Genomic DNA, 144,179 nt, shown 5'->3' with positions numbered 1-144,179 from the left:
CACAAAATACAGTAATGCATGACGGCCAGTAGAGGTCGCCCTTATACCATCCAAGGAAATATTATTTGAGCCCCTTATAGCAGGACCTTAAGAAAGCTGCGCATTAACGAATACTCACAAACTTCAATGAACTGAAGCAACTCAGTAAAGAAGAGTGCGCCCAAATTTCTCTGGAATGATGTGAGAAAGTGATAAAGGCTGTATTATATGAACGTAGTTGTGCTTTGTACGTGTCTGACTTTTCAAACTTCGTGCTAGTTTGAAAAAAAATGCGGGAAGATGGGTCCTGCCCTATCCTTCCCACACCTAGTTAATAGGGCAAGTCCTAGCTTTTCTCACCCGTACTATTAATGAGCAAGAATACAGCTAATGCAAACGAAACCATATAAATCAATGGTTTTATTTTCACTATTGGGATTCTTGCGGTGCGAGAAAAGATAGGCCTTCTCCTATTAGCTAGGTGTAGGAAAGATAAGCAATGTCCTATCTTCACGCTTTTTTAAATTTTAACTCTTGCGCTATGGCGTGGAGTTTGAACAGCAGAAAAAAAAAAAAAAAACCTCGTTCATGCGCACCTACACTCCATAGCGTCAAGCATAATTGTGCGTACGGCCATGAGAAACCGCCTTAATACTAACTTCCCTTCAGCAGCGGTTTTATCTGTACTTCGCCTACTATCAGGGACCAGAGGAATATCGTAGCTGTAGGTTCAGTATTTGCATTCTGCAGCTGAATGTCCATTACGTTTGTCTGACAACTTCTGCATGTATTTCCTGTTTTTTATCCAGGTTTAGGCCGAATGCCCACGGACAGATTTTTGCTGCGGAATTCACGGCCAGACGCCCGCTGCGAACTCCGCATCAATGTCTGTCTATAGGCATGCTATGTTAAAAGATTCTCCCCCACCCACAAGCAGAAATCAACTGCCATTGGGAGAATCACAGCATGTTTCATTCTGTGCGGAAAATTTCACGTCCGGCTTCCATTGCAGTCAATGGAAGATGCCCGTCCTGCGATACTTCCGCAGTATATTATATGGTCTGTGGTGATGGGTTTCCACCTGCAGTAGGTTTTCCGAAAGCACAAACAAATGGCATCAGAAAATGTTATGGAATATATCAGTCCCCTGCCTGGTAAATCTCCAACTTCAGCGTCAATATTATATATATGTGTGTGTGTGTGGAGATATATATATATATATATATATATATATATATATATATATATATTGTAAACCCACAAGGTGGCGCGCTCTCCAAGCACATTTCTAGACTTCCCATTGAAGTCAATAAACACATATGCACCTAGCTCCCTCTAATGGCTGCTGCTAGCTTTGTCAGAGACTTGTAGGAGTGAGGGAGATCTCTCTATTTGGGGAGAACCCAGACTGGGGGGACTCCCCATACTTCCCGCTCCCTTCCAATAAACACGTGACTACTTCTTAGTAACAAAAAACTTCTTTATTAACCAAAATTCTTAAAGACATGTATTTCACTCTATGCTGGCATAAATTATGTGGGAAGGCCACAGCTTATTTATATTATTATATAACATCAAATTATTTCCTTCTTTCCATGCCTATCGCCTGTTCCTAACATCTAATGCTCTAAACCTTTCGAGGCGTGAGAAAGCCCGTTACGGCCTGTACGCACCCTCAATCTTCCAGCTGGCATGGAAATACCGCTAAACCGCCTACTGCTGTGACAACTTAACACCTCTCAACCCGGAAAACCCCTTCCCATTCCCCCCTCAGCTCAGAGGGCGGGCGGGTGGGCGTCTTCCTTCTTCTCTTACTCCACGTGGAATGGCACACTCTCCTTCTCCCTCTCTCTTCTTCCTGTATTAACTCCTCCCACCTCCTCCGGTCGCTTAACCCTTTCCTGTCCTAATCTCCCGCCCCCCAGTCCCTCGCTCCTACGCTACCTGCTTTGTAGCTATCTAGACTGGGGGGACTCCCCATACTTCCCGCTCCCTTCCAATAAACACGTGACTACTTCTTAGTAACAAAAAACTTCTTTATTAACCAAAATTCTTAAAGACATGTATTTCACTCTATGCTGGCATAAATTATGTGGGAAGGCCACAGCTTATTTATATTATTATATAACATCAAATTATTTCCTTCTTTCCATGCCTATCGCCTGTTCCTAACATCTAATGCTCTAAACCTTTCGAGGCGTGAGAAAGCCCGTTACGGCCTGTACGCACCCTCAATCTTCCAGCTGGCATGGAAATACCGCTAAACCGCCATGAAGGATGCAGCATGCCTACGCTGCCATCCGCCCCCCACATGCCAGCGACATAGCCGCCTCCACCCCGTCCTGCAACCCCGATAGGAATGTGTCCATACCTATATCACTTAAATGGACACCATCCTTCCTCCACATACCTGGCACCTTTTTCTCCAGCTCCCAGTGCCTCACGGCTACCCCTCCTATTGACTTAACGAATTTAGAAATCTTAAAATTTACATTTTTTCTTACCCTGTCGATAGCCTCCACGTCCCTTGCTTCTTTCCACACTCTCCTGGCGACTATATCGGACCATACTATAATGGTGTCCTCAAAAATTTTTTGAACCTCAACATATCCTCCTTCATAAGCATTACTAACTCAGCTACCCTTACCCGGCCCAAGTCGTTCCCACCCGCATGAATTACCAGAATCACTTTCCCCTGGGACCATCTGCTGACACACAATATTTCTTGTAGCAGCCTGGCCCATTGAAGACCTCTTACCCCGTGCCATTTCACCTGGACCTCTTTCAGGCCCAGGTTTCTGCCAACGGGCCGGGTCCCCGCTCGTTTCTCTGCCCAATGAATGAAAGAGTGGCCCACCACCCAAACTGTCCACTCCGAACCTGCAAAATAAACACATAACGGCACACCACAATGTAACCTAAACTATAACACTCTCAAATTTGGTCGGACGTACGACTTGTACGCCTCCGACCTCCAGCGTCCAACTCGCTTCACCTCGTCTCCTCTCAATCCGCAAGCAAACGCAGACGTTGCTGCGCCGATCCTGAAAGAATGCGTGCCAAACTCGCTGGGCTCTAAACCTAATCGCTTCAAGCATGTGCGCATAACCGCCCCGAACTGGAACTTGGTCAGTGGGGCTCCTGAAGCATGCGCCAATAGTTGTCCTTTTCCGCTGTGCCGTGACAAAAACTGTCTCAGCAACGCCACAGGACAAGCCGCTGTCCCCAACGCCGTCAAGCGCAGCCACTCGCCTGCGCCATAAACATCAGTCTTGGACTTTTTGATGCATAGCTTTATATCATCTGTACCGCATAGAACATCCTCGAAACGCAACCCCCCCAGCTTCCTACAGCTGGGGGCCACTATTTCACTCAGTCTCAATGCCGCGAAAAACGCTAACGAAAACGCCACCCGAAAGAGCAGCACCTCGCTTTCATCTTTGCACACTGCTCCCAAAACGTTCAGCATCGCCTTTAACAGCTCAAATGTTATCGGCCGCCTGTCGTCTCTTGACGACCCTTCTTTTTTCCAACCTTTAAGAATCTGTCCGAAGACAAACTCCTTCGTCACGTCACGCCGTCCGTGCATGCGCAACAAAGACGCAATGGCCGATAAGTGCTTGCGCGCCGAGCTCGCCGATGCATCGCGACGCCGCAGCTCCGCTATAACGTCTAACGTCACCGCTCTTGCCCGCGCTCCCTCAGGTAATTGTCCCCCTGCTGCCATCAACCACCTTTTCCATATAGCATTATATCGCTTCCACGTCGATTCCGCAACGGAGTTGCGAATCAGAGTCGTGAGCTCTCTTCTACTATCTCCCATAAGATCGCCGGGCAACATACCCCTTTGACATCCGCTGTCGGGTGGAGTTCCCTGAATCTCTCCATCTGGAAACGAGAAAGAGCGTCAGCCGTGTTATTGTTTACTCCGGGTACGTATCTCGCCTTCAGCTTAATATTACTCTGCAGGCATCGCAAGACCAAATGGCGTAAAACTGCCAAAACCAAGGGAGATCTGGACGTCTGCCTGTTCACCGCTGTCACTACTGCCTGGTTATCCGACCAGAAGCAGATGTTCCTGTTTTCCAAAATCGGCCCCCAGATCTCCACCGCCACCATTAGCGGAAAAATCTCCAGCAGTGTTCTGTTCTTCACCCACCGTCTTTCGAACCATTCTCTGGGCCAAGGTGCACTGCACCAACTGTCCTCCAAAATTACACCGAAACCACAGGAGCCCGATGCATCCGACATCAGTCCCAGCTCCTCGTTTGCAACTTCCGCAGCTTGAAAAATCACCTGACCATTAAACGTTTGAAGAAAGACTTGCCATGTGTGCAAGTCCTCCTTCATACCCTTTGTCACTCTGACGAAGTGGTGTTTCTCTTTAATCCCGACTGTCGCCAATGACAGCCGCCTTGCAAACGGGCGGCCCATCGGAATGACCCGACACGCAAAATTTAGCAAGCCGATAATTACTTGGAGCTGGTGCAGTGTAACTTTCTTAGAACTGCCAACCAACTTAACCTCTTGCTGCAACCGCGCTACTTTCTCGTCCGGTAAACGAAATACCATTGCCATGGTATCGATTTCAATGCCTAAAAAAGTAAGACATGTCACCGGACCGACCGTTTTTCGCGTGACAGCGGTACTCCCGCTTTTCCCATCATATCCTGAAATGATGCCAATAACAACCCGCATACCTCGGAATCTGATGGCCCGACGAAAAGGAAATCATCCAGACAATGCAACACCGATCGGATGCCCGTCTCATATCGAAGCATCCAGTCCAGAAATGAACTGAACACTTCAAAGTAATAACAAGAGATGGAACACCCCATCGGTAAGCACATATCCACAAAATATAAGCCGTCCAAACGGCAGCCCAACAAGTGGAAACAATCTGGATGCACCGGTAATAGTCGAAAAGCGGACTCGATATCGGCTTTTGCCAACAGAGCCCCCTTTCCGGCCTGCCGTACTAGGCAGACAGCCCTATCGAAAGAAGTATACGATACGGCTGTTTGCTCCTTGGAAATCCCGTCGTTGACTGACTCGCCCGTCGGGTAGGATAGGTGATGGATAAGCCGGAACCTACCCGGTTCCTTCTTTGGTACCAAGCCCAAAGGTGAAACGCGTAAGTTCTCAAATGGCGGTTCCTGAAAAGGCCCCGCCATCCGACCCAGTTCTACCTCCTTTAACAGCTTCTCCATCACCATCTCTTTATTATCGTACGCCGATTTTAAATTGCGGCTAAGCTTTAACGCCGAACCCGGTTGGTGCGGAATGACGAAACCCGTGTTAAAACCTTCTTTAAGAAGGTTTGCTCCCGTCTCCTGTGGTATTTGTCTAACCACTCCTCCAGGAACAGCGCGTTCACTGGAGTTGCCCCCGGGCAACGCTGTTGCCGCGGGCAAGTTTTGCTTTTGTCTCCGAAACATTGTACCGCTGCGTGCGCACCGCCGCAAAAGGAGCACTCGTGCCGGAACTTACATGCTGCAAGAAACCGACAGTTTCCTTCATTAAATGCCCAGCAGGGACCCGAGGGCTTATGTGGAACGGGTGCCTGCTGCCCACCAGTAACCGTACTATTGCTCTGAAAAAGGGGCTTCGTCGGCTTTTGTGCCAGGATCAACTGGATCCAAGCATCTGTCGCCTTTGTCGCCCAGCTCACATTACTCGTTCCCGAAATTCTTCGACGAAAATCTTCGTCATAGCGCCACCATGCCGCACCTCCGTGCAGCTTGTAAGCGCTATGAATAGTGTTAATATATACCAGTAGCTCCGGGCCTTTACCCGGCTGGTACTGGCATATGACGTGAGCCAGGGTCACCATGGCTTGTAGCCAATTGCTCAATGTTTTCGCTATTTTGGGCTTCTTGTCCCGTTCTGCGAAGCGCTCCTTATCCACCGACACATGCTCCACCGATAGGAGCGACCAAATGTCCACGTGTACTCCACTTTTAATTTTTTCAATTGTGTCCTCCGCGAGGCCCACCCCCAGCGGGGCCACGCCACCAAATAAGGAGTCTGAAAAAACGCAGACCATCTTTTACCGACTCTTCGCCTTTTCCGGTCGCCACCACTGACGAACACCCGGCAGCGTGAGCCACATCACCAACCACGGGACTCCCCGGGTTAACACTCGTCACCATACCTTTACCTTTGACCAACCACGGGCGAGTCTCGTCTCGCCGGGTTACCACACGACACCGTTCCTTTACCTTTATCAAACTCATTCACCAGCGCTCTCAGCGCTACCATAAAGTTATTCACGTTATTGGGCGACGAATCACCCCACACTCTATCACATTGGGACTCACCCTCCAATTCGTCCTCCGGCCCTGCCGAGGGGAAAGACGGGTGACTCGGTCCCGGTTGGCTCCTTTCCGGACTCGCCACCGCGTGTCGTACCCTGTCCCTATTACGGGAGACACCACGGGGTAGTACGCTACAGCCATAGGACGCCCTGGAGGCTGCGGCCCATTCGCCCTGCCTTTCGGTATGTGAGGCCCGCCTCTCATCTGTGGCGGAAGCCGGTGAACATGGTAAAGCCTGCTGCGAAGCGCAAACCAAAGTCCCATGGCCGCTGTGCCTACCACTCCTGTCCACCGCTTCCGTTCGCCTGTACCCTCTAGCGAAATGGGGCGCCTCCCGACGTGTACAATGCTCACCAGACTCCAAAGACGAGCTATCAATCCTTGCATCGCTGCGCCAGCTTCCTTGCGTCATGCCGCTAACCCCCGCCTGCCGCCTTCCCCCACCCTCTGTCCCGCTACCGGCCCCTTGACTACCGGGCACGTAGCTTCCCCCTCCCCTCTTACCCTTCCTCTGTCTCGCCTGCCCACTTTGCTCCACCCCGTAAGCCCCTTGCCGGCCTGAAGTGCCTTCGATTACTCGCACTCGTCTGTCCTCTCCAGTAAGGGAAAACCCCCGTGGCGACATGTGACCGCTGCTCGCTGCCCCTCCTCCCCCTCCCTCCTTCGTTCGTACCCCGTAAGCCCCTTGCCGGCCTGAGGCGTCTTTACAGTACATACCGCTGCCCCTCATATTAGGGCATGAGCCCTGGGGCGACAATGGGGCCATACTGCCTAGTTGTACTCCCCCTCCCCCTTGCCGGCTTGAGGCGTATTTAGAATAAATCCTGCTGCCCCTCATATTAGGGCATGAGCCCTGGGGCGACAAGGGGGCCATACTGCCTGCTTGTACTCCCCCCCCCCTTCCCCCCCTCTGTTTACCCGCCCTGCGCCTCTTCTTTCTATTCCCTCCCCACCCCCCCCCTTGCCCTGCGCTCGCGCTGCTGCGGTCGCTTGCGCTGCTGCCGGCCTCGCTGCTGCCGCTGGCGCTCGTCTCCCTCCGCACGGGAGTCCCGGCGCCGGAACTTCTTCCGGCCCGCGGATCCATCCGCCCGCCGCCGGCACGGCGCGCAGGCCGTCCCCCTTCACTCTCTACCTGACGCTGGGCAGCCGCGGGGCAACCCCTTCCCGTGCTGGACTTACCCGCTCCTGATGCCGCTGCTGACGTCCCGGTAAGTACCTCGGGGTTTTCTCTTGTTCTACCGGCGCTTCTTCCGGTCACGCCCATGTTGCTTCCCGCCGCGGCTCGCTGAGGCCGCGCTCCGCCACCGATACTTGAACGCGCAGGTCTCGGGCTTGCGTGCTGGCCCCCCTTCTTCACGGCTGGGCTCGGGCTCAGCCTGGTAGGGGGAATCCTCCTTCTCTGGGGTCTTCCGCGGGGCGCACTGGCAACCATCTGCACCGGCTGGTCTTCTCCTGCCCCGGCTTCTCCCGACGGCGTGGCTCCGAACTCCACGGCCATCCTCATCAGCCAGTCAGGTCCCTGGCTGGCAACAGCTTCCTTGATTTGCAGAACGAGCTGGTCCATGTTTCTTCTCTTTAAATCTTCTGCCTTCCTTCACACGTCTTCCTTCTTCTCTTACTCCACGTGGAATGGCACACTCTCCTTCTCCCTCTCTCTTCTTCCTGTATTAACTCCTCCCACCTCCTCCGGTCGCTTAACCCTTTCCTGTCCTAATCTCCCGCCCCCCAGTCCCTCGCTCCTACGCTACCTGCTTTGTAGCTATCTAGGACACTCTGGGAGAGTAGAACAGTAAGCTGTAGACGTGTAATTTAGCCTATCCTCCCATGTTAGAGACTTATTAACCCCAAATCAGCATCAGGCCCAATCCAGATATTTACACACTTGCCAGAGGTTCACCTGCAGATTACATGCTCCAAGTAATTCAGTAATGGATTTAGAGAACACAAGGTTCTTCTTGTCTGCAACTGATAAACTCTGTGTGACAAAACACCAGCAATACCAGCCAGTTTAGTCAACCATGCCAGTTTACTGGCAGTGATTGTCCAGACTGTCTGCCATCCGTGTCTGTGATATAAGACATGTGGCCTGTGAGATCCTTAAAGGTTTTCTCCTCCTGCCCTTTTTTTTCATATAAATCTGATTAATGTAGAAGAGACAAAGATAAGCAGAATCTGAGCCATATTGCCCATTCATTGCCCTTTGCTCCATGCCATTGCAGACTTGAGCTGAACATCTAAGTAATTAGAGAAGACTGGTTTCTGTGTGACAATCATCTACTCAATAATGGGTCGGTCCACTTTTTTGGATGATCGTGGCTTTCAGAAGTCAAGAAACAAATTCCACAAGGTGCTGACCATCCTCCATTCTCAACTTGACTCATACCCGCTGCAACAGATCCATCAGTTGGTTCACATAAGTGGGAGCAGATCTCATAGTCCTTTCCAGCATATCCCAAGCATGTTTTATGGGGTTACAGTCTGGTGAGTTTGAGGGCCAAGGCATTGCGGAGAATTCATTGTTGTGTTCCTCCAACCACTCCCTAGTGATCCGAGCTCCAAGACATGGAGCATTGTCCTGTTGAAAGATGGCACGGTGGTTGGGGAAGACTTCCTGGGTGCAGATGGTCAGCTAACAGTACCCTGTAGTGTTCACCATTTAAGGACTGTGGTATGATAGCCGACAGTTCTAAGCCCTCCTAGAAAAATCATCCTCAGATCACTACACCGCCAACACCAACCCACTGAACTTCACCTATAAGCCTATAGGATATAGCTTCATGCTGTTTACACCAGATACGGACATGGCCATCCATATGGTTCAGCAGGAAATGGGGTTTGTCATTCCGAACAACCTTCTGCCATGTGTCCAAGGTCCATGGATATCTTTCCTGGGCCCATACGAGGTGTTGTTGGCTATGATGCAGGGTCATCAGTCACTCCCTTGTCAGTCTTCAGCTATTGAACCCCAGTTGATACAAAGTACTGCCACGTGGTCATTGTGGAAATTTAATTTCCCTGCTGCTATACTGCTGGGTCAGTTGGTTCACTGCGGCTTGTTATTGCTGAGATACCAGACTTGCCACCTGACACTCGCCTCTAGGATCAACTACATGTGGCCTGCCGTTGTGTAATCTTCTGTCGCATGTCTGTCCATTGTTCAACCAGCCTTGCTACATTCTTGACACCGTGGTTCAGGAACAGCCAACAAGTGCAACTGTTTCAGAAATACTGGCACCACACCTCCAGGCGCCAAGAATCTGCCATGGTCAAAGTCACTCAAGTCACTACGTTTACCCATGACTGTCTTATGTTGCCTTCTGCTGAGCTGAGGAGTGTTCAGCACATTATCTGAGAGCAGATTGTGATACAGCCATTAAGTGGTGCCATGTTATTGATCACAAGATGTCACACGCCAGTTGGTCCTAATGGAGTGATCGCTTAGTTTAAACTAGTAATAAGAGTACTTAAGCAAACAGCTTATCTGAGGCTGCCAGCTCTGAGATTGTCCATGCCAGTGTAGTCCTTTAGGCTATAGACCAGTGGTGGTGAACCTATGGCACTTGTGCCAGAGGCGGCACGCAGAGGCCTCCATGCTGGCACGTGCCACCATCAGCCGCTCATCACGTTAGTGAATACCGTCAATGGTGCCACAGCTCCCCTGCCAGTATTCACTCAGCGGCGCTGAACCCAGCGCACACTGTGACGTCAGTGTGCAGCTGTGATCCTCCTCCCTCCCCTGATGTCTCCTCCATGGTTCTGCAAGAGCAGGGAAAGGAGGCCTCCGGCAGCACACATTGAAGTCACAGTGTGCACCTGGGATCAGTGCCAGCAGCAACGCCGAGCAGAGGAGCAGTGGCGCTTCCACGAGAAGGAGGGGGTAAGTATATTGGTCACAGAGGAACACTAATGCTACTGGGGCCACTGTGGGATGTCACTGTTACTGCTGGGGCCGCTGTGGGAGGGTCACTGTTACTGCAAGAGCCGCTGTGTGGGGGGGTCACTGTCACCATTGGGGCCGCTCTGGGGGTCACTGCTGGAGTATGTTTACACGTGATGGAAATGCTGCAGAATGCCCTCAGTGGAAATTTCCATGGTAAATTCCGCAGCATTTCCGCATCCAAAAAGTAGTCAAAATCTGCACCCTGTCTATTTTGAACCAGCCCTGTCCTTTTTATAATGACAGAGGTAAAAATCATATGTCGTGCTAAGCCCCGCCCCTGACATGTTGGCACTTTGTGATAAATAAGTGGGTTTTGGGTTGCAGTTTGGGCACTCAGTCTCTAAAAGGTTTACCATCACTGCTATAGACCCTATGGGGACTTTTTGTTACTCAAGAGTTCTGGCAGAATCACTGGTTTTGAATGATTCCCTATGGGGGAGGGGCGGAATCCGCTAAATTCTAGACAATCTACAAGAAGCACGATTTGCTTTGGAGCACAAAACCTTTATCTGGATGAGAAGCAAAGCTCTCATAATGTAATCATTTTTGCAAAAGGATGGTGGGGTGCAACAAGCATTTTATGGTGATGGGTAATAAATAACATAGCGGGAAGCCTGCAGAGCCGAATTTTCATAGGTCAGCTTTATGTGGGTTGGTGAAGCAATGTGTATATGGGGAGGCACAACGGCACTCATAAGAGTAGTTCACTCTATATTGAATTTTGCTTTATGAAACATTCAATCTACTAGAAGAAGGTTTGGAAATAAGAGTCTCTGTGCGATGTGTGATATATATGTTAATGCTGTGGTATGGGGCTCTTGGTAGAAAAGTATTGCGTGCAAGCATCAATGAAGTGAAGAATGGTGCCAACAGATTACATAATGTTTTCTCATCACCCTGCACCACATCCTGACCTCACTGACTCCTGGACTAAGCTGCTGGTCATTTGAAGGCATTTATTAAAGGAATTGTCTGGTTTAGAAAACCCATTGTAACTACTTTATTAAGATGTTCTGTAAAAAAAATAGCAACTTCTCATTCAGACCTACAATAGAAAGGGATTCATTATGTCCATATGCGACATGGACAGCACATTGATTTCAATGGAAAGTGTGTAATGCTTTATTTCCCCTGTGGAGGCATTGCAGGGAAATTAAACACTTGCTGTTTGGTTCCTCAGTAGATTACAGCTGATAATTGGGTTTCATCCCTAGGTGTTGAAATCATTCTGCAGGAATAATGGCCCATGAGGACAGGAAGCTTCTTGCAGTTGACAGGAAGGGTTCATCGATTCATGCTGCTTGCACCAAATTCTGACTCTCCCATCAGCATGGTGCAACAGATATCTTGATTCATCTGACTAGGAGATGTTTTTCACTGCTTAGATATTACATTTTTGAGCTCTTTGCCCCACTGGTCATCCACTGTGATAGCCCATCTGTGCTAAGGAGCGACGAGTTGCATATTTGGACATGCTAGTTGGAGCACCAGCTTTGTATTCAATTGCAATCTGCTTGACTGAGCACCAACTGTTCATCAGAACAATCTTGACATCCTTTTATGACACCTTTTGTTGCTGAGTAATCTTTATCCACAGGATCTCCTTTCACTGGATGTTTTTCTTCTAGCAGACTCTTCTCAGTATACTCTCCACAATGCTGCATGAGAAAAGCCCACAAGGTTAGCAGCGAAATGCTGGCCTCGGCTAGTCTAGCATCAATGACCAGGCTTCAATCGAAGTCACTCAGATCGCTTGACTTTCCCATTCTAATGTGGAGTCACACTGAAATTGATCTGCAGAAAACGGAGGGGAGATCTCTCTCTCCCTCTCCCCCCCCCCCCCCCCCCACTCCCTCCTGCTCACTCCCGCAACTCACCGCTCCGGCAGCCGAATCTTTTCTTCCGAGCGGGCAGGTACTCGCTAAGGGCAATGCTCGCTCGAGTAATTGCCCTTAGCGAGTATGCTCGCTCATCTCTAGTTGTCATCCTTGTCACCAAAAAATACCAGCCAAGGTAAAAGGGGGCATGGTTAGGGATGTGGCTTATCAAGACTTGTCATTTTACTTCTGTAATTCCAGTGGCCCCAGTAGTATTTGCACCCCCTCCCTGTGGCCCCACAAGTAATCATGTCTCCAGGAGTAATAGTTCCCCTTTAGTGGCCCTAGTAGTAATAGTGACCCCTCTCAGTGGTTCAAGCTTCTGGACCCCGATGCAAAAACTGTAACAGGGCCCCCAACTATAATGCTACTGGGTTCCCAATATGGGGAAGAGAGGCCTTATGGGGCCTCTAAGGCTCCTGGGCCCGGGTGCAACCGCATTCCCTGCATCTCCTGTAGAGGCCATGCTCACAGCTAAGGGCTCTTTCACATGAGCCTCAGTGCAATGTATTTGCACCCTGAACAAGGCTTTTTTGCCTGCGTATCGGCATATCTTGCTGTCCTTTATCTGTTCACAGGGCATATCCAAGAATTTCTTACACTCTCTTGACATTTATTAGTTACATTTTTGCTAATCCGAAAAACATAAATTATATAGATACGTTCATCCTAGAGAAAAGTATGTCAGAAGTTTGCACTTTTAATATATATTATACTTTCTGAAGGCCTCCCTTTCATTGAGAGGAGGGAATTGTAACACTGGTCTGTGCTGTAGCGTCTGTGTCACGATGCAAGATGTGAACTGTGCGTTAGTCTTTGACTCTATTAAATCAGGTGTTTTACTGCTGATCGATTTGCTGGAGTGCTGCCTGGATGCACTCAGTTTCAGTTAGATAAGCCAGCTGGCATAAGCTCAGGGTATTGCAATGATCGGGGTAGGAACTCATTCCAGTGACTAAGCTTTATGCTTGGCTGACTGTCAAAGTCCACGGAAGCGCATACAACACGCGGTAGTACTGTGATCAACAGAAAATGGATATGAAGCAACAAGGGTGTTGTGTTCTCATACTGTAATTATCAAAAGAGGTTTGATGCGTTGGTCTATCAAGGTAGGTTATTATGTAGCACACACGTTATAGATTCAATATGACGATCCCCCCTGGAAACACTAATTTACGTAATAGGGTGCTTTCATATGTAACAGGTTTTTCCCGCGCATTCCGCACCAAAATCCGCAGGTCCAACGTGTTGCTTTGGATGCCGTTTTGCAGCAGAATCGCTGCAGAGTTGATGATGAAAATGTTGGGTAGTTTTAAAAAGTTTTAATAAATTTTGCCCCAACCCTTGTAGTTATCAGTAGGCACAGGCACAACACAGCCAAATCTCTGTATACACAGACCTGCACGTGATTAGGCAAACTTACACACTGACAGCTTGCACAACCATCTGTTTAGAGTCGTATATGTGAAATCACTGCGTTAGGATGATGAAACTTCTAGGAATAGGAGTGCACCGAGCGACTCATCACCAGCTCTGACATTTCCCTATCGTTACAGGTATTGACATTGAAATGTGCAAGAGATAGCACAACACTGAACCTATAAATTATGGGAAAAGGCAGGGGCGTCCATAGAACTCATGGGGCCCCATAGAAAAACTCAAAATTGCACCCCTCCAATCCAGAAAAAAAGTGTATACAACAATTGTTATAACATCGCAGGTTTAGATACAGCAGTCACCATATCTATCTATCTATCTATCTATCTATCTATCTATCTATCTATCTATCTATCTATCTATCTATCTATCTATCTATCTATCTATCTATCTATCTATCTATCTATCTATCTATCTATCTATCTATCTATCTATCTATCTATCTATCTATCTATCTATCTATCTATCCAGAGGCGTAACTTGAAGCTCCTGGGCCCCAATGCAAAACCTGTAACAGGGCCCCCAACTATAATGCTTTATTCATAGTACTGGGCTCCCTATATGGAGAGGAGATGTCTTATGGGCCCCCCAAGGCTCCTGGGACCAGGTGCAACCGCATCCCCTGCATCCTCTATAGTTACACCCTGGTATCTATCTATCTATCTATCTATCTCCTAAGGCCACTCTCACACGTGTTCTTAAAACGCAGCTTGTAATCATGGCATTTTTACCAGAATTTCGAGCAGCATTTTTGGACACATGGTACAGAGTTTGACAGCGCTTTTTAATGCACCCCATCATTGTGATGGGTGGGGAGTTGTGTTAAAAACCACGAAAACACAAAAATAGAACAGACAGCTCTTGACAATCACAGTGTTAGGAACACCGCGCTCAAGCGCAGGTTTGAGTAACCTTGTGGTTAGTATGGCGCTCGGGACACCGCGCTTATAGCGGTAAAAAGCGGTGTGTGTGAGAGTGGCCTGCGGGCTACAAACAAATTTACATGTAGTGCAGGAAATGTATCATGTTTGGAAAGATTACCCCAAGGAGCAGATCATGTATGCAGCACTAGTTAGGTATGGGTACGGGGGAGTGTGGGGTAGAGGCCCAGGGGGGGGCCCCAAGCTGAACTTTTGCACCCGGGCCCCTGAGCCTTTAGGTATGCCCCTGGTTGGGAGATGTTATTTCCAACTAAAAAACACCCAACAACACACAAAGTTACCAAGTTAATACATGCATGACAGCACAAGGCCCATTCAGGATAATGAATAACTCATAAATCACCTATAAACTCTTACCACATAACATTACAGTTGCAAGTAAAAGAGTAAGTTAACCATTTGGAATTACCTGGATTTCTATAGTCATTACTAATAAAATGTGATCTGATTGAAATCTATGAAAATCAATGACCCGAAGCACACAAGTAAATCAACTTTAGAATGGTTGGAAAAAAAAAGATTTGTATTTTGGATGGCCAAGTCAGAGTCCTGTCCTTAACCCTACTGAGATGCTGTGGCATGACCTAGAAAGGGCTGTGCATACAAGGCATCCCAGAAATATTGATGAACTGAAACACATTTGGACCTGTCTAAAATTCCTCCTCAACGTTGTGCAAATCTTATTTGCAGCTACAGGAAATGTTTGGTGGCATTGAATGCTGCCAAAAGGGATGTACAGGTTATTAAATTCCTCTTTTGCCTAATGGAAATTCCTTCCATGGTTATAGTGATAGGTACAGTATTCATCTGTTTAGGAATAAGTGACCAGGAATAAGGGACATGCACCATGTACTATCATCTGACCATTTTGTTGTCTGCCATATGCCAGCAGATATATGAGTAGTTGTAACATGGACAACCTCCACTCGATCTCTAGACAAATAACCTGTAAAACATTAATCTATGAAGGGCATTAGGGATGATAAGGCATTATGAGCAGAATCATTGAGGCTTTGTTATGGGAGGTAGAAGTCAACATTGAGAAATGCCAAGGGAACCGTTGTGAAGACCTCGTCTATATAGTGTTTGTCCAGCTCTCTTCCTTTTGTCAGTATTGGAAATATTGTATCATTAGTAGTGTTAGCATTACATAGCGCCATTGATCACATACTTATATATGAGAAACACAATATAACTCCCATCATGTGAACAAGCATCCGTCATAGTCACTGTCCTTAGTGTGCATACTACTGTCATTGCACCAACCATACATTTCTGGCAGCTTTTGTCGTTTACTGGTTTATGTAGCCACTGGCGCTGTCTGCTTCTGAAACTGAGTCCCCTGCGGCAAGGGAGTTACCCTCTTCTTCTACGTCTTTGGGACATCAGGGCAGCTTGGTGGGCTTTACGTTGTCCTACTAGCTGTTTTGCTGCTGGTAATGGCCGCCGCCACTTGGTTTGCAGTAGTCTCAGTGCTTTCACTCCTGCTGCTGTCTGTCCTTCTCTGGCTCTGCCTGCTATAATGCAGGTCAGAGCCTTTTATAAAGGGCACCTGCGGTGCCAAAGTTTCCCGGACTCATCACCCGGGAGGAGGCTTGGCTTCAGCCCATCATTCTCTCATAGCATCATCTATGGGGTTGGAACCCCTCTTCTGCCTCCTAGAGGCTTCACAAACATGGTGTCGCTCAGGGCTTATAACATGGCATTGTGTACCTCTTATTGCTTTCCCTCCCTGACTGTGTCTCTGGCCGGCAGAGGGAAGCCCAAGCAGTGCCAGCGTCGGTCTCCTCTTCCGCCCATTCCTATTCCGTCCTGCTCCCCCTCCTAGCTGGATACCGAACCAGAGGGAGCGAGGCCTATCATCATGGCCATTGGCCACTGATCACAAGTGGCTGTCAGAGCTGTTAGTAAGGAGCAGCAGGGCACCGCTACCCCTTACACAATTAGTGAAAAATTAGGTACACCCTTTCTGCTGCCATAAGGTAAGTAGAAGCTAGGTGCTGCTAACCAAATGCCCTTTATTAAATCATCAACTGCAAGTGTGACCACCTCCATAAAAGAAGACGAGAGAGCCGTGCTGCTCTTCCCCTTTCTGCTACTCTTCTGGTCAGGACATCACATCCAGTCCTGACCAAGAGAGGAGCAGGAAGTGGAATAGCAACACGGCTTTCCCATTTATTTTAAATGGAGTGAAGCAGGCACCCACACTTCCCCCCCCCTTGTCTTCTGATGACAATGTCTGGCCAACTGCACTAGACAGCAGATTGGGCAATCAGCCAGGTCAGCTGTCCATCAACTACTGATAACCTATCCAGAGGATAGGTAATCAGTAGAAAAGAGGGCAGACAACACATTTAAGCTGCCCTTACCGTTAAGATAACTATTAGCAAAGAGTTTGTTCTGCTGACAACTATCCTCTCTCCTACTATGAGTTATTTACTTTGGTGGGCCCTAGGACCCTAGTCAGAAACTCAATAATTGGGAAAGAATTAAATAATTGGGTCAGAATTAATTCTCCAAGAATGTATAGGCTGGGTTCACATGGGGCGGATTTGTCCAGGGATTCCGTGCGGAATTCCGCCGCGGCAAATCTGCATGCGGCCGCTAATCCCGGGATTAGTCAGTCATGTGGACGGGACGGCAAGCTGCCACTGCGGCACGGATTTGCCGACCGTAGCATGTTCATTTTTTTTTCTCGCTGCGACCGTGCTCTCCTCTATGGGAGCGCTGGCCGCAACGGAAGAGCGAGCGGCTGGGCAGCTTCAAAACCGCCGTGGGTTTTGAAGCAGCGGTTCTCCCGGCGGAAATCTTGCGGTTTTTCGCTGCGGACAAAATGCGGAATTTCCGTTGGGAATCCACCCAGTGAGAACCCAGCCTTAGAAGGTTTGTACTATGCCCAAAAGGCCTGTAATCTCGGTGTAACCTTCGCTGATAATCAGCAGACTTGTAATCTAGGAACTCAAACAAAAAAACAAACACTAAGAGCTATATATACACAGTCATTGACACACAATGCTTGCTATTCCAAGAAATGTTTTGGCATATGTCGATCCATTCAATCACCTAAAGCCTTATTCACAAGATCTTTAAGCGGCTATTTAGCCATGTTTATATGTCGTCCGAAAATCGTGACCATCTGAAGCGTTGGCTTCCAATGTATTCGTTCAGATGACTGATTTTTAGCTGCGTAAAAACGTTGTGCCGGAAACAATAGTCCATATGCTACCGAGATCAACAACCAATTTTATACGCTGCCGGAAAAGATAGATCTTGCCTATCTTTCGACCGTTATACGCTGGCAGCTCCCATAGACTCATATGGGAGCTGCAAAAGAGGGAGGAGGCAGTTTAGCAGCGTCCAATGCAGGGAAAAGCTTCCAGGTGCCTCTGTTTAGGCATTAGAAGTCATTCCGAGGAGTTATGTTGACCAAGGGATTTCCTGGCTGCATCGTATTGTTTCGCTAATACTTTGCAACCGGCCATGTGAGATGGACGAGAAAACGCTAATTAGGCTTGGGACTTGATTGCAGCTATTTTCTTTTCACATGCTTTTCGGTCAGTGTGAAAAAGCATTTGTTCGTGTGAAGGAGGGCTAAAGAAGAGATTTCTGGCCCGTACATAAATTGCATGCATTGAGAACTGATAGAACTATAGCGTTCCCAAGTGAAATGTCGAGAGTCAAGCAGATGCATCCCTGATTAAGTGACTTATTAGATCACGGGAACCTTGTAAAATGGGCACCAAAGAAGTGAATTGGCCCCATTTGTTTCATTTCGGGCATTCCCTCACAACAGCTGTCACAGAACCACCAAGCGTAGTACATAGAGCATACATTAAGGCCTCCTTCACCCGGGCGACAAAGTCACGTCGCTACAATGCTACAAATCGCATGTATGTGAAACCCATGCTTTCCTATGGGTTACTTCATACATGCGATGTTTTGTAGCATGCAACAACCCGACACAAAAACCTCACGGGTCTGGCGATATGCACACGACTCGTGAGGTTTTGTAGCCCATGTTTCCCTATGGAGCCTTCCTCTCTGTTGCATCGCATCGCACGAGAATGCGATTTTCATGCAGTGCGATGCAACTATGACAGTAGGAAATGCTACTGTCAAAGCCTAATCTAATAAGCCCTGCCTGCAGGAAAAAATAAAAAAAATGCACATAGATCACCTCACAAGCACTTTCCGACGCCGCCACAGCTTCTCCCTGGATCCCTGGGACTGTTTCTTTTCATCATCTTCTGTCCGGGAATTGAAAAGTACCCGCCTCCTGGAAGCGCTGGCTGTAATTGGCTGATGCTTAGCCAATGACAGTCAGTGCTCGATGAATGGCTGTGATTGAACTAATGTATGAGTGCTGATTAACTATATAAAAAGTCAATTGGTGCTCGTCTGAAAGGATTTCAAAACAGGACGATTATCGTCTGAACAAAAGGCTGCACAGACAATCATTTACTTGTGATTGTTTTTGTGGCCATTTTTTACTATCTGTTGGTAGCCCATTTTGTTTGTAAGGGTCTTACCCTAAAGCATTAAGTTGCTACAGAAGTGGACTGTGAAGATGTGCCAAAAACTGCCCCAAACTTACCATGTGCACCAAAAAGTGCCCCAAATTTTGGTGCTATAGAACGGAACTTACCCTATGGATGATTGTTGCTTGGCTGAGGGTCCCAGATTAAAAAGGGACAATTTCTTGCTGCGCAACAGGAGATTTCAGGAGTTGATGCCGTGAATTGGAGTGATACATCACGGAGAAGCAGTAGGAGCGCAGAAATTGAGATTGAAGGAGTTGCTTGGAGAGGACTGAGGGACGAGAGTCAGCCACTGCCGAGAGCTACAAGGAAGCGAGAGAAAGAGCAGCCACGCTACAGCCCCAACCTGGTGGGATCAGCTGGACAGTGGCAAAGAGCACAGAAAGCAGCGGTAGAAGTATGCTCCTGACCCTGGACAAGCCTAGGCTGGTAGTAGCAATGACTCCCACATGACTGTAAGTTAGGTCGGTGTATGATAGAAATATTTACAGGTGTGCACACCAGAAAGGGGTAAGATAGAAGTAGTCAGTGGATCTGCTGTAGGACATGAAGCTTTCACTCGAAGGGCATTGAACTGTTCATGGACTGAGTCTTTTAAAAGGGACAATGTGAACTTATAAAGAAATTGGTCTTTGTAAGGGACTGCTTTGGGGTGGTAGTCAGAAAAGGGGAACTGTGCATTATATACTGTGATTAGCTGAGTGTTACTGATATTTTCCACAAGGTACTACTGTCATTACGGATTGCCTCAATCGGTGCTATTCTTACAGTTAGGCCGTCTGTACACGAGCGGAAATTCTGCGGCGGGATTTCCCGCGGAAATTTCGCTGCTGGAATCCTGCATAGGATTGCGTTAACAAACGCAATCCTATGCAAACGGCCCCGATTTGGCCGCACGAAATATTTCGCGCGACAAACAAATCGCGCCATGCTCTATTTCTGTGCGGGGCTCGCAGAGCCCCACACAGAAATGTCACTCACCCGCCACCAACTCCAGTCTGCGCATGCGCCGGCTGCGTGGCAAGCCGGCACATCAAACAGCCGGAGCCGGCGGGCGCGGGTGAGTACGCGCTGGTCCCTGCAGGCGCCTGGGTCGGGTACCGCATTAATATTTTGTTCTGATGACGTTCACCATGCAGGTTAAATAATAGATAAGACTTTATGGATGCAGCGATACCAAAAATGTGTTTTTGCTTTTTTTTATTATAAATATGACAAAGGGGTTTTTAAAATACTATTACCTTTTAGTTTTTTAATAATTAATGAAAAACTTTTAAAAACTTATTTTTACATTATATTTAGTTCCCATAGGGAACATGAACCTGCGATGGTTTGATCACTTCTGCAGTATGATGTAATACCATAATATTACATTATACTACGATCTGACAGGCAATCTATTAAGCCACACCACAGTAATGGTTCGATAGGCAATCTGCAGTGGCAGCCCTAGGGCCATTCAGAAGCCCTTCTGGGTGCCATGACAACTGACCGGCACCCTGCGACCTCATCGCGGGGGTCCGTCCAAATCTTTCTGACTCCCATCGGGACATTTGAAGGCCATTGTCAGAATTGACTGTGGCATTTAAAGGGTTAACAGTAGAGATAAGCGAGTATACTCGCTAAAGGCAATTGCTCGAGCGAGCATTGCCTTTAGCGAGTATCTCCCCCGCTTGAGACTGAAGATACGGGTGCCGGCACGGGGGAGCGGTGAGTAGCGGCTGTCAGCAGGAGGGAGCGGGGGGAGAGAGGGAGAGAGAGATCTCCCCTCCGTTCCGCCCCGCTCTCCCCCGCAGCCGGCACCCGAACCTTCAGTCTCGAGCGGGGGAGATACTCGCTAAAGGCAATGCTTGCTTGATCAATTGCCTTTAGCGAGTATACTCGCTCATCTATAGTTAACAGTTGTTGCAGGCGGGTGTCAGCACCTGCATTGTATGGAGTAAGATCGACCCCCCAATCCCCATCCATACAAACCTCGATCCTCCATGACATAAATGTAAATCCTGGAGCAGTAACTTGAAGCTCCTGGGCCCCAATGCAAAACTTGTAACAGGGCCCTAAACTATAATGCTTTATTCATAGTACTGGGCTCCCTATATGGAGAAGAGAGGCCTTATGGGCCCCCCAAGGCTCCTGGGCCCAGGTACAACCACATCCCCTGCATCCCCTATAGTTACTCCCCTGTACCTGGACTGTTAGGGGGTTAAACGATAACTAAACTCTCAGAAAAACAGAAGTTTTGATTGTGGGTGTTTAGGTGTTGAACCATCACCCATCTCCAAAGCAAATGGACAGAAGTGCTTTTCTGAGTACTGTGTCCATTCAGCTCTTTTCATCGCTGCTCAGAATCCATAGGCTTTCCATGACATTTCTCTGAGCAAGGACCAAAAAGACTGTGCACAGTGCTCAGGTAAGCACTTGTGTTCAGTGGGGGGACCTCAGCATCCGGCCCCCCACCGATCACTATGAAATGTCAGAAGTTCTAAAAAGCTACACTTTAAGATTTTATTTTTATGCTTACATTTTTATAAGGAATACAATGTAAGGACTAAGTCACAACAAATGCAAAAACAAAGTATATTTTTACTCCGTACAGCCAGTAGGTGTCAGTATTTATATTAGTTACATAGCACACTATTACATGCTGCACGTTCACAGAAACAATATGGCATACCAAGGGTTAAGACCATTAGTACCATTGTGTCTCCTCTGTATTGTACACATTCCAATTCATTAGAAAGTGGCGCGCTGGCAGGTGAGGTGAGGAGACCTCTAGTCAATGGCATGTGTGGCACAATGCGTCCCATGCTGATACACTGCACATATGTAAGGGGCTACCCTAAAGAGTTAAAGCGTTGCCATGGAGATGGACTGTGACTTGCGCCAAAAACTATGCCAAAATCACTGCATGTGCCAAGATTTGTGCCATGTTTCGGCACATTGGAAATGAGCATGCTCAGTAGGAACTTTTTAGACACTTGAGCCTTGGTTATAAGAGGGACATTTTTGTATTGTCACAGCTAGGCAGAGTGAGTTAGAAGTACTGCTGAAGCTGAGCTGAGGAGGGTGGCCTGTGTGGGGAAACTGCTGGAGCTGCAGAGAAAGGTCAATGACCAGAGTCTGTCTGGCATCTGGAGCCGAGAGAGAGAGTCAGCATTGTGTCTCCAGACCAGCGTGACACTTGGACAGTATATCGAAATTGTGGTGAAGGAGCACTCCTAGCCTGAACTAGCCTGGGTCAGTTGAAGTGAGCGCTCTCAAGCGACATCTTGTAAGTGAGGCTAGCCTCAGTCTGCCAAAAGGTTTGCACACCGAGGAAAGGGTTAAATACAGTGCTTTAGCAGGCCTGCTATAAGAGACAGAGCTCATATTGTGGATACTAACATCACGCAAGTTTCTGGTTCTCGAACCTGGGTTATGAACTGTGTTATTTATGTTCAATCAATTTTATTGAGCATTTTCAAATAAACAATACCAATGCAGTAAATCAAACGGAAAACAGTCGTCAGTAAAAATTTGGACATTTCACGACACTAAATGATAGTACTATGATTGATTAACCAATAAAGAAAAAATAATCTATACCCTGAAGAAAACAAAATAAGGGGGGGAGGGGTCAGGGGGAAAGCAAGGCAAGAGGGGTAAAGGAAAAAAAAGAGGGAAACAGAACGACCTTGCTCAAGAATATATTAAGGGTCCATTCGACCAGACTCCAACCAAGATTTAAAGGAATCTGATGCTCGCATTGAAATCCAAGGGCTCCAACGTTCGTAGGTGCTGATCTGCTCTTGTTCGTTCCCGGTCCCCTCATCTTCATATCTCATGACCATATCCAACTTCTCTGTCCAGATGATTCTTGTTGGCGGAGAGGTAGACCGCCATAAACCAGTGACAGACAACCTCACCTCCAGTATGACCAACCTCAATAACTCTGCCTTAATCTTGGCAATAGACCCGGGGAGCATTAGTAGAAGGGCTATCTGAGCTGTTATGGACACCGTCGACCTGGGGATAGCATTATACAATAGCTCCACATTACTCCAGAGATTCCTGATGGCGGAACACTCCTACAAGATATGTAACATTGTTCCAGGACTGCTCTGGCACCTCCAACACACCGAGGAGGTCTGGGCATCCATTTGATGCAGCCTCGAGAGGGTCCAATACCAGCGAGATAAAACTTTGAAATTCTGTTCCTGTAGTCTACCGAACTTAGTACTCTTGTTACACAAGAGAAAAGCCCTCTGCCAGTCTGATCTGCAGCAATTCCTCCCCACCTCAGATTCCCATTGACCCGTGTAACCAGGGTGCGTGTGTCCCCCATCTCACCAGCGAGCAGCAACTTGTATATTACTAAGATCCCATGTTCAGTAGGGGCTGGAGACATTCACAAGAATTCAAATGGCGTCAACTGTCGACCTTCAAAACCCCCGGGTGTCAGGGACTTCAGGAAACCTCTCACCTGAAAACAGCTCATCCAAACCCCAGGGGGGGTCTCAAGTCACTGTAAAATTCCCTCAGGGGCTTTACCACTGATTGGGTTACTACATCTCTAACTCGGGGGATCAGGGAGCTAGGGATGGACAATAAACTGGTATAAGACCTAGGGGCCAGAAACTGCTGGTTGGCTACCAGCGGTGTGAGGGGACCTGGTATAGACACCAGACATAGTCTCAGGGCGCATACCCCACAAATCTTAAGCACCCCTGACAGAAACGGCGAGAGAGTCTGAAGCCCTCCCAGGAACTGTCTTGGAATCCAACGGGCCACCTGCACCAGCCCCTGCACGCTTGCTCTAATTCTACCCACAGTTTAGAAATCCTGCCCTGCATTAAAGTGAGGACGAAATTTGCTATGCATGCCTTGTAATACAACAAGAAATCTGGAAGACCCAGTCCTCCCTCCTCTTTAGTCCGCGTAAGCAATCTAAAGCTTAGTGGAGATCTACGTCCAATTCACACAAAATTAATGATCAGGGAACGGATACTGAGGAGATATCGCTGGTCGGGATGTACCGGGAGAGTCTGACACAAATACATGAACTTCGGGAGAGAATCCATCTTTATAGCATTAACTCGACCCATCCAAGAGACATATAGCAGGCTCCATCTGCCAGATCCAACCTGAGATTACTCAAGTAGGGCAAGAAATTTAGCTCAAAGATCTGTGCGGGGTCTGCAGGAAGCTGTACCCCCAGATATTTGATAGGCGAAGATCTCCACTTGAAGGGTAAGGAGTCCAAGAGTTCTCTGACCTCATTGTGGGGAAGAGTCACATTTAATATTTCCGATTTCTGGAGATTGACTTTGAGGTTGCTCACCTGCCCATATGTCTCAAACTCTCTCATCACGACTGGTAGTCTGACCCTAGGGTTCGACAGGAACAGGAGGAAGTCATCTGCAAACAATGCCATCTTATGTTCAGAGGGTCCCTCCGTTAGGCCCATGACAGACCCATTTTTCCTAATAGCATTAGTGAAGGATTCAATGGATAGGACATAGAACAGGGACGAGAGGGAACAACCCTGCTGGGTGCCGTTGTTGATCAAGATTCTAGCTCACCTTGTTCACCCTCATTCTAGCTGATGGGCCATTGTACAAAGCCATAATCCTGTTACCATGCGGTGGTTGCTGGTCCTCCTGGGGCGGGGTCCCGCGATCAGGGCGTGTCCTCCCGGCTTGTTGTCCAGCTGCCAGGGGCGCGGGTGCATGTCCAGCGTGGGCAGCATGGTGCTAGTGGCATGCGGAGCCATGCGTGCGCACACATATGAGTGCAGCTGCCATGCACGAGCTCCCTTTTGTCGTGTTCTGTTGAGAGTTGGCTGTCTCCCTCTTTTCGCCCCTGGGCCGAGGCTTTTGTTTAAAGGTCGGGCAGAGACTTGCAATCACTGCCAGTTATTGGTTTCCCTCAGTGTGCTAGCTAGTCTTCCTCTGTTGGTCTCCTGCCTCTGTCATCTTGTCTGCGATTCTTTGCTATTATCCGCCAGTTTTTTCCATCTGCCTCAGTTCTGCTTAGTATTGTTCGTGTTGGTTATTTACATCTGCCTTTTCTGTCGGTATTCTACCCTTTCCATCCAGGTACGCCAGCGTCCCTTTTCTGTCCCTAGTGAGAGTAGAGATTGTCGCCCAGTTGCCCACCTGGGGTTAGCCAGGAGTGGAGGCAAGCAGGCAGGGACAGGGGTTGTGGGTGAGATCTAGGGCACCCGTGTCAACGGTAGTATACCATAACAAATCCATTCTATCATCCTCTGACCCAGCACCACCCAACACAGGGTCCCCTCCAGAAACCTCCATCTCACCCTGTCAAACGCCTTTTCCACGTCCACCGTGAGCAGACAAAGCGGTCTGTTCCCTTCTCTAGCCCGAGAGATCAAAGAGATAGACTTAATGGTGTTATCCCTGGCTTCTCTACCAGGGACAAATCCCACTTGCTCTCTATGAATCAGATCTGGAATGTGTTTACTGAGCCTGTTGGCAATAAGTTTAGCGAACATCTTTACATCTATATTAAGCAGGGAAATGGGCCTGTAATTCGCACAGGAAAAAGGGATCCTTCCCCGGTTTCGGGATCACTACAATGGGAGCCTGGAGGCAGAGAGGGACTACCACATGAGACCTCGTTGAAAAATTGTACTAGGAGCAGGGATAATTCTTCCCTGAAAAGCTTATAAAATCTTGCCGAAAATCCATCTGGACCCGGGCTCTTGACGATCTTTAGGTCCTTAATTATCTTTGAAATCTCTTTGCAGGCAAAGTCCTCCTCCAAAGCCCCAGACTCCTCCACTCCCAAGGGACCCAGGCCAAACTCTTCCAAATAAGCCTCCTCCTCCTCCCTCCCCCTATGCTCAACCAAGGGAGTCGGCTCTATGTTATAAAGCTTCTCATAACATAGGTGGAATTCTTTCAATATATCTCAGGTGGAGATTGGGGTCTCCCCTTTAGCTTTGTGGATCTTAGGAACAATCGCCTGCTAGGCCCTAAGATGGAGCACACAAGCTAGCCGGCGCCCGCACTTGTCTCTCACCTTGTAGGCTCCTCGGCGTATCCTGTCCCTAAAGGCCAGCGCCCTCTGGTCTAGAATTGACAGTATCCATTGGCGCAAGGAAGATATTTCTGCCCGTAAAGTGTCGTTTGGCACCCTTTTGTTTGTAACCTCGCGATCATGCAGCGATATCAACAAGCTCCCCAATTACTTAGAGCGTTCATTTTTTTGTCTAGCTCCATGGGATATCAAGGTTCCTCTCAGGACGCACTTCAAAGCCTCCCATTTAAGAGGGGCCCTTGTAGAATAATTTTGGTGATAGTTTATAAAATTGGTTAGGGTTGTTTTAACATCCTGAACACATTGGGGGTCAATAAGAATATTGTCATTTAATATCCACACTCTCATTCGAGAGTCCCCCTGGAAGCCAGCAAATCCTGCATAGACTGGGGTGTGATCTGACCAGATAAATGGCCTAAATGTGCTAGTAGACAGAGTCCAGGAGAGCGTAAGAGACCCAAATGTAGTCTAACCTACCATAACTGTTGTGAGCTAATGAGTAGAAAGTGTAGTCCCTGACGCCCGGGTGCAACAAACGCCACAAATCCACTAAATGCATACTCCCCAGCTCCCTCAACAAGGAACGAGTTGCTGCCCATAAGATTGAGGACCTACCAGAAGATGAATCCTGCTCCGGGTCCACCGTCAAGTTGAAATCGTCTCCCAAGATAATGATGCAAACTTCGCCAACTCCCTCAAGGTGGCGAGTCCAAAGGAGGTCTGGCCCTGGTTCAGGAAATAAAAATTAGCAAACGTGGTTACCCTGCCCAATAATTCCGTCTTGATAAATAAGTACCTGCCCTCTGGATTACACAACATGCCAAAGGGTTGGACCTGCAGGGAAATATGAAACGCAATAGACACTCCACCCGCCTTACGAGTTGGGGTCGGGCTGTTGAACCAAGTAGGGAACAGTTTTGTGGAGCAAAGAGGGATCTCTAAAATAAAAGCACCTTCATCCCCTTTTTTTGCTTATGATAAAGTATTTGGCCTTTTTTTTGAAGGAATGTTCAGCACCTTGGCATTGTACGAGCAAACAGTCAAGCTAGACATGACTGTGAACATCTAGAGTATCCCATAAAAGTTTTGAGCAAAGGTCTAAATTGAAGGGGAGGGAGAAAGAAGGGGCATGAAAAGAAAATGGAAAGGGGAAGGATGGGAAAAAAAACATTTTTGAAGCTTAACTAAAACCTCAGCGGGATAGACTAAATACTAGAATCTGCCAAACACTCGCCAATAATGCAGCTAAGAGCTGCCTACCCTAGGTGGGGGAAGGGGAGACCAAAAACGGAGGTCCACCCCCGCCATCACCGCCACCCAAAGTGTTGTCAGTATTGAAAAAGAAGAAAGCAAAGGAATGGAAGAGGGTGAAGAAAAGGGAGGAAGATGGTTACAGAAAGAGAGAGAGAGAGAGAGGTAAAAAAAAGGGGGTGGGGAGGAAAAAGAAAAGGAAGGGGAAAGAGACAAGGAGGAAGGTTTGCAATCTGTAGATCAAAATCACGTCCGCCGCAGGACCCTTCGGAATATCAAAGAAAAAGAGGAATAAACAAGGGGGAAAAAAGGAAATGTAGGAGATGGAGGAAACCATTCTGTGAGAGTAGAGTGTACTGATTGAGGTAAATCGACCCAATAGCAGATTATTAGAGATTGAGTCTCTGAAACTGATGGGCACTGCGCCTCAGCCATTGTTTTGATTCCTCGGGGGTTTATTCTTTGCCCCCTGTCCGCTACCACCGACCACCTGCTATTCCTTCTAGGCGGGGAGACCAGGGTCACCTGGATTTTGGGCCAATCCGGGATCGCGATTTGGGGCAGTTCCAGAGTCCCTAGAAACTTGGGTAAGTTGCCGAGGTTCCTGAAAATAGCAGTTTTCCCCTCCTTTCTGGCGAGTAACTGGAAGGAGAATCCCCATGTGTAGGGAATGTCTCTTTCACTCAAGACATTCAGTAGAGGCCTAAGGGCCCGGCAAAGCTGGACTGTGTGTTTGGACAGGTCAGGATATACGGACATCGGGATCCCCGAAACTGCAAGTCTCCAACTGCACATGTGCGTTGTTTTATTTGTTCTTTTTCTTTATAGAAGTGGACTCGGCATAGTACGTCCCTAGGTTTAGCAGGGTCAGTAGACTTCGGGCCAAGTGCGCGGTGTACTCTGTCTAATTCCAGGGCTGTATCCTGGAGTCTACCCAAGGGATGGTTGAAGAACTCAGCGACCCAGTCCTCAAGTTGGCCGTTCCCCACCTCCTCGGAGAGGCCTCTTATATGAAGATTACTGCGTCTATGACGGTTTTCTATATCATCAATATGGTTGGTCAGCTCTGCGATCTGGTGGGCTTGCTCTTCTAGAATTCGCGCGTGTTCTACCATAGTACTCTGATCCATTTCCACAACCCTTTGTCCGACATGCCTTATGTCCCTCTGAAGAACAGCTATATCCTGTTTATGCACTGCTTCCAGCTTCTGTAACAGAGAGTTCATTTCTACTTTCGTGGGAATAGCTTTCAGGTTGACCCTCCAATCCCAATCATCATCAATCTCCTGAGGACCCCAAGCCCCCGGGGGGGGGGGGGGGGGCTGGAATGCAGTATAAGCCTTGATCTCAGGGCCTGTGGCACCTCCACATCTTCCCTATGTAGGGATAGCGGTCCTCCACGCTTTCCTGTACCACAGGATTCATCCCCCTCTTGGCCTGCGGGCTTGACAGAGGGTGCTGGTCGGTACATATCTCGAGAGAACTTTGTGGGAGGAGGCAGCTAAGTGCTTAAGCTCACCCTGCACTTCCTCCAGGTTATGGCACAGACCCTCCTCCCTCATTATGGGCAGCCGCTGGCCAGCATGGTGACCTAGGTGCTTCTGGCTAGGGGCCTTTGGAGCCTTTATGCTAGGCACCAGGGATCCTGCGGCACTCTGCCCGTGAGGGAGTGAGGACAGTATGGGTGCAGGGTGTCTCTGTAGAGTTCAGGGAAGCTCTCTCACCGGTACTCAGCACTGCAGCCTCCTTCTCCCCGCCTGTATCTCGGGCAGCGTGGCGCCATCTTGATTCTCCTGCTCGGTGTCGGCAGTCCGTCAAGAGAGCGGAGGAAACGCTTCAAACCCGGGGTGGAGAGTCTCAGCAGCTGCCGGACATGTGTTCTATCTGCCGGCCGATGTGGAGAGTCATCTGCACCGGCAGTGCAGCGGTCTTATCCTGCAGAAACACAGGCGTTATGAAGATATATCGCCCAGGAGCTGTCAAGGCATGCAGGGAGTTGTAGTTCAGTATCAGCTGGAGAGCTATAGGTTGCATACCACAGGTCTGCCAACACCGGCATAGACTGTTCCAGTCTTTGGTTGGAATGAGAATCTGGATTTCACTACCTGATCAATCATCGCCAGTGGTGTCTGATAGTCGCTTATCTCTTTCCTCCTTACACAGACTTTTGGTTGCACAGGTTTAGACAGATGAGTGATTTCCTAATCAGTAGTTAGTGACATATTGGGAAATGGTCCCTGTGACCTGGAGTATATTTGACCTCCGCCAGTCTAGATCTTTGTGACTTGGCGTACTGTTATATTTTGTTTATAACTGTCTGGTAGGAAGTTCCACTCGGCTGTCCTGATAGCTCTGAAAGAGTAAAATGTGCAGTACTTTTTATTCTCCATCTGTGAAGCCAAGAGAGAACTGTCAATAAGATTACACTATTGATGACCTATCCTCAGGATAGGCTATCAATAGTTGATCAGCAGAGTCTGCCACTTGGGATCCCTACTGATCAGCTGATTGAATTGACAACAGCACTTGGTACCGTCACTTCCGTTCATACCAGGCACAGCATTGTAGATTGTATAGCGACTGTGTCTGGTATTGCAACTCAATCTCAATTACTTGAATGGGACTGAGCTGCTCTCACGCCATGTGACCAATGAATGTGAAACCACAGGGCTGAGAAGAGGCTGCAGCGCTCATCCAAGCACCATAGCGTCTTCAAACAACTGACCGGAGGGGATCTTCATGCCGATCAGCTATTGTTGACTGATCCTGAGGATAAATCATCAATAGTTTAGGCCTCGAAAACCCCATTGAAAATATGGGGCTCAGGGCAGTTGTCACACTCTCGGCACCCCCTGGAAAACAGATGATCTTGCTGGGGAAAGCCATGGTCAGCACAGGGAAAATATAGTATTACTGGATGCCAGAAGGTCTGCCAGGATGGATGTCGCTCTTACTGCGGATAGGTCATCAATATCAGATTGATGGGGGGCCATCGCTCACACCCCGCTGGTGCTGCTGGTAGCCAAAATAGCACTGTCCAGTGGCCTGGAATGATACTTCAAGCTATCTCCTATTGACTTGGATGGGCATGTACTGCAGTTCCTTGCACAGCAAGTTGCTGGAGCTGGAGATATGCCACTACTTTCTATGATGGGAATACCCCTTACAGGTAATGCTCTGATTCAATACCAAAATTGGGACTGTACTATGAGCATGGGACCATTGGTATATGCAATAAAGTCAATGACTTGTATGCAACAGAAGAATGTACAACTGGGTAAGGCGGGTTTCATATTTGTGTTGGAAGCTCCAGTCGGAGGTTCTGTTACAGATCCGGCTCAAAATACCGGAAGGAAAAGCAGTGAATGCAGCCCTTTTTCTACCGTTCAAAAGCCGGGCAGCTGGGCAGAAAACGAGTGGACCCCATTGACTATAGTCGCAGTCACTGACATAGTCAATGGGTTCTATCTGGCGCTGTTCAATTCCGCCCAGAGATGGAGCTGTTTGATCGCAGAGATTCCCCTTTCCTATTCCTCAAACGGAGCAGCAAACCAGAACCCCTGAACGCAGATGTGAATCCACCCTAAGATAAAGTCCGTACAGAATTATTGACCAGCAGGCCTTGTTTGCAGGTCATAAATGTCGCCAAATAAGCTTGAACAAACCACTGCGGTGATCTAACGCCACATAGTGCAGTTTCTATTTATGATATTTGTTCTGCATGGATAAGAAACCTGCTGCATATAATCTCTTCCAAAGGAGTTTTTTAGGGTGGGATTCACAACAAAGCTTGCAATCTGGTTAACTCATAACATGCAAAAGGATCTGTAGAGCCCGTGCTATGTACAGAATGTGCTCAGTGCATAGCGTATGTATACAGCCCACATATGCATGCTTGCTTAACAAGCCAATGTGTATTACTTAGCTGCCAAGTGACCTTTTACCCACATTCTCAGTCAACGGCGAAATTTACCATACATACCAATCCACTGCTTTGTTTCTATTAGACTTGGCTCCAGAAAACAAGAGCATTGATTTCTAACCTGCAATCTAAATGTCTCACACCAATGGTTTGCATGCAATCACCTGAATGGCCCCACTACTGGATCCAGAAGTGAATTTATAATGTATTACACTTACAGGGTAACTCAACTTTTAGAAAACTGTGTTGAATGTGGCAAACAAGTTGACTCCCCTATGGCCGCCTGCACACGAGCGGAAATCCTGCCGCGGGATTTCCCGCGGGATTTCCGCCGCTGAAAGTTTGCATAGGAGTGCATTAAAATACGCACTCTTATGCAGACGGCCACGGTTTGGCCGCGCGAAATCTCGCGTGGCAAACAAACCGCGGCATGTCCTAATTTTCTGCGGGGCACGCACTTACCCGGCCGCCGGCTCCGGTCTGCGCATGCGCCGGCTGCGCGGCAGCCGGCACATGAAAGAGACGGGGCCGCCAGGCGCGGGTGAGTACGCGCTCGTCCCTGCAGGCGCTCGGGTCGGATCGCGCGGCGAGAATTCTCGCTGCCGGATCCGACCCGCTCGTCTGCAGGCGGCCTATCTCAGGTCTACAATGTGCCATTTCAGGGCTCACACCCACTGGCATTTTTTTCTCCACTGCACTGCGAGAGTAAAGGAAAAGTTTCGTAGCGCAGTGCGAGAAAAAAAACAGCATCACGCTGGGATTTCGCCAGTCTTATCAATGGGGCTAGCGGCAGCAGCGCTAGCCCCATTGAAAAGAGATGGAGAATGCCGCGGACTTCTGCGACAGCTGTCGCAGCTGTGGCAGAAGTCCGCGGCATGCTATCCCATTGCTTTCAATGGGATCGGCAATGCTGCTGATCCCATTGAAAGCACTGCTTTCTGGAAAGCCCCGCAGTATGATTATCGGGGAAGGGCTTGAAATAGAAGCCCTTCCCCAATAATCATCAATAAGTGGTAAAAAAAAATAAAAATTACTCACTTCTCCGCCGCTCAGACGCATCCTCCGGCTGGCTCCCCTGCACTGCTGTTAAGCTCTCTCAGCAGGCGGGGATTTAAAAATCCCCGCCTCCTGAAAGGGCTTTGCTGATTGGCTGAGGACTCAGCCAATAGCAGCTAGTGCTTAGCTATTGGCTGAGTGCTCAGCCAATGACAGATAGCCCTTAGCTATCACGCTTCCCTTTACAGCTGGTAGTGATGTACTGATGGTGCACTGATATGCGGCCCGTGAGCCATGTGTTAAGCCCCCCCCATGTCCTCTTAAGCCATGGTACTAGGCCAGTAGAGAAGCTGGAAGAGGAGGCTGCAGAGAGCTGCTGGGAGGAGGCTACACCCCCTTCAGTGATGTTACGGCTGCGCACCATCCACCTGCTTCACCTATATGGGAGCAACCAATTAGCAGCTACTTAGATTTAGTTATATCATCCTGTTCCCTTACAGCAGAGATCAGCACTTGGGCAGAAGTGATCTGTGAATGATTGCTTCTATTGTGATAGCAGTGTGGTGTTCGAGGACGGTGGCAGAAATCTAGGACTGTCTCACTAAAACCTGAAAACATGTTTGTTATATGGTTTGGGAGTCAGGAGCCACGTAGAAGAGCAACATGCATCATACAAGGCTCCTAAACCACATTGCGGCCATCCAAGTAATATAATGTGAAGTATCGTCAGACTTCGTTTTTGTTGTCAAGTTGTTGCAGTCAGACAAACAAAAGGTTTGCTGGCTCATCTCTTGTTTTTGCAGAATGACGGTAAGGAGGTGTTCCTGACCGCAAGGTGTCTGTAACCATATGATCTCACTGCATCAAAACAAGTCTGACTCATGATCACCTTCCAGAGGAGGACTGGCTGTCTGCCTTGTTTATATGTGACAAGCTGCAAATCTAATGCAATTAATTCAAGCTATACTTTCTGTACTTTGCAGCCAATGCATTCCATCGTCTTTTATGGAAAAAATGTATCTGGTGAAAGGTCCCTAACACGGTGATATAACAGAAACAAGGGAACCTAAAACAGATTTCAGACTAGACGTGCTGACGGAAACACCAACTGGACAGAGAACTGCATACTACGGACTAGACTGACAGACAGACATAACATAGGGACTGCCAACAGGAGCCAAACACTCACCTTGCATACATAACAGATGGAATTGCTATGACAGTACGAGGTATTGGTTCATATATTTGCCAAAATACTTAAGCCCGCAAGCCCCGATCAAGGCTCCTTGTTGTCTTGCGGGTCCCTACACTAGCAAGACAACATGTACGAGAGGACCCTAAGGGCCACCCTAGCCCAGATATGGCAAACAAACTCAGCAGGACAAAGCAGAGACAAACAGACATAAAACTGACAGAAAATAAACGTAAGAACAGACATGAACCAACAGGACACAAGTCACACAGCAAGCTGTAACAGACAAGGATACATGACTACTCACCCTGGACACCAAACAGATACTAACAGGAGCTGGGTATATATGTGAGTAAAGACCCAGGGGATTGGCTAGCAGGAGATCACCACACCCTGCCAGCTCAATTATTCCACACCTGTGGGGCTGTGCTGCTAGAAACTGATGTGGTACAACAGATCTCAGCAGCACAACCTAACAATACAATTGTTCATCCACATAGTTTCTTCATTATCAGCAGCACATCCCAGTTTAGAGGGAGATGTGCTGCAGACAATGATAATTTTTTGTGCAAAAAATGCAGTTACGCAACAAACGAGTGCTTACTTGTTCGTTGGGTGATCAGCTACAACTTCATATATTCTGATGATCAGGTAAATAAATGTTCTTACCCGATCATCAGGCTGTGTAAAAAGCCCTTACGCTACATGTGAAATGTAGCCTATTTTCCACAGTGGAAAATACAGTATGAATTGTGGTGCCAATTCGGACCACAATCTAGATCAAAATTCGCTTTTAATATGGACTTTGATGTAGATTTCACATGATTTAAAGAGAAGAAATCCGCACTCTAATCCACAGTAAACAATTGACATGCTGCTTATTGCGCATGGAATTTTTCCGCACCAAAAGTAGTAAAAAGATAAATACTGAAAGTATTGGCTCTTTATTAAATAATGTTGGAAAAATTATACAGGTTTGATGAGGAGAAAGTAAATCTATTAAATTGCTTTTTTCTCCAGTGTATACACAGAGGGAAAAAAAAAGCCAGATGAGATGCAGAGTGATAAAGTAAACTCTTCACTAAATGTCACCAGTTTAACCAAGGAAGAAGTACGGACTAGTTTTTAAAAGATTAAAATAGACAAATTGTCGGGTCCTGATGGCATACATCCCTGGGTTCTAAGGGAATTAAGTAATGTGATAGACTGTTGTTTCTTATATTTAAGTACTCTATAGTGACTGAGTCTGTTCCACTGGATTAGCGCATTGCCAATGCCAATATTTAAAAAGGAGTCGAAAAGTGAACCTGGAAATTACAGGCCGGTAAGTCTTACTTCTATTGTGGGTAAAATGTTTGAAGGGTTTATAAGAGATGCTATCCTGGAGTACTTCAAGAAAAATAGCTGTATAACTCCGTATCAGCATGAGTTTATGAGTAATCGCTCTGATCAAACCAACCGGACAGCTTCTATGATGAGGTAAGTTCCAGACTGGACCGGGGAGAGTCACTGGATCTTGTGTATATGGACTTTTCCAAAGTGTTTGATACTGTGCCACATAAAAGGTTGGTATATAAAATGAGAATGCTTGGTCTGAGCGAGAATGTGTGTAAGTGGGTAAGTCACTGGCTCAGTGATAGAAAGCAGAGGGTGGTTATAAATGGTACATACTGTGATTGGGTCACCGTTACTAGTGGGCCCTATTCTTTTTAATATATTTATTAATGACCTGGCAGAAGGATTGTACAGTAAAGTATCAATATTTGCAGATAATACAAAACTATGTAAAGTAATTAACACAAGAGGACACAAGGTGGTTGCAAATCGATCTGGGTAAATTGGGGGCTTGGACAGAAAAGTGGCAAATGAGGTTTAACACTGATAAATGTAAGGTTCTGCAGATCGACAGAGGAAATACATACTATCATTACACACTAAATGGGAAACCACTGGGGACACTGACATGGAAAATGACTTGGGGATTTTAGTTAACTGTAAGCTTAACTGGAGCAACCAGTGTCAGACGGCTGCTGCCAAGGCAAATAGGATCATGGGGTACATTAACCCCTTAATGACACGGCCTATTTTGGCGTTGAGGACCAAGCGATTTTTTGGTATTTTTCCATCTCCATTTTTCAAAAGCCATAACTTTTTTATTTTTCCGTGGACGCGGCCGTATAAGGGCTTGTTTTTTGCGTGGCGATCTGTAGTTTTTATCGGTGCCACTTTTGGGTATATAGACAATATCGTAAAAATTTTTTTATTTTTTTTTAATGATAACAGGGAGAGAAAACGCATCAATTCTGCCATAGATTTTTTTTTTTTTACAGCGTTAATCATGCAGCATAAATGACACACTAAATTTTTTCTGCGGGTCGGTATGGTAACAACGATACCAAAATTGTTATATTTTTTTTAGGTTTTTACACTTGTGGTTAATCCCCTTCCTGTCCCTCCCCTTCCCCTTACCCTCTGTGTATGCTTTTGCTATAAATGGAGACCATCTCCCTACTGTTTCCCATGCTTGATAAAGGCTTGACACAAGCCGAAACGCGTTGCAACGCCCACTTACCTGTTCTTTCATTTAATAAATCCTTTTAAGAATATTACTGCATCGTTGAAACTTCTCTGCTTCCGGGGATTTTGGGGGTGCCAGGAATCCAGGCACCCCACAACAAGTAAGACTTCTACACCTTGCTAACTTTTGATGGAGCGCATAAAGTGAGTTTTTTGTCTTGCTTAACATACAACGATACCAAAATTGTTATATTTTTTTTAGGTTTTTACACTTTTTTGCAATAAAACCCCCTTTTTTTGGAAATCTTTTTTTTCTCTCTATAGCTGCATTCAAAGTCATGTAACTTTTTTATTTTTCTATGTACGGAGCTCTTTAAGGGCTTATTTTTTGTGAGACGGGCTGTAGTTTTTATTGGTACCATTTTGGGGAATGTACGGCTTTTTTGATCACTTTTATTGCATTTTTTGTGAGGCAAAATGCTAAAAATTAGCATTTTGCCTCTGTTTTTTAGCGTTTTTTTTTACGCTTTTTGTCGTACAAAATAAAAAGCGTGTTCAACTTTTTGTCCACGTCGTTACGGACGCGTCAATATCCAATATGTGGGGTTTTAGTTTTTTTTCCCTTTTTTATGCTAATATTAGAAAAAGCATAAAAAAGGGGTTTTTTACATTTTTCTTTTTTTACACTTTTCTTTTCTTTTTTTTATACTATTTGAGTCCCTCTGAGGGACTTGCAGCACTATGCCTATGATCGCTGTCATAAGGCATGGCAAAGCTACTGCTCTGCCATGCCTTATCGCTTGTACAGCGATTATAGGCACAGGCAATACAGGACGCCAGTGTCTGGCGTCCTGTTGCCATGGTGACAGGCCGGGCTCTCGCGATAACATCGCGAGTTCTGGCCGGAGACACACAGGGATCGCGATCTCTCTGTGAACTCTTTCCCTGCCGCGATCTACTTAGATCGCGGCAGGGAAGGGGTTAACAGCGGCGGGCGCATCTCCGATGTCCCCCCGCTGTTGGAGCGGGACGCCGGCTGTGACTGACAGCCGGCTCCCGCTGCGGGATAGCGCGGGATCTTATGTGATCCCGCGCTATCTCCAGGACGTACCAGGTACGTCATGTTGCGGGAAGTACCAGGCTGCCATGACGTACCAGGTACGTCCAGGAGCGGGAAGGGGTTAAAAGAGGTCTAGAGGCACATGATGAGAACATTGTTCTTCCATTTTACAAATCACTGGTCAGACCACACATGGAATATTGTGTCCAGTTTTGGGCATTGGTACTCAAGAAGGACATATCAGCGCTTGAAAGGGTACAAAGGCGGGCAGCCAAAGTAATAAATGGAATTGGTGGACTACAATACGCAGAGGAGGGGTGACCTAATAACTATGTATAGATATATCAGGGGACAAACCAGATCTCTCCCATCATCTATTTATACCCAGGACTGTGACTGTAAGAAGGGGGCATCCTCTACATCTAGAGAAAAAAAGTTTTCTACACATAAAAGGAGGTTCTTTACTATAAAAGCAGTGAAACGATGGAACTCTCTGCCTGAAGACATGGCAAACTCACTAGAAGAGTTTAAGAGGAGTCTGGATGTCCTTCTTGAGCGATACAATATTACATGTTATAGTCACTGATTACTTCAGAAGGGTTGTTGGTCCAGGGATTATTATGATTGCCACACTTGGAGTCGGGAAGGATTTTTTTTTAACCTTAAGGCCTCATGTCCACGGGGAAAATCAGATCCGCTGCAGATTCTCCATGGAGAATCTGCAGCGGGTCCCTCCTGCCCCGCGGACATGAGCGCCGAAAATAGCAATTTAAAGGCATTTACCTATCCGGCGCGGGCGACGAAGCTCTGCTCTTCCTCACGGCCGGATCTTCATTTTCGGCCGGCGGATGAATTCCTGACGCCGGCGGCACGTCGCCGGCACGTCGTCGACGTGCCGCGCGCATGCGCCGGGCACATCCGCCGAGCCGAAGCAAGGGAGATGCGGCCGTGAGGAAGAGAAGAGCTTCGCGGCCCGCTGCGGGTGAGTAAATGCTTTAAATTCCTATTTTAGGTCTCCCGCGGATCCGGACGGCTTCCATAGGCTTCAATAGAAGCCCGCGGGAGCCGTCCCCGCGGGAGACCCGCATGAAAATGGAGCATGGTCCAGATTTTTTCATGCTCCATTTTTTTTTTAAATCACTTTTATTGACGATCCGCGGGTATTTATGTACCCGCGGGTGGTCAATGCATCCCTATGGGGTGCGGATCCACATGCAGGAAATCCGCTGCGGATCCTAAATCCTATTTTCCCCGTGGACATGAGCCCTAAATGAAGAAAATTGTCTTCTATCTCATTGGGTTTTTTGCCTTTCTCTGGATCAACATTGGGGGGGGGGGGGGGGGTAGTAGACTAAACTAGATGGACATATGGTTTTTTTCAGCCCATAGTGAGAAAGAAGTGAGGACTTGGGTCCTCCATTCTCGGAATTGGTGGGGGTCTTAGTAGTGAGACCTCCACCAATCATACTTCCATCTACTATCCTGTGAATAGGTAATAAATGTCAGTTGAAATATTCCTTAAAGCCAGAAGAAGATTCAGTAAGAAGGAGAAGTAAAAGTCCTTACTTCATATTTCTCATAGATTTTGAATCCATTTCTGGCTTTAAAATCTGCAGAAGAAATGTGAAACAATCCTAAGGATGGCCACGATATTCTCTCTGGCACAAATACCAGACATGTGAGGAATAATGCTCAAATGAAAACCTTATTTGGGCATTCAGATTGAACCAAGGGACATAAACGAAGACAATATGTGAACAGTCCCTTAGTGCTTCCTTTATATTTTCCATATCTTTTGAATATAGCAAAAAAAAAAATGCACAAAAACCAGTGTGTGAAAATGCCCTTACGGTGGGTTCACATACATCCTTTTTGGAAAGGTGTCACATTTTAACAGTGTTTTCAGAGCATTTTTTTGTGTGTGGCCAGTCTCTGGTGAAATATTAAACACACCACAAGCAATGCATTTTATTTTGTGTTGTTTTGGTGGCTTTTTTTTTGTTTTTATTGGGTGGGGTGGAGGGCGGGTTCAATGGCATTTCCTATTTTTTGATATTTTTTGAATACAGTTCTCTATAGGACATCTGGCAGTGTTTTATCTCCCAAGAACAAAAGGATTGGGAAGTTGATATTCATCTACCCCATCCTTATCCCCGTTGACATCTGATGTCAAGGGAGAGTTGAAAAACCCTAATACACGAGACAATCAGATGGTCTCACTGGAATCGACTGCTTCGGCTGATGTAGATCTAATGTGCATGGCCATCCATACATTATTATTGTCGGAGTAAGGCTAGTTGAAAGACCAGTTTTAGGCTGATTAAAATGCATTCCTCATAGGACACAGTAATAATATACTGTATACTTGTCTTCCATAATTAGAAGTCAACTCTGATATATCAGTGGACATTTCCCTTCATTGTTAAGTCTGCAGTATCTAGCCAAGCAGCAGAGATCCAGTAATGTGATAGACTCTTGGGTTATAATAGGAAAGCATGACTTGTGCTTTCCTGGAGAACGGGTAAAGTCCTCATATGTGTTATTAAAGTTCTCCTATCTACTGTACTAGTCAAACACGGCGAGCAGTAAAATTGAGTATAGAAGCTCTTAATATTAACTTTTTTTCCGATCACAGAGAACACTTTATCTTCTAGATACCGGCAGTGCTAAGGGAACTCAGTGACTTCTGTGGGTTTATGACTTCTGTAAGGTCACTACCCATATAAAAGGTGCTGTTTATGTAATCAATAATCGTCTTTACTATCCAGAGGAAAAATTCGTTTTCTCTGTGTTTACTTATGTACTACAGGTGCAAGAAAAGGTAAGTGAACCTTTTGGAATCACCTGGATTTTTGTACTGATTACTAATAAAATGCGACCTGATTGTTTTTGTTTATTTTTTTTAAATAAAATTACAATTATGGAAAAACACAATCCAAGTAATATGATAAAGAAAGTATACCATTCATGTTTTTTGTTATGCACCTAAAGTATACATCCACACTGCAGGGAGAAAAAGTAAGTGAACCCTTCAATTTAATAGCTGGTAGATCCCACCTTGGCAGCAATCTCCTCCAGACGTTTCCTGCAGCTGCAAATTAGATTTGCACAATGTTGAAGAGGAATGTTTGACCATTCTGCCCTGCAAATGCATTTAAGTTCATCAGTATTTCTGGGATGCCTTGCGTCAACAGGACTCTTCAGGTCATGCCACAGCATCTCCATAGGATTAAGGTCAGGACTTTGACATCCAAAATACAAATATTCTTTTTCAATCATTCTTAAGTTGATTTACTTGTGTACTTTGGGTCATTGCCTTGTTGCGTCACCTGATGTCTCTTTTGCTTGAGGTTATGAATTGCTGCCCTTACATTCTACTGTAAAATCTTCTGATACACCATAGAAGTCATTGTTACACCAATGATCACAAGGCATCCAGACCCTGAGGCAGCAAAGCAGCCCAAACAATGATGTTCTCTCCATACTATTTTACATTTAGCATGAGGTTTTGCTGTTAGTGTGGAGTGTTCGTCTTACTCCAAACATAACAGTGGTAAGGTTTAGTATTACAGGCCAAGTTCTCATTAAAGTGCATAGGAACTGTAATATCAAGCCAGGCCACTGCAGTGGGAACAGAGCTGTATGCTTCGTGCAGACATCAGCTCAGTGCACCAGCCTAGTGAAGAGTTGATTGGCAGGGATCTCAGGTGATAGATCTCCGCCAATCTACTGTTCATGACCTATTCTGAAAATAATCCATCACTAATTCACAACTGTACAACCCCTTTAAAACATTAAAACTAACTGCTTTCTTGTAAGTGGTTTATTATACAACAGTATAATAATAAAATAAATATTTACTAATCTACCCAGTTGAAATACTAAGTACATTGATAATAAATAGTCAGACTGGGAGATGATAACGTGCATAATAAAGACTACCAGAAAGATAAGTTTTCAAGGTTTTTATGAATTGGCAATGTGCTTGTGACCTGTGATCAATGAGATCACTTATAACAGGTTACACTGCCAGACCCAGCCACTCCTTTCCATAAATGACTCCTATACACTGAATTGCCACTTTATTAGAGACCCCGGCCTTTTCAGAACTGGAGCTTCCCTATACGGAAATTATACCTGTAACCCCAGAGTGCAGCATCAAATCACGTGAGATAGTTTTCTGTGGATCAGCTTCAGGATGAATCCACGTTAAAATACAAAAATCAAGTGACTTCCGACATGGCACAGTTGTGGGTGCTAGACTAGTTGAGGCCAGAAATCCTGCAGAATGATTGCAACACCTAATGGAATGTACGCCATGATGACGTGCTGCAATTCTGGAGGCCATAGGAGGTCCTATGCGCTACTAATAACGTGGCCATAGTGTTACATAGACAGAAGCACCGATAATGGCAAATTAGAGAAAGGATGAAAAATCCTCGTACAACCGAATTTTATTGAATAGAACATAGAACACATATCAGAAGGTGAAAATGAGACATTTTTCCATTTCATTTTAAAAAATGAACTTATTTGAAATTGATGGCAGCAACACATTTCAAAAAAGTTGGGACAGGGTTAACAAAATATCTAATATGGTCCAATAAGAATAATTTCCCCCTGTCAGGGTTCAGGAATGGGTCCAGGGTGACATCACAGTGTCAGCCCCAGAACATGTGATGCACATGCGTAGTGTCATTTGGCACTGAACGCCAAGGGAATAACAACTTCCATTTGTCTTTGAGCTGTTTTGCTCAGCTGAGTTGTCTGTTGTCCCAGCAAAGGATGCCAGTTATACTCTTATGTATCTCTGTATATATGGTCAGTTGCATTGTGGAGTTCTGTAGTGCCCTTTACATATCTGGTTAGTGTGTTTTTGCATCTCAGGTCTGCATCAGTTTGTCCATTTTGCTACTAGTATGGTTTGCCCCTATTATGCTTTCTGTGAAGTGTACCTTTTGTGTCGGTGGGTCTGTCACATTCGATCCATCCCTGTAGCTCGTACCTCTTTCCCATATACCATCAAGGGGTCAGTGCAGAGAAGCCCCAGGTTCCTGTCACAGGTTCACCCTTTCCAGGGTGGGTGCTCAGCTCCCTTGACAGCTTTGGCCAATTTAAGGTCAGGGATAGGCCTCTGTCCTTCCTTATCTGCTTCCTTAGTGGGTCACTTGCTTCTCAAACCCATCTAGTCATTGTGGTTGTGTAATGGTGTGGACGGAGTCAGGCGGTGGAGTAGCCCTGAGCTCTGGAGAGCCAGCGGGGGCTTAAAAAGAAACTGGCAGGGTCAGGTGCAGGTCTTTAAGTGTGACCAAGGTCTCCTGATTGACATATGTAGTTGGTGGTGCTAATAGGCCATTGTGTCTTAGATCAGGCCATATCAGCTCAGTTTAGAGCCTTCCTGTGAACTGAGCTCGTTATAATGCGGAGACCTGCAAGTGACCGCCATATGTGATGTAGTCTTGAGATGCCATGGATGCTCAGAAACTTTAATATAAATGTCAAAAAGAGAACCAACAGTAACACACAATTCTGGTTTACAGAGTATTGCAATTTGCAATTGCGGTTTCTGGGATCTGATTAGGTCAGCTGAGTGAGAAAATGTCTTTACTGGTCCCGGGGGATGAATAGTTTTTTAGGGTTTTTAAAAAAAATTCTTTATTTAGACTTTTTTTCAAGTATAAATGATAACAAGTCCCTCGTAGGGAACCAATGCAAGACAAACTTTGGTTGTGATTCCTGAAAAATATGATCTAGATAACATTGGTGGAATTGGCCGGGGCATTAATTGTTAAAGGGGTTTTGTCTTAAAAAAATTATCTAAACTTACCTATTCCTTCCCTGTCAGTCTCCTTATCACATCTTCTCCTGGTTGAGCTTCTCCAGTGCCCCAGGTCAGCTCACTGCAGGCTGGGCCCAGCTTGTTATGAAGGCTGCTCATCACAAACTCCTTCCTGCTGGGTCAGTGAAGGTCACATCCCTGTGCTGTAGCTTCACTGCCTAGGAAGGAATTGTAATCTATTTCAGAGACAGCTCGCATGAGCAATCTTTGAAGAAGATAAGCAGTCCTCCTGCTGTCCTGTGAGCTGTGACGTAATGTACATTGGAAGACTGCCAACCAAATGTACATAATCTCACAGGAAAGAGAAGAATCAGGCAGCTGGAGTGAAGTGAAATGCAGCAATGGAAGGCTTTGCCTTGGGAGAGATCTGGGAGCAGATCCTGTTTTCCTGGAGTCGGCGGTGGCATGTATATGGTTCCTCCATATGTCTGCTACACTAAGGAATGCATGTGAGAGAGACTGTATAGCTGGAGTTTGGGAGTATGGAGATATTTAGGAGATGAACTGTATTGAGATGTGTGCCTAGTTTTGCAACAGGAACACTCCAAAAGGGTCCATTAGATAACTTAGACTGTGGATGCACCAAAAGATAGAGAGTTACTTCTACATATAAACTTGGTGAGGGAAGAATTTAAGAACAAGTGCTTGCATACTTTTGCTTAAGACAGTTGAAACCGTGAAATGGAACCACACAGTTTGAATTAAGCGTAAAGAGAAAAACTGTGTGCCTCCGGTTTTGGAAAAATTATTCCTTTGTCTGTGGGCTTTGTTATTTACAATCAACATTTGAAAGGGGTACTGGCGTCACGAAGACAATCAGGTATTGAACGGTTCACTATTCAGGTGTTAATTACGGGACTTGTGAGCAGCTGGTCTAACTATGAAGGAGAAGGTGGTAGAGCTGCCCGTGACAAAAGTAAGTGTTCTATCATATCACCTTTGCCAGCGCCAAGGGTGGTACCGGGCCACTGCACATCTATCAAAACTTTTATTCTACCTTAACGAAATAAGCATACCAATTGCCCATACCAGAAGGTCTGCATCTGTTCCTCCTAAGCTGCTTCGAAGAGTATCCCCAGCTCCTGCGCATGCAGTGTAGCTGCCTAGACTGCTTCTCCCTGCTCTCACCCACACTTACAGATATTATACTGTGTGCAAGAACAAAAGGGATAAGAAGAAATAAAGGAAAAACACAGTACCGTGTTACAATTTCTTTGCAGTCCTAGTTGGACCTGACACCCCCATACTCCAGGCAACTGCATGCAGAGCAGATTCCTAAATCCGATGACCAGAGGAGACTGATGTGGGTTTTAGGTGAGGAATTCTGCTTCTAAAATCTGCAACACAGTACAGTGTTTAAGGTTTAACAAAAAGTCTATTCACATACTGCAAAAAGGAGAAAAAATAGGTGCAGATTTTAGGGCACGCTGCAGATTTGTTTTGTTCTATATGTGGAGTATTTGTTCTGTATTTAACTCTCTGCAATGCTTTCTATAGATGTATTGTGCTGGCTGAATGGATGAGTGTGTGCATAGAATAACACATACCACCCATACAGCGCTCACCCCATGACCTCAGACACTGAATTTTTAATAACAGTAAATTATAAAGTTAGCATTGCGTAACAATCCCATAAAAGGGAGACCAATTACCAGTAACTCTGACTAGTACATAGCCAAAGGGGAGAAAACGCACACTGCGACTGGCGGCACGTGGCTGCCAATAGCCACACAACTTTGCTGCCAGTTCACGCAGCCACTGGTCACTAAGGGTAAGCATAGTTCGGTCAGCCTTTTTGTGTTATTCCACCCAAAGAGTAAAGTTTACACACAGTAATTTATCAATAACTTCCTAAATAAAATTTAGAATGTGAACCTCAATTTATTCCGTTTCTAGGATAAAAGTAAGTAAAAACGGAAGTTTTTGCAGCTTTCATACATTCATAGATGTGGATTTTCCCGTAAAGGAGTTGTGTCAGGTATAAAGTTATATTTTGGCACAACCCCTTTGAAGTCCTTACTTCATGATGTCCTCAGTAGGCTGAACAGTGCGGTCTGTGACCCTGACACACAGTGGTACAGCTCATCTTAAAGGAGTTGTCCCACAAATGGAAATTATCACATAACTACAGGGAAGGGGATAGCTATCTAAATGGTGGGGGTCTCACTGCCGGGACCCTTCTCAATCCTGAAGTTCCTTGAATCAAAAGAGTGATGGTCATTCATTTCAGTAGGACAGTCGGACACAGCCGAGATCAAGCACTCGGCCATCTATAGCAGTCTCACGGAAACGAATGGCGCTGCTGTGCACATTCTCAACCACTGCTCGATTCCTGAGGGGACCTTAGGACCCCTGTTCTTGGGACTGGTGAGGAGGCCCAGGGGTCTAATGACCACCGATCAGATATTGGATAGGAGATAAGGGTGCTATCAAAGGAGGTGTGGTGTATTAGACTAATGATTAGAGATGAGCGAGTATACTCGGTAAAGGCAATTGCTCGAGCAAGCATTGCCTTTATCGAGTACCTGCCCGCTCGAGACGAAAGGTTCGGGTGCCGGCGCGGTGAGTAGCGGCTGTCAGCAGGAGGGAGCGGGGGGGGAGAGAGGGAGAGAGAGATCTCCCCTCCGTTCCGCCCCGCTCTCCCCAACAGCTCCCTGCCCGCCGCTGGCATCCGAACCTTTCGTCTCGAGCGGGCAGGTACTCGCTAAAGGCAATGCTCGCTCGAGCAATTGCCTTTAGCGAGTATACTCGCTCATCTCTACTAATGATACATACTAATATACAATGTGCATCAGATAAGGCCCAGAGGGTCACTTTGACTTTTAATCTCTGCACATCCCCTTTTAAAGAGTTGGGGTCTCCCTATACACTTTTGCAATGTCCAATCAGTGTTGACAGTACTGTGTTTCGCTGGCCAACCCCGATAATAAGCCCTACCCTCATTTTCAGGGAAACTTGAAATATAAGCGCTATCTTGAAAATAAGCCCTAGCTACAATACATTAAAGAAAAGTAATACATTACCTTGAAGGCTTGTCCAGGTCAGCCAATCTCAGCCGTTGCTTCCTGCATTTACTGTATGAATTGGATGTGTGGTGGTGAGTGATGGCTGTGCCTCAGCCAATTCAAAAATCCCTCCCCCATACAGCGATGGCTATGATTGCCTGAGCGGCCCCTCAGCCAATCACAGCCATCGCTTTATGCATTGAGTGTATGAATTGGCTGAGTGGCGGTGAGCGATGGACACGGCTCAGCCAATTCAAGGGATTTTTTAATTGGCTAAGCTGCGGCCATTGCTTACCACCGCCCAGCCAATTCAAAATACATCACCTGAAAATAAGCCCTAGTGCATATTTTGGGGCTAAAAGATATAAGACAGTGTCTTACTTTTTGGGAAACACGGTATCAGCTCGCGTAAGGACACATTCCTTTGGCAAGGTGAATAGTAACAACCAGTTGCCAATTTATTCAGAGATTTCAAGGAGGAATAACAGGAATAGTGTTCAAAAATAAAATGCTTCTGAATTATTTCATGGAGAATACAAGTAGTTACTACAACAGGCATGTCAGGAGGGGTGACAGCCCTACAGAAATAAAAGATTGGCAGTGGCTCATTTTTGTATTTTTAAACTTTTTTTTGCCTTTTATTTTATGTGGAGAGTAAACCGAGAAAGGGAAGATTGAGGAAAAACATCCAACAAAAGGGGATCCTGTGGATGTAAACAACTCTCTAATGAAAGGAGTCAGAGGAGGATGACAAGAATCGTTCTGACAAACAGGCAGTGCACAGTCAAGGAAATTGTAGCCGAATACTATGCCTGTGTTCCAACTAAGGGCTTTTACCCACTAACGTTTTTTCTTTTTAATGCTGCGATATCGTTGCGTTTTTTTCAATGGGACTTTCTAATGTTAAAATCGCATCGCACAAAAATCACAAATGCACAAACTTGCGTTTTTTGTGTGATGCGATTTTCACATTAGAAAGTCCCATTAAAAAAACGCAGTGATATCGCAGCGTTAAAAAAAAACGCTAGTGGGTAAAAGCCCTTAGCCCGCCTTCACACATTAATTTCAATAGGTTTATTCACATCTTCAAATTTTGCGCACACATTCTGGGCTAGCAAAACAAATAGAACATGCTCTATTTTTCTGCATATTTGCGCAGCGGAGGTCCCCTTAGAAGTCAGTGGGAGGATGCGCGAATGCACACGTAATACACAAGGGCATACGTAAAAACACTGCACAATTGCACAGGAAAAAGAAAACATTAATCTGTGCATCTTTGTTTGCCACGCGCAAAATGTACAGCAAAATACGCCAATGCACGCGCAAAAAAGCATCGTTCATTCTGCAAAAACGCTGCGCTCAGGCATGTGCAAATACGCAAACTCCGTGTGCAGCTGACCTAAGGGCTCGTTCACACTTGCATGACAGTTCTCCTTTGCTTGGCTAGAAGCTGAACAAAGGCGAAAGCGGAAGTGCCAAATCTGTCACATGACAGATCCAAATGGCGCAGAACAGAACAAACCGACTATAATGGCTTCCGCTCAGTGCTGTTATGCACTTGCAGCGCTATTTCTTCTGTGATTATTGTGGAATCGTAAAGGGGAATCCGAAAACAGCTTCTGATGCTGACGTGAACCAGGCCCTAAACGGAACCTGTCATCTGTAAGCACCATAAACTAAGTTCTGGTGCTTATAGTTTATGTGACGAGGAGTCTGGGCAGCTGTGTCCCATACTCACCCGCTCCCCCATTCCTGCGGTGTCATTGATCTCTATGGGAGGTGAGCACACAGCCTTCTGAAAAGAGGCAAGTGGCTTTGCGAGCACCAAAGAGGAATGGGGGACCCGGTGAGCATGGGACACGGCTCCCCGGACTCCACGTCACCAAAACTATAAGCACCAGAACTTATCACAGATAGGCTATAACAGCAGATGACCACTCCCAGCACTGCTGCTGTCTAAGGGCTCACTCAGATGAGCATATTACGCATGTATTTGTTTTACACACGTGATATACAGTAAATATGCATGCAACATGCGTATTTTATGCACCAGACCATGATAATGGGGTGTAATATGCACCAAAATAGGCCATATTGTGTATTTTTCACATGTGGTGTGATTGTTCTCAGTAAGAGAAACCAAGTAATCTTGTAGGTATAATACCTTTTAATGGCCAACAAAAATACATGATGTTATAGCGAGCTTTCCATCCTACGCAGGGTTCTTCCTCAGACATAATGGAACAAATCTAAAGACGAATTTACATTAAAACATTATATAGCACTAGTGTTTCTAGTGGTGCAATGTGCCACACAGCTCTGCTGCATGCACGTCACACACACAACTCTACTACGTTGCTTTCGCATATGAGCTGCACATGATTTACAAACTTCAGCAGCTCGCTGAGGAGACATGTTCGCTTGTAGCTTTTGCATATCTGCTGCACGAGATTTACAAACTTCAGCTGGTGGCTGAGGTGAAATCGTGGCTTGTCGCTGTGTCATGTAAGCTGCATTAGCTTCATGGTGGCATTGACCCCTCTGTGGTGACATGTTTGTACAACAGCGACGGTTTGTTCCAGCGCTAGACAACGGTTGACAATTAGATGAAGGCTGGACTGGTGTTGGCGGCATTAGCACTTGAGATGACATGATATCACGTTCAGGAGATGTGAGGATAGCGGTGAAGGACCGTGCTTCAATGATGTTGGTCAGTATGATCTGCCAGCTATGTATGTGGACATTTGTGAGGTGTCATTTATTGGAGTCTCCACACAGGTGTCCAGCTGTCTCACAACCAACTACAAACTACCAGACTGAGTACTGTTGTATCCATAGCAACTGAGGTCACTGGGGTTTGTGGGGGATGTAGTCCCCCCATAATCCCTCATGCAGCTCAGAGACCATGTGCCTAAATACGCTTGTATAAGTGAGCCCTAGGGTTAGCTTCACATGAGCGTGCGCGATATGCAGCCGTGAATATCGGTTCCATATTGCGCTCCCCACAATGTGAAATCCCCAGGGATGCGAGGCGTTTTCATGTGAAAACAGCCTTGCATCTCTGTGCGGAAAAAGGGAATCCCCGCCGTGGTCGGCGCTGCTGCTGCTGGCCCCATTGAGGACAATGGGTGCTGCGATGCGAGATCACGCAGTCAGATAGAACATGCCGCGATTTGGTTCCTGTATAGCATCACATCGCGGTGCCATGCAGGAAAACAGCGCTTATGTGTATGACTCCATTCAAAAGAATGAGGTTCATATTTGTGCGTTTCACAACGCATCAGTCTCACGTGATTTTCACGCCAGTGTGAAGGCAGCCTAAAGCTGGTTTCACACAGCCGAGAAACTTGCGCAAAATTTGTGCATGGCGAGAGGCACAAATCTCACATGAGTACGAACCCCATTCTTTTGAATGGAGTTATATACATGAATGGCTCGTCCTTCTTAGCACATTCCTTCCTATGGGACAGTAAAACACCCCACACAAAGCTGCGCCAGAGGAAATGATGGAAGGCGTTTTTGAAAAAAACATGCTGGCGGGCGATATATATACACATATTATACGGGATGAGTCACGGAGCGGTAGCCCGGCAACACACTCTTAGGCCAGGCTCACATGAGCGTGTGCTCACAGCTTATTACACCTGCAGGTTTTGGCAAGCGTTATAAGCTGTACCAACCCATAGGCTGGGGTCACACGGGGCGGATTCCCGCTGGAAATCTCACGGTTTGGCCGCAGCAAAAACCGCGAGATTTCCGCCGGAAGAACCGCCGCAGAAAAACCCGTGGCGGCTTTGAAGCGGCCCGGCCGCTCGCTCTTCCGCTGCGGCTGGCGCTCCCATAGAGGAGAGCGTGGCCGCAGCGGAAAGAAAAAAAAATAGACATGCTGCATTCGGCAAAGCCGCGGTTTCTGCCTGATTTACCGCAGCGGATTGGCCGTCCTGTGTGGACGAGATCTCTGAGAAATCTCGTCCACATGGCTGGCTAATCCTGAGATTAGCGGCTGCAGGCGGATTTGCCGCGGCGAAATTCCGCGCGGAATTTCCGCAGCAAATCCGCCCTGTGTGAACCCAGCCATAGGTTGCCATGTTGCTTCTCACAAGAATTGCGCAAATTACACATGCAAGAAAAATCACATGTTCTATTTGGTGCGTATTACGTGCACATACACAGCAAGATAGTGCAATGCGATTGGCGGCACGCAGCAAGTACGCAATGTCATTTCTGCAATGAAAAATCCCAAGTCCCCATCAATTTCCACGCCAAAAAGCGTGTCAAAATTGGCATCAAATGATACGGGTTTTGTTGCGGTTTTTGGTGCGTATCTGCAACATGTGAGCGTACCCTAAGGGCTCATTCACATGGGCGTATTTACACATATTGTTGGTGCAGTTTTTGCGCACTGAATAGAACGCAAAATAGAATGGCAATGGGCCGTTGAAATGAGTGGGCCGTCGCAAGTATGCAGAAAACTGCGCATTCGCTGTGTATTTGTGCAACCAATACATGGGTCTTTCTGCGTACTTTTTTGCGTGCGCAAAACTCGCTGTTTATGTGCACGCAAAAAGCCCGCGGGAACAGCCGAGATACGCGGGCGTATGCGCTTTTTGGCCATGTAAATGCGCATATTTACGGAACTGAAATACGCTTATGCGACTGAGCCCTGAAAGGAAATCTGTCTTTGTTGCCCATAGCAACAAATCACAGCGCAGTTTTCACTTCTCACACAGCTGAGGTTAAAATAAAAGCTGCGCTGTGATTGGTTGCTAAGGGCAACAGACAGAGGCGGTACGGCCTACTTCTCACCCTGTATACTGTGCAGTTTACATGTATGTGTCTCACAGTGGGTCATGTATGTATATACAGTAAGCACACCATGACTGCATGACCCGGGTAAGACGCTCCCCCGGTACACAGCGCAGGCTGGATCTGGGCGTGCGCTGAGTGACAGACCCTAGCCACGCCCATAGCCCCGCCCCGGCAGTCGCGCGACCTTTCCCCTACTTTCCAGTTCTCACCCCGCACACTCAGGCCTGAGCAGCACGCAGTTTACACGAGCTGATCACGCTCCCCGGCAGCTCTGCGATTGGCTGACAAGCTCCCGGATCCGTGCGCTGATTGGCTAGCGGCATTGGGAAGCCGTGAGAGCTGTGTCCTCAGCTTGCCTTCCCCGCCCCCTGGTGGTGGTGTGCGTGCGCTGCACGCCGGCGCCGGCCCTCCCATGCAACATGACATCCCCAATGCAAAGAAGGCGAGCTTGTTATTGCTGATGAGCAGCCCAGGCTCAGGCAGGCGGCACCACGACCGGCTGCTGCACCTCTCCATCCTTTGTTACATTGTATCATCAGCCATTCACTATGCTAAATGTGATCACTGCAGAGCGGCAGCAGCCATCCACAGCTGTAAGTACTGCGCTAGCTATGCTGCCACTTCTTGTGCCACTCTCCACTGGCATGTGTCTACGTGCTGGAGTGTCCTGATGGATGGACAATGGTTGGGAGGGGTGAGTCAGGCTTGTCCAGACATGTCTTAGCAGGAGGACCCCTTAGTAGAGTCTACATGGCGGTATATTCTGCTTGCATTCATGATTGAACTTCATTGCTATTGCTTGTACTTATGGTTGTGCTTGCATTGGTATTGCTTCTATTGATGCTTGCATTGCTGGTTGGTGTAGCTTGTACCCATGGCTGTGCTTGCATTGGTATTGCTTCTATCGATGAGTGTACTTGCATTGCTGGTTGTACTTCATTGGTATTGCTTGCTCTGGTTTTGCTTCTATTGATGCTTGCACTTGCATTGGCACTGCTTGCATTGATGGTTGCACTTCATTGGAATTGCTTGCATTGCTAGTGTTTGTACTTATGGTTCTGCTTGCACTGATGGATGCACTTCATTAGCATTGCCTGCATCTGTATTGGATGTGATGACTATATTGGGGGTCCCTGGCAGGAGGGGGGCAACTGTCATTGTGTGGTTTATACCTGTAGCTGCTGTTTGCTATTGTTTAGTATTTTGCCTGCAGGTGATATATAATATTCTGATCTGCTATAAACACAATGGATACATGGGATGTATCAGTACGGAACATAAAGAGATACACTGTATTCTTTTTAGACTCTTCTGTGGACCAGATCGAGCTAGTAATTAACCCTTTGCATTCCACAGGATGCTATAGAAAGAAAGGGGGGCTTGATAACCACCCCTGCCTGTTTTTCTTGGCTGGATTTTGAACCCATAAGCCAGCCTCCTTTACCCTTTATCACACCCACCTCATTTCCTGATCCTCCCCCTTGTCGCCCGTCCTGCCCTCCTCACATGGCTATTTTAATGGGTGACGTATTGGAAAGCTATATTTGGATACCAAAGCTCCGCCCCCCCTTGGGAGGGTTTGGTTGGAATTGGGTAGAGTTTTAAGATTTGTTGCCCACTTGTCTTGGGTGGGGCAATGTTGTTTAAGTTCTTATTGTCTCAAGCAAGCCACCCCCTTCACCCAAAAACAGCGTATCAGCAGAAGACTTGGGCTGGCAACAGCTGACCTGTTGTGTAAAAGTCCCTAGGTGTGGTCCTTATAAACTGTCTTCACGTCTGCCGTTAACCGCTTGATTGTCAGCTCTTTGGGGTAGTTGCAGTCATTAGGATACATGTCTGATGATCACTAATACTCTGCTTGTGTCTCTATACACAATGCACTGGCGTGAAACTACAACTCCCAGCATGCCCTGATAGCCAGCCGCTTGGCAGGAATATTGGGAGTTGTAGTTTCGCCAGAGTATGCATGGTCTTGTTTCTTTTGTATATTGCTATGGCATATCAATAAAGTCTTGGTTAACCCCTTGTAACACAAGCTGCAAATAGTAATATCCATAGATTGTGTTAGAAAAGGGGACTGTTCCATTAAGGTTAACCCTATGTGAGCTATACATTAAATGGTGACTGTAGCGGGGAGATAAGTGATGATGACTGTGCAGGAAATGACCCTAGCAGTTTTTAAAAGTCCCCTCCTGTTGGATACTTCTTTACTTCCTCCCTAGTTTTGCAACCCCTGTTTGTGTTAACAGCTCTGTTCATTGGAATGTGCAGATGTAGCAGAACTGAGTTTGTTATCTGAGACAACACATTGTGATCTGATAAATAAGGCTGAAGGTAAACATCCTGTAATGTGCATAGGCTAGATGTATATAATTCAGCTCTGCTACATCTGTAGAGATAGGCACATAGGTTATATCTCCTGACCCCTATAGCCTGCAAGCTTATCAGCTGATGCCTTTGTTCCTTTTTGCCGCCCCCTTTGACCTTACATCTGCTGTAAATCTAGACCTCTCAGCGTGTCCTCATGACCTGTGGTGGACAAAGAGGCAGGAGTGTTGGAAATTGACAACAGCTGGAGAACTACAAGTTGCAGAATAACCTACAGTCATGTTGATTTGTACAGAACTGCAGATTAAAGTACTGCGAACTAGTAATTTGTGCGTCAGGTAGATGGGCTGCGGCTTCTGCAGGTGTCTGCTGGTCGGTAAAGCTGGTAAATCATTGGCTGTGATAAGCTGTCTGCAGCCTGGAAACGCCGTCTCGGATGTCGCTTGTATTTAGGGACGCCATGTTGATGCAGGTTATCTGAGGACGTGGGGAAGTGCACGACTCAGAAGCATAAGGGGCAGCACCAAGAACTTTTCTGTTCTGTTTTCAACTTAGGCAACAAACAGGTGACATTGTTGTAGAAAGTTGACAAAGTTGGCAATATAGTAGAGATATAAATAAGCCGGGGCCATCCGGGATATTTTCTGAACAAAGAGCGATACAAGTAGGAAGTTTGTTGAGGGTAACAAGTAGCAAGCACAGACATACAGAGCAAACCGAGAACTAGTCGCTCAAGCAGCGTCTCCGATCCAAACTTCTGATGAGGGCTAACCACACTGTCTTTTGTTGCATCCGTTTACGTATGGACTTCGGAAGTGTGTCTGGCCGGACTGCAGTGTCGGACGCAAACTTCATCATACACACAAATGATGCTCAGGGTTTGCTTTTGGAGACTCGGGGTAAGGCGGGACATGCTTCCGAAGTCCATACGCTAAACGGATGCAACAAAAGACAGTGTGGCTAACCCCTCAGTTTCCTGACCGTTCATGTACTTCCTCTGTGTTCTTAATTGAAAGCCTCGGCGACCTCATGTGAACCCCTCTTATTGACTATTAGGAAGACGGCATCTTCTGCTACCTGAAAAGACACGTGATTAGTGGTTTCCATACTATATAATTCAACATAACAACTTTATTAATACTGAACTTGACAACAACTATAACTTAAAATTGGTTGCAGGTATTGATATAATGGCTGAACCTATCAATTTCTGATTAGACTCTACCGTTAAGTCATGTATCCCATCAGTCCATTGGAGCTTCTGGGACTGAATCCAAGATGGCCAACAGGCACCACCACAGTGCCAAAAAGTTTTTCTCCACCCATCTAAGTGTTTTACAAAGTTTCTTACTTGTCTTTTTTTTGTTCAGAAGACATTCCAGATGGCCCTGACTTATGAATCGCCCTGTAGATTAATATTGGATATGTATTATATAGATTTTATAGAGAGCTATACATTATATTAGGTGGATAGATATTAGATATCTGATGGATATTTTAAATAACCTTTACCAAAACCCACCAAATCTATATCTACCACTTTTCTTACCTTCTAATATCCTGTGTGCTCATTCCATCGTTGCATACACTGTACAGTACATGCAGTGGGTGTTGTCGTCATCACCGGTGTGGGTGCGCCACGGGTGATTCAAGTGACGTCATGTTATAAATGGATCATGAATGATTTATAGTTCTAAGGAGGAACTCATTTACATAAATTACTGGATTATAATACACGCTTTTACAAGGATGAGCAGCGACAATAACTTTTTAATACCAGCTGCATTGATATATAATAACATGTCATATATACTACGGACCAATGCTGAGCTGATACAAACTGTAATATAAGGACGGCACAAACTATTCCCAACCGGGAGCTGTTCTTATAGAGCGGATCTCCATTCTGGATATAGGGGGGAACCTGAGCAAGGTATGAAGTACATATGTCCTAGTAGAGCATATGAACAACATTGCCTTCTTGGTACAACACAAGGGGTTATCCCTAAAATGACCTTTTAATTTATAGGGTTACCGTAACAACCTACTGCTGAGACCCCCACCAATTCCAAGAGCAGGGGTCCTGTTTCCCTCGCTTCTCCTCACTGCACCCCCACAGTGAGGAGGAGATTGAATGGCGCTGTGGTTGTGTAAGCACAGTGCAACGCCATTCATCTTCAATGGGACTCCTGGAGATAATCGAGCACTTGTACTTGGCTATTTCTGTCAGCTACAGTGATGTAATGAATGGAATGGCAACTTACATGTGCAACCGAAGCTCCATTTAATCTCCACATCACTGCAGGCAGGTGCAGCAAACCTGTAGTGAGAAGAAGGGGATACAGGACCCCCGATCTTAGGATTAGAGGTGAGACTTTCACCAATCAGACTTTTATCACTTATCCTATGGTTAGGTAATAAGTCAATTTTGGGACTACCTCTTTAAGCCTAAATAGATGTTCGTAGAAGTTTGAGTTCAGCAACCGCTTCTAGAGACACCAAAAGTATAGCTTCACTGTAGGATATTGTTACTCTTGTATATATCATTGGATGGATACTGTCAAAGCTGATACTGGAATGGATATCACACAAATGAAAGAAGCAGTGCAAAACTGAAAAACATGGAGGGAGCTCGCCTCTAGGGTCGCCGAGGGTCGTGAACGACTAAACGGCTAACAACAACAGCAACATGCTATAATGCTTGTCCAATGCTCTTCTTCATAGGTTGACTTCATGGACATCTGTGAGTCCATACTAGAAAGGAAGAGACATGACAGTGAGAGGTCATCATGCAGTACTTTGGAGCAGAATGACTTTGAAGCTGTTGAGGCTCTGGTCTGTATGAGCTCTTGGGGTCAACGAAGCCAGAAAGGTGACATGCTGAAGATGCGGCCGTTGACTCCAGCCTCCGACTCTTCTGACTTCATGATGCAGTGTGAATCATCCCCGTCCATGTCGAAGGATTTCCACTCTTTATCTACTCTGGTAAGAACTCTATATACACCATGGGTCTTCTAGACAGATAAAATAGGCTACATGCACTAGTTAGGAATCATTGGGCTATAGAGTTTGCCTGAAGCATCACTTTAATGTTTTTGTGCAGCAACAAGGTATCTGGATCTTCACATTTCCCATTATTAGAGTTGCCAGATGCTATTGTTTATGGAAAGTCTTTACTATAGTAACTTCCCTGAAGAGTTAAAACCCAGGGGCCTTTATATAATTGAGATGTTTGAAGCCTGTGTTGGTTTTCCTTGCTTGTAGAAGAACCTGTAGTTACTTTGACCATGGTTGATAGCATTTGATATCGTCTAGGGTTCGTAGCCTTGCATACAACTGTAATGCAATTATTTTATAGGGCTGGAAAAATCCCAGGAGCAAGTGTGTCCAGGAAATTGCTACATAGAGCTTTCTGAGTTAATATCTATTGATATCTATGAAACTTTCTCCTGAAAATTTTAAATTAGCTCCTTAGGGGTATAACTGGCTCCAAAAGTCTAGAATATTTTGCGAATCCCAAAGTAGCTGAATTCCCATAAATATTAAACCTTCTAGGCCATTCGATACTTATGAACTTCGAGGACCAGAATAGGATGATGAAGCCTCCTTATTTCGTATTAGCCATAGGGCAAAGAAACTTTGCAGTTGACTGTAACTTGTCTGCAGGACAGAATAAATCAGGAGGTAGGTTGGGTGCATCCTCTGCTATGAAACTGGCTACACCTAAAGGTCCTCCGATTTTAGTATCGGTAATAGAAATATCTTTGCAATTAGGTTGCAATTCATCAGTTTTCAAAAAGTTGAGTAAATGTTGACATGACCCTTTTCCTGACCTCTTCCATGATCTTTTTTTTTCCAGTGCATGACTCCTCCACACAGTCCAGAACTCGCTGAACCATGCACTACACTCCCCCATGACTCCCAAGTGACCTATTCCAAACCGGTGACCGTAATGTCAAGCAGTTCCAATTGTTTGGTGTCGTCTTCAGCTATGACCAAGCTGTTTGCTTCAGGGATCCACAGCCTGCAGTCTTCTCAAGAGTTGGAGGTTACTTATAAGCCTTCTCAGACTTGCAGGGCAATGGTCACAAGTGTCATACGTCACACAGCTGACACCTCCGCCTTTCATCACGTTCTGCAACCTCTTGTGAGAGTAAATGCACCAGCTGTTGAAGACTTGTCCCATAAGAGATGTAAAGTCAAACATTCCAAGCTCACCAAAGAGACAAACGCCCATGAGGATTGGTCACAAAGTTCCTCACCATTGCACCTTCCTCCACAGACTAATAAGCCCTGTCCAAGTACAGAAATGGGCAATCAGCAAGTAACTAAAGCTTGGCCAGTGAAATGTGATAATGAACACTTAATTGAGACCAACCCTTTGACTTCTCTATCCGTTTCGAGCCCCCCTGTCCTTTGCCAGATGATTCCGGTCACCGCACAAGCTGGTGTTCTCTCTGCTTTTATCAAGCCCCCTTCACAACCAGTGTGCAATACTGTCAAGCCAATCCTACCCCAAACCACACCGCTCACACAGCCAGTCCTGATGGGCACACCTATGTCTCAGGGGACCGTTATGTTTGTCCTTCCTCAAGCACCTGTTGCACAGCCACCTCCACAATGTCCTCAGACTCTAATGACAGTCGGGAGCACAAAGTTACTTCCTCTTGCTCCAGCCCCTGTGTTTATAACTTCAGGCCAATGCAGCCCTCCACAAGTGGACTTCTTACGAAGACGAAACTATGTGTGCAATTTTGCTGGCTGTAAAAAGACTTACTTTAAAAGCTCACATCTCAAAGCACACCTTCGAACCCACACAGGTGAGCCATGCATTTTCGTCACGATTAGGGCAAAAACCATAATGTGTCTTCTTTAACTTCTTACATATATGTATGCCCTCTGTCCAGCAAGCGTAATTACCACTTAAGGTGCCCATAAATCTTCAATAGCTCCCTCAACCATACCAACGCTTGGTTTGGCTGAACGTTCATGTGTTTCCAAAGAGCAGAGCAAGGTAATCCGTAGCCAGACAGCTCTAGCCTTGGCTTATCTCCGTAGGGAACAAAAAGATTTGGCGTTGAAATTTAACAAGGTTGATCTTTCCTTCTTTCTCAGACATCATCTGTCGAGGAGAGCTGGCCCCTACGCATGAAACTGTCATCTGGTCCTGCAAAAAACTGGCAGGTTCGGATGACTTTTCATTAATTTGTATGGGGGCCTTTACATGTTGGATACCTAGGTTGGCAGAATAGGGTCAATGTAAGTCGGTAGATGTGAGACCCTACCTACCAGACATTTATGGCATAACCTGTGGCTTTATACAAAGAACGAGAAAAACTGTGGAACACATTACCTTGGACCAGCATTTAATGTGATGGTCTAAGTAAAGTATTGCACCCAGCCAACTGTGACAAATGTGTTAGGAGGCTTGTGCCTCTTAATACATTAGTTGCACCTTGTGGGACATCCATGCTCCAGATGAAAGCTTATGCCAGCCCCAAGTTGGTGTAGGCTTTTGCTATAATGTACGTCAGTTTTTGGCTTGCAGTATAGTAAATCTTATGGGCCATGCCCAGCCCTTTCCACTTGAAAAAAGAAAAGTGGCGGAGGCTGGTAAAAAAGGGCAAAAAGTTGCAATTTTGGTGATCAAGTCAAGGTTTACTGAGCTACAGTGTTGCCCCATAGTCTTCTGTGGGTGCTCTATTATGGCTTCATACAACTTGGAGAACCTTACTGTAGCCGCGTGCATGCAGCTTTCGATTTCCGAATCCCATACGTGTTTGGCCTCGACTCTGTTGAAATCCTAGGGAGGAGGGGAAACCAGTTCTGCTGTTGGATCCTCGCCAATCTAACTTTTACAGTTTTGTCTAATTAATTATCATGTCATAAAAGTATTTTCTAGGACAACCGTATATTTTATTGTTGCCTAAATTACGTCTTTATCTTGCAGGCGAAAAACCTTTCAGCTGTAACTGGGAAGGATGTGATAAAAAATTTGCCAGGTCAGATGAACTTTCTCGGCACCGTAGAACACATACAGGGGAAAAGAAGTTTGCCTGCCCTGTGTGTGATCGACGGTTCATGCGCAGTGATCACCTGACCAAACACGCCCGGCGACACATGACCACCAAGAAGGTGCCCACTTGGCAAACAGAGGTTGGAAAACTAAACAGAATAACCACGTTGGATCAATTGGGAAGCACTGCGCCCCCGCTAGGCATGCTGGTCTCCATGTCTGCGCCAGTATAAGAGGGACTGAAGAAAAAGTCAAAATCCACCTTTTTACCTTTTAAGCACCAGAGACACATGAGATACTCACTTCTTACTTTGGTTGATTTTTACCTTCTCAAATCCCCTTTGCAGTTTTCCATTGAAGTATATTCACTTTCCTTGTGATGCAAGTTTCTATGAATCTTCATTACCAGCCTTTTACATAGGAAATAAATCCTATAATTGTGGCAATAAGCATGTTATGCATACGTGTGTGATTTCCAAGCAGAGCGCAAAAATTTTTTTTTTAATGGTGTGGTTTTTTTTCGTGAAGTTTTTGAATTAAAAAAATTATTATTTTTTTGCCTTTTGGTTTGCCATGTAGGATGTATGCATTTTACGGTGAGCTTTGTCAGCTCTTACAGGTATAAGGCACATTTGATATGACAGAGCGTTGGTTCCTGGCGCAGCTTTCACTTTTTCATATATCTTAATGTATGTGAATTTTTCTGTGTAACATCAGGACAATCTAAAAATTCCTTTTTCTATCAGTCTGTTGTTTACAGTTTGCACTGTAGTTAGCGTCTGGCATCTCCCTCCTTTCCATTTAATTTAGGGATGCGACTCTTGGTTTAAATGATGCCTATTGGGTTGGTGTCATTTATTTTGTAGGCTGAGCCGATTTTTACTTAAAGGGGTTGTCTGAGTTGTAATATCTCGATACAACCCTTCCCCATGCAGTAATATAAGAAAAAGTCATATACTCCCCACTCTCGCTGGGTCCTCCGCTCCGGTCTGTGTTTACAGCTGCAGTCCTGCCCGGTTTATGGGACGTAACAAGGGGTTGCAGCCAATAACAGAGCTCAGTGAACGTTTTTTTGAAATAACTTTTTAGAGGAAAACTTGTAGCAGTATTATGTAAAAGACCCCTAATAGTACATAACTGTGAAAAAATAGATAACTGCTTGCAATTACAAAGCTGATGACTGAACCCTGGTATCCCCATGACACCACTTTCTGTCCTGTATGAAGGCAGTTGAACTTTTCCATATAAACATTGTGTGAATCCAAATCTCCATCTATACGATCCTACCAAACGTAATTGGATCCCTGAGCAAGAATCAGAAGTACTATTTATTTCTGTATGTTAATACTTAATGGGGCTTCTTTGGCCCTAATGATATTGGATATTCTCCTTGGCATACTTTCTACTAATGTCTGATACACGTTAGCTGGTGTTTCCCTTCATTCATCCTGCAAATATGTGGCGAGCTCTCTGAAAGAGGATGGACTCTGGTAATATTTCCTGACCCAACATTTGAGTTTGTCCCAAAGGGGTTCGGTAGGGTTCAGTGTGGGACTCTGTACACATCAGTCCAATCGGCAACATCCATATCCTCAAACCAATGTGAAACTGTGTTGACTTGTGACAAGACGTGTTGTCTTGTTGGAAGTATTGCTGACCATTCCCAGAGTATTACCACATTGTCAGCAGCACATTATTGTCTAAAATGTCAGGGTACACCTCCACGTTCATGGCTCTCGTCACTACAACCAACAGACCGAGACCATGTCACATAAAGCATCCCCAGACCATAACGGAACCTCCACTGTACTTAACTGTTGGCACAATACACTCAGGCAGCTGGCATTCCCCAGCAATCCTCCACACCTGGGTACCCCCATCTGATTTGACAATGAAGTAACGCAATTGTACTGTCCTATGATTGAAAATGGACCAATGCTGCTGCTTTGTGAGGATTATCCAAACATTTGCAGGATGAATGAAGGGAAATACCAGCTGAAGTATACCAGACATTAACAAAAAGTATGTCACAGAGGATCCAATGTCAATATGACTAAGCGAAAGCAGAATATGGGCAGGAAGTTTTGTCATAGGAACACCAGAGTGGAGGAATTTTAGGCTTTGGGCCCTTTAAGTACTGATAACGTAGCAACAGCATAATATGTTTAGAACTTTTAAAACATCGCTGCTACACTAATAAAAGGCATTTTTATACACCCAGTCATCCATAACGCTAAAACACTGACATATAATGTTGATTACCTCATGACGATCACCTGTCGAGGAGTGCAATATACAAACAGCAAGTAAACAGTCCTTGAAGATGATCATCTCTAAAATGGCAGGTCTTGTGTGGTGGTCCTGGTATGCAGTGATTGGTACCTACTTAAAGTGCTCCAAGGAAGATCAACCGGTCAACCAGTAACACAGTTAAGGGTGTCCAATCTTTTGGGGGCCCTGTGTGCTATTTAAAGGACCTACTGCTTATGTCTTGAGGCCAGATACCACAGGACACCTTCAGAGGTTTTGTGGAGTCCGTGCCTCAAGAGTTATTTTGTATGATACTACCTTTTTGGAAGTTGTCCTTTTATTACCCTTTTGTGGCAGGATCCGAAAAGTGAAGTGGAGTATACAGCCAGGTAAAATGAATTCCGAAATGGACAATCCCTTTAAGAATGCTTCTTATTAATTACATATGGTCACTTTGTGGGAAGTTGGCCCTTGAGTAAAGTTTTAATAAACCAAGGGGTATCCTAGTTTTCAAAATGACAGGTTTTATAGTCACTATTGGCCCTTTTTACAATCTGCTGATATCTGGGAAACAGCTCTAGGTGTCACATGTAGCATATATCTGACTAAATGCCCCCTGCCATATAGCATTGTCTAGAACCCCAACCTGCATGTTTATCAAAGGGAATTTGATACTTTGTGTCTGTTATATCTATTGCACTATACATTCTATGTTGTTTTTACATTATCTTGTCTCATCTGTGTGTTTTTAAACTGCCTTGAACGGGAAGTTTTAATCTCAAGGCTGGAGAGGGAGCGGGGTCACTCAATTTTTTTTTTTTCTCACAACGAATGCTAATTTTAAGATGTGTTTAACTGGTTAAAGCGAATCTACTCAGATGTTGTTTATCTACTGGTGAGAAAACAAAGTTGGATGCAAATTTTAGGAAAAAAAATCCACGTGTGTGTATATACCGTATGTACTGCATTGGAAACCAAGTTTTCACCCATTAATCATATTGCAACCGCTTGTCCACCGTGGCCCCCTGCTGGCCCAATGTGTGAAGTGACAGTCTTCTTTTCCCACATGTTCACTCAGTATTACCTCATACACTGATTTCTTATCCCTTACTTTCTCGTACCTCATGTGACCGTGCGGATTGCTTTTGTTACTTCCCTCTCGTCTTGGTTGGTTGGACAGTACAAGATCTGCTGAGGAGCCATTACTTCCCAGTATATACTATGAGCTGGCTTAAGTATCACTTTCCTAATTAGTGTTATTACAAGTCTTGCTAAAAGTTTCTAATGATATTCTTTTAGGGAATTCCTGGTTTTTTTTTTTTTTGAAAACCCTAAAGTGGCTTCATTTGTAGGGTGCGTTCACACGTAGCGGTTTATGGTGCGGATCATCATGATAATCGGCACCCTTTGGTGTGGGTTTTGATGGCATTTTGCCATGGATCTGCAGTGGAATTTAATGCAGATTTTGATGCAAATTTTCCGCCACAGAAAACCTCCACCAATTTCGCTACATGTTAACGGACCTTTTAAAGAGACTCTGCCAGCTTTCCTGATATACCTGTTTTTAATAAATACTTGTAGTCTCGATAATTTAACAAATTTGGGCCATTTTTTCTTAGAGCTTTGCATTAAGCATATCCTCTGTTATTCTTCCTGGAAATGCATAAATAAATAGAAAATTGTTTCCATCGTCAATATAGCATATCTATGCACAGAAAGTAACAGTGTATATAGAGACACCCTTTGGACACGGAGATTGGTGACCTCCGGTTGACAATTTATTAGTACATTTCCAGGAGGAATAACAGAGGAACAATGCATAGTTGTAAAAAAAGATCCTCCAGAATTCTTTTATGGAGAATGCAAGTATATTGTATGGCAAGACGGACATGTCAGGAGAGCTGAAAGGCCCTCTTTAAAGGGGTATTCTGGAGGTTTTTCAAGTTTTTGCCTATCTGCTGGATGGGTTAAAAATTTCCATGGCAACTTGAGTGGAACAGTTTGCCACGGGAGGTGATGAATTCTCCTTCATTATTCTGGTCAGCATGAACATTGTGACACGTTTCCTTTTTAAGCGACCCTCCAGGCCCGGACAAAGATGGCTGCACCACTTCTCTGACTACCTGATGGGCATAGTATGCATCAGTAGTCATGCTGCTGTGAATGGCCAGCACTGCACACATGGGCAGCACTGGCCAATCAAAGTGGCATGTAGTGTCTTAGACTAATGTTGCAAACTGATGCACAATGTGCATCAGCTAATCGGAGAAGTGCTGCAACCATCTTTGATTGTCCAGGGCCGGAGAGTTGCTTTAACTTTTTTTTTTTTTTCGATCCCACTATTTCATATGATCACCCTCATTAGGACAAGTTTTACCTTTTTAGTATTTTCAGTCCATGTTTTCAGAAACCATTATGTATTTGGTTGGACTGAAAATACTCCCAATAACCCCCTGCAACAAATTCCTTTTGGGAAGAGCTAGATCTTTCAACACTTATAAGGGTTCACAGCGTCCATGTTTCTGTACAAGTCCTTGACTCGTGGGGACTTTCTACTTTTTGCTGTTTTAATAGGGAAATTTATTAAATTTTGCACCATTTTATGATTTTAGTATTTTCATGAAGTCGTTTTATATTTTTGCACAGATTTGCCCCTCAGTGACTTCGTATCCTCATTACCCTCCAGACATACTCCCTGCGCCCAGGCTAATGGCCTTTTAGTTACTATGGGAAGAAGTAGAGGTTTTTTTGCTGCTAATGCTACTGAAAAGACGTTGGGGAAGTTACAATGTTATTGCGGATTGTGGATCATTTTTCTTTGAATAAAAATATTTTACATTCTTTTTTTGGAGTTTCTTTAAATTGACACATTGTAGCTCATGAAGTTGTAGTTTGGAAGGCTGTGGAGGCTTCCCCTTGGCCTCCGATTTGTGGCTCCCCAGCTGTGGGGGATATCTAGTTAATAAATCACCTTTTTTAAGGGTGCATTCACATGAGCGGAATATTTTCACAAGATGCTGAAAATTCCACACCATAATCCAGAGGCAGACATGTCCGTTTTGAAGCGGAATTCTGCAGCAGCAGATTGAAGGGGTTTTCCGGGCACAAAATGGAAATTCTGAAAATGCTGAAATCTAGGGGGTCCAGCTAAGTAGCGTCAACCTGTACCTTTTATCTGCCGCTCTGGCCCCTCTTCTTCATCCCGTGCATCCGCTGATCTGCATCACTTATGCAGTAACTGCAGCAACGGAGTGTTACCTATAACTTCCAGCATGCATAGAACTTGTCTACTGTAGCTCCGCCCCCAACTCACAGGTCCTACAACTTACCAGCATCAACCTCCCTCTCAATCAGAGACAACCTGCTGCAGCAGACAGACCGGACCGTCCGGAACTCTGAACTGCGCATGAGTAATTCCACTCCTGTCCTCCCACAATGCACTGCTCACAGGATGTTGGCGGCTATAGACAGGGGAGGAAGTAGCAAATGTGGACAAGAGGTCAGAGGAAGTTGAGATATTTTGCAGGCAGAGGGTCACATGACAGAAACTGAAGAAAGTAGCTGGATCAGTTACAGGGCACCGATTACAACATGACTTATTGTGATGATGTACATTACATTGTAAAATGTTAGTCGGCGCCCAAAATACCCCTTTAACCTGTGTCTATTGCAGAAATATTCCACTCATGTGAAAGGCATACTAAAGGTGCTTCTACACAGGTGGAATTATTCTGCCAGGACGCAGCAGAATTTGCTGCGGCAGAAATGCAATTCTGCGCCAAAATCCGGATTCAGTCTTGCAGATTTTGGGGTGGAATTGCGGGCCGAGTTAAGACCTTTTTAATTCCATGTTAGTCGTGTACATTTTGGGGCAGCATTTTCTCTAGGAACTGCAAATTCCACTGTGAACTGGTAGAATAATTCTGCTTATGTGAAAGAGCCTGAAGGGACCTTTCACAGGGGCAGACTTTGGCTGCAGGATGCGCAGGCATGCCAGTCCAAAAGTTGCAGGGGTTGTTAAATATGCCCCATTCTATACTCCTAGCTGGCTTCCATAGTGCAGTGACCTACAGTGACAACTCTACAAGACATTTTTTTGTTCAGTTCCCATCCCCCACCCAGCACTGAAGATAGGAGATAATGACACCCTTAACAAAAAAGTTGGTTGTTCAATCTGAAAAAAAATTCCTTAAGAGGATTCTGGGCAAAACGGATACTGTTATGTCTGGTGCACGGCTGGAAGGAGCAATGCAAGATCTAGGGATTCTGACTTTGGGCAAAACGAATACATCGTGTTCCTTATAAAACAGGAGTAACCATTTAGGGACCATTTAAATGGGACGGAATAGGCCGCACTACAAGCGTTGCAGTTACTTCTGCACCAAAATCCGCATGCTACCTATAGATTTTGATACAGGATTGAAAATGGCTTAAAACCTGCCACTAATTTTGCATCAAAATTGAGTTTAGACCTGTGGATTTTGGTGTGGAATTCCGCAGCCGTGTCCTGCGGCGTTATTCCATTCTTGTGATAGGTTCCTTTTAAAGAGTCACTGGAATCGCAACGCAGAACTATTTGTTAGCTGTTATCTTTGGCAAACTTCTTAAAGTAGTGAAACCTCCTTTCTCTATGTAATGACAGTGATATCCATTTGCAACTTTTTTTGTAACTATATGGACTTATTGTGGCTGTACAGTAGATATGAATATCCAATTGGATGTGTCCCCTTCATGCAGTGAATGGAGCCATTAGGTGGAGGAAGCCATATTCATAAAACTGAGATATGAGATACAGAAGACCTTTTAATACTTTACAATGGACAGATGAATATTGCTGCAGCCCATAGAATGGCGCTTATGTTAAGTCTTCAGGCTCAGGTTGCCACACTTCCACTCACCTCTTCTCCCTTGTTCACAAAGAGTTTTGGTAATTTTGGTGAAGCACATGTAACGTTCAGTACTGAAGCTCTACGTCCTTGTGACAGGTCTGTTTGTAGCATGCTCAGAAATGCAAGCTATTTTGATTTCCTTTTTGTTAAGTATTTCTGAACTTTGTTTTTAACTGATGTTAAATTCATTTGTTTCATAGAAATGTAACATTTTGTCACTTTTTTTGAGAATCATAAAGTTTCATTTGTTTGCATAAAAACGACTTGTTGATTTTTAAAATTTTTTTTTTCTTCCGATTCTCCTATATTCTTATTGTGTCATTATATTCAAAAACTGGAAATAACATATGGGGGTTGAAGGGATGGTCGCTCAGGATATTCTATCTCTGTAGAGACACGGAGGACAGAACAGTGCTCCAACAGCCCTTAACCCTTTGCAATCCCATTTTGGATTCAGGGTTTCCTATGGGGCTCTCTGCTGGCTAGAGCCAGTGCTGCAGTATGTGACATGCTGGAGAGGCCCCTGACAACAGAGTGGCCAGTAATCTACATCAAGAATACCCTGCCGGACGTCTTCCGACATCAGAGCTGTACAACCTTCAATCACAATGTCTTTAGATGTCAGACAGTGGATTGGAAAGGGTTAATCTTCTGTCCTCGCTTCATTACAGAGTCCGAGTAGAGTACAGAGATTGGAAGAGCTCAGAACAGCCTGTATTGTTAAATGAAGAGCCATTTGGGAGCTAAAACAGTCAGAATACCCATCACTAAGGTAGAGACAAAAAGAAGACTCATCGCCAAGGAGAGTAAAACTTTCCCTAAGCTTTTCTTAAACTATATATAAATAGTAAAAAGATGAAAACAGAAACTGTTGGCCCTTTAAAAGTAATAGAGGAAGAATTGTAGAGGGTGCAAAGCTGTTAGTTCTCTTTGCCAGTGTATTAACTCAGGAAAAAGTCAGGTGAAATGCAGAGTGATAAAGTAAACTCTTAATTAAATATCAGTCTAACCTAGAAAGAAGTATGGAACAGACTGAAAACAGATTAAAATTAGGACAAATAAGTTATAAGGAGGCGCCTTGATGCTTTTAATATAACATGTTATATCATTTTAACATGAAGAAAATAGAAATGAGTGTTTAACTCACCTGGTGTCAGACAAGGATACCTTGCAAAGAGGCACCTCGCTGACACCGCAATCCAAGTCCGCTTGTAAAATAGTCATTATTCCATCCAACCTTCGTCGGAGAGCAGCAGGGCAATCCAAATAAGCTGCACCGGATAACCGGGGCTTAATTCAAATAGACCACGAGGAAGAAAAACGGCTGTCCGCGCTCCTAGGGATATCAGACTCTGATCCGGGATAATAAATTCCTTTTTTATTGGAAATACATACAGGGATCTGCGAGCAACGCGTTTCAGTAGATACAACTACCTTTCTCAAGCTCTATCGCAGAGATAGAGCTCTATAGATAGAGCTTGAGAAAGGTAGTTGTATCTACTGAAACGCGTTGCTCGCAGATCCCTGTATGTATTTCCAATAAAAAAGGAATTTATTATCCCGGATCAGAGTCTGATATCCCTAGGAGCGCGGACAGCCGTTTTTCTTCCTCGAGATTAAAATTAGGGTTCTTCACTTTAGAAAAAAAGATGGCTGAGGGTTGACCTGATAACTATGTTAAATATATATGCGGACAATGCAGAGATCTCTCCCATCATCTATTTATACCCAGGACTGTGACTAACAAGGGGGCATCCTCTACGCCTAGAGGAAAGAAGGTTTCTACACCAACACAGAAGGGGGTTCTTTACCGTAAGAGCAGAGAGACTATGGAACTCTCTGCCTGAGGACGTGGGGATGGAAAACTCACTAAAAGAATACAAGAGGGGCCTGGATACCTTTCTTGAGTATAACAATGTTACAGGTTATAATCACCGATTGCTTCAGAAGGGTTGGTGATTTTTTTTTTTTTTTTTGCCTTCCTCTGGATCAACACGAGAAGAGATTAATAGGCTAAACTAGAGGGACATATCTACATTTAGTCCTTACACACTATATTACTAAAGGTGACTTTACATGGGTCCACTATTGGCTTAAAAAAAATCGCTCAAACACGGGACCCAACAAGGTACTAAGAAATGTCTCATTAGTCCTTAGTCGCTTCATTTCAGTTCACTAAAACAAAGGAACTAGTGATCGAGTTCTTGCTCAGCATAAACAGGCAGTTGCTCATTTTCCAATACCTGCTTATTCACAGTTAATGGAGGTGGGTGGCTGAAAGAAATCTCTGGTGTGTTTCACCTCTGTTCACTGAGCAACTGTTGTTCCTGTGTGCAAGCACAGAAGTGATGAGCAACTGACAGTCATCCAAATAACTAACAGTCGGACACTTAAGCACCCGAATGTCGTCCTGTGTAAAGCCACCAAAAATTTTGTATTGCTCTCTGTCCTTAAAGGGGCTCATAATCTAATTCAGGTTATACAAGTTCCTTCTAGAAACCGCTAGAGGAGAGCCGGCAGCTTTTCCATATACTAAACCACACGGGAGAGCCGACAGCTCCTCCACATACTACAACATACAGGAGAGGGGACAACTCTATATACTACACCACACAGGAGAGCCGACAGTTCCTCTATATACTACACCACACAGGAGAGCCGACAGTTCCTCTATATCAGTGATGGCGAACCTTTTAGAGACCAAGCGCCCAATTTGCAACCCAACACCAACTTATTTATTGCAAAGTGCCAATACGGCAATGTAACTGGAAGGGCGGTTTCAGAGGAGTTTGAATGGCCTGATTAAAAAAAAAAACGGTTCATGCGCAACTATGCTCTGTAGTGGCGAGCATAATTGCACATATGGCCTTCTGTTTTAACCCTTAGGGGTAGTTTTTAGGCGAACGTGGTTTCCCCCCTTATGCTGCTGTAATAATCACAGCTGTATAACAGGACAAAAAAACCCACTGAAGCTGATGGATTTCAGTGGATTTGTTTTAACTAGTTCTTTACTTGCCCTTTAATACTATGGCCGAGAAAAGATCAGCCTGCTCTGTAGTAAATAGAACGTGCGGAGAAGATCGGGCAATGCCTATTTTTCCACAGTTTTTTTTCCCCACTCCTGCGCTCTGGTGCAGAGTGTGAATGACCAGCAAAAGGGAAGAAATTGCCCTCATTCAGGCGCAACTGCGCCTCGTGCTGGTGAGCGTAGTTGTGCATACGGCCATCGGTTTTCACCCTAAAGGGCCTACTCTGGTCTTCAGCTCAGTTGTGTAGGCAGAGATTAGGTAGGCTTAGGGCTCACACCCACTTGCGATTTTTTTTAACGCTGTGATATCACTATGTTTTTTAACGCGATTGTCAATGGGACTTTCTAATGTTAAAAACGCATCGCACTAAAATCACAAAGCACCAACTTGTGATGTGTTTTTAACATTAGAAAGCCCCATTGACAATCACAGCGATATCGCAGCGTTAAAAAAAACGCAAGTGTGTGTGAGCCCTCATTGAGAGGGATGAACTTTGCAACAAAGACAGCGATAAAATTGGCAGGTCGCGGGTTAAATTCCGCACCACAAGTCAGTTTCGCACATATTTTGTCCGGGTTATTTCCGCAACTTGTGGACAAGATTCTCAAAATCTTGTCCACTTTGCCAATACTGTAAATGTTGCAGAATACCACTCCGGGTGAACCCCACCGATATGTTTACAGTTTGCTTATTTCCCGCTATATAACGTACATTTAGGTCATGCAGGTGCGGGGTATGTATGAAGAGAGATCGCGGGGCAATAGCTGCAATCAGCAGCAACTTTTAAATTCCCGCAAACGATGTTTGGGGGTCCCGTACGCCCACCTCCCGTGTGAGATGGCTTGATAGGCTGCCTGTCAGATCGCAGTATGATGTAATGCTATAGCATTACATCATACTGCAGGAGCGATCAAAGCATCGCTAGTTGTGGTCCCCCAGGGGGGCTAAAAAAAAAAAAAGTACAAATAAGATCAATAAAGTTTTATTAATTGTAAAAAAAAAAAAAAAAATCAGAAAAGTTTAAATCACCCTCTTTTGCCAAATCTATAATAAAAAAATCTAAATCATAAAACAAAAATACATATTTGGTATCACCGCGTCCGTAAAAGTCTGGTCTATCCAAGTAGCACAATATTTATCCCGCACAGTGAACGTCGTCCGAAAAAAAAAAAAAGAGCGCCAGAAATGCACTTTTTCAGTCACCCTGTCTCCCAGAAAAGATGATCAAAAAGTCCTACATATTCCAAAATGATACCAAAATAAACTACAGGACATGTTGCAAAAAATGAGCCCGCGCACAACTATGTTGATGGAAAAATTACAAAGTTATTGCGCACAGAAGATGGCGGCAGAAAATAATTTTAAAAAATGAGATGCCTTCGAAAAAAAATAAAAGTAGTACAGAAAAAATAAATTAAAAGTTTGGTATTGTAGTAATTGTACTGATCCGTAAAGTTTACAGGTCATTTTTGTTGCAGTTTGTGCGCCGTAGAATCAAAACGCACTGAAAAATGGCGGAATTTAGTTTTTTTTTTCATTTTACACCACTTAGAATTTTGTAAAAGTTTTTCAGTACATTATATCAGGGGTCCCCAACTCCAGTCCTCAGGGACCACCAACAGGTCATGTTTTCAGGATTTCCTATGGTAAGAACACCTGTGGCAATGTCTGAGGCGCTGACAATAATTACATCACCTGTGTAATACTGAGGAAATCCTGAAAACATGACCTGTTGGCGGTCCCTGAGGACTGGAGTTGGGGAACACTGCATTATATGGTACATTACATAGCACCATTGAAAAATACAACTCGTCCCGCAAAAAACAAGCCCTCATACAGCGACGTCGATGGATAAATAAAGGAGTTATAATTTTTTAAAAGGGGAGAGGAAAAAACGAAAAATGGAAAAAAAGGGGGCTGTGTCATTAAGGGGTTAAATGTGGCCTTTGAGCCGCCTGCACACAGCTGGGTCAGATCCCGCAGCAGTATCCAACCCTGTGCCTGGCCAGTGACCTCCGCGTACCTATCTGGATTCTTCATAATCTGTATTGCGGATGTGTCAGACAGCACGCATGCGCAGTACAGATTATGCCGCGCTGACACGGGTCCTGTGGCCATTCTGCAATCATGACTGCAAAATGGCCGTAGGACAAACTGCTTCCATTGACTTCAATGGGAGCCGTGCATGCGTAGCCCTCACAGAATTGCTGCATGCTGCGATTTATCCTTTGCGAGCGGAAAATCGCAATCAATTTCTGTTAATGGAAGTAAAACCACGTATTTCCCAGCATGCTATGGGGCGGTATTTGCTGTGGAGTCCGGAGGTGGACGCCCGCTGTGGACTCCACAATGCAAATCCGCTGTGTGCGTTCGGCCAAAATAGAACATGCTGCGATTTTCCATCCGCGAGCGAAAAGTCGCAATTGATTTCCGCTCGTGGACTTGGAAAAGTGATTTTCCACAGCGTGTCTGTGCAGTATTTGCTGTGGACTCCGGAGGCGGACGCCCGCTCCAGATTCCACAGTGCAAATCCGCCCGCGTTCATGTGTGCAGCGGGCAGTGGGTGAGCTGAGAAGGGTTTAGCAGTGAAGCCCTTCTGTCAGTTACTTTCTTCCTGAAGCTTCTGTACATTCAGGTGTTTCTTACATGATCTTACACTAATGATGCCCTTATCTTTGCAGTAAGTGCTGTTATCTTCCATTAACCAGGCAGCTATGGTCTTCCTTTTAACCTCCGCCCAGGTTTTCCTTACTGCTGCACTCCAGCTCCGCTCCACCCCACTCACAGGACAATCACACTGAGTGCAGGCTGCCGTCGGCTCTGCATATGAATTGCCCGCCTTCCTTCTGACAGGGGAGGAAGCGCTCTGATTAGGCTGTTGTGCGGAGGAGTGTGGGGGGACGAGGAGCTGCTAGATAACAGTGTTTTCCGGCAATCCCCCTCACCTCAGGCTGCCGTCAGCGCTGGATTTGAACTGCCCGCCTATACTTCTGACAGGGGAGGAAGCTCTCCCACTGAGCTGCAGTGCGGAGGAGGGGGTGATACTAGAGAACAGCACGCGTGCCAGGAGAAAGGGCTCGGCGTGCCCTCTCCGGCACGCGTGCCATAGGTTCGCCAACACTGCTCTATATACTACACTGCACGGGAGAGCCGACAGCTCCTCTATATACTACACCGCACAGGCGAGCCAATGGCTCCTCTATATACTATACTGCACAGGAGAGCCAACAGCTCCTCTATATACTACACCGCACAGGCGAGCCAACGGCTCCTCTATATACTATACTGCACAGGAGAGCCGACAGCTCCTCTATATACTATACTGCACAGGAGAGCCGACAGCTCCTCTATATACTACATCACACAGGAGAGACAACGGTTCCTCTATATACTACACTGCACGGGAGAGCCGACAGCTCCTCTATATACTACACCGCACAGGCGAGCCAAGGGCTCCTCTATATACTATACTGCACAGGTGAGCCGACAGCTCCTCTATATACTACACCGCATAGGAGAGCCAAGGGCTCCTCTATATACTATACTGCACAGGAGAGCCGACAGCTCCTCTATATACTACATCACACAGGAGAGCCAAGGGCTCCTCTATATACTACACTGCACAGGAGAGCCGACAGCTCCTCTATATACTACACCGCATAGGAGAGCCAAGGGCTCCTCTATATACTATACTGCACAGGAGAGCCGACAGCTCCTCTATATACTACATCACACAGGAGAGCCAAGGGCTCCTCTATATACTACACTGCACGGGAGAGCCGACAGCTCCTCTATATACTACACCGCATAGGAGAGCCAAGGGCTCCTCTATATACTACACTGCACAGGAGAGCCGACAGCTCCTCTATATACTACACCGCATAGGAGAGCCAAGGGCTCCTCTATATACTACACCGCACAGGCGAGCCAACGGCTCCTCTATATACTATACTGCACAGGAGAGCCGACAGCTCCTCTATATACTACACTGCACGGGAGAGCCGACAGCTCCTCTATATACTACACCGCATAGGAGAGCCAAGGGCTCCTCTATATACTATACTGCACAGGAGAGCCGACAGCTCCTCTATATACTACATCACACAGGAGAGACAACGGCTCCTCTATATACTACACTGCACGGGAGAGCCGACAGCTCCTCTATATACTACACCGCATAGGAGAGCCAAGGGCTCCTCTATATACTATACTGCACAGGAGAGCCGACAGCTCCTCTATATACTACATCACACAGGAGAGACAACGGCTCCTCTATATACTACACTGCACGGGAGAGCCGACAGCTCCTCTATATACTACACCGCATAGGAGAGCCAAGGGCTCCTCTATATACTATACTGCACAGGAGAGCCGACAGCTCCTCTATATACTACATCACACAGGAAAGACAATGGCTCCTCTATATACTACACTGCACGGGAGAGCCGACAGCTCCTCTATGTACTGCACCGCACAGGCGAGCCAACGGCTCCTCTATATACTATACTGCACAGGAGAGCCGACAGCTCCTGTATATACTACATCACACAGGAGAGACAACGGCTCCTCTATATACTACACTGCATGGGAGAGCCGACAGCTCCTCTATATACTACACCGCACAGGCGAGCCGACAGCTCCTCTATATACTACACCGCACAGGCGAGCCGACAGCTCCTCTATATACTACGCTGCACGGGAGAGCCGACAGCTCCTCTATATACTACATCACACGGGAGAGACGACAGCTCCTCTATATACTACACTGCACGGGAGAGCCGACAGCTCCTCTATATACTACATCACACGGGAGAGCCGACAGCTCCTCTATATACTACACCACATGCGAAACAGCTGTCTGTGTATGGTTTTCTGGCTTGGTTTCCTATTCTTAATCATTGTTTTAAAGACTTGTTTAAAGAGTCGTACATTGATTTGCAGGAATGCTGCCATCCAATAGGTGGTGCTGCAGAGGTAATATTCCATCTTCCTTATTTGCATATATTACCCAGCGGAGAATGCATGGCCTTATTAGTCGCCTCACTCATCTCCTAGGTGTCTCCACACACCTTCTCTTAAGGAGAGATGACACCCCTCCTGACCAATGTGGAGCATATGTGCAACTCCCTCAAGGTGCAGGTGTTTTGCGCTATATTCTGTAGGAAGGTGTACGGCCCCTTCTTCTTTTTCCATGAGGAAACAATCCCAAAGATTTCGCACCTGGATGCTATAGATATGGCTTCTGCTGCAGCTGGGACAGGGGAACAAAACTTTTTGAGTTTCTGTTTCCATTGAAATCAAATTTATGTATCTGAGTCATTAAATGTGAATTCTGAACGTTTCACATTGGGAAGATCATTTGTAATAACTGTGTAGAGGTGTTACTTTTCATTGTAATCCTGTTTGCTCTGATAATGAGATGACTGCTGAAATATTTTCTCAACAGAACAGGACGTATCAGAGCATTTTTTAGGTAGTCATTGCGACTGCTGCAGGATTTTAAGATTTTTTTAATACAAAGATTGTGACATCAAGAGTTAAAAATATCCGCTAAAAATCGTAAAAACTAGGTTTAACATCAAAAAAATTATATAATAGGCCATTTTTTAATGACACATTCCCCTTGTGCTATACTCCCAGCATTGACTACTGAAGAATGTGTTAACAAGCATGCGTTGTGTTCTTTGCGTATGGATGTAACATATCATATAAAACAGTAACAAGAAACATTTATTCAATATGAAAAACACAGAAAATACTGTTTCAGATTCTTCACAGTACAGCACTATGCCCTATATAGATACTCACTGTAGTAGAGTGTGAAGGGTCGTGTTGAGTGAACTTTTGAAAAGTTTGGTTTGGCCGGTGAGCCGAATTTTGGAAAAAAGTTGCACAAGGGCCCTAGGTTCAAATCTGACCAAGGACAATATCTGCATGGAGTTTGTATGTTCTCCCCACTGTGTTTGTATGGTTTCTTCATAATAATCACCTTTATATAGTGCATGCATTTCTTGAGAAGAAACACAAACACAGGGGAAAAATACAAACTCCACGCAGATGTTGTCCTTGGTCAGATATAAACCTAGGACCCCAACAGTGCTAGCCACAAGACCACGATGACCACTACCTTCTTCTAGTGGGTTCGACCATGACAAATTGCCCATACCGAACTTTTAGCAAAGTTCAACCTGAAACACGGTTCGACTGCTTTGGTTCGCTCAATGCCAGTGTAGGCTGTGTACGCTTTTCCAACCAATTATTTTATAGTGCTCCACTGCATCAAAAATAAAAACATGAAACAACTTTGCAAATAGTCTTGATTATAGCCACTTTTTGTACGCAGCTCTTACATAGACCTATGTGTTTTCATGGTTAAAGACTATAAGGAAAAACCGGTGTGTAGTCTGATCATGCATGTGTTACTCCGATCGGACTCCTAGCTTCTAGCTAGCCTGCAAGCAGTAGAAAAAGGAGCAGATGATGGAGAGAGTGACACATGGTCATAGGTATGCAAATCTGCAAAGGAGATGCATATACAAAAGGCTAAGCGACTATTTGCAAAGCTTTTTTTTTTTGAACAATAAAAAAGTTACAGGTGTGAAAAAAACCTTTAATGTCATACAAACTAGAATACGTTACCTGAATTGGGCAAAACCAAAAAACACAACAACGACAAAAATCCATAACAGACCCAACTGTAGGAAAAGAGGGTAACGAATGACCAGCATCCTACCGGCATTAATTAATAAGCTGTTTTCGTTTTCTAATATCAAATACAATAAATTACCTTCCCTTCATTTTATTAAAGGGGTTGTCCACTTGTAAACTAGAAATGGTCTATCCTCAGGACAGGTCATCAATAGTAGACTGGTGAGGGTCTGCAGCATGGGACTCCCACCAATAAGTTGCACTGAGCTGTTTTCTGCAGGAAGCAGATAGCTCTGTTCTCATTGCAGTGGTCAGGTTGGTACCCCGCCGTTCAGTTGTCTGCAGGGCCGGTGTACTTGTGCACTAAGCTATTTTCTGCAGCTTGGTATTGCAGGCACTGAAGTGAATGGGAACTTAGCCTGTGACACCAAGCCTGGCTACTGCAGTGGAAATGGAGCGGTCTACTGCATGCAGAAGTCAGCTCAGGAAATAAGTGCGCTTGCCCAGGGAACAGAGAGGGTGTTCCAGGTGGCAAACACCAACCGATTTACTATTCATGGCCTATCCTGAGAATAGACCATCAATAGTTTACAACTGGGCAACCCCCATAAGCTCGAAAAGCTACCGAAAGGACAACTCAGCACCCTATGTCTTTTAAGTGTTATTAAACTACCTACACAAGGCTTATATACATATATTCTGTACATACAGTGCAGACACCATGTAATGCTATAGGCATCTTTGTCATAGTGTTTATACTTTCTACAGTCAAGATAGTCAGCCAATCTATATGTACTAAATACAGAAAGAGCTCTCTATAGCTCAAATGGGGGAAGGTTATTAAAAATGGTGCAAGGGAAATGTGAAGCATTGGTTCATAGCAAACATTCTGATTCCACCCTTCATTGTTCACATGCCTTTTGGTAAACAGAAGGAGCAACTTGACTGATCACTCTCGGTACCTGCTCTGCTTTGCACCAGCCTTGATAAATCTCAACCAAAATATTTTGCTTGAAAAATGAAATTTGCAGATTTGGCTGACTTTTATCTACGGCCTAACTTCTGATTTACTTTTCATTTTTGATGGAAAATCCACTTTAGTAGAAACATTTGTTCATGGTCTTCACCATTCGTCTTGGTCGGCTATGATGCATCTTCACAAAACCGTGACAGTCCTGAAAATATCCTCAGGATAGGTCATCAATAGTAGATCCGCAGGGCTCCACCAAGCAGGATTAAGGCCTATCAGCTGTTTCAGAACTGGTTCGCTGAGCTGATTTCTGCAGGAAGCAGACAGCTCCGCTTTCACTGCAGTGGCCAGGCTGGGTAAGGCAGCAAAGCTCCATATCATTTCAATGCTTGCAATACTAGGCCTGCAGAAATCAGCTCATTACACGAGCACACTGGCTCTGCCAAGAGCTGATCAGCGAGGGTTCTAAGTGACAGACCCCCACTAAGTTACTAATGATGACCTCTTAGTCCATCAATAGTTTGCAGCTAAATAACCCCTTTAAATTGTACCTAGGGTCTGTTTAATACAGTCCCAGGTTCACCAGTATGTTTTGCACTTAAGCCATGAACAAGGTCTTAGGCCCAAAAGACGAATTAAATACAGTGTTAAAATAAGCTTGTCTGAGAAAGCCTTAAATGCATAGACAAACCTCTATATTATATAACCTTTCCAAAAGTCCACTCTTTTATAAAAGACACCAAAGTAGGTTTTCAGTTCTATTATATACCCTGTACAGTGACCTGTTCTTTGAGAAGACCACAGCTCTAAACTATTTTTCAGTGAAAGTTTGGTTGGTCATTTTTAAGAGGTTTCACCTTAAATCATTAATATCCCCACTGCAAACAACTTGATTAATGTTTTGGTAACACCTTGCAAAACGGGTTGGATGGATTATTTGTACTTCGGGAATTCTGTTTTAGCCTCCAGACTTCCAAAAGTGAAGTAAGTAAGCATTTTCAATCTATAGTACTACTTCCTCCCGTCCTGATGGGGCAGCATATAAATATCTTGTTATTGGACTTGCTGGGTTGCAGCCCCTCATGGAGTAATAACAAAAAAAACACAACAATTTAAATGATCAAACATCGTCTTCGCAGATCTATAGTAGCACAGCGAGACAGTCTGGTGACAGCTACATCAAGGGGTGGAAGAGTTGACATATTTTTAGTCTCTCTCGTGGGGTTTGGCTCTCACATTTTTCCACAGTACATCGGGGCAATGGGATGGAATTGTGAGTATTCTTGTTCAATTCTGTCCATCAGGGCTTCCTCTGTGTCATCATATACAACAGGGTCTTGTGCTTCCATATGATCAGGAGACGTGTGAGACTGCCTAGGAGTCAACAGAAAACAGAGATTTCAATCAAAGATCAGGAATATATAGTATTTTACGTTTTGTAGAAATCACCTATCTGCATAGTCTATAAGTGGAAATTGCATTGCACAATTTGGATATCGCAGTATGAATGTTATAGGTAAGGGGAGTAGGGCATACAAAAACTACATAATCAGTCTTGTTCCCTTTTGTGATACCCCAGAGGGGTTTTTAATTCTCAGCCCCTAGGGAAAGAAATGGATATATATCCTAGACAAGGCCGAACGTCTGTCCAGTGTCTGAAGTGGGATCTCAAAAAGAATTGGGAGTAGGAATCTTTACTGTAGCCCATAATTGTACTGGATCATCACTTATACGTGTGATCAGAAACGCGAAAGGACATACTGGCAAAAACTTGACCCTTGGACTGAGGGTATAAAATGGACTTAAAGGTTAGTTCCTCTGGTTGCATAGTCAAATTGCATGTTACCATGGTCAGAAGATCAAAAAATATCACCGTGGTAATCTTCCACAAGCAGTTAAGAGCATACACCATGATTAATGGTCTTTGGAGTAATTTATGGCACTGCACACTATGATATCAAGCATATTACCCAAAATCAACTATATATTACATACTTCAACCAAAAACAACAGAGCTCGATGAAAAGAATTGAACCCGGATTTATATGAAAACATACGGTATAAGCATTTTTTGGAGGGTAAGAGTCATCTGTGAACAGAATTCTGTACCCCATCTTCCCTGCAGTTCAGTTCATCTGCCATATTCATAGAGCAATCACACTTCACACAAAGGATTTTTTTCCATACGTACCGCAGTAAATTGTTGTTTTCAAGGTCGAAGATCCTTCTGCTTCCTGGAGCCTGAAATTGAGAAAGCATTGTAGGTTTGTTGGACCATATTGACTTCTGTAACCATTTGTTATTAGCATATCATCCATAAAGTGCTCTACAATGGATCTGATCCAGGCTTCCTGAACTTTCACCAATACCCTTAAAACTGTTGTATAATATTAAGAGACAGAAAAGCCCCATAGAACACTCAGATGTCATCTAGTAGGGTATCTGTGTACTTTTGAGATGTTTTTAAGACCAAGTTAATGAAGATAAAGAAAAAGAAGAGGAAAAAAGAAGAAAAAAAAGGAAAGAGGAGAAGGAAAATATTCTTCCTTCTCCTTTTTCCTCCTTTTAGTGGCTTCAGCCAAAATGAACCACCTGAGATTTGGGTTCTCGCTGAACCAAATATTTAGCAAAACTCAATCCGAAATGGGCTTCTACTGCTTTGGTTTGCTCAACACTAGTGTACTGATTTCAGTATCTCACAGTCCTGGCTTGTGAAAGCTCTAAAACCTCCTTATGTTTTTGAAACCTCCCTAATGCCATTTACAGTATATGGGATCTAAAGTAATTCCGGGTGAAAGGTTAGATAAATGATTGAGGTTGCTTGCTATTGCCATCTATTGGATAGCAGCATTCCTTCAAATCAAGGTCTGACCCCTTTATACAGGTCTTTAGAACAACAATTGGGAATTGAAAACCAAGCTAGAATAGGAAAAGTCAGGATCAACCTTGTTTCCGGATGTGGGGCCTTCCTCAATAGGGCGATCACCCCACTTTTAGGTTCTCTTGCATCAGTAGGTTAGCGCTAAAATTCCCAATTTCCTCATTTTTGTGCTTCATTATATAATATTTTGTATTATCCGTGTTTGTACTTGGAGTGTATAACCGACACATAAATTGCGTCTGTTTTGGACGCAGTGATATATTTGCTACGTCCATCTTGGACGTAACAGGAGCTTCTGATGCAGATGTGAATACAGCCTAAGCGGATGGGTCACATATCTTACGACACAGTAGAGGTGAACAGTGTTCACACAACAATGGTAAAAGCAGCTATGCATTTGAAAGAGAAAATAGCATGAAATGGCTGAAAATAGACACAAAAACAGAAAATCTAAGTGTCTGCAAAATGAATCAAATACCGGTATTATGTGAAAAGTTTTTAAAAAATAATTTAAGGTGTGGAGCGTGTTAAGGATCATGGGTTTATGACAAGCAAAGTGACTAATTTAATAAGGCAAGATAAGACAAGAACACGGTGACATAAGACGCTGCTCTCAGCACGTAACACAGAGGGCATAAGTTAAGTATATATACTTATTAACTTTATACTTTATTATACTTCTAAAATAACATAATGCGCGCAGTAACATTCCCAATGACTCCAAGTCTGAAGGCTATGAAAAGAGCTGCTACTATGTGTCACACCAACGTACATCAACATCTCTGGAGGCCATATATAAGATAAAGTGGTGATCATCCCATTGAAGGGTGCGTTCACACAGTGTAAACGCCGCAGATGTCCCACCTTGGGAATTGCTTGTGAAAAATCTTCATCATTTACAGTACACACCATGCGGATGAGATTCTAACAAATCTCATCCGCATGGTGCGGAAACAATCCATGGAGAATCCACAACATGTTGATGGTTTGCTGTGACTTCCCACAGCAGGATTAACCCCTTTTCCAAGCTGCATATAAAATGCATAGTGTCGACATACCCCAAAAGTTAGTCTTCCAAGCCTGATATGGTTGGCTACAATACATTGCAATAACCCTTTGCAATCCAATTTTGGATTCAGGGTTTCCTAGGGGGCTCTCTCTTTCTGCCATTATACAATGGCGCCATCTGCTAGCTAGAGCCAGTACTGCGGTATGGGACATGCTGGAGAGGCTCCTAACAACTGAGCGGCCAGTAATCTACAGTAAGAATACCCTGCCGGACGTCTTCTGACATCGGAGCTGTACAGTCTTCAATCAGAATGTCTTTAGACGGCAGACAGTGGATTGGAAAGGGTTAATTAAAAAAAAACAACACAACGCTAGCAAAAAACTAGGGATTTTCCTTCACCAGACTATCACTACCATTTATCATTTTGACTTACCAAGAACTGACAGTCATACTTCTCTTTCCGACTTCCTATTAAATCACAAGCTATACAACCAACGGCATTTGGATTGGGGATCCAATTTTACAAAATAACCTCAATGTTTTTACAAAGTATTTACATACAATGGCATGCCAAAAGTCATGGGACATAAACTAATATTGTGTAGGACCCCACTAGTCCAGCAAAGTGCAGCAATTCGGCATGGCATCAATTCTACAAGTGGACAGAAGACATATGGAGGGATGTTGAGAAATGTCATCTGGATAGCCATCCACAGCTCCATCGTATTTGTAGGTGTAGGATCTGATGTGGGAGTGGACCTCTCCATCACATGCCATAAATGCTCGACTGGACTCATAATGGGTGAACGTGCAGGTAGCATCTTTCATAGGGACTCTTCAGAAAGTTTCTCAAACCAATTCTGGACAACCTGGGTTCGAAGGCACAATGCATTATCCTGCTGAAATATCTCATTATTGTTGGGGTACATAATGGCCATGAAGGACAGCAAATGGTCATCAAGCAGTGAAAAGTAGCAGTCACTGTTCAATGATGTGTTGAGGCAGACCACTAGACTAAACCCATGCCATGAGATCACACCCCACACCATTATGGAGCACCACTAGTCGGCACAGTACCGGGGTCCATGCCTTCATGAGGGATGTGCCACACACAAACCCTACCATCAGTCTGAAACAATTGGTACCATGACACATCGGACCATGACACATGTTGCCAGCCCCCTAGGGTCCAGTTAGCAACCTCACAAGCCCGGGTGAGGCACTGTATCCAATTCAAATATTGTTGTGCTGCCAGAGGCACTCTCGTGGATCTTCCATATCCAATGGAAGCTGAAGAACGCTGCACTGACCTGCAGGATAAGCATGTGGGGCCTCCTGCATTGAATGTGGACGTGATTTCTGCTAGAGTTGCCTGTCTGTTTGCATGAACAATTCTAGCCTGGTGCCACCAATTGCAATCATAGAGCACGCATGGGCAGCCACTATGCTGTCCACTGTGGTGGTCATACCTTCTATGAAGTATTTCTAGTACACATGTGGCAATATGGATCGAGAAATGTTAAATGCCCGCACAACTTTGTAAATGGAATGCCCCACCCGACTGGCATCTACTATCATACCTCATTCGAAATCCAGTAATTCACGTCGCCTTGCCGTGAGCAACCCTTAATCATAAGAGAACACCTCAAAATTGATACAACTGTGGACATTCTCAAGCAGTAACCTGACTTTTGGCATGTCAGTGCACTTATTATCTACAATTGCTACATTAATTATAATGTATGGCAATATTTATATATACAACATACACAGTGAAGACCTACAAATCAAACTGACCCTGACGAGAGTCAATTTAAGAGATTAGGGTATATTCATATTCGCTTTTGGAAACTCAAATTTCCTGTTCCGTGAGGGGAGCACAAAGCAGATCTGAAAGACGGAGCTTCAGAGATCCCAATACTTCTGTAAGGGCTCTACAAATTTGGTAATCCTGTCTAGAAGTATAGTAAAACCCTATAGAAGATGGTAGGTGCCTTATAAGTAACGGCTCCAGTTGTATAGAACCGTATTATGGTCGTGTATCGTAGGGTTTCGATTCACCACCAGGTGATGCTATGAGCAAACATTTATAACTGTGCAGTCTGTATAAACAGAGATCCGATTTGCATTCTCATTGGACTTCAGCCAGTTCTGGATACAGCGTATTTGCATTCCCATTCAAGGCCTTAATTTCAAGTCACCTGTTACATCTCTAAACACTGTAGGCTTAATTGAGAGTCATGAGGACATTGATTTGAAATGAGATGGACTGTACGGGGCTGATGGTGCGCACCCGTTGGATAGTAGCGAAGACATTTTTAACAATTCTATGCAGGACATGCCGGAGAGGTGTCTTTTAGGTGTGAGATCATTTACAAAGCGTTGGCAGAAAAGTAGGGATGGGTATGGCGAAGCAACACTTCAACCAGCAATGGCACGGCATCTAGTGGCCACACAATGAGCTAGGCATTGCCATTGTATGCTAAGATATGGCAGCGCTAGTCTTGATAGGGGCTGGGTAGTGGTAAACCCAAAGCTCAGTTTGCTGCTGGCCAGGTACCGCTAGCAAGGAGGTGGGGCTGAGGTGTTGGGATTTCAGTTGGGCTTGCCTGAGATATAGTTGTGATTATATATATTGTGTTTTGCTATCTTGTCTTTGTGGGAAAGGGTTAAGGGTTTAGCATTTGAGGGAGGCTAGCATGTGTGTTTCTTATTGATATAGATGCAAGGAGTCTAAATAGCCTTTAATATGGTCTGATAATTGGGCAAGGATGTTCGCCCGAAGGTTCTTTTGCTCGATCATTGGGCCATGTAAAAGTGCAAATGATCAACTAACAGATGAGTGATTATTCGTTGGCTGATCATCTTATATATACAGGCATGTAAATGCTTGTTGCTCATCTATACATCTCCCTGTGTGAATGCGGAGACTTGCAGCTGACCAGTGACAGCTCTATAGCAAGGAACGACCGTATTAACAATGGCTTGTCCCCTTATACGGTCGACCTGTGTAAGGGCCTGTAAGGACGCTGATTTTGTTGATAGGTAGCCGACGACACCACTAAGGTGGTCAGAGGTCGTGCAGAGCATTTAAACAGAAAGACTTGCCGGTGGCTCACGGGCTTCTTGCTCAGCGCTTCACCTCCTATTGGGAGCGCTGAGCAGGGAGCATTTGCACCGGATGAGAAGCCAGCGAGCCAACAAGATTTTTTAAGCGGACTGAAAAATCAGCAAACAATTATCTCTCTAATTCGTTTGTTTCAACAAATTTCAAGGGATAATCATTATGTATAAATGGGTCTTAAGACAACCCATAGAACATAAGTTCTATTAGGGCACATCCATTAATGATAGGGAGTTTCTAGAAGACGGATGACTGTCCGCTGTGAGCAATGCATGCAATGAACATACAGCACTGATTTTAATGGGTGCCTTGTAGGACAGGTCTTGTGTTGGTTGCGCCCTCTGTAGTACCTTCTGTTGGTGTACCCCTTCCCCATATGGCGTAGAAATAAGAAGTAATCATCAGCATCATACAGTATGGTGCTCTAATAACACTTCCACTCTAAATAACAACGGTACGTTTTGTGCAAGCATGAAAATCAAGCAATGATCGGCCCGTGCAAACAGGCAGTTGTTCGTCTGTGAATTACTGCCTGTTTACTGTGAATGGAAGCAATCTCCGGACCATTCCACCTCTATTTGCTGAGCAATCTTCGCTCCTGTCCAAATATGCAGGAACAATAATCGCTGGGCAACTTTCTGTTTAAAAGGACCCTTAGGCTAATTTCACACGGGCAAGTGTGATATGTGGATGTGAAACCCGGCTCTTATTGCGCTCGCCATTGTGCGATGTTCATGCAGATGCGAGGCATTTTTGTGTTAAAAATACCTTGCATGACTTCAGGGAGGCAGGAAAACCTTGCATCGCACTCGCGTGCACCTCGCACTCCATGTAATGCTTTGCAGGCCCCATTGAAAGCAATGGCAAGGCGTTCCGTGGGAACGCCCAAAGATAGCACATACCACTCATGTTTATGACCCAATTCAAAAGAATGGGGTTCCCATTTGTGTGAGATTTTCTTGGCCGTGTGAAAGCCTTAATCAGCTGCGACTGCACTGCAAAAGTAAGCACATGTACAGTAGATGCAGCAGCACCCTACCGGCACTAATCTACCTGTACAGCCGTTTTATTACTAATTTGTGGCAACGAGCTTAGGCCAAGCCATCAGTAGCTCATGCTTCACCAAGGTCTGGTGATGTGCTGTAAGGCCGGCCTGTGTGCCAAGTAATGGTGCAGGGAAATTAGAAATAGGCAAATAGGCAAACCCCCAATACGAGGCTTTACTTGTTTAACCCGAATGACTAGGGCACAAGTAGCATAGGACAACACATGGACACCAGACTATGTGATGTCCGATAGACACTACATATTCACATGCACTGGCTTGTATTTCTCTTCCGCGAAAAGGACAGGAATAGGACATGTCATGGGAATCCCATGATGGTCCGCATGAAAAAACGACCACATGTATAGCATCATAGACTATAATGGGCTGTGTGCTGTCTGTGAAATTACATGGACAGGACATAGCCCAAAAATATGTTCGTTTGCACCTAGCCCAAGGAAGACCCAGAATCTGAAATGGGGTTGTTAAAATACTAATTAACATCCATGACCAATTAGATGCACCCTGGAAATCATTCTAGGTAATGGTAACTAAAGCCCTCAAATATGTAGTCCCTGAAAGCTGTCGGGAGTAAATATGCTTTCTACTCACTGTTTTGCTGCAGCTATCTCCTATATCTTGCAGTCTGTGTTGGGTTTGCTCACTTTCACAAGATACTGGATGCAGCTCTGGTTTAATTCTTAGCATCCTTGGAACTTGTTTATCCTGCCTTTGATTTTCTTGGCCCTGTGACAGCGACTCGGAGCTATAGTTAGTATGGGTTAAGTTTGTCATCTCCTGTCCTTTACAAATGGGCTTCTGCCAAGACAAGCAATCCTCAGACTCAGTCAGTATGTCATCTAGTAGCTGCAGATCTGGGTCACTTGGAGGGGGCCTGCTTTCTTTCGTTTCCAAAACAGACAGGGTGGCCTGTGCCGTCTTCCCTTCATCCCTTTCTTTCTGCTCACAGACAAGGCTTTCTCCTTTGGATACCTCTTTAGGGTGCAGAGGTTGTTGACTGCAAATGCTGATGACTCTTCTTTTGCTCTTACTGCTGCCACTGCCCATAGCAGCACAAAACGGAACTGTGGAGTCTTACATGAAGCACATCTAGTCAATTATCCTTACTTTTTAGTATCAGTCTTAGCATATACTCCTTGGAGCACTGTAAACATTCTTAAAAAGGTCTTCAGTGTATCCAGCCATCAATGTTCAGGTCTTGAGAACCTCCTTAAGATTGCGGCTCCTTCTGCAGAGGAAGCTTCTCACTTCTAAAATATGCATTTCTCGGTTTGACTTGTGATGTGTTAAATACTTCTCTCTCGCTCCTTCGCGCTGTTCAGAGTTCCTGTCACACAGTTAAATATTAAAGTCAGACTGGAAGCAAAGCACTTTGCACTAAAGCCAGAAGCTGCAGTAAAAAGTTAACTCAGACAGAGGAGTGTCTGGGCCAACTACAGGCGGAGCAGGGACAAGAGCCTAAAATAATAGATTCCAAGGTTTCGAATTTTCCTAAGCTTAAAACAGGAACGGAAATTGGGTGGAACTGGTGGATTCTCACCAAAAGTAGGAAAGTGTAAAACAAACTGCTTACAGTTCACCGTACATGTGAAGTGTTTCTGTATACTGGAAGAATTAACTGTGGAACATGAAGGATAATTCTAGCTGAGTATGTAGTGTAAAAAGTAGGATGTTGACCATTTACCTGGTCCAAAAAGTACTTGGCACTTAGAAGATGTCTCCTCGCCACATGTGCCAATTCCTCCTGATTGGCTGGAATCGGCACATGTGGCGGGGGCGGAGCTACGCGATGATGCGTACAAGGGGCGGAGCCAGAACGCCGCTGCTGCCGGAGGGAGCCGAAGGTAAAGGACCCATCTGCGCAAGCGCATCTAATCCGGCGATTAGACGCTGAAACTAGACGGCACCATGGCGACGGGGACGCCAGCAACGGAGCAGGTAAGTGAATAACTTCTGTATGGCTCATATTTAATGCACGATGTATATTACAAAGTGCATTAATATGGCCATACAGAAGTGTATAACTGCACTTGCTGCCACGGGACAACCCCTTTAAGATTCTTCATCAGGCAATACTAGGATATATTTGAAGATATATATACACATACAAAAACTCATAGAACTATCTGTCTACCGCCCTACCTGTGCTCTCCGCTCTTTTAAGGACTTTAGACTAAATTCCTCTCTGATCCGAACCTCGTACTCCCATCTCAGAGATTTCTCCTGAGACGCACCAGTTCTCTGGAACGTGCTATCCCAATCAGGATAATTCCCAACACCCACAGCTTTAAGTGTGCCTTCAAAACACCTCCTTTTAGGGTGGCCTACCATATTCCCTAATCTAAGCTCTACTCCATCTATCCTGCCTCTACACTCTCCCTTGGGAACCTGAGCCCCATTTTCCCAGTGAATCCTCCACACACCACCTCTTATGTTTTTCACAAACACAACTGGCGATCCACTCACACAGCTTTATGTATATATGTATATTATCCTATGTGTATATTTCCCTATTGTCTGTAAGCTCTTGTGAGCGGGCCGCTCACCCCTATTGTTTAAGATGTGCATTGGTTTATTACTGGATGTTATTATCTATTTTTTGTATGTTTTTTAAAGTGATGCAGAATATGTTGTACACTATATAAATAAAGATTATTACATAAAAGCACACAGACACGGTGTGATTAATTTATACTTAAAACAATAGCAGAACAGGATGAGCAGAGGAGTGAATACTTAATTAGTCCACTAATAGGAATGTGAGAGTTTATGGTTTATAAATTGATGTTGGGGAAAGGGGGGCAGCCAGGTCTCTGAGCTATCCCTGCATCAAAATCCCTGCACCACACCATAAAATCCTAAGGCTTCACGTCCACGGGCGGGTGTAAGGGTTGTGCTGGCTGGGATCTGTTGTGCCACATAGGTTTCTAGCAGCACAGCCCCACAGGTGGGGAATGATTAAGCTGGCTGGGTATGGTATCCCTGCACTCTAGGGTCTTACATGCTTGTACATGTGTTCTGTGTGTGAACAGTGGCTGGTCCAGTGCTTGTGCAGGTGGCCAGACATCAGGTGTGTTAGCGCAAAATTCGCTATTTCAGATATACTGTGCGTTTCCAAATTAAATAATATGTGTACAGGCCTGGAGAGCCTTCAAAGACCACACGGCTTACATCATGTGTCCCAAAAGAATCTCTAGCTTTATTAAGCACGGGTAAAACTTAAATAAGTTTCAACACAGGAAGTCAGGCAATTTAGCAGTTACAGTGAGCTGATAGGCCATTTCTCAGAGGGAGGTATTTGTGAGGTAGCTTGTGATGTCATCCATCTGGGAGGAACTTCGGTGAGCACGCTCAGTTCATTCTTGAATTTGGTCTCATGAGAAGAACATCCTGTTTCTCCTCTCTGCTTGACCAAGACAAAGACAAAGATATTCCTAGATAGGTTTCTGCCAGTTAGAACTGGTTTGACCAGTTCTTGGACACACAGCACTGCTTCTCCAATTCTTGTGGAGGGGGGGGGGGGAAAGTTCCCTTCCCCCAAAGGATTAGACCATACACAAAATACAGTATATTCACAGTTGACAACAGAAAATACATACAAAATGGTGAACATATTGGATATCTCCCACAGGTGTAGATAGCCGTGTTCTGTGTATATGGTGTGAACAGCATCATGTTCTGTATGTCTGTGCTGGTGGCTAGAAATGAGGAGTGAACTGTTCTATGTGCTTGTTCTGTCTTGCATGTTAGCCCTAGTGTGGTGGTGTGTGATTTGTGTTCTGTATGGTTCCACGTATTAACCCTTCAGGGATAGTCAGGACCGAGGTTCCAGTCCGGGACCGCCTTTTTCCAGATGATCACCTTGCTTATTAGGTAGGATCCTACCATTCTCCCTGCAGCTTGGGGTCAGTTGTCTTGCTAGTGTAGGGAACGTGAGATACGAGGACCCTTGATCACTGGTCTCGCGGCTTAAGTGACTTGGCCAATTCATGAACTAATCCCTCGTATTTATTACAGCAATTCCATCTGTTATGTGTGCTGGTATGCAAGGTGAGTGTTGGTTTCCTGTTGGCAGTCCTTATCCCTGGTAACGTTCCGTTGGGTGTTGGACGTTATCCTCTGGTAACGTTTGCGTGGGCCCGGTGCTCACTTGCCCACAGGAACGTAAGAGCGGGTTTAATTTATGAACCTGCGCGAGAGATCCACAAATCATGCTGCCCATAGGGAAGCATGGGCATCAGCAAATTAATTTAAGCATGCGGATTGCCTTTCTGAACCTTTCGGTCTGGAAAAACAAATCGCAGAAGCTGTCCGATCCGTGGCAAGCATGGGCCACCTGCAGGGCTGGATTCCATGTGGGGTTTCCTGCACGGAATCCGACCTGACTGTGGACATGAGGCCTTAGAGTTATTCATGCCTGTGTAAAGGGTCTCAAAGATGGTCACAAGTTTGTACTCCCAAGTTCTTCTGTGGTGTTAAGATTTAAAGTTGCCTTTTAATATAATAATCCTTCGTATGTTCTGTGTTGTGTCCTTCTCAGTCATAGGTATCTGTCTTTTTTAATTGTGTGGCGATGAGCTCTCATCTTTGCTTGAAGCTTTTCTCCTGTTTCTTCAACATAAAGCCCCCGAATTGGACATCAGGTACACAATATCGGACACAGAACATGTGAATGTCCCTGGGATCCTATAGTCCTGCTGTGTGTTGGGGATCCGTATCCTGTCCGCAGTCAGTATATGTGAGCAGGTCTTGCAGATCCTTACTTTGCAGGCATAAGTTCCTTTTTGTGTGTCAGAGGGCAATGCACTCCTCATTATAAAGTTCCTCAAATTGCCTGTGGCATAGATGGGGAGAGTCTTGGAATATGATGTCCTTTTAAAGATGGTGTAAATGTTCATCCCTGTCTGTTGATCTAAAGCAGATGATTCGGTTGTATCTGATGATGATGGACTTTTTAATATATTTGGGGTGGAAGCTGTACAGGGATGTCTTATTGAGTTGTTCAGACTGTTCTTTGCTGGTATACAAGCTAAATCTTTCCCACCCAGCAGCAATATATCTTCTGTAGAATATCTGTCCCTAACAACAGACCATGTTTATATAGGCATATAAACGTGATGCTGCTTCTTTCTTTGCTTCCTCCCATAGAACCCCAGTATACAAGCAAAATATCCTCTGCAGAATATCTGTCCCTAACAACAGACCACATGTTATATAGACATATAAACTTGGTACAGCTCCTCTGTCCTGTGCTGAACTGTAAAATGGCCTCTGGTTATACTATGCCTATATTATATATGGCTAGGTCATGTGATATAGGTGTCCAATGACACTGCAGCCCATACGCAAGATGGAGGACACATTTTGTGATATCATCAAAGTGATGTGGCTACACACTAACCTCTGTAGCAGGCATTATGGGAAATTAGATTTTTGGGCAATTTTTAGAGATGAGCGAGCACCAAAATGCTCGGGTGCTCGTTACTCAGGACGAAATTTCCACGATGCTCGAGGGTTCGTTTCGAGTAACGAACCCCATTGAAGTCAATGGGCGACCCGAGCATTTTTGTATATCGCCGATGCTCGCTAAGGTTTTCATTTGTGAAAATCGGGGCAATTCAAGAAAGTGATGGGAACGACACAGCAACGGATAGGGCAGGCGAGGGGCTACATGTTGGGCTGCATCTCAAGTTCACAGGTCCCACTATTAAGCCACAATAGCGGCAAGAGTGGGCCCCCCACCTCGCACTGTCAGCATAAAGATCGTTCTTCTCTGCCGCAGCAGTAACAGCTGTGGCAGAGAAGAACGATGTTAGCCCATTGAATTCAATGGAGCCAGCAATACAGCCGACTCCATTGAAAGCAATGGGCTGCCGACGATCGCGGGATGAATTGCAGGGAAGGGCTTATATATTTAAGCCCTTCCCGACAATTCATCCCGCGATCATCGGCAGCCCATTGCTTTCAATGGAGTCGGCTGTATTGCTGGCTCCATTGAATTCAATGGGCTAACATCGTTCTTCTCTGCCACAGCTGTTACAGCTGTGGCAGAGAAGAATGATTTCTCTTCTATATGTTCTCAATGGGGTCGGCGCTGCTGCCGCCGGCCCCATTGAGCGCATATAGAGAAGAGAACAGGAATCGCAGATCGCAGATAGGTGCGATCTGCGATTTCTGTTCTATAATTTATCAGACGAGCGCATAAAAAGCGCTCATGTGTCCGATAAAAATTGGCCGGACGCATGCGCAGATCGCGCGAAAAACGCCCGTCTGACTAAGGCCTTAGTCAGACGGGCGTTTTTTCGCGTGATTTGCGGATCGCATGACAGATGCGCATCCGCAAATCGCGTGACCGGTGCCCGAAAATCGCCCGAAAATCGGGCGGAGCTGTCCAGCGCATTGCATTCAATGGAGCCGGCAATACAGCCCGCTCCATTGAAAGCAATGCGCTGCGGTCGAGTGTGGGATGAATTGTCGGGAAGGGCTTAAAGGGGTTGTCCTTCGAAAGCAAGTGGGTCTATACACTTCTGTATGGCCATATTAATGCACTTTGTAATGTACATTGTGCATTAATTATGAGACATACAGAAGTTATCAGAAGTTTTTCACTTACCTGCTCCGTTGCTAGCGTCCTCGTTTCCATGGAGCCGTCTAATTTTCAGCGTCTAATCGCCAAATTAGACGCGCTTGCGCAGTCCGGGTCTTCTTCTTTTCTCAATGGGGCTCCGTGTAGCTCCGCCCCATCACGTGCCGATTCCAGCCAATCAGGAGGCTGGAATCGGCAATGGACCGCACAGAAGCCCTGCGGTCCACCGAGGGAGAAGATCCCGGCGGCCATCTGCAGCAGGTAAGTAAGAAGTCACCGGAGCGCGGGGATTCAGGTAAGCGCTGTGCGGTGTTCTTTTTTAACCCCTGCATCGGGGTTGTCTCGCGCCGAACGGGGGGATGTTGAAAAAAAATAAAACCCGTTTCGGCGCGGGACAACCCCTTTAAATATATAAGCCCTTCCCTGCAATTCATCCAGAAAAGTGTTAAACTAAAAAATATATATATACTGACCTACCTGCTCCCGGCAGCCGGAGTTCCGCACTGAGCCAATCAGGGGGCAGGTCTGACTCACACCCCCTTCACACCCACTGAATGGGTGTGAGTGAGACCTGCCTCTGATTGGCTCAGCGCTGAGCCAATCAGGGGGCAGGTCTGACTCACACCCCCTTCACACCCACTGCAGGACGGCCGCGCGGAACTCCGGCTGCCGGTAGCAGGTCAGTATATATATATTTTTTAGTTTAACACTTTTCTGGATGAATTGCAGGGAAGGGCTTATATATTTAAGCCCTTCCCGACAATTCATCCCGCGATCGTCGGCAGCCCATTGATTTCAATGGAGTCGGCTGTATTGCCGGCTCCATTGAATTCAATGGGCAAACATCGTTCTTCTCTGCCACAGCTGTTACAGCTGTGGCAGAGAAGAATGATTTGTCTTCTATATGTTCTCAATGGGGTCGGCGCTGCTGCCGCCGGCCCCATTGAGCGCATATAGAGAAGGACCGTTGGGGTTCTTGAAGCCTAAAATCACTCCTAACACTCTCCCTATAGCAGCCCCGGCATCAACAGCACTTTCCCTCAGCTAAGTGAGAACGCATCTGTGGCGAGCCGCGGGCCGGCAGATTTTAATACTCGGGTGACACCTAATCTCGCCAGCCACTCACTGCAGGGGGGTGGTATAGGGCTTGAACGTTGCAGGGGGAAGTTGTAATGCCTTCCCTGTCTTTCTATTGGCCAGAAAAGCGCGCAAATTTCTCAGGGAAGAAAATGAAAGTAACTCGAACATCGCGTGGTACTCGTTACGAGTAACGAGCATCTCGAACACCCTAATACTCGAACGAGTATCAAGCTCGGACGAGTATGCTCGCTCATCTCTAGCAATTTTCACTGAAAATTCGGTTGAACTTACCTGATTAGATTTGGCTAAAATTGGGTCAGTCATTTTCATTGCCTGGCCGATCAAGACGAGCAACACTAATCTTGAGCTCAATGGGGGAAGGGGCTGATATGATTGATGACAGCCTCAGTACATCCCTGCTTAACATGTTGGCAGTATATAAGTAACATAAATAACTATGATTACGTGTAGGATTCCTTGTTATCACTTTTAGATCAATCACATGTACTTATTATTTCCTCTCCCCCAGGTTGTAGTCAGTTCTATGGAAGGCTTATAGACTTGAGTTTGTGCCAATCATAAATGGATGATAGTGTTGCAGCATTCATTGGCTTATAAATCAGTTGAGTCTAGAGATTAAACACATTATATAACCTCACAATGACTCTACATGTCTTTGTACCATCTAACACTTGGTTCAGTTAGCATTACCCTTCTGTGGATTTTATAACCCCTTCCCTCTCACGCCCATCCACCAGTCACAAACCATGTTCATTTAGGGTGAATGAACATGGGCGGATTTAAATTGCACAATCCAGAGCGGGCGTCCGCCTCCGGATTCTGCAGCAAATACAGCCCATAGAATGCTATGGTAAAGTGATTCTTCAAGTAAACAAGGGGAAACCACAATTGAAAATCGCAGCATGCTCCATTTTCCTGCAGTGACCGCACGGACGGCTTCCATTGAAGTCAATGGAAGCCATCTGACCCACGGCCCTGGATTCTGCAGGAAAAACAGGAATAAAAAAAACAAACTGTATTGCGCATGTCCAATGGCGAGCCGTGTGGACCATCAGCAGTACAGATGAAGATTCAAGAAAACATGGACGCGGGTGCTGCAGGGTTCCACATGCGGAATCCACTCTGCTGTGTTCATGCAGCCTTACAGTGTGGTACGTAAAAAACCCATAACCCCCACATCAGTGTTAAGTGAAGTAAAGGAGTTTCCACCTAAATTTATTTCCAAAGCTAATTAATACTGGTACCATTACCCAAATCAGTGTTTCCCAACCTTTTCAGCCTTGGGGCACCCCTGGGAAAAAAAATTTACGGCGCAGCATCCCTACTAAAAGGGTGTGTGGCTATGGTGTGGTCAGGGGTGTGGCTATGGTGTGATCAGGGGTGTGGCTAGGGTGTGGCTTATTACAAATTATGATTTTTACCTTCATCATTATAAAAAGGACAGTGCTGCCTAAAAAAAAAAAAAACACACAGGAAAGGGCGCTGGATGGGCTATTGATATACATTATATTTAAAATTAACATGTTGCAGAATTAAATCCCGCACCACATGTCAAAATCTCATCCACTTTGCTGCTACAGCTACTATAAATTCCCCAACTAATCTGCCCCGTGTAGTAATAATGTCCTCCCCCCATGTTGGTGGCCCCACTAGTAATAGCGACTCCCTATATTGGTGGCCCCACTAGTAATAGCGATCCCCTATATTGGTGGCCCCAGTAGTAATGGTGATCCCCACAGTGGCCTCTGCAGTAATAGGTGACCCCTATTGCGGCCCTGGCAGTAATAGGCGATCCCTATTCCGGCCCCAGTAGTAATAGGCAACCCCTGTTGCATCCCCGGTAGTAATATGTGACCCCAGTAGTAATAGCAAACCCTATTGTAGCGCCACTACAAGGGACACAGGGACAGTGACAGAGGGCCCAGCGGCAGCACACATGGGCACGGACAGCGGGGCTGGTAAGGGGAAGAGAACAGCCGACGGGAGCGGGGACAGTACAGGGGAGATGGACGGAGTTAAAGCGGGGACCGCAGGTGGGACAGGACAGCCGGCGGCAGCGGTCTCAGTAAAGGGGAGAGTGAGAGGGGGGAGCGGAGTTGGGAGACGACTGTCGGCGGAAGCGGCCCCAGCAAAGGGGAGAGTGAAAGAAGGGAGCGGAGTTGTCAGACGACTGGCAGCGGCCCCAGTAAAGGAGAGAGTGAGAGGGGGGAGCGGAGTTGAGAGACGACTGGCGGTGGCCCCAGTAAATGCAGTGTGACAGCGGGGAGCGGAGGTGGGATGGGACTGCCGCCGGGAGCTAGGCCGGTGTGTTGTACTGCTCACCTGGCTCCTGTAGCAGCTGCACCTCTCTCAACGCCTTCGCTGCTTTCCCCGACGCTCAGGCACACAAGTTTCTGCCAGGGCCTGTGGGCCTGATGACGAGCAGAAAGCTGGTGGCCAATCAGCATCAGGGGGAGTCAACTCCCTGTCCATCTTGTCTCCACCAGGACTTCCTGGTGGCGACAAGATACAATAATACAGACGTGATTTCCAGCCAGAGAGCAGCGGCACACCGGTTGGGAATTACTGGCCCAAGTATTAGACTAGTATTAGACTCCTTCCTCTTGCTCCTTGCAGGCTGCTAAGACACTATTTCATAGAGGCCCCTTTTACACGGAACAATTATTATGGAAAAAAAATTGTTCAAACGAGCTTAATGAACAATAATTGAGTGGAGGCAGGTCACACATCCTGGTTGCGGTGCAGCGGGACAGATTTATAGCTGTGTTTTTCAATTCCAAAACCCAAGATCACATCCATCAGAAAGAGGTATTGATTTTTCCTTATACCTCACTTTCCTTTGTATTTCATCCAGTATAAGACAGCCGGAGTCGCACTAGAATGTGACAAAATACACCTTTTATGTTGTACTGCTGTCAGATAACATAGTAAAAGCAAATAACAACAGTAAATAGGGCAATAAAAAGGATAACTAATGATTCTGAAACCCGCTAAGTACCTGAACTCTTCCACTACATTCCTCTGTATTTCAGTTCCTGCCATTGCCACAGAGGACAGTAACTAGGATAAGGCTCAGGGATGTTTTATAACTTGCTACTGTATAGTGCGAAACACATGAGACGGGATGAGGGGAGCAGCCAGCTCTGCAGATGGTGACACATTCATTTGGCAGGAAACATACAGTACTTGTGAAAGAACTGAACTGCCTGTGATGAAAATAGAGCATGTGGGAAATACTGAGCTCTTCTCCTACGTGTACAATAGCTGACGTTCTTTACAAAAGAGATGTTAAAGGAGTTTTCTAGGACTCTACATTGGTGGTTTATTGGGCAGTGTCTGACACCGGGAACCCCTACGATTAACAGAACAATTCCTGCAGTAGGTGACACAGCAACGTCCATATACACTCATTGTCAACAAGAACCCCCCCCTCTAGAAGGAGTTGTTGGAATTGAAGGAAGCCTTCTCTGTGTGATTGTAATGTTGATGTAAGTGATTACAATGTCAGAGCAAAAGGATCATTTATTGTGGAAAACTGACCACTTGAAGGGAGGCTCTAGCACCCTGTTGTACCACCTCTAGCTTGGATACAAGATGTGATACGGGCGGGCATGGAGGCTCTAGTACCCTGTTATACCGCCTCTAGCTGGGATACAAGATGTGATACTGGTGGGCACGGAGGGTCTAGTACCCTGTTGTACTGCCTCTAGCTTGGTTACAAGATGATATGGGAGAGCATGGAGGCTCTAGTACCCTGTTGTACTGCCTCTAGCTTGGATACAAGATGTGATACAGGCAGGCATAGAGGCTCTAGTACCCTGTTGTACTGCCTCTAGCTTGGATACAAGATGTGATACTGGTGGGCATGGAGGCTCTAGTATCCTGTTGTACCGCCTCTAGATTGGATACTAGATGTGATATGGGCGGGCATAGAGGCTCTAGAACCCTGTTGTACCGCCTCTAGCTTGTATACAAGATAGGATACGGGCAGGCATGGAAGCTCTAGTACCCTGTTGGGCTGCCTCTAGCTTAGATACAAGATGTGAAGGCTGGCATGGAGGCATAAGGTTCTGTATGGTTTCCTGCTGCATATTGGTCCACATTTGCTGTAACTGAGCCTCTAGATCGTGCAAACTTGTAGGCTGTCAAAAGTGGTGTCCCAGATGGTCACATACCTGTGCTATTGGTGATAAACCTGGCGACTAGTGCAGCTACAGGAGTGTGGCAATGTTGTGGACAACCTGGTTTCACTCTGTAGCTGTCCAGTTTCATCAGTTACGACAACACTGCAAATGGAGGTCACCAGTAGGTGGGTGTACATGTGATGGGTACATGTGATGGGTGTCGCGAGACCAAATGTCCTTCAGCCAAGCGCCGGGAAATGGTTCTGAGAAACACAGGATCCTGTAATGGTGGCATCACCTGTCTTAGAATGGCAGACAACAAAACAGTTGGAGCTACTTGTGCTTGTCTGATGACCAGATGATCCTCTCTACTGGTGTTCAGTCGAGGGCATCCTGAGCCAGTCACCGTGTGTGCCCTCACACATCCACTGGTTTCAACACCTCCTAATAGTCTGGTCAGAACGGCCCAGGTGGCGGGCAAGTCGTCGATACGACCATTCAGCTTCTCACAATCCAATAATGTCCCCCTCTCAAACTCTGCTGACTGGGCAAAATCTCTTTGATTGCATCATAAAGGCATCTAGTGGGCAACAATCTCTGCACAATTGGAAAAAGAGGTCACTACACACAAGTAGTCTCTGAGAGCCTTTTTCTAGGCAAAGGGTGTAACTACTTTTAGGGCCTCAGGTGGCAAGACCGTTTATCTAATCACCACAACTTTAATTATTTGCATATCTGCCTGCGATTTAACTACATGCCCAGTTTTGGAGCAAAATGACAACTAGAAGGTGCTTGTTATTGATTTTTTGACAAGGAGTGTACATGTGGCTGTGTTTAGTCCATTTAAGTGAATAGACATTGCAGTGTCTGCTAATCCACTGAAGGGAACATGGCAACATTAGGCTGCGTTCTGCTTTTCTCTTTAATGGGAACTTGTCATGACCTTCGAGCTCCATAAGCCAAATTACATGGCTCAAAAGGTGAGGGAATGGGGATCTGTTCAATACTCACTGGGTGCCCCGTTCCTGCACTGTGCCTCCACCAAGGTGCCAGAGTGACTCTTTTCATATGGCTCTGTGTACACGCAATCTCATTGATCTTTATGGGAGAACACAGGTACAGAGCAGTCTAAAACCATTCACACCTGTCCAGAAGAGAATGTGCCTACACAGCGTGGACCATTGTAGCTGCAGTAGCTCCAAAATAAAGAGACTGAGTATACAAGCGGAAGGGAATCTGAAGGGACAGAGTACAAAGTGACAATGGTACATCATACACAGGTGGTAAAGTAGAGAGTGAGTTGCAAGTAGAGAAGATAGTATTGAAGTATATATGTAACGGTACTGTGTTACTACAAAGAAGTTACTATGAACTTTAGAGAGGGTACCTGATTCTGCAAAGACCAGCAAGCCAATACAGCGTTACAAGATTTCCAAAGTATGTTGAGTGTTACGGATTGTCTTGTCAAAGTATTAGAAAACTGTGTTTCAACTTTCACACCCATAAGCCATTTGAATTGCCTGTACTATTGAAACTCAAGCTAAGTACTGTAATGTACTAATCCCTGTGTGCAACTAAAAGTGATTGCACCGCTACTCTGCTGCCAAGTAAAGATCTTTATAATTTGCTAAAACATGTGCTTTGTGGTTTAACACTTCTGGATGGTGGGACACCATCGGGTTTTGTTCTGTACTAACCTTGTGAGCAGAGAGATCCTGTAGTCATGTCTTACTTGACACTCTCGCCAACTGGCTGCCGTTAGCAAGAAGTAAAGCTCAGATTGAAAACAGCAAGGCTAAAGGCCCTTTTACACACAACGATTATCGCTCAAAAGCCATCTTTTGAGTAATAATCGTTCCGTGCAAATGTGCGCCCATCATGCACTTACCGTGCACTTTTCGTCCATCTCTGACCACAGGTCCACATGAACTCCTCGTGGCTCAGGACAATAAAATAAGCCGGACCGCACGCCGAGTTCTCTGCAGGCAGCGCTGATAATATTCTTTAACAACTGGTAACAGTCGCTGTCCTGCTGGAGAACAATAGTGCTGCATTTAGAGAATAGACCACATGCTGTTCTCTAAATACATGCAACGAGGTACTAATGGGTTATTCAATGCAAAATGATTGCTCAAAACTGTCAGTTTCTGATAAATTTTGAGAGATTATCTGTGTGTGTAAATGCAGCTTAACTTCACACGGGCAAGCGCCATATGAGGCCATGAATCCCGGCCCATATCACGCTCCCCACCATGTGAATTCCCCGAGAATGTGAGGCGTTTTCATGGCAAAACAGCATCACATTCCTTTCATGACAGAAACAATCCTATTGCCATGACCGTTAGCCGCAGCAGAAGATCGCAGAGTTTCTCCCAAATGGGAGACCTCGCACCACCTCATGTACACATAGCACGTGGTGCGATTCTGCTGCCGACCCCACTGAAAACAATGGGCGCTGTGATGCGAGAGCACGCACACGATAAACCTGCATGTTCTGTTTCCTGCATAGCATTGCGGTGCCATCCAGGAAAACATCGCTCATGTGAATGACCCCATTCAAAAGAATGGGGTTCATATTTGTACGAGATTTCTGCGTCCTGCAATGCACAAATTTTATGCGATTTTGACATGCGTGTGAAGGCAGCGCCTAAGTGCTCGTTCACACATGCATATTTTCTGTCTGTATTTTGTATTTATTGAATATGCCCAGGTGCATAAAAAAAAAAAAATTCAGTGACATGCATTAGTAACAGGCCACTCTCACATGGGCGATACTAAAAAACGCTGTGTTTCTAAACCAATAGAAACTACAGGACGTCCCGCAAAAAAAATGAGCCCTCGCACAACGAAGTCTATGGAAAAATAAAAAAGTTATGGCTGTCAGGAGATGGCTGCAGAAAATAGTTTAAAAAAATTAAATATCGTTGAAAAAAAATAAAAGTAGTACAGCAAAAAAAACAAAACAAAAAAAACCCCTATATAAATTTGGTATCATAGTAATCGTTCTAACCCACAGAATAAAGTTATCGTGTCATTGTTGTTGCAGCATGTACACCGTAGAAACAAGATGCACCCAAAGATTGCGGAATTTCATTTTTTCCCCGCTTTTTAAAGTTTTTCAGTAAATTATATGTTACATTAAATAGTAGCATTGAAAAATACAACTCATCCTGCAAAAAAAAAAAAAAGGGCCGCGTCCTTAAGGGGTTATCCGACAACCCGTTTAATTTTCTCATAGAAGACAGAGATTGTGCGGTTTCCCCTTTTTTCAATGTACTGATCATTTTCTATTTTGACCCATGTTTGATCCTTTCTGATGCAAGGAAACATTCATTCCAACACCATCTCTTTTCACATGCAATTGCTGCTTGGAATCCTAGTGGTAGTTGATTGCGGTTCCCATTGTGTAGCGTTAAATTGGTGCATTCCATTCCGGGACCTGGAGCATCCTGGAGATCAGGGAACAAAAACTCATTCAGCTGTCTCTTTAACAAGAAAATATGAAGGAAGTCCTTCTCAACGCCAACGTTTCATGATGGGTAGGCCCAACATCACAGCTGGACTGTTGCTGAAAGTAGTCACTAGCTTCTCTATGGAAAGGTGGTGTAATACAGGAAAGAGATCATCCAAGTATTCACATTATTGGTCATATAAAAAAGTCCCATTTAGGCTAATTTCACATCTGAATTGGGGGTTCAGTTTTCCTACGCTACTCGGGGAGCACAAAAGGAGAATCCCCTGGCTAAATGGGTCTGTCTTACGATGGAACCAAACAGTGCTGAATGGACCCCACTGACTATAATGGAGTCTGTTCAGTTCCGCCCAACTGCCCGGCCTTTTACCGGAAGAAAAAGCAAGCATGCAGTTTTGCAAAATGAGAGTGTCATTAAACGTGAGGGGTTCAAATTGGGTAAATAATTTGTAATAAACCTGTACTTCCCAGTGTGGAGTTATATTCCTCTGACCTCAATGTCATCAGACAGGACAATGTGCCTTGGAGGAAAACTTTAAATGAGCACTAACTTTTCAAACAACTTTATACTTATATGATAGCCATTGTGATAATTAGCAAAACTGCTATGTACTCTACCAAAAATGCCTTTGAAGTGCTGCCCCCCTTATTTTGCTGTCCACTGTCTGTTAGCTCTTGATTGACAGGTGGGGAGCTAGCACAAAGCAGAAGAGTCCTCAGTACTGAATGCAAAGAGATGGGGGGGGGGGGGGGGGGGGGGAGGAAAAACACACACATGGAAAGCTACAAGTAGAGATAATGGTGAACTCTTCTGCTGCTTATACACAGGTACACTGCTAAGTCTTTCTGCACAGTCCTGCCTGATGTGTAATTCAGCACAATCTCGCTGTATTTAGGACATTTCCATGTACTGTTCTTTAAAATATTGTTTTGTTGTAAAATCTGGTTTAAGACTGTTCATCCATAGTGCTGGCAAGTGCAAGCCGTGCCCGTCGCAGCACCCCAAATGATCCCAGTCATCTTGGCAAATATTGGAAAGCAGTGCCCGCCCTCTGGCAGAGTTAGGACAGTGAAACTAAAAGTAGTCTGTGTTGTGCCACACCTAAGGCCCAGACAAGTGCGGATATGCCACTGAGATCCACCGATTGTTCCCCCAGCACTCAAGGATAAAGCAAGCTCAGCGCCAAGTCAATAATCTGGTTGATTGGACGATGGAGGTGAGCTCTGTTCCCTCCTACGGTAGCGAAACTGAGTCTGGAGACCGGAATGAGAACCAGTTGGTGACTGTGGGAGACAAAGTGTTGTCTGAGAAGCCGATCTTGAAAAGCTGGAACCGTGCTGATGACGTGGATGGAGAATTCCCTCTGGAGGACTCTGACATCCAGGCTGTAGGTAGGCCCCTTACAACCCCGAGACTAAAACATCCGCCAGCCAATGCCGATCCTGGTGAGCTTGATGCTGCCCTAAGCCAACGCCTTGATAGCAGTCAGATGAATGGTAAATTCTCTGTGACATTTACCGTTCACTTACATCAGAGAGGCGAAAACCAGCATCACCCACCGGTGGTGGGGGTAATTTGCAGGAAGACGCTATATCCCCGTTTCTCCTTGCAACTTGTATTGCAGATTACTTATAGCAGCTATGGAAATAAATAGTCTGTCCAGCAACACAAAATGTATAGTGTCACTGAAGAGGTTAGTATCTGTCGCCTGGACTAATCTTGGACCACACGGAGAGCAGAGGCCGACTCTGGGACATAACATAATGCATCACTTTGTGAGAATGTGATTGCACAAGGACAGAGGTGGCCTATGTGAAGGTCAGTATTACTTCATGGGTTAATATTAAACCAGTTATGGAGGCAGGAGAAGGGAGCGAGGTCCTCAGCTGGAAAAGATTTGTTATTATATATCAGATAACGATTACACTTTAACTCATGAAGTGGCCAGTGTTTCAGTTTCTAATGCTGTTACTCATATAGTAATTCATTGTATACTTTTAAGAACAAGTTGTTATTACGCTCAGTGAGAGAAGATAAATAATCTTGTAGATATGATACCTTATAATGGCTAACAGAAAGAAGTGATGCGTGCAAGTTCTGTTTTACTATGCTCCGGGAATTGGTGTGTGAACCTGCCTTTGTATCAGTAAATATGGCTTTTTTCTGTGTTTTAAGCACATCTAGGGGAGGTCACGTTTTCTATCCATGCTTCAATAGCATAATATTTTTGCCAAATCCAGGAATGGATCTCATTCCTGCGAAACTTTTTGCTTGGACTCTTGTTGGAATCACGTAGAAGTATGAAACATAATAGTAGAACAAGCTGAGGGAATGCACAGAGAACGATGACCTCTGCTGGTAGTCTGGTTGAATTGCATTTTAGAAAACTTTTTGGCAGCGTTCAGTAAGTTGCCGGAAGAGTATAGTTTTCTAGAGGAGCACATAGACGATGTATAAGAACGCTTATAAGGCCATCCATGCTCCTCTAGGAAATATGCAATGGGAAGATGGAACAATACCTCTGCAGCGCCAACTATTGGAAGGCAGCATTCCTGCATGTAAATGTTAGACTTTTTGAACAAGCCTTATAACAATGGCTGGGAATTGTGTTGGTCGATTCTGGTTTTGGCTTACAATTACTGGTCCTTGTTATAATGCCCCCTTTGTATGTCTTATCTTTGTGTTAGGTCTAGAGATGAGCGAGCATACTCGTCCGAGCTTGATGCTCGTTCGAGTATTAGGGTGTTCGAGATGCTCGTTACTCGAGACAAGCACCACGAGGTACTCATCTCGATTAAAAGAGCACTGACCATTGAATTCAATGGAGCCGGCAATACAGCCGGCTCCATTGAAAGCAATGGGCTGCCGGCGAGCACGGGATGAATTTTCGGGAAGGGCTTAAAAATATAAGCCCTTACCTGAAAATCATCCTAAAATGTGTAAAAAAAAAAAAAAAAGGGATACCACTCACCTTTCCGCTGCAGCCGGAGTTTAGCCGCGTCTGGCCGGCAGTTCTCCTGAACTGCTCTGAGTAGTATTCAGCAGCCGGGGATTTAAAATCCCTGCCTGCTGAATGGGCTGCCTCTGATTGGTCACAGCCTCACCAATCAGACGCAGCACTCACTCACCCATTCATGAATTCATGAATGGGTGAGTGAGAGCTGCCTCTGATTGGTGAGGCTGTGACCAATCAGAGACAGCCCATTCAGCAGGCGGGGATTTTAAATCCCCGGCTGCTGAATACTACTCAGAGCAGTTCAGGAGAACTGCCGGCCAGACACGCCTGAACTCCGGCTGCAGCGGAAAGGTGAGTATACATTTTTTTTTTTATTTTTACACATTTTAGGATGATTTTCAGGTAAGGGCTTATATTTTTAAGCGTTTCCAGAAAATTCATCCCGCGCTCGCCGGCAGCCCATTGCTTTCAATGGAGCCGGCTGTATTGCCGGCTCCATTGAATTCAATGGTCTAACATCGTTCTTCTCTGCCACAGCTGTTACAGCTGTGGAAGAGGAGAACGATCTTTATGCTGACAGTGCGGGGGGGGGGGGGGGGTCTCACTCTTGCCACTATTGTGGCTTAATAGTGAGACCTCGGAGCCCGAAATGTAGCCCTGCATGTTGCTCCTCGCCTGCCCTATCCATTTCTGTGTTCTTTACATGACTTTGGTGATTTGCTAAGATTTTCACAAATGAAAACCTTAATGGAGCACCAGTCATATACAAAAATGCTCGAGTCGCCCATTGACTTCAATGGGGTTCGTTACTCGAAACGAACTCTCGAGCATCACTGAAAGTTCGACTCGAGTAACGAGCACTCGAGCATTTTGGTGCTCGCTCATCTCTAGTTAGATCTCATTCACAAGAGCGCTGTTTTAGCACAGCATAGGAGCGTGCAAAAGATCGCAGCTACACTGCACTAAAGATCACGTGAAAGGGTGAATTTCAGCTATTTTAATTAGCCTATTCACACAATCGGAGGTGTGTAGGGCGTGTTTTCCAGCTCCTATAGGAGTTTATAGAAAGTACGCACTAAGGATAGGTCAGGTCCTATCTTTTCTCGCACCGCGGACCTTAGATGCGAGCTTTGCAGTTGCATGTCCTATCTTTAATTGGTGTGAGTATTTAGTGCAATTAAAATTCCTTCATGTGAACGCTTCTTTACACACCTTTATGCGTTAAAACAGCGCTAGCTGTTTTGACTATAAACCCAAAAAGTATTCTTTTTGAGTTTATAGTCGTGCGAGATTTGTGATATAATGGGGGAAATTTACTCAAATCGGTATTTCCAATACCACACTGATGGCTCAATGGGTTGTATATATAGTTTAACTGTGCAAATACAATTTTCAGAGATGTACCATTTTCTTATATTCTCCCCCCAAAAGTAGCCCAAACAAGTGATTTGTGATTTTATGGTGCTATTGGACATGAAAAAGCACATAAAAGGAAGATTACAGAATGTTTAATTTGCCATGGTCCCATCTATTTTCACTAGGTGTGTGGTTACTGAGCTTTGTATAAAAGACTGTGGGATAACCTCTTTAAGGGAAGCTTCCAGCCTCAGATGATCTGCGCCTTGCCACACACTTGATGGCGCAGCTGCAGTGAGAACTCACTGTTGGCAGTTTATGTTATAAATGACATCATGCACATGCACCACCCTCTGCATAGAGCAGATTACATGAAACACATGACATTTCTGGCTGGCTGAGCAAGGGACATAAAATTGCACAACTTTTGATTATACTAAAAGGACAAGAAAAATGCAAGATTCCTGGGTCATATTTTGATTAAAACACATGGGCCCATCCGCCACGTCCAGAAGAAGCCTACAGAATGGGTTCCTAACTAGAGATGAGTGAGCATGCTAGTTTCAATGCTCGATCGAGCATCAGGCTTATATTTTCGAGTAACTGATTACCCGACGGAGCACCATGCGGAGGGGGTGGGGGATAGAGAGAGATCTCTCTCTCCCACACACTCTCTCTCTTCCGTCCCCCCCCCATGGCGCTCGGTCAAGTAGTGACCAGCAGAGAGCGAGAGAGATCTCTCTTCCCCCTCCCCCCGCATGCGCTCGGTCGATTAATCAGTTACTCGAAAATACCAATGCTCATCTCTATTCCTAACTCTATAGTCCTCTCTCTTTAGCCAAAAAGTTTCCAAATGAATGGGAAATCTGGATACCTGCCTATATACTGTCACTGAGGCAGCAGAGGCCACACAAAGGACATGAAACAAAAAACAAAGTCAGCACTTCCAACAAATAAATTAAATGTGAAGTTGGATGCAAGCCATGGCTGCAACAAATACAGTAACACAAGCCTCAGCACTCATACACATCTAATATCTGAAAATGCAAAGTTCTTAATTCACATCTTCATCAAAACATGTAGACCCTAGCTGACATGTCCAGGTGAGCTTTGCAACCACTAAAGTGGTTAGTATAAACGCCAGTTGTACAACTTGATTCAGATATTAAATGTGTTGGAGTGCTGAAGCGTGCGTTTCTGTTAGGCCAGGCTCACTGGACCGTACAGTAAAACACGGCATAAAGATTGCAGCTTTTATCGGGGGGCTACGTATTGTTGCATTTTTTAACTTGTGCATGAGCAGTGTATTTTACGCACGCTGTCATAGTAACTTAAGTTTGTTAGGCCGAATGACGACAACGTCCATCTAGTCCAGCCTGTTTATCCTCCTGTGTTGTTGATCCAGAGGAAGGCAAAAAAAAAAAACAAGAGCAGAAGCCAATTAGCCCTTTTGGGGAAAAACATTTCTTCCCGACTCCCTAATGGCAATCAGACTAATCCCTGGATCAACCCCTAATAGTTCCTACCTGCTGTATACCTGGATTAACAAATAACCTAAGATTTATATCCTGTAATATCCTTCCTCTCCAGAAATACATCTAGTCCCCTTTTAAACTCCTCTATTGATTTTGCCATCACCACGTCCTCAGGCAGAGAGTTCCAGTCTAACTGCTCTTACAGTAAAGAATCCCTTTCTATGTTGGTGATGGAACCTGCTTTCTTCTAGACGTAGAGGATGCCCTCTTGTTACCTTCGCAGTCCTGGGTGTAAACAGATACATAGTTATTTGATCACCCCTTGGCCGTCTTTTTTCTAGAGTAAATAATCCTAATTTTGATAACCACTCGGGGTATTCCAGTCCCGTCATTCCATGTATCATGCACTGGCTTCTTGGTTTTTTCATTTTTGGTTTAACTTTTTTCTTATGTTTTCTAGCAACATGCGTAAAAAACGTAAATATAATTACGAATGCAGCCATAGAAAACACGATAAAAATACAACATGCTGCGTTCTTATTTTAAGCGCCTAATTTGCGCACAAAATATACCCTAGTGTGAATGAATCAAAGAAAATCAATGTACTCTTTGACTCCATTCACTGTGTATTATGCACATGTAATACGCAATTAAATTACGCTTGTGTGAGTCTGGCCTTACTAAACAGCTTAACAGACGGGTCACCAGTAATTTACACACTGCATGGGAAGTGTGGAAAAGAAGATATTTCGGGATTGGAGGACCTGCTGAACACAACAAAGGTGCGGTTCTTCTCAGGACTCTGTCCCTCCTCTTCTGATATAGTTCTTTATAATGCAGGACTCATACACCACACACAATAATGTCCCCCCTCCCAGCTAAAGGAGAGAGTTCACACTGTATAATACAACGCTGATGATCACACAATTCGGAGCAGAGGTTACATCCACAATCCTTCTCCCAAACATCATTTAATGAATGTATGTTTTGTGCTCAGACACAATAAAGCTGTTGTAGTTCTCTGATGTTGGACGTCAGTCACTCAATTGAAAACCCAGCCTGGTAGAACAATCTGTCTGCAAACTGGCGGCAAAAACCTGCCAAATAACTGGTAATGACAGGATCATCATCTCTCAAGTGTGAGGAAACCGACTACTGATCTGCTCCAGCAAGCATGGCCCTCAAATAGTAATGGGATTATACAGGAGCGCCGCTTATATCTAGGTTACGGATCCAAAGGGTTCTGCTAAAAGGATTACTGTAACCTCAAGGTTTCTCCATTTCAACTTTTTTGTATGCAAATAGTGGGATTTCAACTTTTTTTTTAGTGGCAGTCACAAGGCGGTTTGCAATATTTTTTCCATAGGTAAATGCAGAAAAGTAATCCCACAATTTAACTAATAGGTGGCAGTGTGGAGCTGTAATTTATGTCGAAACTGGCTCCTGACATGGAAGTGCATAACGACAGGGTTGTGGAGTTGGTAAGATAAACCTCCGACTCCAACGTCTCAATTTTCCCAGACTCGGACTCCTTCATATATGTTCTTTTGATACATCTATTGTATTAAAATGGTGAAATCTGGCTTTTCATCACCATTATGATAAAATCATCAAGCTATACCCAACTTCCTAGTTATTAAAGTTTTTGACAATTAGGAACTTATGTTTTTTCATCTATCTATCTATAGGTAATTTTAAAATTCCTATGAAAGGAAATATGCAACAAATTCTGCACTGCATGAATCATACCATAATTATATATATTATATATAAAAAATAGGACTCTGACCCTTGTTGTCCTTATAAGGCACCCCTTTAAAGGGGATATATCAATTTTCATTACTCATTAAGATCAAATAGTGAAACATTTTCCATTTTCTAATCGTGGATTTTTAAAATTATTTTGTTTGTATATGACTATGGGTGCGGCCATATTGCCTTTGCTGCAGAGATAGGTTTTACAGCAGCCTTATGAGCCATTTACACAATGATCACGAGGGGACCCATTAACTGCTATTGGAGAGTGCTGTGGGCATGCTCTGTTACCTGTACAGGGAGGACTAGACCATTACCTATTGTGAATGGTGGATCCTGTGTTATCTATATAGAACTGTAACCTTCCATTGCAGTCCTGTCTATGATAATGAGATGACTGCTGAGAAGTTCTCTACAGAAGAGACTATTAATGGGCTTATTGGTCAGAGTGGAAAAAGACGGATTTTAGGGTCTTTTTATTTTTATATACAGATCATTATTTTTGTTGCTAATCTTGATCAGGTGGGCGATAAAACTGCCCCAATTTTAGCAAAATCGAATCCGGTATATTGGAGGCAGCAGAGAATGAAGCTGCATCATGTTTATATGCCTATATGAAACGTGGGCTGTACATTGGGAGAGGGAATATTGCTGCTGTCAATGTATATAGCAGCAAAGCAGACAGACAAACTATGCTTTGGAATTGGGAATATTGCAGTTCTAGGTTTGTGGCCTTAGACAATATTCGGAATCACTGCTCTGGCCACTATGAATTATTTGCAGACATTAAGCAGCTATCAGTGGGGTTTGGGGGAATTCAATTACGCTGCCCCAAACAGAGACAGCTCACAAATATACAACCTGTACTCTGTGGCCTTCTGTTCTCACATATCGTGCCTCCAAAGAATTGCGGTCCATTTACTTGGTGGTGTTTTTTTTAGAATATAAAAATAAAACCCAAACAAGGAAACTACAAGATACACAGTGTGTGTCAGCGGCCTCAGGCTACAGCTCTCATGTTTCCAGGAGGAGCAAAACTCTGCCATCAAGGTGCTGCTGCTGCTCTCCTGCTCCTGCCATGTTTCCATCTCCCAAAATGAAAATTTTTCTAAAGTACAAGAAACAGCTGCAGCTCTCCAGCTTTTCCTTGGAGAAGGCCCGTGCTTGTCTTGTCTGTTCAGCTTTTCCTTGGAGAAGGCCCGTGCTTGGCTTGTCTGTTCAGCTTTTCCTTGGAGAAGGCCCGTGCTTGGCTTGTCTGTTCAGCTTTTCCTTGGAGAAGGCCCGTGCTTGGCTTGTCTGTTCAGCTTTTCCTTGGAGAAGGCCCGTGCTTGGCTTGTCTGTTCAGCTTTTCCTTGGAGAAGGCCCGTGCTTGGCTTGTCTGTTCAGCTTTTCCTTGGAGAAGGCCCGTGCTTGGCTTGTCTGTTCAGCTTTTCCTTGGAGAAGGCCCGTGCTTGGCTTGTCTGTTCAGCTTTTCCTTGGAGAAGGCCCGTGCTTGGCTTGTCTGTTCAGCTTTTCCTTGGAGAAGGCCCGTGCTTGGCTTGTCTGTTCAGCTTTTCCTTGGAGAAGGCCCGTGCTTGTCTGTTCAGCTTTTCCTTGGAGAAGGCCCGTGCTTGTCTGTTCAGCTTTTCCTTGGAGAAGGCCCGTGCTTGTCTGTTCAGCTTTTCCTTGGAGAAGGCCCGTGCTTTTCTTGTCTGTTTAGCTTTTCCTTGGAGAAGGCCGTGCTTGTCTTGTCTGTTCAGCTTTTCCTTGGAGAAGGCCCGTGCTTGTCTTGTCTGTTCAGCTTTTCCTTGGAGAAGGCCCGTGCTTGGCTTGTCTGTTCAGCTTTTCCTTGGAGAAGGCCCGTGCTTGTCTGTTCAGCTTTTCCTTGGAGAAGGCCCGTGCTTGTCTGTTCAGCTTTTCCTTGGAGAAGGCCCGTGCTTTTCTTGTCTGTTCAGCTTTTCCTTGGAGAAGGCCGTGCTTGTCTTGTCTGTTCAGCTTTTCCTTGGAGAAGGCCCGTGCTTGTCTTGTCTGTTCAGCTTTTCCTTGGAGAAGGCCCGTGCTTGTCTTGTCTGTTTAGCTTTTCCTTGGAGAAGGCCCTTGCTTGTCTGCTCTGTTTAGCTTTTCCTTGGAGAAGGCCCGTGCTTGTCTGCTCTGTTCAGCTTTTCCTTGAAGAAGGCCCGTGCTTGTCTTGTCTGTTCAGCTTTTCCTTGGAGAAGGCCCGTGCTTGTCTTGTCTGTTCAGCTTTTCCTTGGAGAAGGCCCGTGCTTGTCTTGTCTGTTCAGCTTTTCCTTGGAGAAGGCCCGTGCTTGTCTTGTCTGTTCAGCTTTTCCTTGGAGAAGGCCCGTGCTTGTCTTGTCTGTTCAGCTTTTCCTTGGAGAAGGCCCGTGCTTGTCTTGTCTGTTCAGCTTTTCCTTGGAGAAGGCCCGTGCTTGTCTTGTCTGTTCAGCTTTTCCTTGGAGAAGGCCCGTGCTTGTCTGTTCAGCTTTTCCTTGGAGAAGGCCCGTGCTTGTCTGTTCAGCTTTTCCTTGGAGAAGGCCCGTGCTTGTCTGTTCAGCTTTTCCTTGGAGAAGGCCCGTGCTTGTCTGTTCAGCTTTTCCTTGGAGAAGGCCCGTGCTTGTCTTGTCTGTTCAGCTTTTCCTTGGAGAAGGCCCGTGCTTGTCTGTTCAGCTTTTCCTTGGAGAAGGCCCGTGCTTGTCTGTTCAGCTTTTCCTTGGAGAAGGCCCGTGCTTGTCTGTTCAGCTTTTCCTTGGAGAAGGCCCGTGCTTGTCTGTTCAGCTTTTCCTTGGAGAAGGCCCGTGCTTGTCTGTTCAGCTTTTCCTTGGAGAAGGCCCGTGCTTGTCTGTTCAGCTTTTCCTTGGAGAAGGCCCGTGCTTGTCTGTTCAGCTTTTCCTTGGAGAAGGCCCGTGCTTGTCTGTTCAGCTTTTCCTTGGAGAAGGCCCGTGCTTGTCTGTTCAGCTTTTCCTTGGAGAAGGCCCGTGCTTGTCTGTTCAGCTTTTCCTTGGAGAAGGCCCGTGCTTGTCTGTTCAGCTTTTCCTTGGAGAAGGCCCGTGCTTGTCTGTTCAGCTTTTCCTTGGAGAAGGCCCGTGCTTTTCTTGTCTGTTTAGCTTTTCCTTGGAGAAGGCCCGTGCTTTTCTTGTCTGTTTAGCTTTTCCTTGGAGAAGGCCCGTGCCTGTCTGTTCTGTTCAGCTTTCCTTGGAGAAGGCCGGTGCTTGTCTGTTCAGCTTTTCCTTGGAGAAGGCCGTGCTTGTCTTGTCTGTTCAGCTTTTCCTTGGAGAAGGCCCGTGCTTGTCTTGTCTGTTTAGCTTTTCCTTGGAGAAGGCCCTTGCTTGTCTGCTCTGTTTAGCTTTTCCTTGGAGAAGGCCCGTGCTTGTCTGCTCTGTTCAGCTTTTCCTTGAAGAAGACCCGTGCTTGTCTGTTCTGTTCAGCTGGTAGAATCTGTCCTTGTAAACGTTATGACATTGCTTTTAAAACAAGCAGCACACCTGCTATTTCCCTTGGAGCAATTTTTGGCAGCTTTTGTGTTCACCTTGCAGAATTTTTTCCTTGTAAAATTTATGATATTGCTTTTAATATAAGGTACACACCTGCTGTGTTGCATAGTCAGATGTTTGGTAGCTCTACAGCCGTTCCTTGGAGCAGGCTCGTGCTTGAGTGTTGTATTCACCTGGCAAAATTTGTCCTTGTAGAATTTATGACATTGCTTTTAAAACAAGCAGCAGACATGCTGTATTCCTTGGCGCAATTTTTGATCTATGAGCCCACATGTGGGCCTTCTTTTGTTTTCAGTGACACCCGTGTGCTACGGCTCCTACACCACTGTACACCATTTGGACCAATTTTTGGAAGCATACTGTTCCCCAGATGTGTTGCTGTACTTCCATACAGTTTGGTTGGCTTTGGTTGCATTAGGGACCCTCAGGAGGGCAATTTACGAACCAGATTTTTACTACCATTGACTTTAACGGGAGTTGGAATCAGCCGTCACGATCCACAATGATTTTTGTGAAATTGTCCCAATACTGACACAAACCGATTATTACACTAATTGCTTATCACTAATCAGAATATCAAACATGAAAGAGAAAATAAAATCCCGAAAATTCTTAAATAGGTTGAATGTAAAAACTTGATTTAGATTACTTTCTGATGATGCATTCTCTTTAAGGCAAAAAGTCACACTTCTTTTTTACAGGGATATAATGAAAATTCTAAGTTTTCAGACCTGGGACAAATCCAAATAAATATCAACATTCGGATATTTTCAATATTCATATTAAAGTCACATTGGAGGGAAATCCATTGTCTGGTGATAATATCAGCTGGTTATTGGGGTGGTGATAATGGAGTGTGATGGCAAGGAAGGACTAGATTTGGGGTTGCCCTACTGCTATTGAATAAGGATTTCCATATTTGCACCACTCATTTCTGTATTACTCCTGTAAAATGTCTGCTAGAACATATAAGGGTGTATGGAGAAAAAAAAAACCACAAAGCCAAAAAAAATCTTTTCAGTTGAAAGTTAGTACCGGTAGTAAACATTATTGTGTGCAGTTTGAGAGTGCCCTCTTGTGGGGCTTCTACGCAGTACATCACAGTTATTCAAGGCTACACCTCCATTGTCTTTTTGTAGTCTGACTTTCTCATTCCGACTCTCCAGCTGCCGTCCAGAGGAGTACATGAATCTGCATGCAACCTCAAAGTATCCTCTGGTTGGCAGCTAGAGCGTTAATCATCGAGAAATTGTGCTATAAACCGCTGAGAGGCGGATTGCTCATTTTTCTTTATAGCCCAAGTAAAGAAAAAAAAAATCACAGCATGTCTATAGTCGTCTGCATATAGCCTAATGCTTGACTGCTGCTGCAGAATACAATGTAGCCTAAGGTTGCGGGTACACGGCGAGCGGTGTTGCACGGCTGAATTTTGGTTGCAAGGTGGCATGAAACTTTTCCAGCAGACATCAATATAAGTCCCATGTGACTTCCCTGCAACCTGTCTGCGATTCATCTGTTCTTTACCAGCCAAACTGCAGCTTTGTATCAGTTGTGTGACACCAAGTCTTCGACAAGTCACTCAAGTTCGTTTGGTTGCTTGAATGTTCTGATGGAGTGAGCGCCAAGGCGAGAAGACAGAGCTTCACAAACACAGGCTAAATATTAATAAAGTTTACTTAAAAATGGATAATAGAAACAGACATCCAAGATATGAGGATGGATATCACCAAAAGAGCATAGAAGATCAAAAGGATACAAACAGTATAATCAGCAAGATACAGAAAAGGAAAAAAAACCCATACATATGTGGTAAGTAAATCTGGCGAGAGTCTTGTTGATTTCCATCAACCTTAGGGATCACTCACATGAGGGTATGTCAACCGCGTATTACGTGGTGCTAAAAGCCCATTGAATTTCTATTGGGCCACTCCTACTTGTGCTTTTTTTCATACACGGATTATGTGCATTATATAGCCATTCTCTAAGCACTTGTGAGGTGAGGCCTTTATTTTTTGGGGGGCCGCTAGAGAGGCTCTGTGCAGGTCCAAATATCATGCTTAAAGGGAACCTGTCAGCACCTTCATTATGGGGCTCAAAAGAGAATGGGAAGTCTGGAGAGCAGCCTCATACTCACCAGATATCAGAGTGCGCACACAGGAGGACTCTTTTTGGACGTGTGTGCGTGCATCTCTCTCATTGATCTCTATGGGACAGCACGCACATAGCCTACCTGATGTGTATGAGACGACAGGTCCTGAGACTCCCCGTTCCCTCAACTTTGAGCTCCATAGTGCAGTTTATGGGACTCAAAAGTTGCCGCCAGGTTCCGTTTAAGGAATGTCAGTAATGTTAAACTAAGTGTAACCAATTAACCCTTCAGCCAAGTGGATGCTAAAAACCAATGAACTCACTGGCGTACCGATAGGTGTCGCAGTTGTGACCCAGACCCTTAGCGAATGGGCCCCGTCAGCCCCCTGCAATGTGCACTATCACTGCCAAGCCTGCGGGACCCTTGCCATATGCAATCTCACTGCTGGGTGGCACTAAAGGGAAGTTCTGTTAGCGGGGAGCCAGCAGTCTAAAGAACACCCGTGACAATTTCTGAGGCGCTGGCAATAATTAGATCACCTGTACAATAATTAGGAAATCTAGAGAACATGACCTGCGGGGGTCGTGAGGACTGGAGTTGGGAAACACTGGGCTAGATCATGTATGTAAATGTGTTTTGCAGCTGTATGCAGTACGGTTTAGGTATGAGTACTTTTGCACCGGGGCCCCTGAGCCAGTAGTTACACCCCTGAATTGACTAAACATTGCAGACTTTGTCACACCACATGTTACCATGTAGCTTACATCCTACAGCATGTTAGTTGCTAAATTCACCTGACGGGGAGAAGTTATCCACAACCAGAACATGTCACTTGTTTTTCAGGGAAGGACGTTTATTCACCACCACTTAAAATCATAGGGAAGCCGATAAACAAAACTCAAATACCGCTCTTTTGGGATGATTCATCATTAGTCATAAAAACAGTGAAACGCCCAGAGCAAAAACACACAATTATCAGAACGGCTATCACGCTCCACTAACCTAGTGAGATAATGAACTGGAAGTTCTGGCTTAGATGGGAACTACCGGAGGTGTACATGAAAACTGTGGAAAAGGCTAATGGTTAGGTGTATTTTTCTATAGGGGTTATTAGTGCTTAGAGTTCCGGGCCCAAAGTACCCTTATGTCCCCGTGGCAACATTTCCCTTACACGAGTGGGTCGGATTCCACAAGCAGGAGGCCAGCTGCAGATTCCGGCTGGTGACCCTGCGTACCTCCCTTAGCTGTGCTGCGGAGGCTCGCAGGCGGTCATGCGCAGTGGTTTTTTTGTTTATTTGTATTTCCTGCGCCGTAGAATGGTGATGACATCGATCGGGCACCTCCAATGACATCAATCGAGGCCAACTATGTGGATGCCGTGTTAAAATAGAGCATGCTGTGAATTTTCTTCGGCTTGCGCAATATGCAATTTGTATCCACGAGCGTGACTGAAAAATGGAAATTTGTGCTTTTCAATACTCGCAATTGTCCGAACGGGCGGCGATCGCTATATAATCCGCCCGTGTGAGCCTGGTCTAGTGTATTATTTACCTGTGCTACTGGCCTGAATTCCTGGCTGTTTACACGGGCGGATTTTCTCTGCACATTTTTGACTGACTGAAATCTAACCCATTGCATTAATTGGTGTATACAGATGAGCATTTTTCATGTGCGTAAAAAAAAAATATCGCGGCATATTGTATTTTAGTCTGTATTCTGAACTAAAATTACCCATGAAAGTTTATGGGGGTGTTTAAAAAAAAACAACAAAAAAACGCTGTGATAATGGAGGTTACGTGTCTTCACTACGTTTCTTTAAATGCATGTCATCAGGAAACAGTGGAAAAAAGTGACATCATTTGGGTCTTCTTGCATTTTGTTCTGTGCGTGGCAAAAATGTAGTGAAGGAAACTGTAAAAAAATGCACTAAAAATGGTTTTCCACAGACCAAAATTGCATATGTCCGTGTTAATGGACCCTTAATGTGAACTTACTCTATAGAAAGAGTCTATATGTATGCAACACGGCTGTTGGCTATCCTGGAGGTGTTCATAGATTATGGCGGAGGTGGATGGACATCTCATACTCCAGAAACAAGCACCGCATCTTCAGTAGTTTCAGCGCTGTCTCTCGATTAAATGACGAACAGGTGGGGGACACACTGGGCTAAAAACAGAGCCTAAGGCCTGTGGCACACGCGCATGTGTGAATCTGCATACGCATGAGTGTAGCGTTTTTTATGCAACAAATTATGCTTTTTTTTGCACATTCATCGGGGTATTTACTGTAATTTTTCCGCACGCAAGGCATGCACACGGACAAAACACTACGCACCAATTGGATTGGCCAATTAGTCTAATGAATTTCAGAGTTGTTCTTTTTCCTGGCACTTACAGAATGATTCACAAATCGCCTATCATATTTTGTGTGTATTTGTGCAACCCCATTGACTTCTCTGGGGACTTTTGGTGTGCAAGAAAATAGAGCGTGCAGCTTTTTTTTGCATGACTGAAATATGCATGAAAAAAATGCGCATGTGAACGAACCCATTGAAATCCATTCATTCTATTCTCTGCATATTGCATGCTTGTTAAACCCATGCTTTCCAATAGGTTACTTCACATCAGCGAGATTTTCACTGATGCTTTCGGGTGGCGGCAGCGGCGCGCGCGCGCGGGGGGGGGGGGGGGGGGAATCTCTCTCGATCACCCCTACCGCCCCCCAAATCTTTTCGCCCCTAGGCAGTTACTCGAAAAAAGCGATGCTCGATCAAGTAATTGCTCTAACCGAGCATACTCGCTCATCTCTATTTAAAGATAAACAAAAAAAGGAGCACAAAGATAAACACGGCCATTGACATAAAACCTGTCGCTTATTTTATCACTGCTAACCAAGCGTGTCAACATATTACATTATAAAAGTATTTATTGCATTAAAGGGGTTGTCCCGCGGCAGCAAGTGGGTCTATACACTTCTGTATGGCCATAATAATGCACTTTGTAATGTACATTGTGCATTAATTATGAGCCATACAGAAGTTATAAAAAGTTTTATACTTACCTGCTCCGTTGCTAGCGTCCTCGTTCCCATGGAGCCGACTAATTTTCGCTCTCCGATGGCCAAATTAGCCGCGCTTGCGCAGTCCGGGTCTTCTGCTCTCTTCAATGGAGCCGCTCGTGCAGAATGTCGGCTCCGTGTAGCTCCGCCCCGTCACGTGCCGATTCCAGCCAATCAGGAGGCTGGAATCGGCAATGGACCGCACAGAAGAGCTGCGGTCCACGGAGGGAGCAGACCCCGGCGGCCATCTTCAGCAGGTAAGTATGAAGACGCCGGACCGCCGGGATTCAGGTAAGCGCTGAGCGGTTTGTTTTTTTAACCCCTGCATCGGGGTTGTCTCGCGCCGAACGGGGGGGGGGGGGGGGGGGGGGGGGTGTGTTAAAAAAAAAAAAAAAAAAAACCCGTTTCGGCGCGGGACAACCCTTTTAACTAGTATGCAGTTTAACTTTTTTTCTTCTGGAAACAAATGATAAAACTTTTGGGCAAAGCACCATAAACCAAGGTTGACCTTCTAGCTGATCAAATTCATACAGCCCTCTACCATCAAATATTGATATACTTCTAGCAAACATCATTATCTCATCCTGCCACGTAAGGAATCAAGGGTCAAAACTTTTATTCAAATTTTGACTTAGGCTAGGGCTACATGGTGACTTTGGCTGCATAACATGTCAAAGATCACTGTGCAAATGGAAGATGTTACAATGCCATGACAGCGCCACCTATTAGAAGGTCGTCAGTTGACTTGTAGGAAAGCAATCTTATAAAAGGTGCTAGGAATATAAACCAAAGACAGGTCTGCTCCACAAAGAAAAGATCACCATGTACAGACAGCGGTTTCAGGGTCTTGGCCCTTCTTCAGTGTACAGTAAGTTTATAGCTGGCTGAAAGGCCAACGATATGGGTGATCAAAGCTTATGCTATTTTGGCCAGGCAGAATAGTATATGATTCTGTTAGTCACTGCCACTATTCAAGCTTTTCTAGATCTTTTTGAATACTCTCTCTTCCCTAGTTTTAGCTATCCCTCCTAGCTTTGTGTCGTCGGCAAATTTGATCAGTTTCCCATCAATTTCCTTCTCCAGATTATTTATAAGAATGTTGAACAACACTGGGCCTAGGACAGAGCCTTGTGGTACCCCACTTGATACATTCTTCCACTTGGATGTGCACCCATTTATGACCACGCTTTGAGTATGATCACTTAGCCAGTTGTGAATCCACCTAATAGTTGCCTTGTTGATCCCATATTTGGTCAATTTTTCAATAAGCATGGTATGAGATAGTTTGTCAAATGCTTTACTAAAGTCAGGATATACTATATCTATCGCATTTCCCTGATCAACTCAGTCGGTGATTCTGTCAATAGATTTGTCTGGCAAACAAACCCATGCTGGCTCTGGTTAATTACTCCATTCTCATCCACGTACTTGCATACATGCTGGTTAATAATTTATTCAAAGATCTTTCCCGGTATGGAAGTCAGGCTGACAGGCCTGTAGTTTCCTGGATCCACATTCTTCCCTTTTTTGAAGATAGGGACAACATGTGCCCTCTTCCAATCTTCCGGGACTTCTTCTGTCCTCCAGGAATTTTCAAAGATTATGACGAGCGGCTCAGCAATTACATCTGCTGCTTCCTTTAGTATCCTAGGAAGTAATTCATCTGGACCTTGAGACTTGAATTCATTTAAAGGGGTTGTCCCGCGCCGAAACGGGTTTTTTTTTTTTTTCAACAGCCCCCCCGTTCGGCGCGAGACAACCCCGATGCAGGGGTTAAACAAGAACACCGAACAGCGCTTACCTGAATCCCCGCGCTCCGGTGACTTCTTACTTACCTGCTGAAGATGGCCGCCGGGATCTTCTCCCTCGGTGGACCGCAGGGCTTCTGTGCGGTCCATTGCTGATTCCAGCCTCCTGATTGGCTGGAATCGGCACGTGACGGGGCAGAACTACACGGAGCCCCATTGAGAAAAGCAGAAGACCCGGAATGCTCAAGCGCGTCTAATTTGGCGATTAGATGCTGAAAATTAGACGGGCACCATGGAGACGAGGACGCTAGCAACGGAACAGGTAAGTGAATAATTTCTGATAACTTCTGTATGGCTCATAATTAATGCACAATGTACATTACAAAGTGCATTAATATGGCCATACAGAAGTGTATAGACCCACTTTGTTTCGCGGGACAACCCCTTTAAGTTAGTTAAGTGTTTCCTCACCATCTCTCTGCTTACAGATAGCCTGCATTCTTTTATCCCCCCAATAGCACAGGGAAGATCAGTTGATGTTCCATCTACTTTCTGAGAGAAAACAGATAGAAAATAGGAATTTAAAAGTTCAGCCTTCTCAACAGCATTCTCAACCAATTCACCATTTTCATCTTGTAAACATCCAATAGCATCTTTGACTTTTCTTTTGAAAAATGACGGCATTGAAGGGAAACTTGCTAAAACAGAGGCCAAAGCTTGATGCTTTGGTCTCTGTTTCATGAACAGTAGTCTATGGTTTCATGTGAATGCTGTTTTCACACACCCAGATGGGGCTCTGGGACAGAACCCCTGAAATGGGGTTTAAGCATAATCTGAATATAGCATCAAGTTTTTAATCCTCTTGCGGCACAACAAATTAAACATTTTAAAATCAATGGGCAGTAGATGTACGGTAGTACATAGGCGTGTCAGGTCCTTTGCCTCCACTTTAGACATTGGCTAAGATATGGATGTCCAAATCTTGCTGAAACATGAATGATACGCATTAAGTAATTCAATGCATTGACTTCTAAAGAGTATGAACGGATCTCAGAAGGAGCCATTGGACCGTACTACGTATTGAAAAAAACCCAAAAAAACATACATGTTGAAAAACAAAAATGTGAATAAAGTTACGTAAATGCATTGGCAATGTTTCTCTATGAAAAAAAAATTGGAATGAATACGGATCCGTAAAATGTGAATCAGCCCTAAATCTGATGTTATAGAAAACCAATGGCTTCAACGCATTGAAAAAATAATAATAATAATAATAATAATCTTTATTTGTATAGCGCCAACATATTCCGCAGCGCTTACATAGACAGGGGGAATACAGAAAGACAAAATACAAACATTACAGAACCACGGTTACATATAGTAATCAGTTGATGGAAACAATAGGGGTGAGGGTCCTGCTCCAACGAGCTTACATACTCCAAGTAATGGGGTGATACAGAGGGTAAAGGGGCTGGAGATGTGCACAGTATGGCGAGGTGGAGAGTGAGCGATGCTATACACATAGACAATGGTCAGACATTTAGCCGTGTGACGGCAGAAACGGTGTGACTGCAGGAGCGGTTTATGATGGCTAGCAGGGATTGCAGTCAGTAGGTCAGGGAGCATGTTATCAGGCATATAGCTTTATATAGTATTTCCACTAGTTTTCCTTAATCTCCATGAAATGCATTGAGCTAATTCAACTCGAAGCCTGAATAGCTGATGAGCAGGAACAATGCGTTACATAAAGAGGACAGTTGGCGGCTGTCTTTGCCTCCCCCAGCAGTGTTGAGTATAGCAGGCAGTGCAGCAACTGCCAGCGGTAGGTTTCTGCAGACCCCACTTCAGGCTACTGAATATAGAATTGTTCAAACTCGAACAATTCAGTGATTTATTGTCCTTTTACTGATGATCATTCTGTGTTAACGCATCTTAAGGCCGCTCTCACACAGCCGTTTTTTTTTTTTTTTTTAGTGTTTAGCAGTAAAAACACAGGCAAGCGCTCACAAAAAAATACTGTAAAATGACGCTCTCACGCTGAACAATGCTGCGTTTTTACAAACTCGAGTCAGAGTGGCCAAAGGCTGGATTCATGTGAGCGTATTTGTACACGAAAAATTTGCATGCGCAATACTCAGAAAGTAGAATCCATTTATTTCAATGGGTTCGTTCACATGTGCGTATTTGGCGAGCGCAATTCTTTTTTCTTGGCTGAGAGCATCTGTGTGTATTTTGTGCGCACAATTGCACATGACTTGTGTGTGCAAAAGATACAGTAAAAAAATGCAGCTGCGTGTGCAAATACACAACGCCTGAGGCGCAAATGCTCCTATGTATACGGCTTTAGTGTTCATTTTCTCAACAGCAGCGTCACTGGGGAAATAAGGCATTGCACAGTTACTATTCATCTCAGTGGTTTGTCAGGAAGATGCAGGAGAGGATGGGTCCTCCAGAGCAAGGGGGCGCTCTTCACAGCTGCTTTCCACTTTGGGCAGAAGAGGAAGGTTCTGAATAGAGACCTTCATCTAGTGACAAACTGTCTAAGGCGCATTCAGACGACCGTATATCGGCCGGGTTTTCACGTCCAGCCGATATACGGTGTCCCTCTATGCAGGGGGAGGAGGCTGGAAGAGCCAGGAGCAGTGCCCCCTCTCTACCCCCCTGCACTATTTTCAATGAGGGGAGGCGTGACGGGGGCGGAGCTAATCCCCCTGGGAACTTAGCCCCGCCCCATTGCACCTTCTCTCATTGCAAATAGTGCAGAAGGGCGAAGAGGGGGTGGAGAGGAAGAAGAGAGGGGGCGGGAGCTCAGAGCACTGCTCCCGCCTCTTCCAGCTTCCTCCCCCTGCAGAGAGAGACGCCGTATATCGGCTGCGCGTGAATACCCAGCCGATATACGGTCGTCTGAATAAGCCCTAAGGCTGGTTTCACACCGGGAGGATTTGCTGTGGAAATTCAGTGCGGAATTTTGCTGCGGCAAATCTCGGTATTAGCTAGCCATGTGAACGAGATTTGTCAGAAGTCTTGTCCACACGGATGGTCAATCCGTTGTGGCAGAGCCAGGGCTGTGGCACGGATCCCCCGGCTGCAGCACGTCTTTTTTTTCCCCACTGTGGCCGCATTCCTCTCTATAGGAGCGCCATCAGCAACTGAAAAGAATGCGACCAAGCCGCTCCAAAACCCGTGGCAGCCGGGGAGTGACATTTCTGTGCGGGGCTCTGTGAGACCCGCACAGAAATAGAGCATGGAGCGGTTTGTTTTCTGCGTGTGATTTCGCGGCCGTCTGCATAGGATTGTGTGTTGTAATGCAATCCTATGCAGGCGTGTACCGGCGTAAATTCTGCGGGGAATCTCGCTGCGGAATTTCCGTCCGTGTGCAGGAGGCCTTAAGGCTGCCTTCAAACAGGGGGGGGGGGGGGGAAATAATAATATCGCACGATGTGGGACTTCTGAAACCAATGGTTTTCAATGTTTTTATTCCCATTTGTGATGTTTTCTGTCCTACAATGTTGCGTTTCTGTCCTATCTTTCTGTGTTTTGCTATTTTTTTCCAAGCCCATATTTGCCTATGCAACCTCCTTTTTATCGCATCGCAGCGCATGAACTGGCAATTTTCGTGCGATGCGTCTTTAACATTAGAAACTCCTATTGACTTTTGCATAATAAAAGCGCGCAATTCTATCACGCTCAAAAATTGCGGGTGGCAGCAATGCAATTTTTCACAAGAAAAAGCATCGGCGACGCTCAAAAGTTGCCGCCATATTCTCTCGGCGATATCGCAATTGCCAGTGTGAAGGAGCCCTAACCGCATTGACTTAAAAGGGTAACTGCAACGTTCAAATTTCAGTGCATTATTCTTATGCTTCTACAAACTCACAAGGGAGAGGGGGAGGGGGAGTAGAACCGTGAAAGCAGCAGCTGAACCTACAGCAGAGCATTGTGCAAACTGGGGGAGGGAGGTGAGAGGGGGAAGGGCGTCCGGATCAGTGATCCTAGGAGTCCAGGCAGTCACACCCTGCTGTAATAACAGATAATAAGGTGTGTTTAGATGGAGCGATTATATAATATAAACACAACCTGCACCGCCAAAAATAAAATGTCATCTGCAGTACACCACCGCGCTCACCGAGATCAACGCAAGCCGTGCCTGCAGTTACACGCGCCGGCCACTACACAGAGGTCGGCACTGAGGCTTCGCTCCAGCCTCTGTGTATTTGCGGTGCTTACAGCATGCACCTGCTCAGCTGATCAGTCAGGGTCCCGAGCGACAGACCCCAGACGATCAACTATTGATGACCTATCCTGAGTTATACAAAGACGACATCAACGGACCAAGTTCGAACCTGCGCCCTCACCGGGCACCCGTCCTATTCCGATGAGAATCCCCCATTCAAGTCAGTGGCGCATTTACAGAAAACGTAACGTGCTCAAAAAAATAATAATGACATCAATATGGCCACTTTCCTTTTTTTTCTATTTTATACAAAACGGATTGCGTTCAGAGGACGTCCATCATTACACACAAACATGGCTGTAACTATGCAGACTCGCATGACATCGGGCAGGTTTTCCACTAACCAAGAATTCCACTGAGGACTTCCTAACATGAGCGCAGGCCGTAGGCGAATCTACGTTTGTGCGTATAACTGCCGGAAAGGACATTTTCCGGCGATCACGGCCAGAGCCGGTTAGCGTATTCCCGCTTGTTCATACTTCCAGGACTATCTTTTTGGCCACCGTATACGCGTCGGCGCGTACTTTGGTCGCGTCTATTTTCAGCAGGTCGCCGTTTAATCGCCCGTGTGAACGAATACATTGGAAACCAATGCCTCAGATGGTCGCGTGTATACGGTCGGGCGTTACAATGCGCTGGCGTGAGGGCTCTGCCACACCGGCCATCGCGATATCACTGGGAGGAAAAATCACGACTTTTTCCCTGCGATTTTTGAGTGTCAGCGCTGTTTTTTCGCACAAAAAACATTACTGCCACCTGTAATTTTGCTGCGATTTTCTAGCGGATAACTCAATAGGACTTTCCGATGTTAAAAAACGCATCACAAAAAAACCCCAAAAAACCCGCAGGTTTGGGCGCTGCGATGTGATAAAAAGGAGGGAAACATGGGAGATGCAAAACGCAGATAAGACGTGCTGCGATTTTTTTTTTCTCGCATCATCGCATGAGTGAAGACATTGCAAATGTGAAAGAAACCATTGGTTTGATAATTCTGCGTTTTCGCTCGCGTCGCACGAAAAATCGAGCTATTTTACCGCAAGTATGAAGGCGGGCTGACACTGATTTGATGCAGAATTAATGACAAAGTAAACGGTATAAACATAAGCTTACACTCCGGGGGTGAGGGAGCGAATAGCTGTGGAGGGGTATGCTGGCACTTGTAGTCCCACACCTTCCACTGAGGTTATATACATACTAAAGCCCCGCAGTATACTTTTTACCCATCGAGGTCATCTTAACCGATTACACCTTTTTTTGTCTACCACAACTCTACATATTTTCAGTCAGAAGGACGCGGGAAGTATATCATTACTCACTTCCGTACAAACGGCGCCAGAGAACGAAAACGAGGCTTGGAACACACAAATGTGACAATGAGCCCGAAGCTCATTGGATGGAAACCTCTTACGTCACGTCCTTTAGCCAATAGGATTCAAGTATTCGATAAGAGCGCGCGAAGTTAAAGCCCTACCTGGCGCGCAGTCCTGTCAGTCACGTGATCTTTAATTTGTGGCGGGAGTCCAGTTATCCCGTTCCTTACTGGCGTGTGGTTTACACTATATACTCTCTGTATACAGGCAGCGTGATAACAATGACGTCCTCACTGCGATGTATACGAATTCTTATCTAAACGTACTTTGATAAACAGCTGTGCCGCACCGACGTCACGCGAGGATTGCCTATGTAGCGCGTTTTAATAAAAGCAGCGCCTATCTCTCCATCCCTGTATACGTGTAAGTGCGCGTACGTCCAGAACATACATTATATCATTAGGATACATATTTCGTGTAAACCTCTCATTGTCTAAAAAGGCGCACTTTTTAAGACCTGTGTGTGGTAACAGCTGTTTCTTCCTCCAGCTCTTCTGATTGGCTCGTTTTGGATCCCCCTCCTTCACTTGCCGACACTTTCATCCAATCAGCTTTCAGTGCCGGCAGCCTGTCTTATTCTGATTGGCTGAGACGTTCCTGGCGCCAAATGCAAACAGAGTATAAATGTGGCGCTCCCGGCCGTGGTGCTCATCTCTTCCCCTGCTCAGTACACATCGCCCTCGGCTCCTCGCTGCCCGCCAGTATGCTGACCTCCCGTAAGCCTCTCGCCGCTGTTAATGCTAACCTCTCCCCCATGAAGAGCCTGTCGCTGGTGGACAAGGAGAACACGGTGAGCGTCCCGCCCGCTTCTCGGCGCCTCTCCGCGGCGGTAGAAGGGTCTTATATAACGCTTCTATCTTCTTCTTACAGCCTCCAACCCTGAGCAACACCCGGGTCCTGGCCAGCAAGACCGCCCGCAAGATCTTCCAGGAGGCCGAGCTGGTATGTGCCTAAGTGTCCTGTAGTACTACTGCTCCCAGCAGTCCTGTGCAGTCAGGATGGGGGTTCCTTGTTAGAGCCTATTCTGGCGCCAAAGGGTGGGGAGGGGCGACGGGTTTCCCGGCTGCCAAGCGACGACATGGTGTGGAAGGGGTTAATAGCACTAAGGGGGGACGTTTAAACAACTTTTTAACCCTTTCACTGTCTGTAAATAGTTTACTTGTATAACCCAAAGACCTTCTGTAAGGCTGTTCACACCTGCTGGGCTTTTGGTAACTGTCCACAGCTGCAATTAATATGCATACAGTAAAAATTAATACTTGTGGCTTTCTTTAAAGAAAGTGACTTTTGATCAAATTTTTTTTCCCCTCGTTAATATTGTAGTTAAACAAAGCCCTATGTGACAGTGGCCTAAGGGTTAGTGGTCTCTAATGGCGGCTTTGCTCAGTTGTGAGATGCACAGGACTTGCAATCTTAACATTAAGGGGTTAATGTACATTATCTTAATTTTTTTCTTAATCCATGACATTGCAGAAGCATTGTGGTATAGATCCAATAGTTCTAAAGCCTATAGAACACAAATACCTTGATGCCACCTACATACATACCAATGTAAATACAGCTATAGGATATATATATATAAATTTTTTTTTTTTTTTAGTGCATCTTTTTATGCAAGTAGCAGCCTGTATGCGCCCATTGATCAGTTTCGGGCTGGTCAGTCATGCATCTTAACACGTGCATATGTGATGTGTTTGTCTATTGACTGAAATTGCACATTACGTCAATGGGATGGTGTAAATACACATGACCCTAGGGGAAATCTACTAGATGTTCTGTGGGGGTTCTCGAGCATGAAAAACAGTGAGTATGCATACAAAAGCAAGGCCTCCCTCTCGCAGGCGTTGCAGTAAGCACCTAGACTTAAATCGCAGCGCTTTGCTGCATTTTACTCTGTTTTCGGCCGCAGCAAGACTACAGCTGGCGTCGGCTTCTAGCATTCGTCATTGAAGAGCGCTAAACACCCAGAAATGGCACTCTGTAGACCATTGAAGCATCATCATGGTTAGCACGGTGCTAAAGGCAGTAAAAGCGCCTGTGTGAGGGAGGCCTTCATATGCAGTTATGGTCCATGGAGTTGCTGTGGTTCATTGACTGAAACTGCATATGGCCGTGCAAATAAGCCCTTAAACTCCAATATATTCCTATTTAGGGCTCCTGTCCACGGGTGAATTTTCACTGCATTCCCTGCGGCGATAATCAGTCTGTGGGGAACGCGGTGAGCGCTTTCTATAGCATTGCTATGGAAAGCACAGCCCCCCTCTCCACGAGTGGAGGATCAGAGCGGCGGCTCCTGTGGCGGAGATCTGCCGTGGGATATCGCAACGCCTGTGGACAGGCAGCCTTAGTGTAAATGGTGCAGACTTTCTAGAGCGCAGAATCTGCAACAAAACCCGCACAATTCATGTGCATTTACATGGGTTTTTGCTTCAGATCTACAGCTGATTTCCCTTTCGGTTGAAGGGCTGAAGTCTGCAGGTACAAGGTGAAATCTGTACTAATTGTGTAATTTTGGTGCAGAAAAATTCGCTACGTGTTAACAGACCCATCAGTAGGCCCCGCCCCTTGTCTTTTGGTTGTTGCTGTATGAATAAGGCTGAATGCACACAACCAGGTCAGATTGCACTGTGCCTGGCCGGTAACAGCACCCCCCCACTTACCTGTCCGCAGTCTTATCTGCGCTGTGGATGTGCCGGAACATGCACAGTACGGATTATGATGCAAATTCCGCCACCCATCTAGTGTTAGCTTCTGACGGCTTCCATTGACTTTAATGGAAGCTGTCCACGCGGGATCTGCGCTGAAATGGAATATCCTGCGATTTTTCCCTCTGAGCACAAAATTACAATCTCTTTCCACTTGTGAACATGTTTATGGGCAACATTTGCTGTGGAATCTGGAGGCTGATGCTCGCTCCGGATTCCGCAATGCAAATACGCTTGTGTGTGCTTCGTGTTGAGGATGCATCTGCCAGACCTAAACGTAGACAAACCAAGGAAAGGATAATCCAAGTTACTAGTCCTTATTTGTCATGAGTTTATAGGATATTCCCAAGATTATCACTTTAAAGGATAGACTAGTCTGATCAGTGAGGCCGCCTGATCAGTGAGGCCGCCTGCTCACGAGCAGATTTGCCTTGCAGACTTCAGTCGGCCTCCACATCGTGGATCTGCAGCAAATACCGTTCGTTACATGCTATGGAAAAAGCGCACACTTGCGGAACCTAATTACGATTTCCACGAGTGGAGGAAAGAAATCGCAGCATGTTAGTGTGGATTCCGTACAGATGGCTTCCATTGGAGTCAATGGAAGCGTTCTGACCGCAGCCCTTCTGCAATTGAAATAGCAGATTCCATGTCATCGTCTAGCGATGGTGCAAGAAAACATTTAATGAAGACAAGAAAGATCTGTGCTGCACATGACTGATGGCTCGCCGCAGCTATCTGCAGTGCAGATGAGGAGAAAGACAGGTATGTGTGGACACTGGCCAGGCACAGGGTTGGATTACGCTGTGGGCTCCTGCATGCAGAATCGAACCTGTTCATGTGGCCTGACCCTGCAGGCTCCCTGTAACCCTACTATGAGGAGATTGAATGGAGTGGTGGTCGCACATGCAGGGTTACTCCATTCATCTTCAATAAGTGTTGGAGGGCCAACAGCTTGTACTGTCACTCCTGTAATGAATTGAGTGGTATATTGCATGCTTGCCCTCCACTGCATTCAATCTCCTCACTGGTGTGCTGCGAGAGGGATTCAAGACCCTTGTTCTTGGGATCAGAGGGGGTTTCAGCAGGGAGACCCCCACCCCCTACCAATCAGACTATTACACAGCTTTATCACATAGCCATATAGGCTATGTTGGGTATACTTCTTTAAATGGGTATTCCATTTACAGGGTGAGTTTTCACCAATCCTCTGGCAGATTGGGGTCTGACCACTGGGACCCCCCATTTACCTCTCGCGAATTCTGCATGGTTTTTGCCACCCGAGGTGGTGTTGAATATGAAGTGTAGGTAAAGTGTGGTAACTTAACATTTTTTTTCCAATTTCCCAACAAAGCAATAAAAAGTAATTAAAATTGTCTGAAAAAGAATCTAAGTATGGCATTATTCCTCATGGTGAATGCTGTACAAAAATGCCCGATTTTGCATTCTTGTGCTCCTAGTCTCCTGATAAAAATCCAAATAAGTTATCAGCTGTGCAGCCAAAAAAGGTAGCAACCAACTGTACAGCTCAGTGCCAACCATAAAGAATAGCTGCTGGGCTCTGAATAGGATCTACTCTTTAATAAAAGCATTTAATGTGTTAAAGCCATTAAACACCATGTTTAGATTGTTTCAAAATTCTACTGACTCATAGAATAAAGCTAGCATGTTTTTTACCGCAGCATGAATGTTATGCAGAATTTTTTGAAAAATGGTGCCATTGCATCTTTTCGCCCCATCACTTCACCCCACCTAACTGAATCTTCCAATACGCTATCTGGTGCATTAAATAGTACCAAAAAATACAACTTGTATTGTAAAAAACAAGCCCTCATGGCTATGTCGACAAATCATTTATAGCTCTTGGAACCAGGGATGGAGAAAACAAAAACATCAATGGCTGTTGAGGGGTTACCTGTACTGTCCATGTGAGCTTTGGCTCGATCTCTCCTTCTATAGCAGCCATCGCCCACCGAGTGTCACCCTTCCTGCAGTTCTGTACCTCATACAGGTCAACGCATGAACTCCTTAATGAGCTGGTGGTGCTAACACTGATGTGTCTCAGGCTCCTTATCACCTTACAGCATAGGAGACTAATCTCCCCTGTATTTTGTTGGCTTGCCCATGATGGTCCTGGTCATGGCTGTTGGCATCTGGGCAAACAAAAGGGAAACTACCTCTATCTGCACATGGATGCTATTGCCTACTCTGGTTGCTGTAGTGCCAATATCTAGGCCTGGGCTACTGCAATAGCAGAGCCTCCAGTTACCCCTCGCAGGGTCCTAACCTGCACCCCCAGCAGTGGGAGGTAGTCACTGCTTATAGAAGTGCCATCTTAAGAGCAGCATATGCTAATGGGTCCCCTTTCTTCCACCAGTGACACTATAGCTGCTGCACTTAAGGGGCCCTTCTGCTGATGTGTTAAGTGGATTACTAACCATGTGAGGGAGGGGTGTTGGCAGGGCTTTAGTATCAGAGCAGATCCTTAATGCCTTCCTAAGGGAGCTCTTCCACTCATGGCTAAGAATACGAAGGCTGGAACACTCCTGTGGGTGGTGGTATTACTTGTCCACATGCATGGGGTCTAGGGCCATGTTGGGGCTTGTTCATACACTGCTTATTTGGTCACTAGGAGTTCAATTCAGGGCTGGGTACTAAATGCAGGGAAAATAGAATGGAAAGACATATACTTGTCTGTCCATCCATGCTTGGTTTTGCTGTCATACTGCTCAAATCTGCAGTGTGAATGCAACTTTATGGTTCCTTTAAATGGTACACAGAGGCACTGAGCTCCTTGTTCTTATGATGCATGACTTGTTCCCACACCATACTACACATTCTGCTTATGAAGCAGTGACACCACTTAACAGCAAATGGTGTATGTGGGTCTAATGAACCATGGGGACTTTGGTACCCTGTCACACTATATTATGTGGTTCTTAAACACTAGAGGGGAAATCGCTTAAGAATGGCAATTCAGGTGCCAGTCTTAATATTTCCACTGATGCACCTAATACATGAGAAGCTGCACAGCAATTCATGTAGTAGGCATATCTAAGCGCCTCCATGTGCCTATTCAAAAATGTATGCCAGATCCAATTTGACATTCATTTCAGATATAATTTACACCAGAAGCTGGTATAAAGTGTAAGTGTTGGCTTGGCTAGGTCATGCCCCCTTCTGATAAGGCACAGCCTCTTAAGTTTCAAACTTTTATCTAACTGGATTAAAATTTGTGTTCTGCCAGAATCTGTTGTGAAATCTTGTATGAATGGTCCCCATGTACCTTCCCAAGTGGCTGCAGTGTTATGTACTAAGTGAAGCTGACTGTTAACTTTAGTCTACGGACAACAGAAACCCAGTATATGTAAGTTGTGCCTTCAGTGCATTGTGGCTAAATAGACTGTCTTTTTGTAGGTAAAAGCTAAACAGCAAAACGCCAGTATTCAGGATGAGCCTCTCTTGAGGGACAACCCCCATCGCTTTGTCATCTTCCCAATCCAGTACCATGATATCTGGCAAATGTACAAGAAGGCAGAAGCTTCCTTCTGGACTGCAGAAGAGGTGAGGTGGCCTGAGACTTCAGACATTATGGCAAACAGTATCTCAGTCATGTTTGCTTCAGATAATTAGAGATGAGCGAGTATACTCTCTAAGGCACATTACTCGAGCGAGTAGTGCCTTAGCCGAGTATCTCACCGCTCATCTCTAAAGATTCGGGGGGTGCGGGAGAGCAGGGAGGAACGGAGGGGAGATCTCTTGCTCCCCGCCGCAACTCGCCTGTCACCCGTGCCAGTCCCCAAATCTTTAGAGACGAGCGGGGAGATACTCTGCTAAGGCACTACTCGATCGAGTAAAGTGCCTTACAGAGTAGACTCTCTCTAATAATAATGTAAACGGAACCTATCACCAGGTTTATGTTGCCAAAACTACAGGCAGCATAAACCTGGGACAGATGGGCACATTAAGCCTGTATGTTGTATTCTGAGAAGATGCTGCATTTTATAAAAACACTTTGAAGCTTAACCCCAAGTTCAGCTCTGGGGTCAGAGGTGGTCTGTGCCTGGCTCTTCCTACCCATGTCAAGACTGACATCCTCCTGCTCGTGTATAGGGAGAGCCAGATCACTCTAGATCAAGGTTTCTCAACTCAAGTCCTCAGGGACCCCCAACAGGTCATATTTTCAGGATATCCTGTGGTAAGAATTCCTGTGGCACCAACTATTACATCACCTGTGCAATACTAAGGAAATCCTGAAAGCGTGACCTGTTGGAGGTCATGAGGACTGGAGTTGAGAAACACTGCACTAGATGCTGCAGGAAGAGCTCAATGTGGCGCAACTCTGACTCAAGAGTCAAACGTCTTAGGTTTTTTTTCTTTTTCCTCAAACCTACACTAGCCAAATGGGCATATCCCCAGCAGGTTAATGCTGCTCATGGTTCAGGCAGCATGAAACCTGGTGACAAGTTCACTTTAATACTCCACACATCTTTGCTAGTCACATGTCTGACTTAATCTAACCTGATCTCTCTGTAGGTGGATCTCTCCAAAGACCTACTGCACTGGGAATCCTTGAAGGATGAGGAAAGGTTCTTTATTTCCCATGTGCTGGCTTTCTTTGCAGCCAGTGATGGCATTGTAAATGAGAACTTGGTAAGTATATACATTACCTCATAGTGATATGGTCTATTAAACAAAAGGGTTTTTTGGGGGTGTGCAGGGGGGAAGGGGGAGGAATACAATATTCGCTTTAATGAAGACCATCTTCTGGCATCTGCAGTCTTCAGAATGGATAGTTTCCAACCTGCCCAGTGAAGTGGTTGGCATCTTCTAGTAAAGATTGATTGGTGAGGTAGCTGCACCTGTCCATGGCTTATTCACTTCATGAGTGTCAACAGTTGACCGCTTGTGTTGACTTGAATGGAAAAGAGCATGGCCAGATCTCCATTTGGTTTCTACCTAAGTGTATTACTTGCTTTATCAGGTGGGTTAGGGAACCCTCAGTCTGGATACAGATGCATGTCCTACCTTAGAATCCAGACATGAATCTATTACTTATGGCACATTCTGTGGCTATATCTTAGAAGGGATTGAAGTAGTAGTCTCCCATAGTAATGGTGACTTGTAAGATGCATAACCTGTTCCTTTTGTACCCCAGGTCGAGAGGTTTAGTAAAGAAGTTCAAGTAACCGAGGCACGCTGTTTCTATGGTTTCCAAATTGCAATGGAGAACATTCATTCAGAGATGTACAGCCTTCTTATTGACACTTACATCAAGGATTCAAAGGAAAGGTAAGACTAAGTGGGTGCTGGTTATTTAATAGTTGCGAGTTCTGAGGCATCTTGTCACTCAAACTACTGCCATTTTATGAAGCTAGATTGAATTGCATTTCTCTTGTAACTGGTATGTTGTGCACTGCTTTATAGCACAACAGGAACATGTAGTAAGCCTTTTCCAGATGCATTGCTGTGACATGTAATGGCACGGTACTTATCCTAAATTTCACTATCTTGTATATTCACAGGGAGTTTCTATTCAATGCCGTTGAAACACTGCCCTGTGTGAAAAAGAAGGCTGACTGGGCACTGCGTTGGATTGGTGACAATCAATCGACTTATGGTAAGATCTGCTCTGTTGGGTAGTGCATGTTGGTGCCTTCATATAGGCTGTAAATGGTACCTAATTTGCTATGGAAAGTCTGCAGCACTTGTAGTACAAGCTATGTGATTAACAGTTAAAAACATGTCCATATGGAGCTTCAAAATTCCACATGGATTGTGCAGTGTATTTGAAATATGCTCCGGCATGTTAACTTATGCTGCAGATTTCAACCTTTCGGAAATTCAATGGTTGAAACCTGCACTAAAATTCACACCATGTAGGTGCAGATTTGGCTGCTGTGGAAAATACACAGCACTTGCAGCCTCTGTGAAGGTACCCTTAACTTCACTACTCTTAGTGTGGGTTTAAAGTCACAGCCAGTCACTTCTCTCCTTATAGGGATACTGCAGTTAAGATAACCATTTCTGTTTTTCTAGGTGAACGTGTTGTAGCATTTGCTGCTGTAGAAGGAATATTTTTCTCTGGATCATTTGCTGCAATTTTCTGGCTCAAGAAACGTGGACTGATGCCTGGTCTGACCTTCTCCAATGAGCTCATCAGTCGTGATGAGGTGAGCTGTTCTCACTCTTGTGTGCACACAGTATATGCCACAATGGAAAATGCACTGCTTTTCACTCCCTCATTTGAAAAGGTGAAATGCACTGTACAAATTCTACTGTGGAACTTAACAAATCTCATCGAAATGGCGCAAGTCTCATCCATGTGGCTTGTACTGTAAATGCTGCAAACTTTACATGTGGAAAATCTGCAACATTAAAGGGGTTGTCCCGAGGCAGCAAGTGGGTCTGTACACTTCTGCATGGCCATAATAATGCACTTTGTAATGTACATTGTGCATTAATTATGAGCCATGCAGAAGTTATAAAAAGTTTTATACTTACCTGTTCCGTTGCTGGCGTCCTCGTCTCCATGGTGCCGACTAATTTTCGCCCTCCGATGGCCAAATTAGCCGCGCTTGCGCAGTCCGGGTCTTCTGCAGTCTTCTATGGGGCTCCGTGTAGCTCCGTGTAGCTCCGCCCCGTCACGTGCCGATTCCAGCCAATCAGGAGGCTGGAATCGGCAGTGGACCGCACAGAAGAGCTGCGGTCCACGGAGGAAGAGGCCATCTTCAGCGGTGAGTAGAGAAGTCACCGGAGCGCGGGGATTCAGGTAAGCGCTCCGGTGAGCTTTCTTTACCTCCCTGCATCGGGGTTGTCTCGCGCCGAACGGGGGGGGGGTTGAAAAAAAAAAAAACCCGTTTCGGCGCGGGACAACCCCTTTAATGCTTTGTGTAAACACCTCCTTAAGGGGGTTTCCAGGGCAAAAACTATAGGTCTATCAGAATTAGGCCATCAATAGTTTTGGCTGGTGTCTGCAGCTCAGAACCCCATCCAATCTACTTTATGACCTATCCTGAGATTAGATCAATAGTATTTGCCTGGGAAACTCCATTAAGGATGTTCACATAAAGCCCAAATGCTGCAGATTTTCCACATGTAAAATTTGCAGCATTTACAGTACAAAACAAGTGGATGTTTGTCCAGGGAAGCCTCTAAGATCTGTTGGGTTCTTTTGCTCTAACTTTGTAACTAATCTAACTTTATTTACATACAGGGTCTTCATACAGACTTTGCTTGCCTTATGTTCAAACATCTTGTACACAAGCCATCAGAAGACCGTGTCGCAGAGCTGATTGTTGATGCTGTCAGGATTGAACAGGTGTGTATTGTGAAACATTTTGGCTATATCCTTGCAACCAATGCTTTAGACCTGCATGTTACATTCAGACTTGCTGCAGGTTCCATGGCTTTTATCCTGCTCATTGAAGGGTCAATTTTCACATTATTTCTGTCTCATGCAGATCAGATCTGTTAAAGGCATTAGATATGCTGTGGATTTTCAACAACTTCAGCATAATGGCCCTGTGTTAGCATGCACTTGCATACACAGTAAAGAGCCATATAAATTGGCTGACTAGTTATAATGTAAAAGCTGAGCAAATATTGGTCAGATTTTTCTGCATATTAATATTTGTACTTCATTTCAGGAATTCTTGACTGACGCATTGCCAGTAAAGCTCATCGGCATGAATGGCACTCTGATGAAGCAGTACATTGAGTTTGTTGCTGATCGTCTGATGTTGGAGCTTGGCTTTAGCAAGGTGCGTAGTAATTCACAACTCAGAACAGCATCTGCCATAAACGTGTTTAGTCAATTCTTAAGGCAAATCTTGCCACACTTGTACTAATGGTCCACTTCACTTTTTAGATCTTCAAGGTAGAAAACCCTTTTGACTTTATGGAGAACATATCCCTGGAAGGAAAAACTAACTTCTTTGAGAAGAAAGTTGGAGAATACCAGAAAATGGGAGTGATGGCAAAGGCAGCAGACAACAAATTCACTCTTGATGCTGATTTCTAAGCGGACTGAGTATTTCCAGTGCAGTAAGATGGGGCGTTCTGACTCTGTTCAGGCTGTCTTAACCCGCCTGTTGCAGTATGACTAAGCTCAGATGTGTTCTTAGGAAAGCACATTGTCTGTATTTCACACATGCTCGTTTACAGAAGTCGGTGTGTGTGATTGACAAAACACTCATGGGTACCGTAGGATGTACAGCTTGGTGTATGTATTATAAAGGGTGCTGTGTACTCTGCAGGGGAAGAGCTGCTTATTAGCAGTAACTCTGTTTTTAATGTAAATTGTTACTTTTTATATATTTTAGTCTGAACTTCGCACTTTAATTTAAATAAAATCCTTCTAAAAATGCCTTCTGTTTGTCTAAATCTAAGGTTGTTATACATGGCTTTAAAGAGCCACTCCAGCAAGACTTTTCAATGTCATCTACTCATGATGGCACACTGACCTCTGTAGGAACTGGAAGGAGTTAAACACTTCCCACCTACCTCCAGTGTTCCTCTTGTCCATACAAGCAGGATAGTTCCTTTGTGTGGACAAGGACCCAGGACAACTTCCTCCTTGGACTACAGTAGGTCAAACCTGTGGGGCCCTTAGCCTTCTGCTCCTGGGGTAAGCATTTGGGAACTCGTGGTAAAGTTAATCACTGCACTGAAACACCAGCAAGTACGTGATTTGAAGTGGGTGTATGCTGTAGTATAGCATGTACTTTGGCATATGGAGGCATGCCAAGCAGAGGTGGGGCTCTGATATCACACTTTGGCAGTGTTTGAATGCCATCTCTGAAAGGGTGCCACTACCGGGCAGGGAAGTCAGTGGTGAAGCTAGTTTTAGCATAGAACTGACATTTAAGGCTGATTTACTGTTAAGCACAATGCATAGTTGTGAAGTAGATGAGGGGGCACCCAGCAAACCATGACTAGGCAACATCTATAATGCATTCTGTGTATAGAAATACATGGGTTTCTTGTCACTTTTCAGGGCGACGAACTTAAAGGTCTAAAACCAATATTAAGAAGGCTAGAAAATATTCCAAAAAATAGGATCATAAACTACATGCAGAATGTACTGCTGAAATGGTGAGACAGGCTACCCTCAATGACATTAAGCATTGTCAGAGTAGGTACAAGCCTCTATTCCTAGACTTTCCACTGCTCCCCCAACTTGGTCCTTCTAGAACAGCTATGTAAGACCCTGTGTGCTGGAGTTGCCTAGTTCAGATTTGGAACATTCTATTCAAGACCTCAGCTGGGAAATTGGCAGAGGAGGGTCCTCTAACTGTCAGGGGCAAATTAATTTGGCAGCTCAGCTAGCACTATGGCTGAGATACAGCCTCCAAAAATTTAATTGTGCTCAATCCCTTTTTTGGGGTGACTGGTGCTGAACTAAAGAAAGCTGCAGATGGGGAAGGGCTTTCTGGAGGATAGACCACTTAAAACCCCCCCCCCCCCCTTTTTTTTTTTTTCCCCCGGCGTCATCCTGACGGAAGACATAGAGGTTGCACATTGACCTTGTAGGGACAGGAAGCAAAAGGCTTCAAAAGGCTCCTCCCATTCACCAGTGCTTCCTGTCCCTACAGGGACATGCAAGGCGAGCTCCCTCCAGGGAGCCGTAGGATGACAGCTGGGGGACACTTCCAACAATATGTAGATACCCGCAGCACTACAACAAACCCTTATCCAAGGGGAGGCTCTCCCTGCACAGCCGTTAATTAGGAGACGGATCCAGATCATCCAAAGTCTCAGAATATATCCAAAAGAAAGCAGCAGGAGCATCCAGGTGCAGTAAATGACAGCTAGGGGAACGGTCCACAGGGCTGCTTCCTCCCTCACCTTTCTTCCAGAGCAGGCTGACTGTAGGGATTGACGGTCCACAGGGCTGCTTACCTTCTCATCTCCCTCTGGGGTGTCAGTGCGGTTCGGGAGCACGGCGGGCCACAGGTCTGACCGCCCGGGGTTCACCACCGCAGTGGTCGGAGCGGCGGACCAGAGGTCCTTGAGTCCCCTCCTTCCTATTGCCACAGCTCTGTGTAGCATATTTCGGCCGGGAGAGCGGCGGGCCACAGGCTCGGATGCCGCTGTCCTCCAGGCAGGCCGGCGCATCCGCGCGTGACATCGGGGGGTGGAGCAGTGACGCAGTGACGTCAGATGCCGCCGGCAGATCCCGAAAGTGGCGGGAGATTTAAAAATGGAACCCCCCCCCCTCCCCCCAGCAAGCTTCCACTGACGGCACACCTTCAGAGAAGGATTTATCTGTCTAATCTGGTTCTCTCTGCGTTTCTGCATCAGGACTACACAGGGATCCGAGATGGAAGCCCTGCAAACTGTGTTACTTGTTGCAGGGATGTTATGCTCAGGGATTTAGCATTGTGTGGGGTTTTTCCCTTATGTGCATGCATATATCTTGCAGGACAGGGAATCCACCCGGTCTAAACAGAACCTTAAGAAAAAACAGAGGAAATGCGCCTTGTGTCTTAAAAGACTGGACGAGCCGTATAAAAAACCGCTATGCCCCGATTGTGCCTCCAAGATCCATATGGATGAACAGGCCGCATTCAGGGAAGATATTAGACCCCTGGTCAGAGGAGGTTCGGGCATCGATTTCCAGTCTTTCTCTTCTCTCTCCCCCCCCCCCCCCCCCCCCAAGCTCAGCGGGAAAGAAGGGCCGCAAAAAGGGCTAGCCACATACCGCTAACGAGCGCAGTCTGAACAATCCCTGGGTGACCTGTTAGATGGTGAACTCTTTGACCGTCCCCCTGACGCCAGGGATGAGAATAAAAACTATTTCTCATCTGGGGACCTGGATGACCTGATCAAAGCAGTCAGGGATACGATGAAGGTCGAGGATGTGGTCGAGCCAAGGTCCGTACAGGACGACATGTTCGGCGGGCTCAGACCAAGGAACCGCATTGTCTTTCCGATTAATGATACCCTGAAGAAAGTAATCACGGATGAGTGGGCTTGCGCAGACAAACACCTCTATTTGTCCCGCGAGTATAGAGACTCCGCTTCGCGGAGGAAGACGTGAGCATCTACGAGGATGTTCCCAAGGTGGACGCACAGGTGGCCAGAATGGCCAAAAAGACAGCCCTACCATTTGAGGACTCCACCCATCTTAAAGACCCGATGGACAACAGGGTTGACGCCTTGATGAAACAGGCCTGGCAAACAACGGCCTATACGCTAGAGTCCAATATTGCAGCGACTTCTGTGGCAAGATCGATGTTCCTCTGGCTAGCGGAACTAGACGACCAGATCAAACAGAAGGCCCCTAGAGATGCGTTACTGGAATGCATGCCTCTACTAAGATCAGCAGCAGGCTTCGTGGCAGACGCGTCTGCCGAATCTGAGGCTGGCAGCCAGAAGCGCCGCATTGTCTAACATGGCCAGGCGGGCGGTCTGGCTAAAAACGTGGAAAGCAGATACGGCCTCCAAAGGAAGATTGTGTAACATCCCTTTTCATGGCCAGCACAGACTTGGAGGAGATCCTTAAAAAAGCGACCGACAAAACCCACAGTTTCCCGGATCAAGCAAGAACGGGATTTCCCCACAAACGTCAGCCATCCTTCAAGCCATACCGGGGCAAAGGAAAGACGGGGCGCTGGTCCTACCCCAAAGGAGGCAGGGGTAAGACAAAAACAACCCCTTCCCCCGTAGAAGAGTACCAGGTGGGCGGCCGACTATTGAACTTTTCCCGGGAATGGCAGGAGATTACTGGTAACCCGTGGGTCCTGCACCTCATAGCCCAAGGGTACAGAATAGAATTCTCCACCCGGCCCCCTAATAACTTCAGTCACCCCCACGCAATCCCCTGCCCTGCAGGATATCTTTAAAAACGAAATTTCCAAACTGCTACAAATGGGGGCGGTAGTTCGGGTCCCCGCAGTAGAGCAGGGCTTGGGGTTCTCACCCCTATTTCTGATCAAAAAACCGAACGGCAGTTTTCAGATGATCCTTAATCTAATGGGCCTGAACAAATTTATTACCTACAAAAGGTTTAAGATGGAAACCGTCAGGTCTGCAGTAACTATGATCGAAAGAGGGGACTTCATGAGTACCGTCGATCTAAAGGAGGCATTCCAGTGCTTACCGTCTGGCATTTCAACGGCACCCAGGATATTTTCTAAAATAGTTGCAGAGATGGTGGCGCATCTCCACGTGGAAGGCATAAACATCATCCCATACCTGGACGATTTCCTGGTAATTGCATCCTTGCCGAAGATCCTCAAAGAGGATACCAGCCGAGTCATCTCCCTATTTCAGAGACTGGGGTGGATAGTTAACTTCCCTAAATCTAGTCTCCCCGAGACGCGAAAGACCTTCCTGGGGGTACAGATAGACTCCGTGTCGCAGACCTTGTCTTTGCCTCCACCCAGGCAGGAAAACCTTAGGCTGGCAGCACAGAAATGTGGCCAGAAGAAACAAATAACGATTAGGGACGCAATGAGGCTCCTGGGCCTCATGACCTCCTGCATCGGCATTATTCCCTGGGCCCAGGCGCACTCAAGAACGCTACAGAGAGCCATCCTGGGCAACTGGGACGGGGCAACAACCTCTCTGGACAGCAGAATGCCCATCTCATTATCGGTCACAGGGTCCCTCCGCTGGTGGCGGTCAACGGACAGTCTAGAAGCAGAGTCCCCATGGGTGGCAGAGCTCTTCATCTCTGTAGTCACCGACGCCAGTCTGGCTGGGGAGCGCAAGTGGGGCAGCGTTTGCTCCAGGGCAAATGGGGTCCGACATTGCGTGCCCAGACCTCAAATTTCAGAGAACTTATGGCCATCTGGGAGGCGCTTCACAGAGCTCAGGATATCCTAAAGAAGAGACATGTTAAGATCTTCTCTGATAATGTGACCGCCGTTTCACTTATTCGCCACCAGGGAGACACCAGAAACTTTCACCTGCTGAAATTAACAGCCCGGATCTTCCGATGGGCCGAGACCACGGTACAGTCCCTGACAGCGGTCCATCTCAAAGGATCCCAGAACCTGACAGCCGACTTTCTCAGTCGAAGACGCCTAGACCCCAGGGAATGGTCTCTGAATCAAGAGGAATTTCGTCTCATTACAGAAACCTGGGGCAGTCCACAAGGTGGACCTGTTTGCGAGCAGCAAAAATTCAAAATGCCCCGCCTATTTTTCCCTAGATCCGAGAGACAAGGCTGAGGGGTTAGACGCCTTTTCCCAGAGTTGGGATTTCAGTCTGACGTACGCCTTCCCCCCCCCCCCCCCCCCATACCCCTGATCCCGAGAGTTCTACAGAAGGTCCAGCAGAGCAACATCACGCTGATCCTGATCGCCCCACACTGGGAAAAAAGGGCATGGTTTCCGGTGCTCCTAAAGCTCGCCATCTCGGAGCCAATCCACCTTCCATCCAGGAAGGACCTTCTAGCGCAGGGCCCAGTTCTTTGCCCCAACTTAGAGAGACTGAACCTCGCAGTCTGGATATTGAGGAACAGACGCTACTAAGACAAGGTCTGTCCTCCAGAGTTATCGCGACGTTACGCCAGTCCCGAAAACCTGTGACCTCAGCTATTTATAATAAAATCTGGAAAAGATTCTCATCCTGGAGGGGGCTGGAAGTCTCCAATCTCGACACTTCGGTGGCGGAGATTTTGGATTTCCTCCAGGAGGGTCTAGACAAAAACGTAAGACCGGGAACCCTGAAAGTGCAGGTATCAGCGCTCTCGGCCATTCTAGACCAACCCTTAGCGGATCATAGACTGATCCGCAGGTTTATGAAAGCGGCGGAAAGAATGAGGCCAGTTAGCCGTAGTATGGTCCCCCCATGGGACCTAAACTTAGTCCTCCAAAATCTCTGCAAAGATCCCTTCGAGCCTATCGATCAGATACCAATTAGGTTCCTCACGTTTAAAACTGTGTTCCTGGTAGCTATCACAACAGCGAGGCGCGTAAGCGAGCTCCAGGCCCTATCTTGTAAAACACCTTACCTATTAGTCCAGGACGATAAAGTCATACTAGAAACAGACTTATTTTTTCTTCCAAAGGTAGCCTCAAAATTCCACAGACAGCAAGAAATTATTCTCCCATCCTTCTGTCAAAATCCCCAAAACGATAGGGAAAGAGACTACCATAGCCTGGATGTAAGGAGGGCCATTCTATGCTACTTAGAGCAGAGATCATCCTTTAGGAAGGCTGACTGTCTTTTTGTTCAATTCCAGGGGCCGGGCAGAGGAAGAGCGGCTTCTAGGAGATCCATTAGCCGCTGGATAAAATCCACTATCCAGCAGGCCTACTCTTCCTGCAACAACTATCCCGGAAGGACTCAAGGCCCATTCAACCAGGGCAGTATCCTGCTCCTGGGCAGAGAGGGCTATGGCGACGCCGGACCAAATTTGTAAGGCAGCCACTTGGTCCAACCTGCACACATTCGCAAAACATTACAGGCTGAATACGGACCTCTCCTCCGATCTCTCATTCGGGAGAAAGGTCTTGCAAGCAGTGGTCCCTCCCCAAAGAGTTAATCTGGTATACTCCATGTCTGCCGTCAGGATGACGCCGTGGAAAAAGAGTCAATTTCTTACCGAAAATTCCTTTTTTCCGAGTCATCCTGACGGCACGGATTTCCCTCCCAAAATTCACACGTTTATGCGGGCACGAATCTGTAGCCCAGAGGCTCCTATGTTGGACATTTCCTTTTATGCGGTAAATTTGTGCATATTATCCTGTGTTTAAGTCCGGGTAAGCTACCCTTGTCTTATTTATGTTCAAATAGAATTAACCATGTTATTTTTGTTTCGGAGCAAATAAATATCTTCCTTGGTTAACCACGACATGTCCATGTAAGTAATTTAGAAGACACTGGTGAATGGGAAGCGGGAGGAGCCTTTTGAAGTCTCTTGCTTCCTTTCCCTACAAGGTCAAGGTGCAATCTCCATGTCTGCCGTCAGGATGACTCGGAAAAAAGGAATTTTCGGTAAGAAATTCACTCCTTTCCAGGACGTCATCCCGACGGCCCCATTTGCATAAGGAGGTTGCCCTCTGACCCAGGTAGGGACAGGAAGAGTTCAAAAGCACCTCCCTTTCCACCCATGCTTTAGTGTCTTCCTGTCCCTACGGTGGCCAGACAAAGCAGCTCCAGGAAAAACCTAGGAGGAAAAAATCCTTACCGCACGCTGTGAGAGTCCCCTGGAGGGTAGAGGTCGGGGCCGCATACCTCCGCAGTCCCTGCATCCCCGACCTGCGCCGCCGGCGGAGCCGTAAGTCGCCTCAGCAGCGTGGGTCTCCCTCGTGCGGTCTGCATGTTTGGGCTGCCGCGATGGGAGAGTTCCTCCTGGCAGGGGAACGGCGGCCTCCCTGACGGCGCGCATAGTCCGGCGTGGTGACGTCACGCGCTCAACGTAGGGAGCGTGGCTACTGGAGAGAACCCGGTAATAGGTGCCAAATTTGAAAATCCTCCCCATATAAGCAGGCTCTACTCCATCGAGGATCCTGCTGACTGCCAGAAAGTGCCAAAGTATGTCTACTTACGACAGCTCAGCACGAGAGGGAGAGACTGATACCCTACAAACTGGCTATATGCCAAAAAAACGGAATGCGCAAATTGCTACTTGTACCAATCGGATGCATATATGTTCCCCCTTTTTCTTTTCGCTCCCATTTTTGCATGGGTTAGATGGATAAGGAAGGTCCGAAGAAAACGGGCCCCAGAAAAAAATCTAAAAGATGTCCTCTGCAGCAAAAAGCTCGAGGGAAAATTATAAAAAGCCCCTATGCGAGGAATGCACAGGGAAGATATTAGAAGAAAAAGCAGCGTTTAAAACTGACATCCGCTGTATGACCAGGGAAGAATTACAAGCCTCCATGGCGTCCCTTCCCCAGGCCCAGCCAGGTCCATCATGGGTCCCTAAAAAAACCAAGGCAAACCGAATCGGCGAGCTCAATTTCCGGTGAATCCCTGGAGCTCCTGTCTGAAGAACTAGACGACCTGCCAGTACTAATAGAGGATGAGAAAAAATATTTCTCATCAAACGACATTGCGCACCTCATCAGGGCAGTGAGGGAGACAATGCAGATAGAAGAGGATCACCCACCCAGGACAATCCAGGATGAAATGTTCGGCGGCCTCCGGTCAAGGAGAAAGACCATGTTCCCGGTCAACCAGACCCTGCAACAGGTGACTGCAGATGAATGGCAGAAGCTTGAGAAAAGAATAGCGGTATCAAGGGAAATCCGAAAATGGCTCGCGTTCGCTACTGAGGACGATATACAAATCGCAAAGGTAGCCAAGAAAACCCTCTTGCCCTTTGAAGATACCTCACAACTGTCTGATCCGATGGATAAAAAGATCGACGGATTAATGAGGAAGGCCTGGGAGGCAACACCCTTTACCATCGAGGCCAACATAGCCTTAACTTCTGTGGCCAGATCCATGGTCCTATGGCTAAACAGGCTGGAAGCCTCCATCAAAGATCGGGCCCCTAGAGAGGAGTAAGCCAGTTGTCTTCCCCTCCTAAAAATGGCTACCGCTTTTCTGGCCGACGCATCAGCGGAGACAGTGAGATATGGTGCAAAAACCGAAGTCCATAGCAATTCAGCAAGAAGGGCATTATGGCTGAAGACATGGGCCGCAGATGTGACATCAAAAAACAAGCTCTGTGCCATCCCATTCCAAGGGGAATACATGTTTGGGCCCGTCTTGGACAAGATCCTGGAGAAAGTCGGCGACAAGAGCAAGACCCTTCCCAACAGACAGCCTTACAGGAAACCATCCTTTCTGAGGAGGACACGCCAGCCACCTCCTGAAGTCAAAGGGAAAGGGAAGACTGGAAGATGGTTGTACCCCAAGGGAGGTCGGGGTAAGGAAGCTCAACCCTCTCCTGAACAAACAGGGGGTAGATTAGCTTTCTATTTAAGTCAGTGGCAGGGGATAACATCTAACCCCTGGGTACTCCAGATAATTGAAGCGAGGTACCAAATCGAGTTCCACTCTCTACCCCCTAGGAGATTCCTTATAACCTCCCCTGGGTCCCTACAAGAACAAGGGAACCTCATAAAAGGCGTACAGGAACTCAAGGACTTAGGGGTCATTACACAAGTCCCTGATCATGAAAGGAGTGAGGGATTCTATTCCCCCCTATTTCTAATCAAAAAACCAAACTGTTCCATTAGGACTATCTTTAATCTTAGGGCCCTAAATAAATTTCATATAAAAAATTTAAGATGGAAACAGTGAGGTCTATCGTCTCACTAATAGACCGGGATAGTGTAATGTGCACTATAAATCTCAAAGATGCATACTACCATGTCCCAATAGCTGCAGTCCATCACAAGTACTTGAGATTTGCTCTGCGGGAGGGTGACAAGATCCAGCACTATCAGTTTACGGCCCTTCCATTCGGAATCTCCACCGCTCCTCGAGTTTTCACAAAGATAATGATAGAGATGGTAGCCTATTTCAGACGGAACCAAATCCGTATATTCCCATATCTGAATGATTTCTTGTTGGTGTCAAGAACGGAAAAGACCATACGCACAGACCTATCTATGGTCCTGTCTACCCTAAAAATTTTAGGGTGGATAGTCAACGAACAGAAGTCTGACCTGAAGGTATACCTGGGTGTATTATTAGACTCCCACATCCAGAATATCTTGGCTTCCATCATCTAGGAAGGAAGACCTCATCCAAAGAGCAACCTCCCTCTGTCAGGCTACGACGGTATCTATCAGTGAAACAATGAAGGTGCTCGGTATTCTAACAGCCTGCATACCGATAATACCATGGGCACAAGCCCACACTCGGCAACTACAAGGGTTCATTCTTGCTAGGTGGG

General features: G+C 45.6%; 4 protein-coding genes across 4 annotated transcripts; 2 read left to right on the top strand and 2 right to left on the bottom strand.

Annotated features, from left to right (window-relative positions):
• Nucleotides 1-1,474: 1,474 nt before the first annotated feature.
• Nucleotides 1,475-7,860, bottom strand: LOC136620859 (uncharacterized). The gene is made up of 3 exons (XM_066595928.1): nt 7,476-7,860; nt 6,300-6,500; nt 1,475-3,867 (listed from the first exon to the last, which is right to left on the bottom strand). The coding sequence occupies exons 1-3, from the start codon at nt 7,858-7,860 to the stop codon at nt 2,903-2,905; spliced, it is 1,551 nt and encodes a 516-aa protein (XP_066452025.1). The 3' UTR covers nt 1,475-2,902.
• A 43,148-nt stretch (nt 7,861-51,008) lies between these two features.
• Nucleotides 51,009-66,404, top strand: KLF11 (KLF transcription factor 11). Its single transcript, XM_066597359.1, has 4 exons — nt 51,009-51,254; nt 55,714-55,974; nt 56,849-57,809; nt 58,940-66,404. The coding sequence occupies exons 1-4, from the start codon at nt 51,210-51,212 to the stop codon at nt 59,236-59,238; spliced, it is 1,566 nt and encodes a 521-aa protein (XP_066453456.1). The 5' UTR covers nt 51,009-51,209; the 3' UTR covers nt 59,239-66,404.
• An 8,478-nt stretch (nt 66,405-74,882) lies between these two features.
• LOC136621682 (uncharacterized) lies at nt 74,883-86,205 on the bottom strand. Its single transcript, XM_066597347.1, has 3 exons — nt 85,463-86,205; nt 78,983-79,032; nt 74,883-78,165 (listed from the first exon to the last, which is right to left on the bottom strand). The coding sequence occupies exons 1-3, from the start codon at nt 85,916-85,918 to the stop codon at nt 78,024-78,026; spliced, it is 648 nt and encodes a 215-aa protein (XP_066453444.1). The 5' UTR covers nt 85,919-86,205; the 3' UTR covers nt 74,883-78,023.
• A 15,275-nt stretch (nt 86,206-101,480) lies between these two features.
• RRM2 (ribonucleotide reductase regulatory subunit M2) lies at nt 101,481-134,739 on the top strand. Its single transcript, XM_066597335.1, has 11 exons — nt 101,481-101,542; nt 124,155-124,455; nt 124,536-124,607; nt 129,788-129,934; nt 130,907-131,023; nt 131,529-131,662; nt 131,896-131,990; nt 132,410-132,543; nt 133,587-133,691; nt 134,020-134,133; nt 134,241-134,739. Exons 1-11 carry the CDS (start codon nt 101,496-101,498, stop codon nt 134,391-134,393), a joined length of 1,419 nt encoding a protein of 472 aa, XP_066453432.1. The 5' UTR covers nt 101,481-101,495; the 3' UTR covers nt 134,394-134,739.
• The last annotated feature ends 9,440 nt before the right edge of the window (nt 134,740-144,179 follow it).

The sequence above is a fragment of the Eleutherodactylus coqui genome, chromosome 1, assembly GCF_035609145.1.
Source record: "Eleutherodactylus coqui strain aEleCoq1 chromosome 1, aEleCoq1.hap1, whole genome shotgun sequence".
Taxonomy (NCBI): Eukaryota; Metazoa; Chordata; class Amphibia; order Anura; family Eleutherodactylidae; genus Eleutherodactylus; species Eleutherodactylus coqui.
The sequence above is the reverse complement of the archived record's forward strand: the minus strand, read 5'-3'. Positions and strand labels throughout refer to the sequence as shown.

Coding starts and splice junctions, on each gene's coding strand:
- LOC136620859 (XM_066595928.1), bottom strand. CDS start 7,860: ATGGACCAGCTCGTTCTGCAAATCAAGGAAGCTGTTGCCAGCCAGGGA. Junction 6,501..7,475: donor AGCAGCGGCATCAGGAGCGG/GTAAGTCCAGCA, acceptor CTTCCGCCACAG/ATGAGAGGCGGGCCTCACAT. Junction 3,868..6,299: donor GCCGGAGGACGAATTGGAGG/GTGAGTCCCAAT, acceptor TCTCGTTTCCAG/ATGGAGAGATTCAGGGAACT.
- KLF11 (XM_066597359.1), top strand. CDS start 51,210: ATGCTAAATGTGATCACTGCAGAGCGGCAGCAGCCATCCACAGCT. Junction 51,255..55,713: donor GGCAGCAGCCATCCACAGCT/GTAAGTACTGCG, acceptor TCTTCTTCATAG/GTTGACTTCATGGACATCTG. Junction 57,810..58,939: donor ACACCTTCGAACCCACACAG/GTGAGCCATGCA, acceptor TTTATCTTGCAG/GCGAAAAACCTTTCAGCTGT.
- LOC136621682 (XM_066597347.1), bottom strand. CDS start 85,918: ATGGGCAGTGGCAGCAGTAAGAGCAAAAGAAGAGTCATCAGCATTTGC. Junction 79,033..85,462: donor GAGATAGCTGCAGCAAAACA/GTGAGTAGAAAG, acceptor TCTCAATTTCAG/GCTCCAGGAAGCAGAAGGAT. Junction 78,166..78,982: donor GAAAACAACAATTTACTGCG/GTACGTATGGAA, acceptor GTTGACTCCTAG/GCAGTCTCACACGTCTCCTG.
- RRM2 (XM_066597335.1), top strand. CDS start 101,496: ATGACGTGGATGGAGAATTCCCTCTGGAGGACTCTGACATCCAGGCT. Junction 124,456..124,535: donor TGGTGGACAAGGAGAACACG/GTGAGCGTCCCG, acceptor TTCTTCTTACAG/CCTCCAACCCTGAGCAACAC. Junction 133,692..134,019: donor ATGCTGTCAGGATTGAACAG/GTGTGTATTGTG, acceptor ACTTCATTTCAG/GAATTCTTGACTGACGCATT.